At 48.1% G+C, this 142473-nt stretch overlaps 3 protein-coding genes across 3 annotated transcripts; 2 read left to right on the forward strand and 1 right to left on the reverse strand.

Moving 5' to 3' along the window:
- Window positions 1–1172: 1172 nt before the first annotated feature.
- Window positions 1173–52512, forward strand: Sh3bgr (SH3 domain binding glutamate rich protein). The gene is made up of 8 exons (XM_026399393.2): window positions 1173–1322; window positions 8164–8349; window positions 23580–23660; window positions 40353–40427; window positions 41019–41108; window positions 44782–44811; window positions 49267–49395; window positions 52086–52512. Exons 1-7 carry the CDS (start codon window positions 1278–1280, stop codon window positions 49360–49362), a joined length of 603 nt encoding a protein of 200 aa, XP_026255178.2. The 5' UTR covers window positions 1173–1277; the 3' UTR covers window positions 49363–49395; window positions 52086–52512.
- On the reverse strand, window positions 34849–35720 carry LOC113190215 (large ribosomal subunit protein uL23-like). The gene is made up of 2 exons (XM_077795053.1): window positions 35386–35720; window positions 34849–34981 (listed from the first exon to the last, which is right to left on the reverse strand). The coding sequence occupies exons 1-2, from the start codon at window positions 35718–35720 to the stop codon at window positions 34849–34851; spliced, it is 468 nt and encodes a 155-aa protein (XP_077651179.1).
- Window positions 52513–134188: 81676 nt separating the features above from the next.
- B3galt5 (beta-1,3-galactosyltransferase 5) lies at window positions 134189–135115 on the forward strand. The gene has a single exon (XM_026399414.2). The coding sequence runs from the start codon at window positions 134189–134191 to the stop codon at window positions 135113–135115; it is 927 nt and encodes a 308-aa protein (XP_026255199.1).
- Window positions 135116–142473: the final 7358 nt, after the last annotated feature.

The following is a 142473-nucleotide window of genomic DNA, read 5'->3' on the forward strand; positions in this document are numbered from 1 at the left end:
AAAAATGATCTATAATCTTTGGTAGAATTTAAGATAAAGTTTATATTTCTAGAGACTTAAGTTTGGAGAATTCATTGATCACTTTCACCAAAGACCTAATTTTTGGAGTAGTTAACTTTGCATGTTGAAGCCAAAGTTAAGTCTTGTTAGAATTACCTCAAAGATTGCCTGTGGTGGAAATCATTCTGGGCAGGATTCCAGGGCCTAGGGTCGTTGCTGATCCCAGGCTCCTACCTGAGGGGAGGGGAGCAGGCCCCAGGTCCTCTGGGACTGTGGGGGGCAGGTGCAGAAGCAGGGCCTGCCTTCCTGCTCCTGGCCAGGACCTCCTCCTCCACTATGAGCAGCAGGGCTTTGAAAAAGGGTGAATACCCCTGCTGCCTCCTGAAAGATGAGCACTTTGTCCCTAATGCCCTTAATCTTGATTTTGAAACTCATCAAAAGAGTTTGGGCCACTAACCTGGGCTTCTTCACTAGCTTTTGTATTTTTCTGATTTTTAACAAAATCCAAATTATCCTCATAAATAAGATGGTATAGAGCCTGTAGTAAACAGATTATTTATTGTTTTTCCTCAAGTCTTTAACACAGTGAAGGTAATTTGCTGCTGACAAGCCAGCCTCCGGATGTCAGGAAACCTTACAAGGCCAAACAGGTGGTGACGGGAGAGAGCTGTAAAGGAGCCATTCATAGAGGAGTTTCTACTGTGTGACAATTTGAGTTTTTAAAAAATCTGCCAGAAAAATCTTAAAGTAGGGAAGCTGCTTTTTATTTACAGGGCTCTGTGGCTATTCTGACCCTTCCGGTTGGTTTGTTTGCCAAAAGCCTGGTGAGCCCAGCCTCCTCCTGGGCGGAGATGGAGGGAGTTTTCAGAGCTTTTCTGGTGGCTCCAAAGAGCTCCTCCCTTGCTTCTGTTCTCCCCTGCTCTCCAGTTCCTGGCCCCCACCCTCTCTCCCCAGGCATTTCTCTACTGGTCTCTGATTGGTGCAGGGCACAGCCTGACCTTTTAGGGACTGTTGTCGGGCCTGGCTGCTTTTATCAACCAATCAAATATTTTCTTGACAGATCCCAAAAGATTCCTAGGCCAATGGAGGGGGAAGCCCTAGAGCTTGTCTGCTCTTCTGGGAGGCAGAGCCTCTTGGGGGAGGGAGGGCAGAAGGGGAGTCCTGGGCAGTCGCCAGCTCAACCTGGCACTTGCTCCTCCTTGTCACTGTCAGGATTTGTCTAGCGACCGTTCCCTGACAGGGGTGTGTTGGAGGGAGTCCTCTTTCTGACTGTCGAAATGGTTATCAAAGTATTTGTTGCCACATCTTCTGGGTCCATAGCGGTAGGTGTCCGGTGGGACCTGTGGGGTGTGCTTCTTTCTGTACCATTTTCTGGATAAATCAGGGTTGGAATTAGAAGGAGCCGGTATGGACGAGCATTGGCCTTAAATTCTTTTTTGCGTGTAAGTCAACTGCAATCTGCATTGAGGGCCGATGGCTTTCTGTGTGTGTTTTCGTAGTGTTGAAAATAGTGTGTAAAATGTGTAATCCAGACAGGTGTGTGGGGATTCCAGGAAGGAGGAGCCTTGGATTGGTGACGTGATCTAAGTGCGTTGCCATTGCATAGATTATAGAATCATGAGCTTTTATTTTAGTTTTTTTTTTTTTTTTGGAGTGTTTCTGCTATTAATTCTGCAGGACTTGGAGGAATGTAAAGTTAGAAATAATGATACTTTGTGTAACTATTTGGAGCGTCTGATGGACCAGATTGCTAAATCGACTCCTTGAGCATTGTTCCTTGTATGTGTGAAGTTACCGCACAGAAAGTGTGGAGTTAGTGTAATACTATTATTTGAGGAAAATGATGTCATGGTGACAAGAGCAAACGTCTCTGAGGCCACAGTTTTAAATGCTCTAGAAGTTCCAGTAGCCCACATATGGGAATAGGAGCCAACCTCCCTGCCTTGGCTTGGTCTGGGTACCGAGAGCCCAGGCACCTGCCTCCCATGTGCCTTCATACTCGGACTGTAGACCTTCCCGAAGAAACACGGTCACCCCGAGACACCTTTCTCCTTGAGAATGATTCAGGCTTTGACTATAGGCTTGAACTGCAGTGTCTGTCTGCGAGTGACCTTTCTACCCGAGTTTTAGCAGGAATTAGGAAGGCTGGGGGAAGAAATCATTTTATAGTCCCCAGAGTCAGAGCCCCAAGAGGGGGCTGTTTCCTTTTATATCTAGTTCCTGGAGGAGCTTCGGCTGCAGCTCGGATTTCTGAAGTCACAGCCCCACTCCCAACCTGGGGAATCATTGGCGTTTCAAAGAGGGTGAGAGGAAAGCAAGAGAAAAGGGCCTGCTAACTCCCAAAGATCACTACTGATCCGCAGTTGTTTCAGTGATCTCTGGAGCAGGTGACAGAAAAAAGAATAAAGATTACACATGGAAAGTTCCAAAAGTAAATCTTTGTCATTGATGACTGTGGAAACTTTTAGTTGATATAAAATGAGTATGGTTTTATTTGTTTTTGGGATGCTGGAGATGGAACCTGGGGCCTCACACATGCCAGGAAGGTGCTCTAACACTGAGCTGTATCCCAGCCCGCTCGTACATTTTGGATTATTTTGATAAAATATAATATTTGAGGAAAATGTCTTTGGTGGGCTTTAAATGCATTAATGTTCATTGCTGAAAACGTTTACCACTTAATTGCCATCATCTATATATTCTGTAGAATTGGTGTATGTGGCCCTGTGTATTATTCAGAAGACAAGGGGTAAATTTAAGGATTTCTTTAATTTTCTGAGATTTTTTTTCTGGTACTGGGGACTGAGCCCAGGAGTGCTCTACCACTCAGCTACATTTCTGCTTCCCTCTCCCTTTTTTGGTATCACAGTTTGAACTCAGGGGCAATAGGCAGGAGGTGCCAAGTGAATGGCAGGAAGAGGTGCCGCAGTCAGATGGCTCCAGCACATTAACCACTGAATCACATCCCCAGCCTGTTTATATTTTATTTAGAAACAAGGTCTTGGGCTGGGGATGTGGCTCAAGCGGTAGCGCGCTCGCCTGGCATGCGTGCGGCCCGGGTTCGATCCTCAGCACCACATACCAACAAAGATGTTGTGTCCGCCGAGAACTAAAAAATAAATATTAAAAAATTCTCTCTCTCTCTCTCTCTCTCTCTCTCTAAAAAAAAAAAAAAAAGAAAAAGAAAAAAAAAGAAACAAGGTCTCACTGAGTTGTTTAGGGCCTTGCTAAGTTGCTGAGGCTGACTTTGAACTCACGATCCTCCTGTTTCAGCCTCCTGAGCTGCTGGGATTACAGGTGTGTGCCACTGCAGCTGGCTCCAGCCCTTTTTTATTTTATTTTGAATGGGTCTCGCCAAGTTGCCCAGGCAAACTTGCCATCCTCCTGCTTCAGGGTCCTGAGTGCCTGGGATTACAGGCGTGCGCCACAGCGTCCAGCTAAATTTATGAATTTCTTAGGTTTATTTGATGTCTCACATTCATGAAATTTGGCAGCATAATTTAGTTAGCTTTGGAGGACTTGGAGGAATGCCATTCATTCCAGGATCTTGGACAAGCCAAGTGAGTTCTGGGGCACCAGAGTGGCAAATGTTTCAGTGCACTTGCAACTGTGTGACCTTGGGAAAGGCATTTAACCTTGCTAAGCCTCGACTTCCTTGTCTGTTAAATGAGGATAAGAATAGTGCCCACCTCATGGCGTCAACATGAGAGCATCTGAAATAAGATGCTCCGTGCCGGGCATGGTGTCAAGTGCTCCATCAGTGCTCAAAAAGTACTATGATTACTAGTGAATGATATCCTTACTGCTAGTTTACATTAATTACTGCTGTAATTTTTGTAATTATTAATTAATGTTAGTTAATTAGTATTACAGCTGTTATAATGATCGGTTAAGACAATTGATATCCTCCTGAAGAGTGAGAACTTGTTACCCCAGCGTAGGTGCAGCTGGACTTTTGTGGACAGGGAATTCCCCCCAACGCTGCTTGGTAGGAGAGCCCGGGAGCAGTTCTTGTGCTCAGGCTGCACGTGGGCTGCGCTCTGCAGAGCCTCCACTCACTTCTCCCACACAGGAGTTTAAACAACGGATCTTGCCTCTCACCTAGTCAGACAGGGCATTCTGACTTCTGCTGGATGAATGAAATAATGAAGAAGGAAAAACCAAACTGCAGTCTCTTCCAGGAATTGAATTCGTGCCACTGTGTATTAAAGCTCCATTTTAATGGTTGGCTCTAAGGAACTGTGACACTCTTTATCACATCCTGAAGGGGTTTGGGTCATGGACGATGGGGAAGCAGAAGGCGGGTGTCTTCTTATGTGACCTCTTCTCTTGTTGAAGGTCTTGGCCTTGGTGGGGCATGGGGACAAAAGGAGAGAGGATTTTCCCTGCTATTTCCAAGGTGCACAGTCCCTGGAATCATGGACTTTAAGGGTAGATCTTCCAGGGGACTCCTGGGTTTCTTAATGTGCATCTCAATCAATAGTGCAAATATGGTGGGAGAAACACGACTCTTGAATTAGATCGATCTGGGTGTAAACCTTGGAAAATTCATTGACTCATGGAGCCTCGGTATGACACCTGCAGTATTCGGTGCTTTTCCATGTGTCATCTTACTAGATCCGCCAGCAGCACCCCTCAAGGATTTTCCAAATCACCCCAGTTCTCAGGTGAGGAAATTACAGACCTCAGTTCTTGCTTGGATAGCCACTGTCTGGTCTGGGATGGCAACGCAGGCTTTTGTGACTCAAACTCAGCGGGCTTTTTACTACAGTACAGTGACCTCAGTGGAAAGGCTCCTAACTGTACAAGACAATAGGCAGGGGGTGCCAAGTGAGTGGCAAGAAGAGGTGCCGCAGTCAGATGGCTCCAGCACATTAGCTGACTTATGGTGGCAGAAGTCTTCAGGACAGAGAACAGACCTTTCTTATGAGTACATGTGACATGCTAGGAACACAGAGCTCTCAGCCTCTGCTAAAGGCTTCAAGTAATGACACTGGCCCCAGGTATCCCCGGGTCCTGAAAGCTGCTACCCAGGACAGATGGCGCAGCCTGTGGAGCCAGCATCGGCCCATGGCACTCTGAAGGGTGGGGAGAGGTGGAGAGGGAGAGCGGGTCCATGGTGACAACTCTTGGACTGCTGTGCTCATGGCCCAATAGTGAGCCCCTGGAGGCCGTGATGGGGAGGAGCCCTCTGGGATGATGCTGTGCCTCTGGGGTCAGCTCAGGAGGCTGTATGAGAAGAGCCCCACTTTGGGAAGGCTGGAGGGGCTCCTCCATCAGGGACCTTCGGGGAAGGGACCCCACCCTAGAGGCAGGGCATTGGGCTGTGGCAGACGGGACAGAGCCAGCCAGGTGGCCCCATGTGTTCCCCTTCCCCTTATCCCTCCTCTGAGCTTGAGCTAGACCCTTCTCCAGAGGTTGCCAGCCCAGGCACAACTCCAGTGCTCCTATTAGCCTCATGAGCCAGTTGAATGGTGTTTAGGGAGTCTGGAGCCAAACAGTTCAAGTTTCTCCTTGTTTTTTGGGGAGCAGGGACAGGGTACTAAGAAATGGCACTTAGCACAGAGCGCTGTTTCTGCCTGTCACTTAACTTTCCTGGAGGCCCCTGCTGGTCCTGCGGAGGACAGTGAGCATGGTTGCCCCTTCCATCTACTCCATGTGCCGACTTTCTTGGAGAAGTGGAAGCCAGGACTTTTGGAAATGCTTCATCTACTCAGGAATCACGGGGTAAAATATCAGGGACATAATGTTGGTGAGGGGGTTTCGGGTGAAGGGCAGGCAGGGTCTGGGTAAAGGAGATTGCCTTCTGTGTGTTTTATTAAAAGCAAACTTGCCTAAAGTGAAGACATCTCTACTTTTCAAACAGCAAAGTTATCTCTGAAAATATCTGAGGGATATTCATAAAACGGCACAATTATGGACAGGCTGGAAAGGATGTATGGAGAATATAATTAATTAAAATAATGATTTAGACTAACAACCTGTCATCAGGTCCAATGGGATTTTGTAATATCCAAAAATCCAGCTATGAAGCTGTGGAGCTTGGAGCACAGTTTCCTTGCAGAGGAGAAGGTCAGGGTTACTGTAGCCCAGTGGCTGGTAGGGGGCAGCTCCCTCTCTGTCCTTATGGGGGTCACTCAGGAGTCTCCAGACTTCTTATACAGATAGATTAAAAGGAATTCCTTTGATTAACACTTTCTCTCAACTTTTTTCCATGCTTGTCCCGAACTTAAATGTACCTTGGCTCGAGTCTTAGTGCTTGTAGGTATTGTGCTGTAGCTAGTAGCAGCCTTTAATTTATCAATGTAATGATTTTAGTCCAAATATCTTTATTATGTTGATGGTACAGATATTAATGAAAAATTAAATGCAGGATTACACATATAAATGCACATTTATATGTGTAATTTATACATGACAATTTACATATAATTTGTATATGTTTACTTTCTAATAATTAAAAATATTATTTACTATTAATCAATATTTTATATTACTATATGTAAAATCAAATGACCATCCCAAACAAATTCTATATACAAATTATTTTATGGTACTTTGTATAATTTGTTTTAGTGGTGATTTTATTCCAGGGCTTAAGCATCTATATGTGTCTTACTTTTCTTGTATTAAATAAGGAATACACCACCCAGGAGTCATTGATAGTCCTTCATTGTTGGCAAGAAAAAATAAAATTGGTGTTTTATTCTTTTTTTTTTTTTTTGAGGGGGGACAGGTATATAGGTCTTTTAGAAAGGATTTTGGCTTAGACAAAACGGGTTTGGATTTACCTCATCTTTTACCTCATTTATTTTGAATCCTCCAAATCTAGTCCTGCTGATAAACAAGTCACATGAAGGTGATGAGGAGCCCTTGTGTCCTATAAAACAGTTTTAATGACTTGTTTTCATTATGAGATAATAGTCTATTCAGAAGACTTTTACAAAAATTCAGATATTAGATATTTTTGCGTCAAAGAAAATTCATACTTAAATGTTAATCTTCCTTCAAAAAGTGACCATATTTATGCCTCTGTAGTATCTTGAGTGTGTTCTACATCTATAGTGTACAAATTAGTTCTGTACTTTTTTTCCTCCCAAATAAGCAGTTTAAGAATCTTTTTACCAGAAGGGCTTGGCACAGCATCTTGTGCAGAGTAGAGTTGATAACTGTCAATTGATCACACTTGCTGGAGGTTTATGCCTGGGGTTCTTAAAATGGCGTCCACAGAGTCAGCTGTAATTTATTTACAGTGTTCATAAAAAATGGTATCGTTCATTTCTGGGAGTGACTTCTCAGACTGAAGAGAGAAATAGTAGTAATGACTTATGGGGAAGGAGCTCTGATCTTTAAAGATGGTCACATTGACAAGAAATAGCTGCTGGGAGACACAGTTGTTGCACACCGGTGGTAGAGAACAGCGAGTCCCATAGGGTGGGAGAGAAGCATCCCTCTTTTGTGCCACCTTTTTACGTGCTGGGAGAAACATACTCCAGCCTTTCTGTCCTGCCTTCTGCCCTCCAGCCTCTCCACACGGGCTTTTCAATTTCTGGTGTTATTTTTAATGTTACTTCCAGCTCAGTGTGACTCACACTCCTGTTTTCATAACTTTGAACCAAACGCACGTTAGTGTAGAACGCGTGATTTTGCATTTCATAGTAAATTATCTTTTTTCCATTTTCTTTTTTAAATATAGCTTTATTTTATTCATTTATTTCTATGTGGTACTGAAGATTGAACTCAGGGCCTCAGCAGTGCTGGGCAAGCGCTCCACCACTGAGCCACCGAGCCCCTGTATTCTCTTTCCTCTTTTCCCATTCAGGTCTCTTCCTAGCTAATTTTTGTTTATGGTTTTGGCTATTTCAAGCTTTGAGTTATAAGTATTTTGAAATACAGCAAATGAGAGATATGAGAACACCTCCGTTCCAGTTAGGTTGATTAGACAATGATTTAAACTTTGATGATATTAAAACCTCAATATTTAAACAGTCACCATGGATCCTTTATAATGCAGAGGTGTGATTTTTGGTTTTCCTCATTTCAATACTTTATAAAATTATTGGTGTTGTCTGGGTAGCTAGAGAAAGGATTTATTTTATGTAAACATCATCAAAATATTTTTTTAAAAACAATTTAAAAATATTTTTCACTACTCTTGACCAGATTAGGAAGAAACAGCAAGAAGTGGTGGGCTTTTTGGAGGCGAATAAAATCGACTTTAAGGAATTAGACATAGCTGGAGACGAAGACAACAGGCGGTGGATGAGAGAGAATGTTCCTGGGGAGAAAAAACCTCAGAATGGGATTCCTTTGCCCCCCCAGATCTTCAATGAAGAGCAGTATTGTGGGGTGAGTATTTGGATTTGTGGAAATCCTTCTTTGTGCATGTTTATCAGAAATCATTCAATGGTCAATGGTCAATTCCCAATGGTCAATTCACCATCTATTTCTACCAACCACTGCCTAGTATCAGATCCACTGTGAACAATCCATATTTAAGACTGAGTTAGAAAATGGTAGAAACAATAACATGCACGATGATTCAGAAGGTTTTTGGGGTTATTTTAGGTTCCTTATTTAATTTTGAAGAATTGAGGTCATTTTTTTCAAACAGAATGTACATTTATTTTCTGAAGCTTTTAAAAATTTTATTTGTTCTTTTTAGATGTCCATGACAGTAGAGCGTGTTTTGATATATTATGCATACACGGAGTGTAACTTACTCTAAGTAGGGTCCCATTCTTGTGGTTGCATATGATGTGGAGTTTCACTGGTCTTGTATTCATATATGAACGTGGGAAAGTGATGTCCAATTCATTCTACTAAAATGTGCATTTAGTTAGAAGGAATTCTATCTTACTTTGATAAGTGTGCACCCACATGGATGTGTGGTAAGTTTCCACTTTTATAAAGATGGGATTTATAGAACTGCAACCTTACTGTAGGTAGCAGAAAAATTTGTGTGAATATAGTTAGTTTAAAAACTGTTTGGAACATTTTGATTTTTAATAGCAATTTTATTTTATACATTAATAGTTTATTTCAGAAAATAAACTGTAATCAGAGTATACAAGTTGTGTTTAATAAATCAAATTATTGAAAAGGAACACTTAACAAATCAAAGGACTTTAGAATGTGAGGACTGGAAATTACCTCTAAGCCACCTCAGTCACTTCTTGGATGGGGACAAGGTCTGCCTAGTGGAGGAGGCTGTTCAGAGTGTGCTGCTTCTGGGAGCTGGAGCCAGGGTAGGCATCTGAACCCCTCTTCTCCTCATGCTGCATAGAGCTGCTGGTTCTTGGTGTAGGTTTTCTTTATTATGCTTTTCATCGAAACCACCTGTCATCAAGCGGGTGAGGGCCACATTCTGCCGCTGTCAGCTTCAGTAAGTGCAGTTTTGGTGGAACACATCCACAGGAATTCACTTGCCAATTGCCCATGGATGATTTCGCACCAGGACAGATTTGCACAGCAGTGAGAGCACTTACAGGGCACAAGTGTTTATCGTCTGACTTTTCACAGAAGGGTCTTCACACCTCTGACTTGAAGCACGAATTGTTTGGTTTGTGGGGCTTATGTTAGTTTCCTGTAGCAAAGTGGCCCAAGGCTGGTGGCTTAGATAATAGAGATGTATTCCCCGCAGTTCTGGAGGCCAGGAGTTTGAGATCCAGATGTTGCTGCTGGTTGGTTCATTCTGCAAGTCTGAGGGACAGTCTGCCTCTGTCTCTCCCAGCTCCTGCCTTTGTGAGCAGTCCTTGTCCCTCCTTGGCTGGGGAGATGGGGCTCCCAGCCCTGCCTCCATCCTCACATCGAGTCTCCCTGAGGCCTCTGTGTCTTCAACAGCCTTCCTGTAAGGACAACATCAGTGGAGTAGGACTTACCCTTAATCGTAACTGATGACAACTGCAAACAGAGCGCACTTTCTGAGGTGCCGGTGGATGTGAATGTGTGGGGGATGCTGTTAGCCTGTGTGGGGCTGGATGGACTTATGTACTGGATGAGCTTCTTCCCGGCTGAGCTCCCAGTCCTGTGGGCACGGGAATGTTTTCAGACAGTCTTAATGTGCTCAGTGCACACTGAGGGGAATGTGTGTCCAGTTCAACTTCCCTGTGGGTCTAACCTGGGGTTTCCCAGCTGCAGCACAATTCCTCCAGAGGAAGAGCCCCTCTGCTCCACCTCCCACCCCACCCTGCCTCTTCCTCACCTACATTTCTAGGATTGTACCTCTTATTGGATAAGAAAGGGATAATAAGGGCTGTTTTTGGTGTGTGAGTGTGTGTGTGTGTGTGTGTGTGTGTGTGCGCGTGCGCGCGCGTGTGCAATAACAGTAAAGAATTTAGTTTTATTTTTTCTAAAGTAATTTCTTTTAATAATTGGAAAATCAGCACAGGCACATGCTGATAACTTAATATGGTTCAAAAGGGTCTCTAGAGAGAATGATTCCTCTGCCCTTTCTGACCATGTCACTCTAGCTGCCTTCCCCTGAGCCAGGTTGGCTCCGTAGGCTCCATCAGCATGTCTCATGGTGCCCATGTTCATGAAGTTTCTGTGCCTGGTTTAATACTCTGCTGCCATGTCTTGAAATTCTTAGCAAGGTTTGAACCCAGGGCCCTGAGTTTTCATTTTTGTATAGGAAAATTCTCAGTGTGGTCCTGCTTTGAGGCCCCAAATGTTGGCGATTTCTTGTTTGACTTTTCCAGAAATTTTCTGGGTATAGTTAACAATTGTTGACTAGAGGTGTGATTCAGTGGTAGAGTGGTTGCCTAAAATGCTCAAGGCCCTGGGTTCGATTCCCAGCACTCCAAAACAAACAAACAAACAAACAAACACCAATTGTCCATCACCTCAAAAAGGGGATATGCTATCTAGACTTTGTTTTGTTCAGTTAATAACTGTACTTGGGGGTCTCTGCAGAGCTGCACATGTTCCTTAGTTTTATGGCTGTAAGTTTTTCTTTCTGCATGTCATAAATTTTTGGCTCAGCCCTCTAATTGAGAGCGTTTGTGTTGTCTTCAGTCTTGTGCCGTTAAAAGCACTTCTACAGGGCTGGGCTGTGGCTCAGCGGTAGATGAAAAATTGGTTCTTGCTGCTTTGGTTCAGGTTTCATTCTTTTTATATATATATATATTTTCTTTTTTAGTTGTAATTGGACACAATACCTTTGTTTTTTTTTTTTTTTTTTTTTTTAAAGAGAGAGTGAAGGGGGAGAGAGAGAGAGAGAGAGAGAGAGAGAGAGAGAGAGAGAGAGAGAATTTTTTTAATATTTATTTATTTTTTTAGTTCTCGGCGGACACAACATCTTTGTTGGTATGTGGTGCTGAGGATCGAACCCGGGTCGCACGCATGCCAGGCGAGCGCGCTACCGCTGAGCCACATCCCCAGCCCCCGCAATACCTTTGTTTACTTATTTTTATGTGGTGCTGAGGATGGAGCCCAGGGCCTCACATGTGCTAAGTGAGGGCTCCACCGCTGAGCCCCAGCCCCAGCCGTCAGGTTTCATTCTTTATGGATGAAGTTGAACATCTTTTTAAATTTGTTTATCAGTTACTTGTGATTTTTCTGTGACTTTCCTGTATATATTTTTTGTCCTTTTTCTATTGCACTATAGACTATGTGTATTGGTTTTTATAAGTTTCTTCATATATCAAGGAAAATAGCCCCTTGACTACCATAGATCTAGTGAACATTTCACTCACATTTCTTATTTATATTTTAAATAAGAAATTTTAAAGGGGCATTTTTTTGTAATGCAGAACTTTTAAATGTTTCATATAGACAAATATATTATTATTTTTTTTCTGTATGGGTTCCATACTTTAAATTTTGTTTAGAAAAGCTTTATGCACTCTAAAATTACCAAATAAACATTTCATTTAAATTAGAAGAATTTGATGTTTTCTTCTAATACTTTCCCAGTGAAGCTAGGATTTAAAATTTCTTACTTTTGCTTTTGAACTGTCCTTTTAGATTTCGATTGTTACATAGAGACATTATTGAAGCATACAACTTTCTGTCTATATTATCTACTAGGGTAAAAGTTATACAGTTATTCTGTGCTATAAAAATAAAATCTCAAAGACATCTCTTATCCCATTTTGCTGTGGTCTAGCATTTAAAAATATTTAATTGTGAAGAAGAAAATTATCCCAAATAATGACTTCCATTTAAAAAATCTGTTTTCCTATTACAAATATGTATCCTATGAGTTTGCAAATTATTTTATTCAACTCTTTTAGGTTCTTTTCAGTCCTGCCTCTGGGGAGGTCTCAGTAGCTGCTGTGATCTGGATCTGGAATGTCCCTGAGGAGCTGTGTGTTAAAGGCTTGCTCTCCAGGGTGGTGCTCTTGGGAGGTGGTAGGAACTTTAAGAGGTGGGGCCTAGTGAGGGGTCTTGAGGTCATTGGAGACATGTCCTTGCAGGGGACAGTGGGACCCTAGCCTCTTCCTCTTCCTCTCTTTGGCTTCCTGGCCATGAGGTGAGGGTTTTTTCTCTGCACCACATTCCTGCCATGATGTCTTATCTTGCCACAGACCCAAAGCAATGGGGTCAAATAGTCATGGAATAGAACCTTTAAAACTTTGGCCTTTTCTTTTCCAAGGTAGTCATTTCAGCTATTTTTGCTATAGTGATGGGAAACTAACTAACACAGAAGTTTTTCTTAAGAGAAACTTTTGTTAAGTTTGCTTTTCTGCAATATGGACTACTCTTAACAAAGTTAACTAATGAAGCAGAGGGCTCTGGTTTCAGAAAGTAGTGAAAATGATTATTTGTATTATTGGTACACATTTTAAAAGGAGACTCAGAAGTTCTGAAGGCTATGTCAGGTTTCAAATGGCATAAATCTGGAGAGTCCGTTGATGTGTCCTTCCACATGATTGGAGTAGATACCATAAGAATAACTACTATAAGTTGTATCTCTGATTCCTGAGGATTCTTTGTCAGTCATGTGCCATGGCTGATGATGGATCAGAGGAAGGAGACTCAGGGACAAGTGGTGGATTTCTCTGTCCCAGGGACATGTGGGGACTGGATGTCAGGGAGAGTCCTGAGTATCATTGTGCCCTGCGTTTGAACTCCTGCTGCTCTCAGCAGAACAGATGAGGATATTTATTATCTGGGAGCTGAGGCAGATAACTGTTGTAGAAGGGGGACAGGAGGAGTTAAGCAGGCATCATCAGGGGCAGGTCACCTTGCAGGGAGGACTGCTGTAAGTAGCAGATGTGTGTGTCAGAATCTGCACCCTTAGTCCAGGAAAGGGTTGGTGTCCCTCCCTGGCTCCAAGGCAGCCGTTGAGCTGAGAGGGGAGCATCACTGTGCATCAGGGATGTAAGGAGGACAGAAAACATGCCCAATTAGGGTGGGGAGCTGCTTAGCACACAATGGTTACTGAGCAAACGATTTTATGTTCTTAAGAATTTATTTTGAAATTTACCATCTATGATAAAAACATGTAGTTTGAAGACAAATGAGCCAGCCTGGCTCGGTGGCGCATGTCTGTAATCCCAGTGGCTCTGGAGGCTGAGGCTGGAGGATTGTGAGTTCAAAGCCAGTCTCAGCAAAAGCGAGGTGCTGGGCTGGGGTTGTGGTTCAAATGGTAGAGCACTTGCCCAACACGTGTGAGGCACTGGGTTCGATCCTCAGCCCACATAAAAATAAAATAAAGATATTGTGTCAAGCAACTTAACAAGACCCTGTCTCTAAATAAAATACAAAATAAGGCTGGGGATGTGGCTCAGTGGTTAAGTGCCCCTGAATTCCATTCCCGGTACCAAGAAACAAACAAAAAACAAAAAAACACATTACTCAGTTGAATGTGATGTCATCAAAAATGTAGAGGCCCATTGAGTTCCCTAGGCCCCTAGCGTTCCCCTCCCTCTGCAGATGTGGCCACTCTAGGGACTGTGTGTCTGCCTTCCCTTCCTTTCCTTTGTCTCCCAGGTGTGCACACCTAAAGGATGTATTATTTAGTTTTGAATTTTATACACACACACACTCATACTCTGGGTGTTCTTTGGTCTGTTTCTTTTCCCCACATACTTTAAAGTGCCTCTGTGTTTCTTAGTGGTTGGTTTCTTCGTTGTCCCTGCTCTGGAGAGGCTCCTGGTGTGGTTTCTAGCTTTTGGCTGTTACACCTGTTACACAAGCCTGTTCTACAGTGCTGCTGGTGACGTGTTTCTCTTGGTCCTTTAGTAGGAGTGTGTCCTCTGGGTCGTTGCTATGGCATGTTTGGACTTGATAGATGGTTTCAGGTGTTTTCTTAGCTGGATCTGCCAGATGTGCCGGACGCACTCCCACCAGCAGTAGGTCAGAGTCATAGCGCTTCACGCCTTCTCCACAGGTAGCACTGTCCAGCTTTGACATTGTTGGAAAGCTGGTTGGTGTGAAGTGGCTTTGATTTCCTTGGTTACTAAGGAGTGAGCAGCCATGTGTCTTATTCCATGTCCCCTTCTGTGTAGCTTTGGTATGTTTTGACTTTCGCTTGTCATGGGCAGAGCTTCTCTGTGCAGCGTGTCTCCTGTTGCCTGTGGGCTGCACACGTCTTCTCTCTGCTCATGGCTCGCCTTTTGACTCTTTTCTAACTTGAAACCAAAACTATGTTCTCCTGGACTGTCTTCTAAATTTTGATAATTTTTGGTTTCATATTTACTTCTTCAGTGGACTTAAAATTAGTATTCTTTGTGAGTGATGTGAAGTAGAAATGTAACTGCAATTTTAAATCTGGATGACCAATTGTCTCATCCACATTTTTTTTTTCTGTGCTGGGGAAGGAACCTAGGTCCTCTGCATGCTAGGGAAGACCCTATTACTGAGCTCTACCTCATCCTTCCCATTTCCACATTTATTAAACAATGCATCCTGGTGCTGGGAATATAGCTCAGTTGTTAAAGTGCTTGCTTTGCATGCACAAGGCCCTGGGTTCAATCCCCACTACCACTAGCAAAAAAAAAAAAAAAAAAAAAGAAGAAGAAAAAAACCACAATCCATCTATTTTTATGTATTTGCAATACTAACTTTGTCATAATCATTTTCATATTGCATATTGCCTATTCCTGAACATTATGTCTATTTATGCTCTAATGCAATCTGTCTCGATGATCATAAATTTAAATGAGACTTGCCACCCAATTCTTCTGCCTGTCTTTGTTATTCTTAGCTCTTTGCCTTGTCATTTTAGATTATCTTGTTTGGTTCCTGCTGGAATTTTGATTGAAAAAAGTATTGAATCTATACTTCAGAAGATCAATTTGAGAAGAATCGGTATTTAGGATACTTTTCTTATAGACATATCTAATCCAAGGGCATGTTTATGTAGCAACACTTATTTATATCTTCTGTAATGTTGACATTTTCTCATTTTTTTTGAGGCACTTCACATTTTTTATGCCATCTCTTTTTTTTTTCAAATTACATTTTATTCCTGATTGTTGTTATATAAAAACAACATTTCAGTGGGGAGTGGTGGCACACGCCTGTAATCCCAGTAGCTGGGGAGGCTGAGACAGGAGGATTGTGAGTTCAAAGCCAGACTCAGCAACTTAGCGAGGCCCTAAGCAACCCAGAGAGACCCTGTCTCTAGTTAAAATACAAAACAGTGGCTCAGTGGTTGAGTGCCCCAGGGTTCCATCTCCAGTACAAAAAAAATTCATATTAATATTTCTATCCAGCAACCTTGCTATACTCTTAGCTTCAATAATTTATCTGTAGATTAGTAAATACATATGTAAATAAATAAGTATATATATTATTTAAGGGCAATTTTGTTTATCTCTTTACAATTATTCCCTTCATTTCTTCGCTTACTATACTAAAGAGGGGTTTTAAAAATAATATTGAACAGAAATGATCATAATAGGACTTGTTTTTCATTTTGAAGAATGTTTGCAGTATTTCCCCATTAGGTATGACTGTTTTTTATAAAGTTTTGTATAGCTTGCCTTTATCAGATTACTTCCCTAGTGTGTTAGTCACCGTTTTATTACTGTAACAGAATACCTGAGATAATAAGCTTAAAAAGTATTTTGGTTCCGAGTTTCAGAGGTTTCAGTCCATGGCCAGTTGGCCCTGTTGCTTTTGGACCTCCAGCAAAGCATCATATCATGGCAGGGAGTGCCGGAGGAGTGAGCTGCTTACGTCATGGCCATGATGGGCAAGAGCCGTAGAAGAGGGGCTGGGTCACACTCTCCCCCTCAAGGGCACACCCCTAATAACTGGAAGACCTCCCTCTGGGTCCCACCTCTTAAAATTTCTACCACTTCTGGATAGTGCTGAGCTGGGGCCTAAGCCTTTATCTCCTGGTGTTTGGGGCACATTTAAGATCTAAACACTGCACCTAGTTTACTAAAACATGAACACATACTGAGAATAGATATTCAGTCTTACTGATAGTTTTTTCTTTGTATCTAAATAGTTTATCCTTTATAATCTATAAATGGAATGACCTATACCCATGGATTTCTGGTGTTAAATCGTTTTGTTTCTGATGAAACTCGGCTTGGTTGTAACGTGCTGACTTTCTGCATGTGGCAGGTTTGGGCTGGTAATCTAGCTGGGATTCTTTGTCTCCGTGTTTGAAGGGAATCGTGTGCAGTCATAGTCTTTCTAATTCTGGTGTCCAGAGGAGTAGGCTGGCCTCCTAACTCAGTTTTAATCTTGGTGGCCAGTCATGGATTTATTGACTTATTGCCTCTGTGCTCTAACTCCAAGTGTTGATCCCTCCCCTGTGATGGTGGAGCAGGATCCTCGGTGTTCTCCTTTGCAGTGTGCGCAGGGCCAAGCTTTGTCTTAGAGGGTGCTGGAGGGACACTGTGGGGCCAAGTTGCCCACCCAGCTCCTGGTGCCCACCCACCCATATGGTCTGCTGCTGCTACTGCTAACACAGTGACAGCAGTGTTGTGTGTGAATGTGTGTGTGTGTCTGAGTGTGTGTGTGTGAAATGCCCTGTGCTGCTCCTCCTATCATGTGATGACAACAGTGTTTTGTGTGTGTGTGTGTGTGTGTGTGTGTGTGTGTGGTGTGAGTATGGGCATAAGTGTATGAGTGTGTGGATGTATGGGATCGTGAGTGTGAGTGTAATTGTGAACATGTGAGTGTAGGTGTGTGAATAGGTATGAGTGTGTGGTCTGTATCAATGAGTATGCATGTGTGAGGTGTGTGAGTGTGTGTGGGTGTGTGCCAGGGTAAGGGAGTGTGTGTGAGCGTGTCTCACGCACTCCCTGCCTGCTGGCTCTGGCTCCCTCCCCTCCCCCTCCCTGGTTGGCTCTGGGAAGGTGGGGCCTGCCCTTTGGGTGGTGAGCTCTGCTCATGCTCTTGAATGGCTCCCATCCTTCCTTTTGTGCCAGCTCAGCAACATATTTGTACTTTTCCCCTAAATCTGGCTTAAAAAAGGTTGCTTTTTTGAGACAGTGTTCAGGGCATCTGGTCTTCCATGTTAGCAGAACCGGAAGTCGAAACCCTTTTACGCTCAGGGTTTCCTGGTTGGCCAGCATCAAGTCAGAAGACAATACCACTTGTTCTTCAGCCCCACAAAATTCTGAAGAAGTTGCATGGCCCTAAATTGAAGCAAAAGACAATTCACTCAACCACAAGAAGACCTTACTTAGCTGCAAGCTAGAGAAGTTGTCAGATCTTCTATCTGTGGAATTTTTGGAAAATGGCATCTATTTCTTTTTTTTTTTTTTTTTAAAGAGAGAGTGAGAGAGGAGAGAGAGAGAGAGAGAGAGAGAATTTTTAATATTTATTTTTTAGTTCTCGGCGGACACAACATCTTTGTTGGAATGTGGTGCTGAGGATCGAACCCGGGCCGCACGCATGCCAGGTGAGCGCGCTACCGCTGAGCCACATCTCCAGCCCCATCTATTTCTTTTTCACATTTCCTTAGTACTAGTGCATTGTCTCATGTAATCTTTCCTTAAAAAAATAGAAGTGGGGTTGGGGTTGTGGCTCAGCGATAGAGCGTTCACCTAGCACCTGCAAAGTCCTAGGTTCGATCCTCAGCACCACATAAAAATAAATAAATAAAATAAAGGTATAAAAAATAGGAAGTATATTTTCTTTTATATAGAAAATGAAAGCTCAAAGTATGGTTTGTTGTAGTAGCTGTGGGAAAAATGTTAACCACTTTTCCTTTGCTGTGGTTCAAATAGCCAGTAAGAGCAGCCAGCCTTCCTTCCATTACCAGTGGGCAAACACAGGGACAGGACCAGTCTCCATACAGAAGGAATACCTTTTGAGGAAAGAAATTAATTTTAAACAAAGCTAAATATTTTATTAATAAACACATTTCTTAAAAGGTAGCATCTTTATCCTATGATCTGGGGGTTAACATATGTACCAATTTAAAAAACAGAATTTTTCTTCATAGTAATGACAGGTGTTACTGCAACAAGTTACCAAACGAAATTCTTTTTTATGTAAAAAAACCCCCTAGCAACCTGAAATGAATTTTGAAAGTTGAATTTTCTATAATTACAAATATTTTAAAATAATTGAGTGACACTTCATTATAGAACACAACTCATACTATTGTTGGAGTTTCAATATATTCCTGAAGAAATGGTTAAAAGAATATTTACTATGTTAAAATGGGAACAGGGCTTACAATTCTGATTTACAGCTAAAAAGGGCAACTTCTATTTAAAACTATACTCAGTGATGGAATATACCTCAAAAACAAACATTTGGTCTGACCATCTTTAATACTGGTGAAGAGTCTAATGATTGTTGCCAGTGAAAATTATTTTCATCCAATGTGCAAAAGAAGTAAAGCTGTCGTGTTCCTCATGACAAAAATACTCAGGGTCACTCCAGGGGAACTGGGCTGCACGGGGTAACCACACAAGAGACAGAGAGACCTTTTTCTTTGGGTCCTGTGACAGCTCTTCTGACCTTAAGGATCCGCAGAAAAAGAGAGCAAGAGAGCACGTGCTGACCCCTTTTACTGAGGAGAAGCCACTCAAATGAGGCAAGAGGTCAGGGTTCTGGGGGCTGAGTCTAGCTTCATGATGTCCACTGTCAGCAGGTTGACTGACATCTAGGAAGGCCACACCCAAAGGCAGAGCAAGAGAAGGGGACACTCAAAGGGCATTTCCATGAAGCATTCTATCCCAAACAGGGCGAGGGGGTAATATCACAAAGGAGCAGGTGAGCGTAGCTCGATCCATGGGGCTGCAGGAAGGCGCGCCTATGCATGAAGGAATACACATTCTGCTACCTAGAGGATCAGGGCAGTCAATATCTAGGTCACTATGAAAGTGACCAACAGAGCCTCTTCTGATCATGGGAAAGAGAATACCAGTCATTCAGCGAGACTGACTCCCATATACAGCTGTTTGCTTTTACTTGAAATACTTGATTTTTCTTTTCTTTTTTTTTTTTTTTTTGGTACTGGGGATTGAACACAGGGCCACTGAGCCACATCCCCAGCCCTTTTTTAAAAAATATTTTATTTAGAGTCAGAATCTCACTGAGTTGCTTTGGGCCTTGCTAAATTGCTGAGGCTGGCTTTGAACTCGCAATCCTCCTGTCTCAGCCTCCCGAGCTGCTGGGAATACAGGTGTGCGCCACCATGCCCAGCACATCTGCTTTAAAGATGAGTCGCAGAGAGCCCAAAAGCCTGATGACATTGTTTATCTGCATAAATGCATCTGAAGAAGCATTTCTATTCATGCTCTAATTCTGAGTCTAAACACTAATCCAATTTCAAAATCAATCAAGAGTTTTTTAGATCCAGGAAGTCTTAGAATTGTTGCACATGTGAGAATTGTGTCTCTGAGAGCCTTTTCTACCCTGCTCCCCTCTGGTGCACTCCACAGGTCCCTGCGGGGGCAGAGTAGCAGTGCCCCAAGTAAGGGGGACCTAACATCTCAGCCCCTAGACCTCCCGCCTCCTGGTGGGTGTGCTCCGCCTTTGGTATGTGACTACAGCTTTCAGGGTAGACACAGGGGCCGCCCGCATGGACAGAGACCTCACAGTAGTGAGAACAGTGGTTTCCAGAGGCTGGGAGGGGTGGGGGAGGTGTGGAGAAGGAGGACATGGGTACAGGGGTGAGTTGGTCAGGAGGAATAATTTCCCGTGTCCACAGCCAGTAGGGTAAGTCCGGTGGACAGCTTAATGGCATTTTCCTTCCCTCCCTTCCCTTTTCTATTCCCTTCTTTCCCTTTTCTTTTTGATGGGGTCTTGCTGTGTTGCCCATGCTGCCTTTAAACTCCTGGGCTCAAGCGATCCCCCTGTCTCAGCCTCTGATTAGCTGGGACTAGAGGTGATTGCCACTGTGCTTAGTTAATGGTAGTGAGGATGTTCCCAACCAAGAAATGATGACTGTTTGAGGTGATGGATATACGGGTTACCCTGATCTGAGCATTACATGTTGTTCACATGTAATTGAAATGTCCCACTGGAGCCCATAAATATGTACAATTTTTATCTGTCAGTTAAAAGTAATGTTTCTAGGCACTGGGGATTGAACCCAGGGATGCTGAACTGCTGAGCTAGATTTCCAGTTCTCTTGGTTTTTTATTTTGAGACAGGGTCTCACTGAGTTGCCCAGGTTGGCCTCAAACTTGCCATCCTCTTGCCTCAGCCTCCTGATTAGCTGAGATTCCTGTAGTGTGCCACCATGACTGGCTTTAAAAAAAAGAGGAGAGAAAAAATGTACAAAGAAACACTTCAGTGAGGAAATTATGATTTGTTGACAAAACTATGAAAACTAGTGACATAAAAAATTGACAAGTCAAATATAACTCTGATACCATTCTGCATTTCCCAGTTGTGCAGTGTTCTTGATTGACCACCCACCAACGTTTTCTGTATCTATGGGCAGTACTTTTATTCAGTTATTAAAACAGTTTTGATGACAGTCACATGTAATTATGATGACCAGGAAATCAATTTCCTCAGCGATTACTTGGCACAGTGTGCTCGCCAGCATGGTGAGTGCAGAGGAGTTAAAAACAGAACAGCGAGCCGGGCACCATGGTGCAGGCCCGTAATCCCAGCGGCTCTGGAGGCTGAGGCTGGAGGATCACAAGTTCAAAGCCAGCCTTGGCAATGGTGAGGCGTTGAGCAACTCAGCGCTCCTTCCCCTTGTTCTAGTGACGGGCTCTTTCTGACTACTGCTCTGCCTGGGGTTGTCCCTGGATGGCCCTGGGAACTCGCTTCTTTTCACTGAGCTCGTTGTCCTTGTGCTGTTTGGGTCAGAAGCCTTGGCAAGTGCTTCAGTGCAGGGGCCACACAAGGGCTTTTCCCTCTGGACTTCTTGTCTGGTCCTGGGGCATGAGCACGGATGGCATGGAAACCACTGTGGCTTCTTCCATGCTTCTTCCCGTCTTGAGATGCTGATCAGTGGTGTCTGGGGACATGCACCACTATCAGGTGGGCTATCAGGTGTTCATCCAGTGGGCTCTGGCACATTTCACAATCAGATGGCCTGTCCTCCCTGTGGAGTTTTTAAGCTTCTTCAACCTGCCTTCATCAGGAAATATCTTCCTGTTTGCTCCTGAGGGTGACCAGAAAGCCAGTCTGCATCTTTGGTCACTGGCTGCTATCAGGCACCTCACGTCTGCTCATCAGTGCTCATCACAAGTGTCAGGGCTTGAGGGTCTGCAACCTGGGCCTGCTGATTTCAGGGCACCATGGATTCTACGTCCCGCCTGTATCAGTGTACTTTTCTAAACCTCTTGCTCCCCAGCCCCCCCCCCCCCTCTTTTTTTGGTATCAGGGATTGAACCCAGGGGTGCTGAGTTACTGAGCCACATCCATTTTATATTTTATTTTGAGACAGGATCTTTCTAAATTGCTTAGGGCCTCGCTAAGTAGCTCAGACTTGTGATCCTCCTGCCTTAGCCTCCCGAGCTGCTAGGATTACAGGTGTGCACCACCATGCCTGGCTTTCCCCAGCTCTTTCAAATCAATTCCTGCCCCCTGGGCTTTGTCCCAGGACAATTTTGGTCCCCCTGGCTCTGGGGCATAGATATCGGTGCAATCCGTCATCCTGATCTCTGGTTTCTTCCACTCTTCATCCTGCATGTCTGCAGCACCTCCAAGGGGGTGATGCATTTTGAGACAATGCTTTCTTATTGGTTGACCATTGTTTTCATCAGCACTAGACACATCATACTTCTGAGAAGAGAGTTTATCAAAAGAAAAAAACTCTGGATACAAAGAATTGAGAAGAGAGTTTATTTAAAAAACTTCTGGATACCAAGAATCTCCCCAGATAGGACAGATGACGACATCATTAAGTTAGTGGCTTTTTAGGCCTTGGTGTGTACATGTCGCTTAGGACCTCTTGGGATATACCAGGATGGAGAACATCTGTTTCCGCTTCTGAAACCCTGTCTGCCCCTTGCCTCACGGGAAGCGCTGTACATAGGCGCTGCTAAGGGTGAGAACACGTGCTCTGAACTCCATGTCATCAGCCACAACTGCAACAGCACAAAATTCTCCTTGCAGGCGTTCAGCTGTTAGTGTTTTCAGAAACAGAGTTCCACGATTACTATCATTGTAGTTCGTGGTTGCAGACATATCCATAACAATTACATGGACAGCTAAGGCTCCTACCTTAATGCCTCAAACACCCAAATCTTCAGGTCAGAGTAACTGTAGTTGGTACAGAAGCCCTGCCTTGGGCCACAGTCCCAGCCAGTGCACTCACCAGCACGCAGGCTGGGGCTTGGTGGGTGGGGCTGGAGGCCACTAGGATACTCTATTCCCTTCAACCAAGAATGGAGGCAGTTCCCAAAAGTGCATGCAGTATAAAAGAATTGAGTGAGACCCACAGCGCTTTGGAAGAGAGGAATACACAGGAATATGTAACAGTTTCTTCCCTCTAACTGCCGTGGGGATTTGGCTTTAAGCTTCCTGACACAAAGGCAAAGCTGTAGCCGAGCTGGTTGAGCCCTTTCCTGTTGGAACTGTGAGTCCTTCTGCCATGCTGCTGAGATGGCATCTCAGCCCTGATGACAAAGATGGTAGAACTAAAGCAGTCTGGAGGGTATCTTTTCTGTTTTAATCATTGAAAACCTCCTCTGAGCTACTGACAATCCCATTACTGGAGAGTAGGTGTAGGGCTGGGCCTGCGCCAAGGACTGACCCTGCTGGGGCCTGGGTGGGTGCAGCTTCACGAGCATCAGATTTCAGTCTGGAGCCAAGGGTTGGGTCTGGGCTCTCAGAGCCCCATGGTAGCAGGAGGGAAATCCTGTGTGGTCTGTGGAGACTGATTGGGGTCCAAAGCTACAAGTGAGAACTAAACCAGTTAAAGATGTAAGACTTTTGGAAAAACCATTTACTGTATGTACTTGAATCCTGCCAGCAATTCCTGAGCATACAGTTGTGTATGTGAGTGTGTGAGTGTGTGTGTGAATTTTCACTGTGCTATATTGGCACATCTGTGTGAAAGCAGATGTAAAGTTTATGCTTAAATTTCTTAACTTTTGGGCTTAGTCATCTTTTGACAAAGTAATCTAGGATAACCTTATATTTTAGTTTCTAACTAACAATAATAAATAAAAAGGACACATTTATGTCAATATATTGGCTCACAGTGTACAGTGGGTTTAAACATTTCCTTTCTTTGTTTCCAGGATTTTGACTCCTTCTTCTCTGCAAAAGAAGAGAATATTATCTATTCCTTCCTTGGCTTGGCTCCCCCTCCGGGCTCAAAGGTAAGCTTGGTCCCCCATTGGGGCTCAGTGCAGGGTATGATAAAGGAAGACAGAAATCGGCAAACAACACTGGTTAGTAAATGGTGATCTTCAATTTACAAAATCACAAAAGTTTCACAAATTTTGTGAGATTTATGAAATGCTTCATGAATTTGCCTGTCAGCCTCCTATGGAGACCCTGCTAGTCTTTTCTATATTGTTTCTGTTTGGGTATATGTGTTGCCAAAGCAAGAGCTAACATGATTTTAGCATACCATATTCTGAAAGATTCTTTCCCCTAGTGATAATGCAGAATATTTACTAAAACAAAGTTATGCTTTTTATATTTTTGATGTTTTCACCATTTTATAATAAATTTTATAAAACTTAAGAAACTTAAGAAATGTTAGGGCTGAGGATATAGTCAGTGGTAGAGAGCGTACCGGGCATTTGTGAGGCCCTGGGTTTGATCCAGCACTGCAAAACCAAAACCAAAACCAAAAAACAAAAAATAATCTTAAGTGTTTTCATAAAATATGTGAAACTAAGAATTCTTAGCTTGTGTTTATGAAATTATTTTGTCATGAATTTGCTTCTCATATAGCTTATGTTAATTTAATAATAATAGATGCCCTTAGGTTAATCATTTCTACTTAAAATGCTCTGAACTTGCTTTTTAGTGGATAAACAAGGGAAAAGCAAGAGCTAGACTCAAGCACAAGCCAGATCCTGTCCCATCAGGTTGTTTCCTTGAGTGTCGTCTCATCTTTGAACACATATAATTAAATAGGAAATCACTCTAGTGAAGCCAAGGCCACCATCTGGATGTCCTGTGTGGATCGCCCATTTCACCTGGGGGGTGGCCACTGCTCCGCTGGCCTCAGCCAAGACTCATTCACTGAATTCAGTTCCCACTTGGGAAGTTCGCAGAGTCCCTCTGGTGCCTGCCTGCCACCAGAACTGGCTTCCCCTCTCCTCTCTTCCTTCTAGATGGTTCTCCCTTCTCCTCTCTGCCAGGTTCTCTCTCTCAATAGCCATCTATCTCCCATATTCCCACCACTTCGCAGTCCCCTCCCTCCAGACCTTGTGGTGGGAGGGGAAAGTCTGGTTTATGTCCAAAGGCCTATTAGGGGGTTTTCTAAACAAAGTGACTTTGCTGTCCCAGGTCAATAATAATGTGGCAAGGCCAGGCATGGTGGTGTGCATCTTTAATCCTAGTAGCTTGGGAGGCAGAGGCAGGAGGATCGTGAGTTCAAAGCCAGCCTCAACAATTTAGCAAGGCCCTAAGCAACTCAGCAAGACCCTGTCTCTAAATAAAATATAAAAGGGGTTGGGATGTGGCTCAGTGGTTAAGCGCCCCTGGGTTCAATACCTGGTACAAACAAACAAACAAAAACCAAAAAACAAAAGTGGCAAAACTTTGAAAAGAAAGTTTTTTTTTTTTTTAAGCCTTAGGTCATAGGTCAAATTCTTAGAGCCACTTTTTGCACCTAGATTCAAAGGGAGAGAGTCAGAGTACAAAAATGTATTCTCTCCCTACTCACAGCAAATCCCAGGAATCACATTTTCTGCATTTCTTCCCTTTGCAATGTTTCTTCTTCCTATTATCTTTTTTATAGCATTAGGATTTCTTTCTTTCTTTTTTTTTATGGTATGGCTCTAGTATTCATGACACTTAAAACTTTTCTCAAATACTCTATCACATTGTATCATAATTGGTTTATTCATTCCTATACTTTTTATTTTTACTTATTAATGTATCATAAATTTGTTTATGCAATTACAAGCTCATACTATTGTTTAAATAGTTTATAAAACATTTTATTGTGTAAATGTAACATAATTTTCTGTTCTTTGCTTACAATTTTGAACCTTTGATTTATTAATTATAAATAACTCTGCAGTGATTGTGGCAGGGAAATAGTGTTCTTTCTTTTGGGGTATTTCCTTAGGATAAATCCCCAGTAACCCTTTTAGTGAGACAAAGTGCACAAATATTATTATGGATTTGAAATGAGCTACCAAATTGTTCTGTCAGAGGATTATACCATTTATCCTACTATGACATGGTAGATCAACCTCACTGTTCAGAGATGAGTGTGTTTAATCTCCTTGATCTGAGAACATTAGGTTCTATTTTTAAAAATTGCTTTTGATTTTATTGTGCTACGAAGGGGATTTAGTCTGATGAATTTTCATCTTAAGTATGGTTTTGTAACTCAGCATGTATTTTGTTATATTTTTTATTGACAAATTAATATTTATTATATACAACAGGATGTTTTGAAATGTTTACATTGTAGAATGGCTGATTTGAGCTAATTTACATACACATCACCTTACATACTTATCATTTTATTTGTGGTGAGAACAATTAAAATCTAATCTTTTAGTGATTTTCAAAATATAATATATTTTCATTTACTGTGGACATCATGTTGAACAATAGATCTCTTGAACTTATTCCTCCTAACTAACAGGCTATATATATATATATTTTGGTGCTGGGCATTAGATCCCAGGGCCTTGTGCATGTAAGGCAAGCACTCTACCAACTGAGCTGTATCCCCAGCTCCAGAAATATGTATTTTAATTTTTCTCTGAAAAGACTCTCTTTTAAGTAATAAAATTAATTTTTAAAAAATATTTTTTAGGGGCTGGGGTTGTGGCTCAGCGGTAGAGCGCTCGCCTAGCATGTGCGCTTGATCCGAAGCACCACATAAAAATAAATAAGTAAAGATATTGTATCCAACTAAAAAATAAATATTAAAAAAAAGAATTAAAAAATTATTTTTTAGGGTCTGGGATTGTGGCTCAGTGGTAGAGTGCTTGTCTAGCATGTGCGAGGCCCTGGGTTCGATCCTCATCATCACATAAAAATAAATAAACAAAATAAAGGTACTGTATCCAACTCCTTCTAAAAAATAAATATTAAAAAATATTTTTAGTTGCAGATGGACACAATATCTTTAATTTATTTATTTTAATTAGGTCTATATGACAGCAGAATGCATTTTGATTCATTGTACACAATTGCAGCACAACTTTACATTTGTATGGTGTACACGATGTAGCCTCACACCCTATGTGCAGTCATACATGTAGCTAGGGTAATGATGTCCATCTCATTCCACCATCTTTCCTGCCCCCAGGCACCCTGCCCCTAGGCACCCTCCTTCCTCTCCCTCCCCTTTGCCCAATCAAAGTTCTTTCATTTTTCCCATGCCTCCCGCTTCCTGTTATGGATCAACTTTCACTTATTAGAGAGAACGTTTGGCCTTTGGTTTTTTGGGATTGGCTTCCTTCGCTTAGCATTATATTCTCCATCTCCATCCATTTACCTGCAAATGCCATAATTTTATTCTCTTTTAATGCTGAGTAATATTCTATTGTGTATATATACCACAGTCTCTTTATCCATTTATCTGTTGAAGAGCCTCTAGGTTGCTTCCACAGTTTAGCTCTTGTGAATTCAGCTGCTATGAACATTGATGTGGCTGCCTTACCATATATAGTATGCTGATTTTAAGTCCTTTGGATATAGACTGAGGAGTGAGATAGCTAGGTCAAATGATGGTTCCATTCCAAGTTTTCTAAGGAATCTCCATACTGCTTTCCATATTGGCTGCACCAATTTGCAGTCCCACCAGCAATGTATGAGTGTGCCTTTTCCCTCACATCCTCTCCAACACTTATTGTTGTTTGTATTCTTAATAGCTGCCATTCTGATTGGAGTAAGATGAAATCTTAGAGTAGTTTTGATTTGCATTTCTCTAATTACTAGAGATGTTGAACATGTTTTTTATATATTTGTTGATTGAGTGTATATCTTCTTCTGAGAAGTGTCTGTTCAGCTCCTTAGTCCATTTATTGATTGGGTTGTTTTTTTGGTGGTAAGTTTTTTGAGTTCTTTATGTATCCTGGAGATAAGTGCTCTATCTGATGTGTGTGTGGCAAAAATTTTCTCCCAAGATATGGGCTCTCTGTTCACCTCATTGATTGTTTCTTTTGCTGAGAAGAAGCTTTTTAGTTTGAATTCATCCCATTTATTAATTCTTGATTTTATTTCTTGTGTTTTAGGAGTCTTTTTAAGGAAATTGGGGCCTAATCTGACATGATGAAGATTTGGGCCTACTTTTTCCTCTGTTAGGTGCAGGGTCTCTTGACTAATTCTTAGGTCCTTGATCTACTTTGAGTTGAGTTTTCTGCATGGTGAGAGATAGGGGTTTATTTTCATTTTGCTGCTATGGATTTCCATTCTCCCAATGCCATTTGTTGAAGAGGCTATCTTTTTTTCCACTGTATATTTTTGGCACCTTTGCCTAGAATGAGATAACTGTATTTATATGGGTTTGTCTCTGTGTCTTTTATTCTGTACCATTGGTCTACATTTCTATTTTGGTGCCAATATCATGCTATTTTAGTTACTATAGCTTTATAGTATAGTTTAAGGTCTGGTATTGTGGTGCATTTTGCTTCACTTTTCTTGCTAAGGATTGCTTTGGCTATTCTGAGTCTCTTATTTTTCCAATGAATTTCATGATTTCTTTTTCTATATCTATAAGGAATGACATGGGGATTTTAATTGGAATCGCATTGACTCTGAATAGCACTTTGGGTAGTATGGCCATTTTGACAATATTATTTTTGCCTATCCAAGAGCATAGGAGATCTTTCCATCATTCAAGGTCTTCTTCAATTTCTTTCTTTAGTGTTCTGTATTTTTCACTGTAGAGGTCTTTTACCTCATTTGTTAAGTTGATTCCCAAGTATTTTATTTTATTTTTTTGAGGCTATTGTGACTGGAGTAGTTTTCCTAATTTCTCTTTCAGAGGATTCATCACTGATATAGAAATGTATTTGATTTATGGGTATTGATTTTATATCCTGCTACTTTGCTGAATTCATTAATTAATTCTAGAAGTTTTCTGGTGGAGTTTTTTGGATCCTCTTAGAATCATATCATCAGCAAATAATGATAGTTTGAGTTCTTCTTTTCCTATACATAGCCCTTCAATTTCTTTTATCTAATTGCTTTGGCTAGAGTTTCAAGGTCTGTGTTGAATAGAAGTGGTATAAGAGGGCATCCCTGACTTGTTCCAGTTTTTAGAGGGAATGCTTCCAGTTTTTCTCCATTTAGAATGATGTTGGCTTTGGGTTTAGCATAGCTTTTACAATATTGAGGTATGTCCTATTATCTCTAGTTTATCTGGTGTTTTGAACATGAAAGGGTGCTGTATTTTGTCAAATGCTTTCTCTGCATCAATTGATATCATCATAAGATTCTTATCTATAAGTCTGTTGATAAGATGAATTATATTTATTGATTTCTGTATGTTGCATCATCCTTACATTCCTGGAATGAACTCCACTTGATCTTGGTGCACGATTTTTTAAAAAAATATGTTTTTGTATGTGCTTTGCTAGAATTTTATTGAGAATTTCTGCATCAATGTTTATCAGGGATATTGGTCTGAAAATTTCTTTCCTTGATGTGTCTCTGCCTGGTTTTGGTATCAGGATGATACTAGCTTCATAGCCCTAGCAATATGTATTTTTATTTATCTCTGAAAAGACAGTCTTTTAAATATTAAAATTTATTTTTTAAAAATATTTTTTAATTGCAGATGGACATAATAGTTTCTATTTGTTTGTTTATTTACTTATTTATATTTTATGTGTTGCTGAGGATCGAAGTCAGGACCTCACATGTGTGAGGCAAGTGCTCTACTGCTGAGCTATAATCCCAGCTGCAGAATTGATTTTCTGTTAAATTAATACAAGTATAATATGTCAAGGTCAGAGTCCTGTAGCATTTTTATAAAAACAGGAGGCCCTGCTCATTTGTCCCTGGTCAGAACATGCTGCAGCGTCTCTGCTTTCCTTCACAGGTTGCTGGGGTGCGGAGGGCCATGCAGGGGCCGCCCACGTGACCCTTGTGTCCAGAGCTGCTGCGAGGAGCCTGGTGCAGTCTGCCTCCTCATCCTTTGTACCTGTCCGTTTTCCTTTTCCCCAGTTCTGGGAGGTTTGGGGCCCTCTTTTTCGTTTTGAGGTTGCAGATGAGATGCCTGGTAGGTCCTGGGTGTACTGGGCCTCATTCTGGAAATTCTTCTCCCTCGGTTCTAGAAAATGAATGTTTGGGGAGTCTTTCTGGGGGGTCATTTTTCCTTAGTGTCCTCTCTTTTCCTTTTTGGAAGTATTCTTGTTTGAATGTTGGACCTCTTGGATTAATCCTCTAATTATCTTCAGTCTCCCATTTTCTGTGGCTTTTCTACTTTCTGGGATATTTCCTCAAGTTGTTGCTTTTTCTTCCCTCTGTTATTATTTTTTTCATCTCTCCTATCATATTTTTACTTCTTCTTTTTTTTTTAAGAGAGAGGAGGGGGGGGAGAGAGAGAGAGAGAGAATTTATTTATTTACTTATTTATTTTAGTTCTCGGCGGACACAACATCTTTGTTGGTATGTGGTGCTGAGGATCGAACCCGGGCCGCACGCATGCCAGGCGAGCGCGCTACCGCTTGAGCCACATCCCCAGCCCATATTTTTACTTCTTGAGAGCTCTTTGTTTTCTTTGGATGTTTTCTTATTAATTAGCTTTCTGTTTTTGTCAGATAAGTTCATTATTTTTCTGAACTCTGATTTTATTAAATACATATTTTTTCCCACTTATTTTATTATTGGTGCATTGTAGTTGTACACAGTGGTGAGATTTGTTGTTACATATTTGGGCATGCACACGATAGAGCAATATAATTTGGCCAACACGACTCCTCAGCACACCCCCCTCCCTCCCCATCTCCCACCCCATGAACCTTTTCCTCTATTGATCTCCCTTTGGTTTTTAGTACATCTACCCCAACTTTGTTTTCCTTTTTCCTCTCTAGCTTTCATATATGAGAGAAAACATATCTTCTGAGTTGAATTATTTTGCTTAACATGATGGTCTCTAGTTCCATCCATTTTCTTGCAAATGCTGTAATTTCATTCTCATTTATGGCTGAATAAAATTCCATTGTGTATATGTACCACACTTTCTTTATCCATTCGTCCATTGATGGACACCTAGGCTGGTTCCATAGTTTGGCTATTGTGAATTGTTCTGCTATAAACATGGGTATGTATCACTGTTGTTTGATTACTTTGATTTTTAGGACAAATACCTTGGAGTGGTGTAGCTGCATCATATGGTGGTTCCATGTCTAGACTTTTGAGGAATTTCCATACTGATTTTTGTAGTGATTGTAGTAATGTCAAAATGTTCCTTTTTTCCAAATCCTTTCCACCATTTATTGTGTTCTTGATTACTGCCATTCAGACTGATGTGAGATGAAATCTCAGTAGAGTTTTGATTTGCATTTCCCTAATTGCTAATATTGTGAACATTTTTTCATGTATTTGTTGGCCATTTGTATTTCTTCTTTTGGTAAAAGGCATTAGATGCATTTTTTTGGGGGGGTGAACTGAATAAATTTCCTATGCTAAAAAAAATCACTCCACCCAACCCCGATATCATTTTCAAATTCAAAGGGGAAACTGATCTTTATAACAGAGATCTATTGATCTATTGATTAACAGAGTAGTCACACCCAGCATCACCCCTGGCTGACCCACAACACCTTGCACCAACTGCTGTGCTGTGAACGTGAAGTACATAGTCTCACCTGCCAGGTGTCCTGCAGTTTCTTTAATAATTTGTTCTTTCAGGAATATTTATTTGAGCACATGCTGGCTGGACATTGGCCCAGCTGACCGTGGGTTTTATGGTTGAGGGCGAGCTCTGTGTCAGCACCCTACAATAGAGGTAACAGCTGTCTGCATGAATGTGAACATAGACTGCCAATCTCAGGCTTCTGAGCAGCCTCCACTGTGGCTTGACGGTGGCCTGTCCTTTGCAAAACTCATGCTGAAGTCTGATTGTCATTGTGGTGGTGTGAGAGTGGGGCCTGCAAGGCGCTATTAGATTGCTAAGAAGGACAAATGCCTTTCTCTCAGAGTGAGCTCTTATTCCTGTGGCACTGGATTAACCACCTTTAGGGCAGGGTTATAAAACGGAGCTACTTCCACCCCATTTTTTCCTTTCTGCATGTGTCTGCTTGCCTGTCTCTTCCTGCCATGAGTTGAAGCAGCCAGAGGTCCCAGCTGACTTCATGCTGTTGGACTTCCCAGCCTTTAAAACTTTGAGCCCAAATAAGTCTCCATGGGCTGGGGATGTGGCTCAAGCGGTAGCACGCTCGCCTGGCATGCGTGCGGCCCAGGTTCGATTCTCAGCACCACATACAAACAAAGATGTTGTGTCCGCCAATAACTAAAAAATAAATATTAAAAAAAATAAGTCTCCATCCTTTATAAAATACCAAGTCTCCACTATTCTGTTATAGTGACAAGAAATGGACTAAGAAAGTATCTTAAAAGAGTCTGAATTTTGCTTGATACTTAAAGATCTAGCAGGAGCTAAGTAGGCAGAGAGACAGTGAAGGCACTCTGGGAAGAGAGACGGCCTGGAAGACAGTGGGATCCAAGAGCATGTGGCCATTCAGGGGGGTCCTCCTCGGGGTAGGATGAGGAGCTTTTGGTAGAACCTGGGGTCTCAGGTGGGTGAAGACCAGAGCCAGGCAAGTGAAGGAGGCAGGAGCAGTCCTGCACCGGGCCTTCCACTCCCCAAACTTCTGTTCACACAGCTCAGTGCAGAGTGGTTTGTGTTTTGCAGAGCCTACGACTCAGATAGCACTGTAGACGTTGTTAGAGAAAGACACAGGATATGGGACCGAGTTTACACCCTCAGAGCCACTTGCAGTTCACAACTCAGAGCAGGGGCTCAACTCTGAGACTGGAGGCAAAGACTGACAAACCAAGTCAGTGAAACATTCCAGAGCTGTCAAGCACCATTCTTCAAGTTGTTGGTAGGACAGTTTTATTGCAACTTGCCTTTTTAAAAAAACAGCCTATGTTTTGAGACCTATCCATGCTAATACATGCAAATCCATTTCATTCTCTGCTGTGATTCATCTTATCCCATTTTCTTTTTTTTCTTCTGGAAAGTAGTTTTAAAAACTTTAATTTGTTATATATGTCAGCAGAATGCATTACCATTCATATTACACATATAGAGCACAATTTTTCCTATCTCTGGTTGTATACTCCATTTTTAAAAAATACCTTTTTTCTATTTATTCATTTGTATGTAGTGCTGAGGATTGAACCCAGGGCCTCACATGTGCTAGGCAAGCACTCTACCACTGAGCAATAGCCCTAGCCTCTCCCCTCCCATTTTCTTTTAATATCTTTTTTTACCTCTGACAAATTTTTATGGGATACCCTGTGATATTTCTGGGTTTTTTTTTAAATCTTTTTTTTTTTTTAGTTGTAAATGGACACAATATATCTTTATTTATTTTTATGTGGTGCTGAGGATTGAACCCAGGGCCTCACACATGCGAGGCAAACGCTCTACCACTGAGCCCCAGCCCCAGCCCCTGAGATATTTCAGTACAATGTATACATCGTGTAATGTTTAAATAAGGCTAAACATATGTGTCATTTCTTTATGGTGAGAACGTTCAAACTCCCTTCTTGGGGCTTTTTGAAATGTGCAGTGTGTTATCACCGTCTACAGCCAGCCTCCTGTGAGCAGCACCCCAGGACTTCCTGCTCCTGTCTGACTGTAACTAAGTTCCCATTGGTCAACCTCTGACCGTCCCTCCCTCACTCACTCCTCCTTTTCCCAGCATCTGGAAACCATTGTTCTACTCTCAATTTCTATGAGACCTACTTTAAAAAATTTCTCCTGCGTAAGATCACAAGGCATCATCTTTCGGTGCCTGGCTTATTTCAGTTAACATGATGGCCTCTGCTTCCTGGTTCCATGTTATTGCAGTGATCTCAGTGTTTGCTCCCATCCTGATTTGTACTTGGAGTCGTGGTATTTCATGGAATTCTCCTCACAGGGAAGAAAGGGGTGGCCAAAGGATAAAACCCAGCCTAGAGGGACCTCAGAGGCTGTCTAGTCCAGATTCTTCTTTCCTCAGAGGAGGATCATGAAGCACAGGGGCGGAGGTGACTTGTCTGTAGATGTCCCTATGATAACAGCGCAGCCTGTGCTGAACTTGCTGCTGTTAGCGTGGCTCAGGGTTACAGGTGTTCACTTGGGAAGGTACTTCAGGTACCCTTGGAAAGGCGGACACTTGATTTATGGAGATGCTATGGCTTGTCCCAGTGTCATATTGTCATAAACCACATTGTAGAGAAGAATCAGTGAGGGTAAATCATCTTGCTAGGCCACATGGAGGAACTCCTGACAATTATGCAGAAACACATATCTAGAAAATGATACAAAGTGTTGTAAGCAGCATTATTGCTTTTAGAAAAAATCTCCTTGTCTCCAGCAGGCTGCCCCAGGTCAAGTACCAGGCAGGGATTCCCAGGAAGCTTTGTAAGCTAGTGTTTGCTCCATAAAGTCTACCTCCATTCTTTAAAAGCGTCTGTTCACAACTGATCAAATGAACACGCTTCTTGATATGCTATTTCAGGAAGAGCCTTGGTTGCATAAGCAGGGTTTTGAGTTATGCCCTGGCAAACAGGAAAATAGATTCCTATTAAAGCTATGCAAATAACTGTACTGCCACAAAAAGTAAAATGTATTCCAATTTGACAAGTAGAGTCAATAAAAAATTTTGAATTCCATAGGGTTGGGCAGGGAGAATAAGATGTCATATGTTTCATTTTGATTTACATATTCAGAAAATTGAGCATTAAAATAACACCAGCAATATTCCAAACAAAAACTCCTCTCACTTGTCATCGCTTCATTTAGTCCTGAGTGACTGATTCTTATTCCCCAGGGTCTTGGGGTAGTGGTCTCAGGGGCCCATCTGCTCTTAGTGTGCTGGGCTTGTCACGCTTCCTCTGGTGTGGTCCCCATGTTCTTTATGTGATGCCCTCACAAACCTGTATCCAAGTACCTGCCACCTGATCCTTTCCTGCGGTGCTCTGAGCTGTTGTTCTTCCTGGGAGAGGGAACATTCGCACCTGTAGCCGATCACAGAAAACTTCCAGGGAAGCATCGAAGTAAAACAAGCTAAGGAAAACATCTTAGATGATAAAAGACTTAAAATGAGTGTGATTTATTTATTACTGATTATTTTTATTTTTTATTATTTATTTATGTTGTAAAAAAGAAATTATATTTAGAAGTAGACAGCTGGACTTTGTTTAGATGATCCCAATTTTGTTGGCGACGTCCAATGCATCATAATCAGGAGCCAGTCGAACATATGCCTTTTTCTCTCCATTAGGCCTGATCAGGGTGTTAACCTTGGCCACATCAATGTCATAGAGCTTCTTATTTATTTATTTATTTATTTATTTATTATTAGTTGTTCAAAACATTACAAAGCTCTTGACATATCATATTTCATACATTTGATTCAAGTGGGTTATGAACTCCCATTTTTACCCTGTATACAGATTGCAGAATCACATCGGTTACACTTCCACTTTTTTACATACTGCCATACTAGTGTCTGTTGTATTCTGCTGCCCTTCCTATCCTCTACTATCCCCCCTCCCCTCCCCTCCTCTCCCCTCCCATCTTCTCTCTCTACCCGATCTACAGTAATTCATTTCTCTCTCTTGTTTTTTTTCCCTTTCCCCTCACATCCTCTTATATGTAATTTTGTATAGCAATGAGGCTCTCCTTCCATTTCCATGCAATTTCCCTTCTCTCTCCCTTTGTCATAGAGCTTCTTTATAGCTTGTTTGATCTGGTGTTTGTTTGCCTTGACATCCACAATAAACACAAGTGTGTTGTTGTCTTCAGTCTTCTTCATGGCTGACTTGGTGGTCAGAGGGAATTTGATGATGGCATAGTGGTCAAGCTTGTTTCTCCTGGGGGTGCTCTTCCGAGGATACTTGGGCTGCCTCCGGAGCCGCAATGTCTTGGGTCGCCGGAAGGTAGGTGACGTGCGGATCTTCTTTTTATGACTGTGGACACTCTTCAACACTGCTTTCTTGGCTTTCAAAGGTTTTGCTTTGGCTTCAGCTTTCGGAGGGGCAGGAGCTTCCTTCTTAGCTTTCGGCGCCATCTTGGTGGAAGGGCTATTACTGATGATTTTTAAAAGGAAAAGACTTTAGAGTTAGAAAAGAATAATGCTCTAGATGAGAAAATTTGGTTGTCTCTGTGGCATGTAAAGCAAAACAATGATGTCAATCCAAAGAAGTTTTAGAAAAATGAGTTATGAACCTAATCATTGAGCCTATTTTCAAAGAACACACAAACACTGTATCTAGTTTCTTAAGAATGAATGAACTCAAAGGAAATATCAAATTACTCAGAGACATAATGTGTCACAAAGATACCAAGCATTTGGAAGGAATAGGTCGTAATGAGATGCAGTGTGGCTGGAGCAGGCTCTGAATGTCTGTGTAATAAAAAATAAAAGTAGGTAATGGGCTCCCCAAATGAAAAGCACCGTCCTGAGATATGCTAGATTCAAATGAAAGAACAAGACCTGTGACCTGGTTAACATTTAAAATGAGTAACTATGACTGATAATTGTACCATGGGTGCCTGATATTAGGAGAGCGGTGCTGGGGGGGGGTGTCTTCCTGTGTTATTGTACCGGGGGAACATTGTCAAGATGGCAGTGGAAAGCATCCAGGTCTGTGTGTAATTAGATTCCCCTCACTGGCAGAGATAAGCAGTCATAACAATGTTGAAGCACGGCATTCACAGGATGCTGGTGGGGTGACGGCTCAGTCTCAGCATTTTTATGTTCCAGCAAGTGCTGTCCCCATGGAGCCACCTCACGAAGTCCTAATAATGTTCCCAACAGCTGAACCATTATCACTCACAAGAGCTTTCAAATCCCTCTCTGAGGTCACATCTCCATCTGATGAGAAGGACACAGTGATATTTTGAGGCAATGTGATTTATGGCCCAAAGTGATTTGTGATTAAAAGTTTCAATACTAGTTTATGATATGATTATTGATCTCCTGTCGAAAGCAGTTTTGACAAATGGCAAAATATCTAAATAAGTACAGTGATTCCCAGGCACCTAAAGAAAGCCATGCTAACCAGAGCATTCAAATGTCTTGGACTGACAGTGCAAATGGCAGAAGCAGGAGACAACGGTGAACGCTGGGTGAGACCCATCAGAGAGATGGATTTGCAGCACAAAAATGTGTTCTGGAATTTGTTAATTTGAACCATAGTAGATGAGAAACAGATCACAGATGCCCTTAAGGCCCATGTTATGGCCCAAGAAGAACTGAAGGAGAAGTACATCCAACTTGACATAAAGCAAGGAGAGATGAATCATGGTGAAAGGCCAGAGTCTGCAAGCCAGGTGCAGGACCTGCTGTGTGACTAGTAGGAGTTCCAGAAGAACAAGAGGCTTCAACTGCCCAACTCATCTGAGATGAGTCCTTCTTGACACTGGCAAAGGCAGAGTGGTGCTGAGGGTTTGGCAGGTCCTCAGGAGGTGCGTCCCAGCTGCAGGAGGGGCCTGGGCACTGATCTGGAGCAGCCTGGAAGTGGAACCCTCTCAATCCCCCTCCGTCCTGCCGTTGGTCCCAGCAGTGGTCAACAGAGGTGCCTGTTGCTGGGCAGAGCAGCCCTTGGGAGCTGACCTCGCTCATGAGGAGCAGGGAGGAGGGTAGATCCTGGCAGCTAGCCTCCACCTGGCTGCACCCTAGAAGCACTGGGCAGCTGTTAGAACTAGGAAATGCCACATCCAAGGTCAATTAGGAGAAAACCTCCCATAGGGAGCTCCCAAGTGAATTTAGTACTTTGCCGATGTCAAGATTACTTCTATAAATGAAAAGACATAATAGAAAAATACAAGAATTTTGGAAGGGGATCTGTGAGATCTGTGAGATACTCACACTGAGGATGTCGTTTTTTGGACTGCAGAAAAGCAGAAGCGAAAGGGGATGTAGGTGCCCTGGAGGGCTCATCTCAATTGGGGAGGGCAGGTGAAGCCTCTCGGTGGGGACCATATTTGATTGGGATGCAGGATTAGTTTAATGATGACCATTTTGAACAGGAGGAGAACACTGGGATAGAAAAGCCTTCCAGAACATTTATGTTCACAAGGCTGGGGCAGAGCTGGGAAAACACTTACACAAGTAGAAATGAGGAAAGGGAACACTAAGGGAAGACGGCCGCAGCAGAGGAATTGGGCCAACTCTATCAGTTGTTCTAATACATCTGAAAAGGCTAAAATTTCCTAGGCGGGGAAAGAGAGTTTGGAGTTTTTACACTGTTGTTCTACAATTGACGAGAGGGTGTTAAGATCGCTGACTCTGACTGTGCATTTTCTGTTTCTCCCTTTAATCCTGTCAATTTATACTTCATGTATTTTAAAGCCCTGTTGTTCTGCATATTAATATTTATGGTTTTTATGGCTTCCTGACGGACTGGCTCTTTTATGTTTGGTATATGCCTCTTTGTCTCTGTAGTATTGTCTCTATCTGGATTGTGCATTAGTAAAGCTATTCCAGATTTCTTAGGTTTACTGCCTGCATGGCATATTTCTTCCATCTATATATATATTTTTTAAATTTCTTTTTTTCTTGTAGATAAACACACATTTTTATTTTATTTATTTATTTTTATGTGGTGCTGAGGATCAAACCCAGAGCCTCACACATGCCAGGCAAGCGCTCTGCCACTGAGCAGCCCCACCATCTGTATACTTTTGACCTACCTGTGTCTTTGTTTTCATAGCGTGTCTTCTGGAGACAACAGAGGTTAGGTTTTGTGCACTTTTATTCATTTTGACAATTGGCATATTTGGTCCTTGAGCACTTCAATAATCATTGACATAGTTGTGTTTGATTGTTTATTTATTTATTTTTTGCAGTACTGGGACTAAACCCATGGGTGCTCTACCACTGAGCTACATCCCATCTGTTTTATTTTGAGAAAGGGTCTCGAAAAGTTGCTGAGGCCGGCCTTGAACTTGCTATCCTCCTGCTTCAGCCTCCCGAGTCACTGGGATGATAGGCTTGCACCACCACACCTGATGTTGTGACTGTGTTTAGATTTGCCACTTAATTTTAGTTTCCTGTTTGTGCCTTGTTATATTCCTCCATTTCACTTTTTTTGTGTCATTTCTTTTGGGTTATTTGGCTATATTTCAGAGTTCCCTTTTAATTTGTGCATTGTCTTTCTAGCTATACCGCTTGGCACACTTGTGGTGGTTCCTCTGGTGTTATAACGTAAATTCATCCTGTCTCACAGCCTAGTTAGGTTAATATTATGACACTTCAGGTAGCAGGAAGAAGCACCGCCACGGCGATGCCCACTTACTGCTCCCCATCTTACTGTGTGGCCCATTGACGCCTCCCTTCCCCTCTGTTAAATGGTATTGTGTTTTTGCATCAAGCAGTCCTGTGTATTTTAAAGGAAGCAGGAGGAAAGAGAAGCGTTTCTATTTCCCAGGTGCTTTTCATTTCTGATGCTGAGACAGGGGAGTTTCCTTTCATCCTGATGGCGTCCTTGAGCCCCGTGGCCCTGCTTGTGGAGCAGGCTGCCGCCCGAGCTCGTGGCTGTCTTTACCTGGATTGTCTTGGTTTTGCTCTCATTCTTGAGGGGCTTTTTCACAGGACACAGAATTCTTAGTCTACAGTTACTTATTTTCCTGACAGCACCTTACAAATGTTTTTTCCCTTCCACCTTCCTGTCTGCATAGTTTCTGGTGAGCCTTGATGACTGGAAGTCCTGTTCCCTGGCCGTCATTTGTGGGTTTCTCTTGCTGCTCTCAAGACTTTCCATTTATCCTGCATTTGCAGCCATGTGGTTATGATATTCTAAACCTGGTTTCTATGTACTTATTTCTTTTTCTTGTGTGTGTGTGTGTGTGTGTGTGTGTATGTGTGTGTTTAGTTGTAGGTGGACACAATACCTTTATTTTATTTTTATGGGGTACTGAGGATTGAACCCAGTGCCCCATGCATGCCAGGCAAGCACTCTATCACGAGCCTCAGCCCCAGCCCCAGCCCTGTATTTATTCTTATTGATTCTGTGAATGTATATCTTTCACCAAATTTAGGAAATTTTCATCTAAAAATACTGTTATTAGTGCATTATAGTTCCCCATAACAGTGGGGCTCATTTTGACACAGCCACACAGGCATAGAAGTCAGTTTACTCCAGCTCAGTCCCCAGGGCCTTCTCTTTCCCTTCCCTCTTCCCTCCCACTGATTCCCTTCCTCGACTCTCCTGCTGTTCCTTTTGTTTATTTGTTTATTTAAATTGGTGCCTTATGGATATACACACAGGTGGAATTCACTGTGGCGTATTCATATATGCTTGCAGCATGATTTTATCAATTTTATTCTGCAGTTCCTCCCTTTCCCTGAACACAGGTTTCTTAGGAGGGTGGGAATGGCAGATATGTATATGGCTTGTTGTTCTATGAGCTCCAAATGTGTTTGTAATAAAAATAACTTGATATTTCAAAAGGCTGGGAACCACTTCATAATTCAGCATCAAGGAGGAGGCGTAGACCCTAACTTGTGATATGACATTTTCTGCCTTTATTTTCTGGTCTCTGAAGCAGGTGTGGCCTACGTCCTCAGGACATAGTGTTGTCGCTGTGAATAAAATGAAGGATGCAGATAAATATAACTTAAAAAGTTAAAAGACATTGAAATGAAAGTTACAGTCTTCAAGAAAATTCTGAAATGTTCTCAATTTATATGATGCAGGTGGCAAAATCACCGGAGGAAGCGTCTTCCCTTCCCAATGGTGATGTAGTGGGAGAGGCAGAGAGCACAGCAGAGGTAAGGCCTTGGGCTGTTATGTGGAACATCTTCTCCCATGCCAGTGTCTTCATAATGGCTGCTTGGTCTTAATGTTTCTCTGTGTCTGTCTACCTGTCTATCATCTATCCACCCATCACATATGTACATCCATCCATCCATCATATCAATCTATCCATCATCCACCCATCTATTTATCCATCCATCCATCATATATATCATCCACCTGTCCATCCACCTGTCCATTCATCCATCCATCCATCCATCCATCTATCCATTTTCCATCTTGTCCACCTGTCCACCTGTTTATATCAATCCATCTGTATACCTGTTATCTTCATGATCCTTAAACCGGTGAATTGAGACTCCTCCCTCAGGCAGCTTATTACTGTAACGTCCATAAGTCTATTGACTTTTGCCCACAGACCCAGCCAGCAGTGTTGGTGTTCGGTGAGGCCATGCTTTCGCAGCGAAGTGAGCTCCTGACTAGGAGGACTCTCTGCTTCATTTCTGTATTGTGATTTAAATAAGAAAACCGCATTGGGGGTGGCCTGGATTTTCCTCAGGTGCTTACCTAAGATCAGTGATACGCTGGGCCTCTCTTATGACCAGGGGACAGAGAAGGCTGAAAAAGGCGGAGAAAGCGAGGCACAAGGAGAGGGCGCTGAAGGTGCGGGCGAGCTCCCCGAGTCCCCGGAGAAGGTGAGGACTTGCCTCTTTGTGGGTCTGTCTTTGGATTCAGTGCTGTCCTTTTCTTACTGGGCTCTGCCTGGAGCAGGAATTGTGCTGCACTCTGGGAACACAGTGGCTAGTGCAGAGCTGAGCGTGGAGCTGGGAGGAAGCAGGCCATTTTCATTCCAGTGCTGGCCACTGGGGACCAGGTTCGGAGTGGCTGAGAAGGACCCTGCAGCAGGCCTGGAGGTCGCCAGCCGGTCAAGGCTTTGATCCCGGGTTGTGTTGTGAGGGTGGTTTGGATCCTGTCCTTGGTCAAATGAACATCCTTAGCTCCTGCTCCTACTATATATCTCCTCAAGAGCCAAGGTGGGGTGCATTTGTGGGGTACTTCGAGGAACTTGAGAATAAAAGGGGGCCTTGGGAGAAAGCTGAAACTCAATTCAGTCCAATCAAGGGAATAGAAGGTCCCAGCAAATCCAAGGCACAGGTTTCCTTGTCAGAGCTAATGGGATGGGGAGTGGGGGTGGGGGCTTAGAGCAGATAATGGGGAACCACATGGTACACTTATTTGAGGAGTTCAGGACATGTGACTTGGGTGGCCATGGCTGCAGGTGGAGCCTAGTGGAGCTGGGGCAGGGTGCGGGCCTCGGGTGAGCTTCCCTCTAGAATTTCAGGGGGGCATCATGAGAACTTTCTAAAATGTGGGGAATGTAGTAACTTGTCCACATTTGGGTTTGGCATTTATCAAGGTGAAATTATTTTATTGTAAGGTCACATTATTTGGAGGTTCATTCTTTGCCACCCCCAGAGGCTCCCCGGCCTGAGGCTGGGCCCCTCCTGGCCCTCTGAACCCGGCTGCCTCCTCAGGCCTGCTCCCTCCTCCCCACCTCTTCCTGACACTCACCACCACTGACACCTGGCCTCCGTCTGGCTACCCGCCACCAGCAGCCTGGTCCCTGGCCAGGTTCCCAGCAAAAATAGCTGCTTCAGGAGGAAGGTCCCGAGACGTCCCTCTCCCGAGGCTCCCCGGAGGCCTTCTCAGAACAACGAGGTGCCGTTTCTGTGGTGTGCTTCCCACATTAACGGCTCACAGAGACTCCAGCTCTTCCGAGGTTGGCTTAATTAACCTGGTCATTACAGTTCTCTTTTAAAAAATGCTGTTGTCAGTATAGTTATTTGCCAACCATAAAGGTCAGTTCATGCCTTGACCACAGAGAACCATCCGCTGAATTCTGATATTTTCTAATTTTGTGAGCTGAGGCTAGTCGTTGGTTATTTTTATTTTTTAAATTAATATATCCCACCTCATCCTAGGCGGTCAGAGGTAGGAATGGCAACGCATACATGCATTCATTCAACACATTTTTTGTGTGGGGGGACTGGAGACGGGACCCAGGGTTTGTGATTGCTGGGCTCTCCAGGAGCCCACGGCCAGCCCCCACTCCACGTTCTGTGAGCTGACCAGATGGAGTGGTGCAGTCCCAGGCTAAGCAGAACTCCGGGGGCGGAGGGGCGGTGAGACAGCAGAGCCCTGCCCCCACCAGCATCTGCTCTGGCAGAGCCTGAGATGAGAACATCCAAAGCCCTTTACAGCTCACTTGACCTTTTGAAGCTATTTCTATCAGTTCTGTGATCAGTTCCTTTCTCATTTTCAAGAAATAAAGCTGAATTTAGATATTGGTATAGAGTGCCAGGTCCCTGTCATTGCTGCTACTTTACCTTAACAGCTGAGACTAGTAGTTATTCCTATAGGATCCTGACTGCCCCCCAGCCAGTTCTAAGGGTACCCCTACTTTTAATAATAGATTGTTTCAGCTGGATGCAGTTAATAAAAATAACTGGATTTAGGAAATTGTAAAGCTCTACAATAATCAATAGTTCTGTGCTGCTGGTGAGGCTGGGCCTGATTGAATTTTTGGTAACCCTGTCCTCTCTTCCCTTAAAAGTTTTTTTTAACCAGGTCAGATTAAACTGGAACTTTGGTCCTCTATAGACAAGAAGAAAATGACTGTGCTTTGAGAGCCAAGAGTTAATGGCCGAGGAACCGTGCCAGTCACTTTACTCACACTGAGGGGGCTTTCTCTTGGTTCCAGACAGTGGCGGGCACTGGAGGTCCAAAAATGAACAGACACAGGTCATGACCCAGGGGCTTGCAGTCCACCAGGAGACAGATGAGTAAATGGTGTTTGTGGGAGCTGATAAGAGGGTCCCTAACTCAGTCTCAGGCTGGAAAGTCTGCCTTGCAGGGGTCATTTTGAGCAGTGTCCTGTTGGGGGGCATGTGAGAAAGTATGGCTGAAAGGGAGAGTAGGGAGTGGTGAGGTGGAGGGGCGAGGTGGAGGGGGAGACTGGAGGGGGAGGCTGGAGGGGGAGACTGGAGGGGGAGGCTGGAGGGGGAGCCAGGGGCAGAGGACTTCTTCTAAGCTATCTGGATCCTCTTGTGAAGCACATTGCCAAACATGAGGCCCCAGAGGAGGTTTGTTGTCTGGACCAACTCTGGCCACAGTGTGGAGAACAGATGGATATGAGGATGACCGGCCGAGGGTTGGGGGTCACTCAGGGGCTCCTGTCAGCAGCCAGGTGAGCAAAGCTGGCAGACCTGGCAGGAGGGACGAGGCACCAGCAGGAGTGGGCGGCATCAAGGGCTGCAACCCACAAAGGCCCTGACGGCAGCGCCTGGGTGTCTCAACAGACGCTGGACTCTATTCCTGGACATGACACTTGACATGTCACCACGGGTGCTTAACATAGAGGCTGGTGTGGAGATCCCCGGTGCTGAGCCATCCTCTTGTCTGACTCAGCTTTGGCCGCTGTGTCAGGCGCTAGCGTTCTCTGCCGCTCCCTGAGATCTGGAGGTCTGTTCTGGAACTGGCCCCAAACGTGAGGCTGGCCCAGCCGATGTGGCAGTGTCCTGGATACTCTATAAGTTGCCCTCTGTGATTTTGCTCTTTCTGTTACTGGCCCCGAGAGGCTGCCTGGTAGAAGAGGAGGACACTACATTAGTAATCAGGAGACCTGGAGTGGCTCCCGATCATGCCACTTACTTGTCCTGTGACTTTGGTAATGACTCTGTGGCCTCAGGACCCTCATCTGTCCAGAGAAGGGCTGGTGAGGTTGGGCCTGAGTCTTTGGTGATCCCACCTTCTCTTTCCTCGCAAGTTTCTTCAACCGGAAATCAGTGTTTAAATACTAAATGGTTCAGAAATGCTATCATTTTGTTCTTATAGAGAAAAAGTTTTTGGTCTGCTTTTATTCATCAGTTCAAACTGAAACAAAAGCATACTTGTAAGGGCAGAAGGCAGAAGAGACATATTTTTGTTAAAATTTTTAGGTCACTTGCATATATGATTTGAATTTACCAACTAGCTCTGCAGTCGCTGCTGTGCTTCTGTAGGAGTTCTGCAGACAGAACTGTACGTTTTAGTAAGCAGCACCACTACTCCATTGTGTTTTGTCAAGGAGTTTGATTAATGGAAAAATATCTTTAAGCTCATAATGTTTCAATAATTTGAAATATGACCTGAAATCAGTAGAGATCTCCCAGTGTACATGCCTTTACTGCTTACATATTTCATGAATTAATGAATATGTTGCTCATTTTGATGGGCTTCTATTTTAATACAATTTGCCCAATTTTGAGATTCAACTTAAAACTTACTTGAATTTATATTTTTTCCTTCACTTTGATTCACGGACCTAAGGAAGAAGAGGGAGAGACCGCAGCAGAAGAGGTATGTCCATCACCTTCAACAGTTGTGTGTCATCAGCTTGATACAAACATTTTTAGGTGACAGAGTCGAAGCTCTAGCCACTGTCCCCTTGTTCTTCATAAATAAGGGAGACGGTGTAACCCACACAGTCAGAAAAGCCACTGGTGACCTGCTGAGAAGGGAAGTAGGTTGGAGGTGAATTCACATGAGGGAGGTGGACTGAGAAACAGGACCTGCCCGAGGAACCTCTCTAGCCTCCATGAGAGGTCCAGAGGTCAGGCTGGGCCGGGCCAGGGCGCTGGGCGGAGAGTTGTTCTCATCTTGTCCTTTCCCACCCTGTTGGACAGCGTGGTGCATGCAGCTTGCCCAGTGCCGGTGGTGGTGTGAATGGCCTCCTGTTCATCCTGTTGAGGCGGGAGGGCTTCCTGCCCTGTGCTATGGGGATGGACGTGTGACAGCAGGCACTGGACCCTGCAGTGGGCGTCTGTTAGCCAGGTGCCCACACATACTGGAGGAGAGGACACAGGCAGTGCAGGGCCAGGCTTGGGAGTAGTGCAGATGAGCAGGCCCTGGGAGTTAGCTTTCCGGTGTCTAAGGTGTGGGTGCCACAGGAGGTCGGAGTTGGTGTGTTGACTAATGCCAGAGGGTAGGCAGGCACTGCACCTGGCCCTGGTGTGCGGGGCTGTTAATCCAGGCTGTTAATTCATGGACCTAAGGAAGAAGAGGGAGAGACTGCAGCAGAAGAGTACGTCCCCTTATTTATGAAGTCTGCAGGAGCAGAGTGAGTGTGTGGCGGGGACGAATGCTGAGGTCCTTTGAGCTGTCTTGCCTTCACCCGATGCCAAGGGGGCACATAATGTTGAGTCTTGATTTTAGTATTTATACTGCAGGTCTCTGTCTGAGTTATCTTGACCTGCAATTTTAAACAGCTGTTTATCATCAAGTGTCTGGACATTGTGTCACTTGGAAACCCTAATGTCATGCTTTAGGACACCGCCTAAAGAACAACTAAAATAGAAGAGAATAAAGTTTCACAAAGAGAGAAGATTAACAATTGTATAAAATAAGGAGAAAGTATGAAAAATCAGGAGTACTGAGGATAGAGCTGTCAAGTGCAATGGAAACATTGAAAGAAAAATGATAAGGCAATATTTGAAAGCCATTAAGGGCAAACTGTATAAGGACGTCTGTCTTCTGTGACATGTGATTGCACATTCTTGTTTGTAGAGGGGAGCCACAACCACATCCCAGGCACAGAGGAGAACTTCCCGGTCCATGTCTGGGGTTGGAGGTTGTCCAATTGAGGAATTAGAGTAGAAATGTCAAAAACATGGAGGCCATAAACACTGACTTTAATCAGAGATATACATTTGTATGTGTGTATTTACGGCACAATTCACCAATTGTTTACCAATTAGAACAAGGACTTTTTTTCTTTAAATAAGAATGCAGACATTAGCAGGTCCTATTGTATTTCTAACATAATCATATTCATTGGTCTCTCAGGGAATTCTAGTTTCAGTTTCTTTAAAATACAGCAGAAACTTAAAGCTGTGTGCAAAGCCATTTATGTTCACAAAGATTTTATGATTACTTCCTGCCACTCCAGGCTTTATTAGTGCCTAAAATGACAGATTTTAAAGGTGATTTACATGTATTGAGTCTTTCCAAAGTATTCCATTCAGTCCACATAAAAAAAAGTTCTTTCCCTGCTCCTATTTAATTAATTTCCATATTATTGCTGAAGTTATTGAATTATGATAAGGTTATAAATTGTACACACAAATGTGGGAACAAATGACCAATTCAGGTAAATGCAGGTTTGGTTGATGTTGGTGCTAACTCTACTAGAATGAATGTTATTGTTCTCTGCTCACATGTTATTTTAGAGAATACAAACCATAGCAGAGGTTCTCAAAATGGGGACCCCAGACCAGCAACAGCACCTTTAGAAATGCAATGGTTGACTTTGTCCAGAGTTTCAATCTCTTTAGTTTCAGTTATCCATTGTCATTGCAGTCCAAAAAATACTACATGGAAAATTCCAGAAACAAACAATTCACAAGTTTTAAATTGTGTACTATTCTGAGTGAGTTGATAAAATCTTGTGCTATCTTTCTTATGAATCTTATGTTTGTCTGGTGCATCCACAATGTGTATCTTACCTCCCTGACAGTCACTTAGTAGTCATCTTGGTTACATCAACTGTTAAGGTACTTCAGTGCTTGTGTTCAAGAGACCCTTATTTTATTTTATAATGTCTCCAAAGCTTAAGAATAATGAGGCTAGCAATTTGTTTATGCCAAAGAGCAATCATAAAGTGCTTAAGTGAAAATGTGAAAGTTCTTGACTTAATAAGGAAAGAAAAAAATCATATGCCTAGGTTACTAAGCTCTGCTGGAGGAACAAAACTTTCTATCTGTGAATTGTGAACAAGGAAAGAAAAATTAATCTAGCTTTGTGGCCACACATCAAGCTGCAAAAGTTACAGCCATAGCAAATGATGAGCTAAGACAGAAAGGCACTGAACAGTGAATACAGGACTGGCTGCTACCTGAGGTTGCACACACCCACCAGGGTCTTGGAGCACTGCCTGCAGATCAGAGGGGACCAGTGTGTACACTTTCAGGCCCTACCCCAGATCTACTGGGTCAGGCACTGAGGTGGAGCAATGTTCTAGCCAGCCCTGGAGGTGATCTTCATGCCCAAGCAAGATGGAGAGCCACTGGGTTGAGATCATTTGTCCTATATAACTTGATGTGTGGTCAAGTTGAAGTTAATTACTAGAGTTCCTGCTGTTAAAAGTTCATTTACTTTCACAGACTATAACATTTATTTTATATTAGGAGCTTATGGTTGGTAAACAAACAAAACAAAACAAAACAAAAACCCAACCCAACCCAACTCTTCATTAGCTCTAAATTCAGTTTTAAGTTTTCCCATGGGAATCCTCTCTTCCCATCTGTTCCTGCTTTGTTGAAACCTCCCAAGAGATTTTTTTCCTCATTGAGAGATTTTGTTGCACATCCTCCTAGGCCCTGGGGGGGGGCGGGGGGAGGGGGAAGCATCGTGGTGATGCTGTTTTATGTCACTGATGAATGTGGAGGGGATGCACCTGATTAGAGGAGGAGGCACCACAATTCTTCCTCAGCGCCTGCTTGCTGAAGCTGCAATTTGTGACCTGGAATCTGGAATGTGGAAGTTTAAACACTAATGTCACCGGCACATAACAGTTGACATCTGGACGAATCAGTTTGGAGAACTGCCTTGTTAGGTACGAAGTGACATGCTGAGATTCTCCCTTCTCTTACACCATTCCCCGTTATTTCCCAAGTCTCAGCTACTTAGGTTTTAATCAAGAGTTTTAAGGACATTATTCTTGGACACTTAAGGATTAATCATTTTAAAGTGCTAATCAGAGAACTACATTAAAATTGCAAACTCAAGGGTAGAGAGAATGATTCACAAAAGGCACGTGTGTTGTCTAGGTGTTTCAGTGCAGGTCACCAACATTAAAGACAGTCTCAAATGGCAGAAGAAATCCCCCCCCCAAAAAAAACAAAAAACAATCTTTTGTTGGTTTTTGAAACTACAAAATAATTTACAATCTTTATAGAAAATTTAGGAAATACAGATAAAGGGAGGCAATAAAAAAAGCTTATAGTTCCATTACTTAGAAATAACCACTAGCCACACACACACAAACACATGCACACGCACATACATAACTATCAAATATTGGTTGTTTGTAATCTACTTTTTCAATATCTGTATTTTGCAGAGGCAATAAAGATAAAGCTGATTCATTATTATTTTTAATATATCAAAGATAACCCTATTTTTGGACCTAAAGATTATTTCTAGCTTATTTTACACCATGATTTTTCATTATTTATATCTTTCCAATAATTATTCTTTTGTATCTCTCTTGCTAGGCAAGCTTGTTTTTGAAAATCCTATTTTTGATATCTAATAACAAGACAAAAACCATCCCATTAACTTAGAATAATTCTAGGTCTTATATATGTGTAGGCTGTTGGTAGCTTTGGGTTAAAGAAATTAGCATGTTATAACAAAATGTAACCAGTCCTTTCTGACAAAGTTCTATTTTCTGAAATTCTTGTATTTTATTCTTCCAACTGTAGCCTTTCTGAATTTTTAAAGCAATTTGATGAGACAGATGTCTACATGGGCTTGAGAGAAATCACAACCCCATTAGAGCAATGTACTTTTCTGCAAATTAAGGAGTCTGTGTTTACAAGAATGATATTTCAGTGTGTTTTCGCAGGCAGTGTGTGTGGTTTGTGTGTGTGTGTGGTGTGTGTGTGTGTGTTGTGTGTGTGTGTATGTGATGGGTGCGAGTGTCTGTGTCATTGGGAAACCCACAATGCCAGCTTAAGATTTTGCCTTACCTTTTTCATTGTTGTCTTGGTCCCTAATGCTTCTCAGTAATAACATGATTTTTGTTGAAATAAGGCCGCAGACGTAATGAAGGAGGGAGCAGAAGGGGAAGCAGAGGAAGAGGAAGCTGAGGCGGGAGAAGAGGAGCCCGGAGAAGAAGAAGACTCTTAGGCCTTTTCCTGCCTAGTTCTTCGACTCTCCCAGGTAGCTCCGGAGTCCTGGCCTGTCAGAGGCATCCGCACATCTCAGGGGTGACAGGAGGGGCGTGGGTCCCAGCCCAAAGCCATCCTCTGCAAGGTCCTTCTGCAGCTGTGGGGCTGGCGCTCTGCCCATCTGCCTCTGGGCACGCAGCTGGGATTGGTATGAGGACGCGGGGCAGAGCGGTGTGCACACGCCTCTCTGCCTCCACCGGCCTCTCTGCCTCCACAGGGCCTCTCTGCCTCCAGGGGGCCTCTCTGCCTCCACAGGGCCTCTCTGCCTCCACGGGCCTCTCTGCCTCCAGGGGGCCTCTCTGCCTCCACGCGCGCCAGGCGGCCCAGGGCCAGTGCTGCCTGGGTTCTGGCGCCCACGCCCCTGCAGGTCAGCACTCTGTGTCTCTGGGAGGTTGATGCTCATAACGGTGGCAGTAAATTATGACCTTAGAAAGTGGACGCTGGCTGTTGATTCACGAACAGTACACACGGCTGCTGCACCCGCAGTCTTGGGTGCTTGATGCGGTGTTTCCCCTTGTTAGCCCTCAGCACCCACGGGAAGCTGGAGGGGGAGGGTGGCGCGCCACTAGGTGCCAGGGACAAGCTTGCCCTGCCTCCCAGCTCCAGACCTCCCGTGAGCACAGAGAGAAGTGACCATGCCGATCTTACCTACCGGGTGGGTGACGAAGGCGTCTAGTGGCGAGGGCCTGGAGGACTGGGGCTGGGGGTGGCTGAGACCGGACAGTGGCACGGGAATCCTGGGAAGGCATCTGGGAGCGCGCACACCTGGCAGGCCCCTACCTAAAGTTGGGTTGTTAATGATGTCATTGATTTTAGGGCAGAATTCGAGGCAGCGGTTTATCTAGGGCAGTTTCATTCTGGTGCTGTCCGGGTTTTAAAAATTAAAATAACAAATTTTTTTAAAATTTCCTTCCTGTCCTTATTATACCTGTATTGAAAAATCTGAGACAAGTGTTTGAACAGAGCAGCTGAGGAAGGACATGACAGCAAGCACACAGTAGGTCTTCAGCAAGGGCTGTGGTAAAACTTGGCACTCCTGGGGGCAGGCGCATGGGGGCTTCCTGTGGAATGAAGTGGGATTCTGCGCTCTGTAAATATTGAGGACACACAGCAATGCTCTGTGTGACCACTGTGCACAAGGTGGGCCTGCAAGTAAGAAGTTAATTTAAAAAACACATATTTTTAGGGCATCTTGGAGCTGGTGAGCATAGCTGTCACAGTCTCTTATTGGACCATTAAAATTTTATAATCCACTTAAACTACACACCGAATCTAGTCTGGGGTTGAAGTTTCCCCCAGCTGACTTCTTTCATATTGGGGACATACAGGTCTCTTCTTTAAGGACAACTAATTGGCTTTTTTATCGGTAGTGATTCAATTTCTAAGGAATGAAATGGGATCCAGTTTTGAAAAAAAAAAAAAAGTAAAGTGGTAAGTTTATGAAATTCTACCTTCAGAGTGGTAGGAAATGAAAGTGTGCTGGGGTCTTCTACCAGAAGCAAAATCCACGGCAGGGGGCTCACAAGTGCTGTGAGAACCCACTGCATCCCCTCTGCTTGTAAAGGTCTTTAAAAATTATGCAATTTTACTGTGATTGTTGTAAAAGATACTGAATGTGAAGTGGCGCTGCTGAGAGAATCCTTAGTGCAGACAGATGGTTTTATAGGCCAATTCAAAAAAAAAAAAAAAGTAACTGCAGCTGTGTCTAGCACAGTTTGCCTGTTCCTCTGATGGGTGCTGGTTTGGAATCTGGCCCACAGCAGTCTTTTGTGAGATCGAACTACCTGGAAGGGAAGACGTGAACCTGGAAGCACCCTAAACTTCACCCCGGAATCCAGGCAGATTCCATCACGTTTCTTAAAATGTGACATGGTGATGCTATCAGGCATTCTGCAAGCCATTTGGCTTTAGAAAAAACATGTTTCATAACTCACAGATAGTCCAGGCATTATATATATATATATATATATATATATATACACACACACACATATATATATATATACACATGTATATATACATATATATATGTGTACACATAATTTCTTTTTTCTGGTACTGGAGATTAATTTCAGGGGCTCTGTATCATGGAAGTACATCCCCAGTCCTTTTTTATTTTTTTGATTTCATCCTAATTTTCTTGCAAGTAAGAAGTTAATTTTTTAAAAAACATATTTTTAGGGCATCTTAGAGCTGATGAGAGTAGCTTGCCAAGTTGTGAAGGCTGGCCTTGAGCATGTGGTCCTCCTGCCTCGGCCTCCTGAGTAGCTGGGATTATAGAGACATGACGCTGTGCCCAGCCAGGTAGTTTATATTTTATTTGAAGAGTTGAATTTTGGATAAGCATAGCAATGAGTAAATTACAGGATCAGGCTCTAAATTCAATCTCTCTGTTTTCCCTGAACACTTGGGGAAACTAATTGGAGACCTTGTCTTGCATACGGTGTGATATAGAGGGTTCCTCAGAGAGAGGATAGAAGCCTGGGCTTGATTTTCCATGAGCAAAACTTATTTTCCTCTTCTTGTGCTGGGGAACAAATGCCAAGTGTTGGTTTATAGAATGAAGGCAATACTTTTTTTTTTTTTTTTTTTTTTTTTACTGTGTTTTGTATAATGAAGGTGGTGGTAAACACTCTCTGTCTCTTTAACAGTCTTCTCCCTGATATTTCTCTTTTCTTTTAGAAAACCCACACCGAGAAGCAACATTTCAAATGTCTCCCCATAAACCCCATGAAGTGTTTTGGCCCAAAGCTAGCATACCTGTCCCAGGATGCCTGGGGTTCGTGGAGGATTTCTACTTCTGACATGGTTGATGTACATGAGTATCTACTTAATCATATCAATATGGAATTAAATGTGAAGATGATGTATGCATACTTTCATGTGCTTTGCCTGATGTTCTTGGCCTTGGCTTAACTTTTTCTGCATGCATGAATAGACCTTCTTATTAATACTCTGAAAAAAAAATGATTTTAGGGACTAGAACTAACTTCTCTTTGTGTTCCAGCAGAAGATTTTGTTGTACGTGGCCTACGCTACTATCTGAGATTAGCTTTGAAAATGCAAGGCTTCCCAGAGAACTGTCATAAATAAAGATTGATAGCCAACATCTCAGCCTGTTTTTCCTTTATTCGCAGTCCTCCTGTGGGTGCTTGAATTTAGTGTGTCTGTTACTGAGCCTAAATCCTGTCTGCACTGGGATGAAGGTTTTTTTTGTTGCATTGATTATTTGGTCCATGTTTTCAAACTGCACTGATTATTTTGTTACATCATATCTTGGGTTGTACAAACTGCTGGGTGCATTGTCTTTGAAGCTTGTCTGTCTCATTGATATGTGTGGGGATGATTGTAGGGACCAAGTCGTGCACGTTTCTGAGCTGCAGGGAACAGCTGCTTCTGTTTCTCCTGCTGTCCGCTGATTTGCAGCCAGGGCTGCCTCCAGGGGAGCCTGTCCTGTAGTTTAGCCTCCCACCGCAAGATGTGTGTGTTCCAACGGCTGGTCTGGCCCCTGTGACTGTGCAGCAGGTAGGTTGGATGGCATTTCTCTGTTCACCTGCCCACCTTAGGTCACTGTGGACACTTTTCTTTCTTCTAGGATTGTGATGAGCCCCTCCTCTTTGCACATGCCCTGTGCCCTGAATTTTTCTTTTAGCACACGTTGCTACTGTACGTCAGCAGAGCAGGGTCTCCTGGCTGAGCTATTTCCCTATCTCGTGATCGCGGTGGCAGTTTCTCTTGAGTGGCCAGAAACGTTTCCCTTTCGAACCTGCCTGTGGATCTTGCCGCTGGATCTTAGGTGTCATTTGGGAATGTACTGCATGGTTACAGAAGTCATGTGGATCTCAGGGACTCAGGAAAACAGCTCTTTGCTTGTTACCCTAGTAACGAGACGTTTGGAAGAGAATTAAGGTTATTTTGTTCAAATTGTTGAAATTGACTGCTTTAAAAACATTTCTTCTTTTGCTAAAAATAAGGTGAAAGACTACAGTGATATGGAAAGTAATAGAATTAAAATTAAATTCTATTTTATTTCATCGCACTAAAGTATTTCCTGTTTAAAAAGTCTGTATATATATATATATATATATATATATATATATATATATATTTAATTTAAGGTCATGAGAAAAATTGCATATATTTTTAAATAACAACTCCATAAACAAAAGTTTCTTGAGCTTCTTGTTGCATGGATTGACTTTTAGCTCTGTCATGGTGAAGTAGGATGGACTAGATTTGGCTTGGTGCCAATTTCCCTCTTAGTTCTTATATTTTTAAGTAAAAATAAGTATTTATGCCAATAGTAAGTAAAGATAACAAACCATGCCACTTATTTAAACTGAATTTTTCTTATATTGTTGCCTGTAAGTCAGAAAATTAACTTTCTAGGAGAGTTTTTTTAAAAAAATTTATTCACACTTCATTTTTCCTTAAAGTGTTATTGAAAGGCAGAATCATTTAGGTCAGTAATAAACCAAGAAGAGCCTCAAGTCTTTTCTCATTTTGGTCTTGCCCACCATGCTAACCTGCAGTGGTCAGTGGATCTAGGGGTACAGTGAGGAGCACTGCAAATATGACTTGTTTGATCTCAAAATATTGTTCAGAATCTGCCTGCTTTCTCTAGATAGGAAGTTTCTAGAACCTGAGCAGCATTGTGGATATGCAGAAGAAATTCAAAGCCTCAGTGAGCATCACTTTGAAAAAAAAAAAAGGAGAAAAGAATGAAATACAGAGAAATGGAATAATTTTATTATAATTGAAACCTCCCAGAGGAAGTTTGGCATTTGATTTGTTAGTATAAAGGACGCCTGAGTGTTCAAAGTAATTTTTTTTTAAATTAGAAAAGCAACACCACAAAATCTCCAGTGCGTGTTCCCTAGCTAGATCCATATGTGACCCTTTCTGTAGGCTGGTCCCCCTCCCAGTTCCTCTGTTTTTTTTTGACTGGAATCTTCCTTCGGGGCAAGGATATAGGACATGCATTAGGGGTGGTTTGTTCTTAGTTTTCTTGACTAAATGTGAGGGGTACAGGAAGAAAAGGAATTGTACTGCCTGCAAAGGATCCTGGGGCGGCCTTAGCAATGTTTTCTTCACCCTTTCCAGCCTGCGGGAGTGGTGGTCAGTGGCTCAAGTGCTTGTAATAACACAGAGCGACCATTAGGTGGAGACAAAGACAAACTTCTGGGTGTGGTGTCATGGCCCCAAGGCCTTGGCCTTGTGTGTCTGTCATCTTGGAACTGCAGATTGAAATCAGAGGTTGGGCAGAAGGGATCAATCAGCCAGACAGAGGAAAAACAAAAGCCCCACCACCTCAATTGGTGCATTGATTAGTGTATAATTTATGATTTAAGAGAATTCCATAATTTGCTTCTGGCCAAGTGTTGTGCATTCTTAAAAGCTTTAAAAATGGGCAAATGATTGTTTGAATGAGGCACCTTAACATCAAGCAGCAGTCTGAACTTGGCCAACAGTGGATTGCATGTTGATTGCATGTTTGATAAAGATGCAGGTTCTTCCTGTAGCCTGTAAATGGTCCTGTCTTAACATAGAAGTATAAAAAAGCCCTGATTATTGAAGACTTTGATTGTTCTTCCCTGTCCCCAACCTTTTAGTCTCAATAGAACATATGTCCAAATATTTGGAAATATATTCATGATCCTAACCAGAACATCCCTTTGTTTTCTGGGGTACTTGACATTTTTACCACTTTGGTTTGGAAGGAATTTCTGCCTTTCTTTTTTTTTGGGGTGATGGTGGTGCTGCTGCTGGGGATTAAACCCAGGGCCTTTGTGGATGCAAGGTAAGCACTCTACCAACTAAGCTATATCCCCAGCCTATGGAAGGAATTTCTTGCAAATAGAGAAATAGAGTTGCAAATATTTATAATGCACTAGAGTATTGGGTCATCTGCACTGTTCAGATGCGGTAGCATTCTCCTGTGTGAGTAGGAATTTGAGTTGGAGGGCTCTGGTGGGAGTAGCGTGGAAGACATGTGGGCCTCACTTGGGGGGATCCCTTTCAAGTCTACAGTTTGGAGACTCAGTGCCTGGGTATATATATTTTTTAAATCATTGGTTCTGCTTTTCTCCTTTCTTATTTTTTAAAAAATTTTAATTGATTCTTTTTAGCTATATATTGACAGTATAGTCCATTCTGATAAAATTATACATTCATGAAATGTATCTCATTCTCGTTAGGACCCCAGTCTTGTGGATGTACTCAATGTTGAGACTTACTGTGGTGTATTCATATATGAGGGGAGCCATGTCAGTGTCTTTCCACTGTCTTCCCTGTTTCCATCCCTCCTCCTCTTCATTCCCCTTTGTCTAATCCGTTCTTCTATTCTTCTCCCTCCTCCCCCACCACTGCCTTATTGTGGGTTAGCTTCCACATATCAGAGAAAACTTTTGACCTTTGTTTTTTTTGGGATAGGCTTATTTTACTTAGCATGGTAGTCTCCAGATCCATTCATTTACTGACAAATGCCATAAAGTCATACTTCTTTATGGCTGAGTAATTTGTGTAAGTACTTTGTGTATACATACCCCAATTTCTTCATCCATTTATCTGTTGATTGGCATCTAGGTTGCAGTTCCTGGATCTTGCCAGCACAGGAACATAAAGCCTTACCACCATAGACTCTTGTGAGCTCAGCTGCTGGTTAGGGTTAGTCAGGCTACTGTGTTTCTTGTTTGTTTTATTCGTAACATTGATTCTGCACCTTCTGTGAGTCAGAATCTGACTCACAGAGTATCTGTGAGTATCCGGGAGGTGGATACCATCCTTACTTGACAGAGTGGGGCTGGGGCAGGGGACACTTGAGAGCTTGTGTAAGGTCACGCATGTTGGAAATGGCTGAGCGAGAACTGAGATGTACTTAAAGAGATGAGATATTATACCTTATGAGAATCTGGAATAAGCATATATATTTAGGCAAGACTTCATTCATTCACCAAACCCCCTTTTAAATTTCATGATGCACCTAGAGCTAATGCCATCTCTGAGAGTGTACCTACTCCACAGATATCAAAACAGTTAGAGAAGGCAATTGTTTTGATAAGAATGAGCTCAAATCTTGGATCATAGCAAATGTTAAAACATCCCCAAAGGGTTCTCATCTTGAGGAAATAAAATTTAAATATATGTTAATGAGATGTGTGCACCCAGGCCATTAGGTGTTTGAAGTTGTAGATAAGTTAAAGTGACAGTCATCCTAAGTTATTTAGATGAATGTTAACTCAAGGATCACCAGGAAATAAGTGATAAAGAGTTGAGTGTCATTTACTGTAAAAGAAGGTAAATTAAAATACAGTACTTTGTCATGAACTTACTTTATATACAGGGATACAGAAAATTGTGCTCTATATGTATAATAAGGATCGTAATGCATTCCACTGTTGTCCTGTATATAAACAAATAATAAAATCAATAAAAACCAAAAAATACAGTACTTTGAAACATTTAATCAATTCCGATTAAATTAAAAAAATCTGAAGTTCTATCACCCAGATAAAGCATCATTAGTTTCCTTCAGTGTGTATGCACACACACAAACACACAACTCTCTCACACACTCACACATGCACACACACTCACATATACACACTCACACCCACTCTCTCTCTCACACACACACACACACACACACACACATTCATGTGCTCAGAGTTTTAAGCACATGACACACATTATATGATATTTTGGTGGTGGGCACTGTAAACATTGTTTTTTGGTTACTTCTTTTCTTACCCAGGAGATATTTATTTATTTTTAAAAATGAGAGTGTTATTATGAGACTTCTCTATATTCTGCTTTTTCTCACTTAACAATGCATTGTAGAATTCATTACAGATTTGCTGGTAATATTCAAACCGTACTTAAAATGGCTCCTGAGAGTTCACGGACTGGACGTACTTCTTGCTACCTGACTGCTGTCTTGCCCTATGCCCCTCCCAGGGTCTCTCTGCAGCATTCCACACACATTCTTAAAGCTGCTTCTTGGTATTATGGGTTGAATGATGTTCCCTAAAGAGAAGTGTTGAATCCCAACCCCTGGCACGTGATTATGACTGTGTTTGGAAATAGGGTCTTTGCCTATGTAATCATGCTAAAATGAGGTTGTTAGGGTGGCCTTTATCTCAATATGACCGGTGTCCTTCTAAGGAGAGAAGAATCTGTGTGAAGTGAGAGGCTTTGGGAGGATGGCCGGGTGATGATGGAGGCCGTGACTGGGTGGTGGTGCAGGAGCAAGACGAGGAACACCACAGACTGCCGGGCAACACTGGGAACTAGAAGAGGCAGGAAGGATTCCCATCAGTCTCAGAGGGAGCATGGTCCTGCTGGACACTTTGATTTTAAACTGTTAGCCTCTGGAGGTGTCCAAGAATACATTTTAAGCCACTTGGTCTGGGGTTCTTTGTTTCAGCAGCACCAGGACACTCATACACTCAGTTTCTGTGAGGCTTTATTTTCCTGCCTCACTGTTCATTGCTTCTCTGCCTTTTCTTTCTCTATTCACCCTCTCAATACATTTCTTCAGGGCCAGTCCATGGCTCTTTATTCTTTTCCACCTGTATTTTCTCTTTTGGCAATTGCTTTCATTTTTATAGTTTTGTTACAAATTCTGATGGTTCTCTAGTCCTGTGTGTATTATGCAAACTGTTGCAAAGAATGGGGCCTCCCTCTGTCCACCTTTTAGAAAAAGGTGATCTCCACCTTGCCCCATTAGGATGGCTGCTATAAATAATGATATGCATTGGTGAGGATGCAGAGACACTGGGATCCTTGTGGGCTGTACCTGGGAATGGTAGTGGTCCAGCAGCTGTGGAGAACAATATGGAAGTTCCAAAAAAACTAAAAATGGAATTTTCATATGGTCCAGCAACTCCACTTCTGGGTATAGACCTGAAAGAATCAAAGGCAGGGGCTGGGGATGTGGCTCAAGTGGTAGTGCACTCGCCTGGCATGCGTGCGGCCCGGGTTTGATCCTCAGCACCACATACAAACATAGATGTTGTGTCCGCCGAAAACTAAAAAATAAATATTAAAAAAAATTCTCTTTCTCTCTCTCTCTCATCTCTCTCTCTCTCTAAAAAAAAAAAAAATCGAAGGCAGGGTATCAAAGAGTATTCCCATGTTGTTAGCAGCATTTTTTCATAATAGCTAAGATGTAGAAGAAACCCAAATGTCCATCAGTGGATGAATGGATAAGCAAAATGTGGTCTATCTGTACATTCAGTCTCGAAAAAGAAGGAAATTCTTTCAAACGTTCCCACATGTGTACCTTGAGGACATCATCCAAGTGAAAGAAGACAGCTATTATAGGAAAAATACTGTATGATTTCATTATCTGAGCTACCTAGAGTGGTCACATTAGAGACAGAATAGCCATGTTGGTTGCCAGGGACCATTGCTGTTTAATGGGTATAGTGGTAATTTTAAAAGATGAAAAAAGTTTGGAGGTATGATCATAAAAATCAAATAAGACTGAGGGATGGCCTTATGTGCGGGTGCTGGGGAGTTTCCAGGGCACGGGCTTAGGAGGCACCCCAAGTGCATCCACTACACACAGAGTCCAAAGTACCTGCTAGCTGTCTCCCTGCAGGTGCCTCAAGCTCAGCGAGCCGAGCATTTAGCTTACTTCTTGAGTCCAAAGCAATTTTTCTTCTTGGTGTCAATATCTCTGTTGATATATCTATTCTTTCAGCCATTATTCTTGAAAATTTGGCGCTTTCTTAAATTTTTTTTCTTATGACAAAACTAATTTATATTCATACTTTTAAAAGAAAATACAGATAAGTAAAAAGGTAAACAAAACCCATAATCTCTCTGCCCAGGAACAACCATGGATGTAATTTTAATGCGCTTTGCTATCATTTTTCTAGATGTAATCATGCTAAAATGCTGTGTGCATCTCAGCTCCATGTGGAGTCCATTTCACGACACGGATCACTTCCACAGTCAGCCCTCTCCTTCGGGCCTGTGGCTTTTAACTTTTTTGAATGCATTTTTTTCAAAAGGATCCCTAGTACAAAAAATAGACAGAGGGAGACTGTTCCAATTGCACCTGTTTAGGAACATTGTTTTGTGATTTTACTTTTCTCTCATCCAAGGCTGTACATTGAACCAGCAACATCACATTTAATAACTACATAACAGTCTATTGTTTGCATGAACCAGAAATTTTAAAACATTTCTTAACCATTGGATATTTAGATTGGCTTTTTGAGGTTATGCACCGTGCTGCAGAGAATGTCCCTATAATGATAACTTTCTTTATGTTCTTGATTAATTCCTCAGAGGGAACTTCCAGAGGCAGAATTATTGTAAGAATAAAAGGCATGTACATATATATTTCTTGGGTAAAAGTTTTAATTTGCCTTCACCATTCTTTTAATGCCTTTGTTAACTTGAGAGATAATACATATTTTATTATCATTTCAATATATATTTCTTTAATTACTAAGGAGGTCGAGTACTTTTTGCTTATTGTGTGTTTGTGATATTTTCCTTCTTTGACAATTGACTTTTCATATCTTTTGCCTGTTTTACTTATTGGTATTTGTCTTTTTCTGTTGCTTTCTTGGCATTCTCTTTAGTTCCTCTTTCCAGGCTACCCCACTCCCCACACCCTACGTATCAACTGAGGTTCTCCAAAGAAACAGACCAGGATGTGTCTCTCTACATACGTGAACGTATAACAATACATACGATGTATTCTGTATTATGCATACACATATATGCACACATCTTAGTGGTTTTCTATATAAGGAGTTATATAGTGTGACATAGATCGTCAATTATATCATATCTACACATATCTAGAAAGGAAGATATTTGAAGGAATTGGTTCATGTGACTGAGGAGGCTGTCGAGTTCAAAGTCGGCAGGGAGGCTGGAAGACTGGAGGCCAGGACACCGTTGATATTGTCCCAAGGTCCAAGGCCATCTGCCAACACAATTCCCTCTTCTTCAGGGGAGAGCCATCTTTTTCTATGAGGCCTTCCACTGATTGGATGGAATCACCCTGGAGGGAGGTCTGCTGGGTTAACTGCTGATCTCATCTGCCGCACACTTTCACAGAAGCATCTGGAACCATGCTCGACCAGATTTCTGGGTACTGTGGCCCAGCAGAGTGACTATCAGGGCCTGGTAGCTGGATTCCACCGTGTCTCATGTTCTCTTGTTTCCTCTCACAGACCTTCAAAGGGAGATTCTTCCCCTCTGTGGGGTTCTTGTGTGCCCACACTCGGTGATACTGCTGTGAAAAGGTGCTGTGTAGTTCCTTTCCCTCCATAATGGTTGGCCTCAGTGACTTCCTCCCAGTGTCTATAATGTGGATGAGGTGACACCAGGCGACCTTCCAGTTAGGTTAGGAAGGCAGTGCAGTCCCCTGTTCCTCTCCCAGAGCACCTGACCTTGGGCCCAACCACCATGTTGTGAGCAAGCCCAGGTCCTTGGAGAGGTGTCCGTGGGATTCCAGTGACACTCCCACCAAGCAGAACTGGGAGTGATGAGATTTCAGGTGACCCCAGCCTCCAGTGTCTGAGCCACCCCAGTGACACTGAGGGGAGCAGAGACAAGCTGTCCCTGCTGAGCGGTGCCCAGATGGCATCCTGAGCCAGTGAACGTGCTCTTGGGTGGAGTGACTTACACAGCAATCACACACACTGTCACTGGAATGTCACACAGGCAGTGCCTGCTGGTCCATGCCACCCACGTCTTCCCTTGTTCCAGACGAATGCTGTGTGCATCTCACTCCATGTGGAGTCCATTTCACGACACGGATCACTTCCACAGTCAGCCTCTCCTTCGGGCCTGTGGCTTTTAACTTTTTTGAATGCATTTTTTCAAAAGGATCCCCAGTGCAAAAAATAGACAGAGGGAGACTATTCCAATAGCAGTTACCCGGACCTTGAACGGCAAGGGACTTGAATCATAACCTTAACCCATAGCCCTCTTCTCCCTTGCGCTGAATCCCTGCCTCCACTCATCCTCAGTTTTCTCACATTCTAGATTAGATTTTCTCACTTTTTTGTGGCTGACTTTCTTCCCTGCATAGAGCGTTTCTGAGGCTCATCCATGGTATTGCTGGTACAGGAGCTTGTTCCTTTTTGTTGCTGAAAACAGAGTTATTAATGTTTGTTTCTTCACAGGCTGTTGATGGACATTCAAGTTGCCTCCAGCTTTCTTTTTATTCCTCAAGGTTCTTCTTTAGTTATTTCCCCACATTTTCACTGGTGCATGTTGTACATACTGACGGACTGGTTGTTGGTATTTGTACATGCGCACAATAGAACGGTATGAGTTGGTCAGTATCACTCCCTGGCAAGTCCCCTGCCCCTCCTTTTTTAAAAAATATTTATTTTTAGTTTTTGGCGGACACAACATCTTTGTTGGTATGTGGTGCTGAGGATCGAACCCGGGCCGCACGCATGCCAGGCGAGCGCGCCACCGCTTGAGCCACATCCCCAGCCCAGCCCCTGCTCCTCCTTACCACCCTCCCTGGGTCCTCTTCCTCTACTGATATCCATTTTATTTTTGGGCTATCCATACCAATTTGTGGGTGTTTGGAATAAAACTGTCACAAACATTTGCAGAAAAGGCTTTTTTTTTTTGGTGCATAATTATCTTTTTATTTCTCAGGAGAAATACCAAGTAGAGAAATTGAGAGGATAGGTGTTTGAGGACAGAATCACATTCCATTCATTTTTGTGACTTAAGCCAAAGTTTAAAGGAACTTCTGGCTTAGAGAAGGGAATAAATCCTTACTGAATATCTATTATGTGCTAAGTGCTCCTTAAGAGATTTTTCTTTACTGTCATTTTGAAGTCCCTTAACTAAAATGGACATACCCCACCCCTACTCCCCAACATCTTCCTGTATACTCTAAATCATCTCTAGACACTTGGGATACTGAATGTGATGTGAACACTGTGTAGTGTGCTGGGTTGTTCAGAGCACAATGGCAAGAAAGAGTCTGGGTAGGTTCAGTGCAGAGGCAATGTTTTTCCTAAACAATTTGATGGCCATTGGTTGAATCTGTGGACACACAGGTGCTGATGGCATTTAATCTGTTTAACAACTGTAAGGCATAAATGCTATTTTTACAGAATTTTATTTCTAGCTGGAGAGGTACTGCTTTAGAAGACTTCAGTAGCCTGCCAAGGAGCACGAAGCCAATGGGCCTTGGAACTAGGACTCAGACCATCTCTTTAATGCCACAGGCCAGGTTGATTCCTTCCTGTTGTCTTTGTCTTTGCCTTTGTTGCTGAAAACAGAGTTAATACAAGTCAAGTTAAACACGTCAAGTTGGCTGCACACCCAAACAGCTGACTAGACTTGTGGGGAATCTTAACTTCTCCCATGAGCAAGTGTGAGTGTGAGTGTGTGTGTGTGTGTGTGTGTGTGTGTGTGTGTGTGTGTGTGGTGGGAGAGCCTCTTTGGCCAGGGAAGTGGTCAGATCCTGCAGTAGCAAAGCCTGAGGGTCAGTCCTTACTCGGGACACTGCCTGCTCTGTTGTACCCTTGACTGTGGAAGTTAGAGAGCCCGGACTGGGATGTAGCTCAGTGGTACAATGCTTGCCCTCTAGCATGCGTGAGACCCGGGCTCTGTCCCAACATCCTCCCACCTCTCCCCACCCAAGAAAGAAAGCAGAAAATCACCATCTGGATTAAAAACATTTACCTACAGTTTCCATGATGTCAACCTTTTGCTGTTCAAGAATCAATGCCGTCTCGTGGGAATTTAGGCTGACCAGCGGGCTGTGTGTGATGCACAAACCACCTTCCACAAGACCCACAGGCTCTTCTGGAGCCTGTTTCTTGAGCTGTGGGACTCTCGGAGAGCAGAAACCTCCTGGGGTTCCAATACTCTTTAGACCTTGGTCTCTCTTTGTCCCTCCAAGTGGGTGTGGAACACAGGGCAGTGGGCACACAGGTCAGCATGGTGCTCAGCACTGCAGTAGTGACGGGGGCTGGAGGGGCTGGTGCTCAGCAGGTGCACCCGGGTATCCACGTTAGTCAGCCACATTTCAACGTATTTCTATTTCCACGGGTGAGTAGCGTGCTGTCCGGGCTCCTCCCTGGGACACTGTTCTCTGTCATCTCATGAGCCAGCAATGAAAGGATTAGCATCCGTCTCTGCAAGACCCTGTTCCAAAGTCTTGGCCACCATCCAGTCTCCCTGGTGGGCCTCAGGACACAAATTTTAAATACTTTGGATTTTAAATGGACATGTTATCTTTAAAACTCTGTAAGTTATCTTTAAAAGAGAAGTTTACAAGCCGGGTGTGGTGGCACACACCTGTAACCCCAGCTATTAGGGAGGCCCAGATAGGAGAATAGCAAGTTGTAGCCTGGGCCTGGAACAAAAAGGCTCTCAAAAAGGCAAAAGTGGGGTCAGGTGTGGTGGTGCAGTCTCAGCGGCTTGGGAGGCTGAGGCAGGAGGATGGTGAGTTCAAAGTCAGCCTTAGCAACTTAGTGAGGCCCAAAGCAACTCAGTGAGACCCTGTCTCTCAATAAAACACCAAAAAAGGACTGGGGATGTGGAGCTTAAGGGCCACCAAGTTCAATTGACAGTACCAAAAAAAAAAAAAAAAAAAGCCAAAAGGGTTGGGGATGAAGTTCCATGGTAGAGTGCACCTGGGTTTAATCTGTGATCGCAAACCAACCGACCAAACAACAGCGGTGAAAACAAAAGACAGGAAATGATCTGGTCATCAGTCATATTCTTATGTACTTTCTAGTATTAGAAGAAGCCATTTCAATCTTTCTTCATGATTCATACACATTCTTTGAGCATAAGCAATTCCGCCAAAGTCTATCTCTACGTTCTTCTGGGGCAGGGGAGGAGATGATAAGTTTCTCTCTGCTCTCCGTAGTTCTTAGTTGGGACGACTCCTCTAGCAACAGACAGATTAACAAGAGAAAAGCCACAGCGTGGACCTCGTGTGTCCATGGGAGATACCCAGAGAAACGAGCAGACCCTGAGGAGCTGGCTTTGAGTTCAGGCTTAAAGACCACCTTCAGCTAAAACAAGAAGCGGGTGTTGTGGGCGCATGGGTGGGGAGGGCCCCAGGAAAGCAGGCAGCAAATGAGGGGTTGCTGCCAGGCTGTGCCCGCCCCATTGGTAAGAGTGCAGCGACTGAGTCTGCTCCCCTCCCTGCGCAGGGATGGACGCTCATGAGGGACGGGCCCTCGGGGGTGGTTTCCCTGGAGAGGGGGTTTCCTTGTGTTTTCAGAGCTTCTCTGGTGACTGCAGTTTCTCAAAATAATCCTTTTGCCAAAAAGGCATATTTCGGGGTGACGTGTTCTGGTTTCCTGGAGCTGTATTTTGGGGTGGTGTTCTGGACTCCTACCCTGATCATGCTGTGGCCTAGTACACGTGATGATGTAACCGTTATGAGCAGTGATTTTGGGGTCAAGTCTGATTCGTCTCTGCCCCTTTCCTGGTACGGTTGGTCCCTGGTGAAACAAGGCAGGTCATACAACTTCTCCAGGCCTCAGTTTTCTCCTCTGTGAAGTGGGTAAGATGATATCTGTGTCCTCCTTGTTACTGTTAAACAAGCTGATAGGTGCAGAGTGTCCCCTGTGTGCGGGCCACTGTCCCAGGCTTCAGACGGATTCTTGTGGATTCCTCAGTGCGGGTGTTGCTTTCTTGAGATGCTCCTGTGGTTTCCAGAGGTGCTTCCTTGTTCCTTAGAGTCACTTGACTTTGAGCAGGTTGACTTCAGCTCCGCCCACCTGTCTTCTTTCTCCTTCTTGCCCCCTCTCCATCCGCTCCCCCTCCCCCTCCCCCTCCTCCTCCTTCTGTGGGATGCGGCCTGCTCCATGTCTTCCTGTTTTCTATCTCTAAGGAGCAACTGATTTAAAATAGCAAGGAGTGAAGACAGCAGAGGCTGTCCACCTGAAAAGCAAGCGTCAGCCTGAGCTTGGATCTGTGGACTTGCCCTGCTGCCCGTGCAGACAGAGGGCAGCAGGCGGCGCTGAGGGCCTGGTGTGGACCTAGCACAGAGGCGGGCAGCTCTCCCGGGCAGGATGCACTGCAGGGCCTCAGAGTCGAGCCCTGGACTTTAAATCTTCAACCCACGGCTCCTCGCCATGACTGTTTCCTCCATGAGGTTGAATTTTGAATCAAAAGAACACACAGGGCTCAAGGACAGAAGCATGGGGACCTTCATTCGGAAAATGCCAGGAGAGGAAGAGGAAGAGACAGGCTTTGTGGAGGGTGATGTAATTTCATTCATTTGTTTGAAATAAATTTAAGTAAAAGAAAGAAAGAAAGAAGGAAGGAAGGAAGGAAGGAAGGAAAGAAAAGACCCATTCAGGGCAGGAAAGCGGAAGCACACCCTTTAACATGGATCTTTTTTGAAGTAGTCTTGCGGCTGATCTTGGACGGCTGAGTCCTGGGGTGTCCCACTTGGCTCCCTGCCTTGTCCCTGTGGTCTTGATGAGTGTCTAGGTTAAATAGAGTTGGTGGCAGAGCTGTCAATCAAAAATGGAGACCAAAAGGTGGCCCTCCCAGCTGGGCCTGATGCTGCCCCAGGCCAGAGGGGAGGGGGATCTTGTCTGAGGGCCTCTCCTCCCTCCCTGCCCACTCACTCCACTGCCACCAGCCACAGCAAATCCCACGCCTCGTGGCTGCTGGCGACTCTGCTGCCTGCTTGGCACTCAGCCAGAGCCCAGGCTCCTCCCTGGCCCCGGGGCTCTGAGGCCCAGGCCTTTCCTCCCACCACGCTCCCCCTGCATCCCCTTCACCCAGCGACGGTGAGGCCTGTGTGCGTGTGCCCTGTTCTCTCCTGCCTCGGAGACTTTGTCCCTGGGATCCCCTTCTCTGGAAGCCCCTGCTCATCTCCATGCCCTGGAAAGCCTCATCCTTCCGTGTGCGGAGACGCCGACCCCTCAGCCCGCCCTCCCTGGCCTCCCTGGCTCTCCCCGTAGCGTGTCCTGGCAGCTCATGTGTCAGTGTGGAAGCCGTGTCGCCCTCTTAACTCATAACCCAGGGCTGGCCTGAAAAAGTCAGGAGGCAGCTGGAGCCACCAGGAGACTGACACAAGGCGGCTTGTGGGGCCAGGTTTGGATGGAGAGCCTGGCACCCCCTCACCTGCACACCCCCCTGGGCAGCTCTGCCCACAGCTGTGTCCCTCCCACCACGGCTCTGACTTTCACTCTTTCTTTGCTTCAGGAAAAATCTCCTTCTCTGAGGTTTTGAAATACAGCATAAATAGGAAACTCAAGGCTCACACGGTCAGCAGGTCGGCCCCTGAAATGACGGGGACTACTGTTCCCAAGAGGAAGGCCACAGGAGGGGCCCAGGGCTGGCAGGAGGCAGAGGCAGGGGAGGCAGGCTCTGTGGGAAGGAACGGGAGAGGGGGTGAGCAGTGCAGGACTGGCTGGTGTGTCGTTCCAGCACATTCTGGGGCTTGGATGGTCCCTGTGGTTTGCACCCAGCCTGGAGTGAGTGGACGGAGGTCTGGAGTGTGAGAGCCGGAGGACTGGTGAGGGCTGGCACTGGAACAGCACGCTCTCAGGCACGTTGCGGACCACCCCCGGGACAGGAGCAGTCCCTCCAGGGCCTGCCAGGTCCTAGATGTCCAGGAATCAGGACACAGAAGGCAAGAGACACGGCCAATGTACCCGAAGCACAGATTGTACTAGATCTTAGATCTTGAGAACAAGATCAGGTTGAAATGGTTTGCTTGGGAGACACAAAGATATTTAGGGGTTCTGCTGGAATGGGCAGAGGCCATCTCCGAAGAGGTTCCCACACCTTGGGGTAGCCAAGCATGGATGAAAAGCCATGGGGACAGCCAGGCAGCGTCATCACGGCCGGAAGGACCTTAGGCACATGAGGATCCTGATGCAGCCATGCCTACAGTGTACCCAGGAACTTACAAATGCTATCTGATTAAAGCAAACTGTAAAATGATTGAACTAAACTATGAGCTCCTTCCTAAAATTTTGGCTAATACCCAGGTGTTGTTCTCTAACTTCAAGTTAAACGGGAGGCTGTGAACGGCTACGGCGTTTTCTTCTCCTGGCTAGTTGGTGTCTTCACTGGAGACAAAGTTGGATATGTGTGAGAAGTGAGGCTCAGTCTCTAGCAATCTGTGGGCTGTACTTCAAATGCTGAGAGTGTGCATATAAACATACAAAGACACACTCACAGTCGGATCTGCCACTCCAAATTCTTAAAGTGGCAATGCTACCCTGCTCTTGTCGTCAGGGAAGTAAGCTTGTTCTTGTTTAATGTGGTCTAAATACACACTGGAGTATTACTCAGCATAAAGAGATGTCACGATGGCATTTGCTGGTAAATGGATGGAACTGGAGACCATCTTGCTAATGAAATAAGCCAGTCCCCAAATACCAACGCTGAATGTTCTCTCTGGTATGGGGATGCCAACATACAATCCAATGATTCGAAGTTCATTGGATTAGACAAAGGGAATGAAGGAAAGGGAGGGGGTATGAGAATAGGAAAGACAGTAGAATGAACTGGACATAACTTTCCCAGCCTTGTGTAACTCCACGTCATGTACAACCACAAGAATAGCATCCTAATGAGAATAAGTTATACTCCATGTATGCGTAGTAATATCAAAATATACTCTACTGTCATGTATATCTACAAAGAACCAAAAAAAAAAATTGGGATGGGGGCCTTTGTTCCCCTGAGTCTCGTTTATTTGGTGGTCTTCACTCCTTGTTCCCAGGCTCTGCTCAGCAGGCAGAGATCTTGGTGATGGTGGATTTTTCCTCACCTCAAATATTTCCTGTGGCTCCTGATTCTACTGCCTGTTGTGGGTGGGTGACACTTGGAGGGACTGGTTTTGTGAGGTGGTGGCTAAGTGGCTGTGAGTAACCCTGGGCAACATGCCAGCCTCTGAGGTCCTCTTCTTGGCCATGCTCTGGGGAATGGTCTCTAGAGCAGGAAGACTGTTCCGCAGAGACTAAGAGGGGACTCAGGAAGGTGACCATGTGGCAGCCACCCCTTGCTGCAGCCTGGACTCCTATGTCATATTCCTATTTGAGTGGGAGGTGGTTGGCAGAGTCTTTCTTCTAGTCCAATGACAAGAAGTGAATCTGGTTCTATTCCCAGTTTTCCAAGGAATCTCTCTTCTGCTTTCCATATTGTCTGCACCAATTTGCAGTCCCACCAGCAGTGTATGAGTGTGCCTTTTCCCTCATCCTCGCCAACACTTACTGTGTTCTTAATAGCTGCCATTCTGACTGGGATGAGATGAAATCTTAGTCTAGTTTTGATTTGCATTTCTCTAATTTCGAGAGATAATGAACATTTTTTAATGTATTTATTCATTGATTGTATATCCTCTTCTGAGAAGTGTCTGTTCAATGCCTTGGCCCATTTATTGATTGGGTTATGTGTTTTTTGGTGTTAAGATTTTTGAGTTCTTTTTATATCCTAGAGATTAGGGCTCTAACTGACGTGCATGTAGTAAGAATTTGTTCCCAATTAATAGGCTCTCTTTTCACCTCACTGATTGTTTCTTTTGCTGAGAAGAAGCTTTTTAGTTTGAATCCATCCCATTTATTGATTCTTGATATTAATTCTTGCACTAGCTATCCCACTCCTGAGTCAATACCCAAAGGACTTAAAAACAGCATTCTACAGGGACACAGCCACATCAATGTTTATTGCAGCACGATTCACAATAGATTAACTGTGGAACCAACCTAGATGCCCTTCAGGAGATGAATGGATAAAGAAAATGTGGCACTTATACACAATGGAATATTATTCAGCAATAAAAGAGAATAAAATCATGGCATTTGCAGGTAGATGGATGAAGCTGGAGAATATAATTCTAAGTGAAGTAAGCCAATCCCCAAAAAACGAAGGCTGAATGCTTTCTCTGATTTAAGGATGCTGATCCATAATATGCTGGCGGGGGAGGGGGAGGATTAAATGAAATCCAGATAGGGCAAAGGGGAAAAGGGAAGGGAAGGGCACAGGGGTAGGAAAGGTGGTGGAATGCGATGGTCATTATTACCCTAAGCACATGTAAGAAGACATGAAGGATGTGACTCTGCTTTGTGTACAACCAGAGATATAAAAAATTGTGCTCTATATGTGTAATACAAATTGTAATGCATTTTGTTGTCATATATAGCAAATCAAAACTAAAAAATTAAAAAAAAGAAAAAATAACCAAATTGGAAAAAAAAAGAAGTGAATCTGGTCTGCAGGGAAGGCCCAGTGGTACATTGTGGAACGGGTAGAGATGTCAGGGGCCGAGAGTGTCTCCATGTTGGAGTCAGGATTTGAACCCAGAGCATGCCATGCGGAAAGCTCACGGCTCATCCTCCCTGTCCCTGATGGCACACAGCAGGATGTTGTAAGTGTTGATCCAAAATAGCCACACCACTCTGCACCACTCCCCCTTCCTCTTCCTCCCTCCTCTCTCTCTCCTCATGCTCAGGGCTCCTTCTCCTCCATCTCCCTCTCTCCTCTTCGGCCTCCTTTGCTCCTCCTCCCTCTACCTCTCCTTTCTCCCCCTTCTCCCCCTCCTCTTTCTCTTTCTCTGATTTTCTCTCTCCTGTCTGTTCTTCCTCTCCTTTCTCCTCCTCACTGTCATAGTAGCGACCACTCACTCAGTGTCTACCATCCAAGCACCGCGTGGATCCCTCCACCCAAGGTGGCTCAGCACGTCATGAGCGGGAGTCATTGTCCCTGCTTTACCACGACAGCCAGCCACGGTGCCCGTTCCCTAAGTTCTCATGGCTAGCAGAGGGCTGGGGTTGGGCCCCACGCTTCCTGGGCCTCGAAGCTGGTGCTCCTGACTGCCTGATATCTGCTTATCTGAACCTCAGGGCACAGAGAAGGCACCGTTTCCTCCTAGGTGTGCGTTAGTCCTCGGGGCTTCCTGCAGGTCCTGTTAAATTCCAGGGCAAATACGAACTGCCCTGGAGTCAGGCTGTGTGCACGCAGGTGGGTGGCTTTCCTCTGCAATGAGCCCAGGCCCTGGTCCTCACCCAGGGCTGGTGGTTCTCTCTGCACAGGCTCTGCCCAGCTCGGCTCTGCAGGGCCCAGGTTCTGCAGACTCTCGGAGACCTGACCTGGGCTATGAAGGGATCTACTATCCCCCCAAGATCACCGCCTTCCTTCAGGGCCGGAGAAGGTGCAGCTGTACTTCATCTTGAGAGACTCTGATCTCAAAAATAATTTATGTCTATTAAATGTAAACTGTGGCTTTTAATCGGTCACCTTTATTTTACCTTTTGTATCGGTGATTCAGGTTTGGATAGTTGTCTTATCTAAGTAACCTGTCACAGGATTATCCTAGCAGGACATGAAGTAGACAAATACTGCAGAGTATCTGGGTAGAGGCACAAATTCCATTTACAGAGCAAAACTCTCTGCGTGACCCTGGGAGGCCACACTCTGCTCAAGGACTTTCCAGGGTCAGAGGGTCGTGGTTTTGAATTTCAGAGTAAAACCCACAGAAACTGTGTGACCATAGACCAAGAAACAAACGTTCTTAACAAAGGTCTACAGGAAGCACCCATTTCCCCTGATGAGCTGTGTCACTGAATTTAAAACCCACGTGGGTGGGGCCTGGGGGACATGCACGCAATCTCAGAGACTTAGGGTGTTGAGGCAGGAAGACCACATGTTCGAGGTCAGCCTGGTCAAAAAATAAAAAGGTTTGGAGGTGTATCTCAGTGGGAGAGCACTTGCCCAACACGTGTGGGATCCTGGGTTCAAACTCCAGCACTACAAAAGACCCCCAAAGCCTCCAAACAATAACGACAACAAAATAAAGATCCAAGGGTTAGTAGTTACAGAGGGCTTTGCCAAAGTTCTCTTTTCTTTTCCAAAAGGATTGTTTTATATTCGACATCAACAACTGGCCATACAGGCCAACTTATTAGCATGTGACTCAAATTGAAGCTGTATGCCACCACCCCCGCCCCCCCAGTCCAAGCTTTCATGGCGAGGTGCATGGACCCACCGTGGAGGGCGAGCCTGGTAACCATGGTAACAGCATCGCCATCCACCAAGTGGCTCCCGAGCCTTTGCACTTGGCTGGGAGGCTAATTCTCACAACAAAGCCTCTACTGTATTCCAGAGGGCGCAGGAAAGCCGCTGGTGTGGCGGTGGCCACGGCAGACCTTCAGGCCGAGGACTCACCAGGGAGAATGTAAGTGGCCCCTTCCCAGCAAAAATTGTTTTGTGAACAGATGAATGAGATGCAGGCAAGGCTGGCGAATGTCCCTGTAACTTGGGCCTCCTGTCCTTGGCTGTGCCCTCGCTGCAGCTGCAGGCTCCTGCACGGCGCCTTCAGAGCTCCGGGTCGGCTCTCTCCACATGTTCTTCAAAGGGCCCGGTGACCAGAGCGGCTGGGGTGTCTGGAAGGGCATAAGAGCTGCCCTGTCCTGGGAGCCTGTCTCAGAGCCAGCAATGGTGGCTAGAGCACGGTGCTGCTGCTGGTCAGCTGCTGGCTTTGCCATCTGCTTCCTGCACAGAAATGAAGCGGGAGGTAAACGGCACGTTGCTTCCAGGTGCAGGTCTCTGGGGTCATAGCTCAGTTGGTGGAGGGCCTGCCTCGCATGCACAAGGCCCTGGGTTCAATCCCCAGCACCCCCCCACACACCACACACACACACACACACACACACATGATGCATGGTCTCTGAAGCTGTCACAACAGTCATCTTGCCAGGGATGCTCATTGTCAACTGATAAGTCATTGAATCTTAAAAATTCAAGACAAAGTGATCCCAGGTTGTAAAAACATCTGGGCCTGGAAGTAGTGAGCCCAAACAGAGGCTCCAGGCAGGAGGATCTAGGGAAGGGGGGATGCGTGGTTGGGAGGTTTAGTGACAGTTTAGGTCAGCAGCTGCTTTGGAGGTTGTGATCGTAAAAATCCCAGGCTTTGTGATCTCGCTCTCCTCATTTTCCAAGCGTGTTCCACCTTTTTGGGGGTGATTCTTCAGTTCTTGAACAGGGGTAAAGTAATACTTTGTAGAGTTGTGAGAATTAAAGGAGATAATTCATGTTTGGTCTTAGGGCACTGTGACAGTCACAGTTAGCATGGCTTCCTGCACACAGGACTCCGCTGGATGGCTCAGTTATGGCTGAGCTAATCAGGCCCTGCAGGTCTTTCTTTGGAAAATGTTGCCTCAGCATAGAATGTGTTTGAAGAACTGTAGTCACCATGAGAGCCACTGACTCTTGGCTGGTGGATGACATGGTTCAGATGTTGGTACCAACTTCTAGACTCAGCCGCATCCTGCCCTGGGGATGGAGGGACCTTCTCTTCCCTCTGAAGGAGTGTGCATCTGGACACTTCTACCAGCCGCCTTTGCTTGAGGTGAACCAGTTCCTTTGGCTGCTGCCTGGCTGGGTCTGACGCCCCTGAGCTGTGGTCCTGGGGATCCCAAGGCAGAGCTTCTTGGGGATCTTCAGGTCACGATGAAAGCAGTTGAAGTTTGGGGGGCATCTTCCAGTGGGTGGCTTGGTTTTGGGTTCCTTAAAGCCACAGAGGTGAGATCTGCCAGGGGCTCGTGTGGTTTTTCATCCAGCCTCCAACAGCAGGGCTCTCTGGCCCTCTGCTCCATGGCAGTGCGACCTTGAGCAAGCCTCTGGTGGAGAGAACTGGACCCACTGGGCAGGGTGAGGGGAGGAGCCTGGGAAGATGCAGCTTCAGTGCTCAGCAGGGCTCCGGGTGCCCAGAAAGCCCTGGTTCCACCAGGCCCAGAGGCTCCTGATGGGGCTTGGGGGCCTCTGATTGCCTTCCGGTGCCTCTGGGCCCCCCTCCCTCCTGTCTCTGTGAATCAGGCCAGTTCCCTGTGTGCTGGCACAGGGCAGTTGTGGGGACCTGTGGGGGTTCTGGGCTGTAGCACTGTCTCCCTCATCCCGGGGCCATATCAGTTGGTGAAGAGTTGCCCTGAGCAACTTGGGAAGGACAATTAACTTGGTGAAGCATTATGAGGGTACTAAACCTTCCAAGGTCCCAGCTGGGGGGCCCCCCGGGGCCTCTCCAGAGCTGCTGGGGCTGCAGATGCCTGTGGTCTCTCTCTCTCCCTCCCTCCTCTCTTTTCCTGTCTCTGTATGCGAACCTGTCCAACATGGAGAGTCTTTCCACAGAGCATCTACAGAGTTTTCTTATTCTTCTGAAAACCCAGATAGCATTACCAAGCTGACATCTCCAGGCTTGTACTATATACATCTTGGGGGTAGATTGTACTTATTTGCTATTACAAATCATGCTATCCTGAACATTTTTATACAGACATTATTGTGATTTATGCAGAGATCCAGAAGGTAAATTTTTCCACGATATTTTAAGGATTTAAGCAGTGTTAATTTGTGTTCTTAAAATGTATGGAACCGAATCCCTCCTCGGATGTTCTTGTATTCTAGCCCACAGTGAGTGAGCGAACTCCTGTTTCCCATGCTTACATTTTAAAATATGCCAATATTGAAAGTAACTCATTATTTTTGTCTTAGTGTCTTTAATTGCGAGCCAGTTTACGGTCTTTTCCCATGCTTATCGGCCGTTTTGTGTGCACTAAGGGTTCCAGGGCTGGTTCTTCCCACCTGGGGCGGCTCCTTGCTGGTTTGTGAAGGTTCTTTGTACAGTGAAGAAACGGCTCTTATCTACATGGTCAAGCATTTCAAAAAACCTGGATCACTTGGCATGTGCTCTCTGAGTTTGGTTAAGGTGTTTTTTTTTTTCCCCCTCATGCAAGAGTTCCAAAGGGTTATGGAGTTCAATCATCAACCCTTTATAGCTTATGGGATCAGCAGAGTCATTAACTAGCAAGGAGTGCCTGACCTGGGCTTTTAGTGGTGGCAGTTGGGCCATTAAAGAACAATGGCTGCTGCCCTCACTTTATGGCCCTATGACATTTCAGGAAGACAGATATATATATATATATATATATATATATATATATATATATATATATCTGTCACACACACACACACACACACACACACACACACATACCCAGACACACACACCCAGACACATACCGGAATGCTGGTACTGCTTCCCGCTGTGCTATCAGCCCTACCCAAAGGACTCACACCCCACTTGATGTGCCAAGTGTCCTGGGACCTGGCCCGGTGGTTCCAGTGACAGGGCAAGTGCTGCTGGGTCCAGCCCCTGAGTTTTCTGCAGACCATCTCCTGGGTGAAAAGCAGAAGCACAGGTGCAGAGGCAGCAGCACCACAGTGGCCCCCGCCCCTTGCCCTGGAAGCTGTTGGGTCAGCCCTGGGTGCCCGTTAGGACTGGCCAGGGACCCTGCGGGCTCACCTGTGCTGAGCATGGGACGAGGGGTCACCAACGCACATGCTCATTGGCGGGTCTCTGGAGCTTTCCTTGTGCTATTCTCTTGGACTGACCGTGTGCTTCGGGTTGGAAGTGATGGTGTTGGTCAGGCAGGCTTGGGCTGGGTTGAGGAGTCAGCTGGGTCAGTTTCCCGGTAACACATTGCCAAAAGCCTGGTGACTAAAAACAACAAAAATGTGTTCTCTCACGGTTCTAGGGCCCCCTGCCCGGGCTCCGGGAGGATCCTTCCTCGCCTCTCCCAGCCTCTGGTGGCCTCAGGTGTCCCTCAGATGTGCCAGCATCCCTCTGGTGTCTGGCCCCATCTTCATGAACTTCTGTCTGTGTCTCCTCCTCTAAGAGCACCAGACCCTGGGGTAGTGCCAGCCCTACAACAGGGGTTTCTCATCTTGAGCTCTTTAGCTTAGTTATACCTGCATCATCATCATCATCATCATCATCATCATCATCATCATCATAATAATAATTGTTTCCTGGGGATTGAACCCAGGGCCTTGTGTGTGCTAGGTGAGTGCTCTGCCCCTGAGCTACATCCCCAGCCTTTTTTATTTTTTATTTTGAGACAGATTTTCACTAAGTTGTCGAGGACTTGAACTTGCCTTGAGTGGCTGGGATCCCAGGTGTGTGCCACTGTGCCCAGCTCAAAGAAAGCTCACATTTTAACATTCCAAGTGGACATGGATTTTTTTTGGGGGGGTGCTTATTAAATCCACTCTGCCAACGAAGGCAAAAGATCTCCAAACTTCAGGCAGAGGTAGACTGCTTTTCAACACCGGGCCACCCAAGAGCTGCGCGTGCAGGGCTGACGTGTTGAGCTGAAATCTGACCTTGTACCACAAGCCCCTGGAGCCATTTGATGAGGAACATAATGCCCAGCAAAACTTTCTACGAAATGCTGACGCAAAGGCGGTAAAGCCCTTCATCCAAGATTCTCAAACACTTCCCCTAGATGAGCAGGCCCCTGACTGAGGGCAATGCTGACCATGAGCCTCCGCTTCCTGATGCATAAAATGCGGTGGCAACAGGATCTATCTACTGGAGTCATGGGAAGAAAATGCACCTGCAGTGTCTGACGGAGCTCTTGGGATATAGTAAATGCTCAATAAAGAAAGCTTTAAAACCCTTAAGAGCTTAGAAAAGAGGCCTGCTCAGTATACACAGCAAAATGATTAGAAATATAGGTGTTTCTTAAAAAAAAAATCATAAAAAGAGCCTGCCTAAGGACCCTATCATAGAGGCAGAGATGGTTGGATCTCACCGTACCCACAGGGCACCAGGAACAGGGTCCTGACAGGAAGTAGACAGCACACTCGAATTCGGGACCCACAAGCAGAGCAGGATGGGGTGGGGGGATAGGGGAGCTGCTGGGATTACTGCAGTCACAGGGAGAGCCCAGAGGGGAACAGCCCTTATCACCTGAGGGCCAAAGGTCAGGAGGGAGGAGAGACCCCCAGAGGAGCCTGATAGACAGCAGGGACCAAAGCCCCCCTTACAGGAGGGGGCAGGGCTACATGTTCTTCCTGCTTTTGGTCCCCTGCTTGGGGGAGGGGGTCTCAATTGGTGAGTTAGTCTTGAAACCACAGAGCAAGGGAGCGCGTTGGTCCCCAGGTGCCTGTGTGTGACTGACCCAGCCCTGAAGAACTCAAACTCCCTAGGGCAGAGAACCAGGGGAGAAGGCTGGGTGCCCCTGGGGGGGCACATTAAAGATACCCGACTTGGCCTCGTCCTCCTCTGAGGTCCATCGAGGTTCTCTGCCACACCGTGGAATGTCCCCTCAATGGTGGTGATGAAAGGCAGCCAACGGCTCAGCACCCTGGGTGGTGGCTGCACACTGGCTCAGCTCTTGGTTTTACCCACCCCTGTCTGCCGAGGGCCTTATGGTATTTGCCACCTTTGGCAAAGGATAAAGCCAAGTCGTGTGGGCTGGGGGTGTAACTCAGCCGCGGGCGCTTGCTGGCACCTGCAGGGCCCCGGGCTGGACGACAACTTTAGGTGTGACTGCACCACCTCCATGTCCCAAGACAGGATGCCCCGAGCTCTCCTCCGGAGGGGTGACTGCTGGGCTTCTGTCCCGGGAACAATCAGAATTGCCTGTTGCTGGAATTTGAGTTTGGTCCTCGTCCCAAGCCTTGAGGAAACCTTCAGGATGTCATCTGTGCTCACTGATGGCATCTTGCCTGCTGAGCGGGCTCCTTTCAGCTCCACGAATGTGCTGCCTTCTCCACCCGATTTACCTATCCATCTCCTTCCTCTTCCCACCTCCGACCCTTCCCTTCCTCTTCTCTCTCGTTCCCACTTGGACATCAGGTTCAGAAGGTTGACTGAGCCACCCTCCCGAATTCTTGGCACATTTTCATTACTGCTCTGTGCAAACATGCCTTTTATTTTATTCTCTAATTCCCTTTATATCAGTAACACTTATATTTGCACTTATAAACTTTTCCAGGGCTGCCTTTGGGCAGGGCTGCCAGAGCTTCCTTTCCTGTGCTCCTTCCTTATGGCCTCTGAAGCCTGTTGAGATCATTACCATGATGGCCTCCAGCCTAGGGAACTTGCTGAGTCTCACCAGGGGTCAGGCTGAGCCCAGGGCTCTGCTTGCTTTACTGCTTCCCCTCCGGGTAACCTTCAATTAAATGTCTATCCTTTTGTTACATGCTCTTACAAAATGGGGATCACTGTTTTGTAGTCATTTAAAAAATATAAGTACTAGTAACTTTTTTTTTTCTTTCTTTCTTTAGTGGTGCTAGGAATTGAACCCAGGGCTTTGTGCATGCAAAGCAAGCACTCTACCAACTGAGCTATAAGTGTTAGCAAGGATGTGGGGGAAAAGATACACTCATACACTGCTATTGGGACTGCAAATTGGTGCAGCCAACATGGAAAGCAGTATGGAGATTTCTTGGAAAATTGGGAATGGAACCACCATTTGACCCAGCTATCCCTCTCCTCAGTCTATACCCAAAGGACTTAAAAAAAGCATTTTACAGGGACACAGCCACATCAATGCTTACAGCAGCACAATTCACAATAGCTAAACTGTGGAACCAATCTAGATGCCCTTCAGTAGATGAATGGATAAAAAAATGTGGCATATATACACCATGGAATATTACTCAGCAATAAATGAGAATAAAACCATGGCATTTGCAGGTAAATGGATGGAGTCAGAGAAGATAAAGCTAAGTGAAGTTAGCCAATCCTCCCAAACCAAATGCTGAATGTTTTCTTCGATATAAGGAGGCTGATTCATGGTGGAATAGGAAGTGGGAGCATGGGAGGAATAGGGTAGAGGGGGTTGGAGGGGATGGGAGGGGGCACGGGGTTATAAATGATGGTGGAATGCGATAGACATCATTCTCCAAAGCACACAAATTGGTGTGAGTATACTTTGTATACAACTAGAGATATAAAAATTGTGCTCTATATGTGTAGTAAGAATTATAATGCATTCTACTGTCATAAAAAAAGTAAAAAAAATAAGTGCCAAATTATTGCCTCATGAATCTGTTCCTTTTTTTCAATAAGCGATAAGTCAGACCCATCTGTGTTAATGTGTGCAGCTAATCTGTGGTTGCTCCCGGTGGCTTCCTGCAGGAAAGCACTCCATTGTCCTCTCTCCCACTGGGGACGCTGGATGTCTTGGGCTCCGGTGTTTCACGTAGAGCTGCCATGAGCGTCCGCCATGTCTCCATGAGGGGCTGTGCAAACGTCTCTATTTCCGTATCAGAGCTGCTGGGTCCTAGGATGCTGAGACTTAATTAGGCTGAGCTGGCCAGACTGCTCCAGAGTGGCCCTGGCCTGGCCTCCCACCAGCAGGCCTGGTTCCATATTCCCACATCCTGCCGACTCTTGGACCCAGTCGGCTTTTGAGTGTGTGCCAGGCTAATAGGTGTAAATGATTTGCTGGGGCATTAATTTGCGTGTCTCTGACTGCTAATGAGTCTGAGCATTTCTTCGGAGCCACACATCTCTCCGTAGCCTGCTCCTTGGCCCACTGCTCGGGCTCATGGGACTATTGGGTGGCTGGTGTTTTCTTGTGGGTTCTTGGGGATCCCTTCGCTACCTTTCTGTACCATGTTGCTGCGCCTTGCCACGGAGCCCCCCTCCTGCCTGCCGGGGATCATTCTGGTCCTCTGTGAGCTTTTCGAACACACACCCTCCATTTTCACAGAATCAGATTTATTAATATCTTTCTAGATTTGAAATTTTGTTTGAGAAGCCCCACCCTACCTGCAAATCCACGAAGGTATTCTCTCTTATCTCTTTCTGATAACTTTGTAGTCCTACCTTTCTCGTGTTATAGTGTTGAGCTTATCTGCAGCTTGCCAATATTTAGGGATGATGAAGAACCATTATATTTTAATTGATGTGGCGTTTCCCACACGGTCTTCCCCTCTTTCCTTACAGGCCTTACCATCTTTGCTGGGTTAGGCCCCTTTCTAGGCACAGGTTCGCCCAGCACTCTGTCTTCTGTCTCCTTGGCACGTTTTCTGTACCATGTAAGCTGCCTCGTTTTTAACTTTGGAGACAGAGTCTTTCTATGTGGTCAGGCTGATCTCAAGCTCCTGGGCTCAGGCGGTCCTCCTGCCTCAGCCTCCTCGGAGCTGGGACTGCAGGCACATGCCACCATGCCAGCTCACACAGCCGCTCCATCCCCATGACTGTGAGGTGTGCCTCAAGGCCTGGTGGGACAAAGGTCCTGCTTCACTTGGCCTTTGAGACGTTGACCTAACTCTTTATAGATCTCTTTACCAAATCCCCACAGCACTTAACTGGAATGTTATGGCAGTGGATGGCGTTACAGGTGAGCACAGGGGAATGAAGCTTTATTGCTTCTAGTGGAAGTTCCTTCTCCCGCGGAGCCTTGACTTTGCATCCTCTAACAGGGGTCAGGGTATTCCCGTGTCCAGAGCGGAGCGCCCCTCCTCGGGCGCCTTGTCTCCATCAGAGAGGGTTTCCAGTGGGCTCAGTCCTGGGCTGGGGGTGGGGCTCCCCCTCGAGGTCTCTCCCCTCCTTCTGCAGGGATGTGAGGGCACCCCGCTTGTCCATGCCCCAGCACCCCAGGCTGCACATGCGCTGGCCGGTGTCCACCATGACTCAGTCCAGCCCTTTTACCCACCTTTGCCACTGCCTGGTGCCCTGAGTTCCAGGGACTGCACTCTTCACCCCTAACCCGCAGGAGTGCGGGCCTTCCCGGTTCTCTGCTTTCCCATTCCTGCCCAATCCTTGGCCATTTCCGGTGTGCTTTCTGGGAGACCCTCTCTGGACCTGGAGCCCCTCCTGCTCTTGCCTTCCGTCCTGGAGCTGCCCAGCCTCCTCAGCTCTGAGGCTCCTGTCGACAGCCTCCCCGCTTCTCTTCCTCTCATTGCTGTTCTCTATTGAAGCCCCATTTCTCCGTGACTTTGCCTCCTGGCTCAGGGTCACTCTCCATCAGGGATCCAGCTTAATCCCTTGTGACTTCAGTACATACAGCTGACTCTTCCAGCTAGGATTTTTCTAGTTCCCTGAATCCCTCTCTTTCAAAGACCCTCCCTCTTCATCCCCAAACCCACATCCAAATGGTGCATAAGAACCCAGACCCGCTCTGCCCAGTATGGTAGTCACCAGCCACTTGGGGCTATTGAGGTTTAACCAAATTACAGTTAAGGATAGGTAAACATTTGGCTTCTTAGTTGTACCAGCTACAATTTCAAGTGTGAGTGGCTCCATGCTGCCATTTTGGCTGCTGTAGATGAGGTTATTTCCAACATCACAGGTGGTTCTACTGGAACTTTCTAGCCCTGCCCTGGGCTTTGTCATTACTAACCTGTGATTCCTCCTCAGTCTTGGCTGCATGTCCCCATCCCTGCCCACCATCTCCTGGCTTTTTCGTCCATTTCTGTGGTATTGTTGTAGTTAAAATTCCGTCCCGGGGTTTCATAAACTGACTTCCAGACCACTCACGTATAATCGCATTAAGCCTTTATTGAAGCACTCTGGTGGCGACTGACTATTCCCCTGATCAGCCCCAAACAATTGCAAAGGCACTCCTTATAAGTCTGAAAACAGCAAAAGGGACATTTAGGGATCCAAATGCAAGCAAGCCAAGTTACAGAAGCGGGACAGTGCAGTAGGCAAAGGGACGCTTAGTCAACCACAGTTAGCCCAGTCACCCCAGTTACAGAAACAGAGCCCCGTTACCCTAGTTACAGAAACAATGCCCCATTAAGTAGTTCTGTGTTCTTAAAGGTTTCTATAGCAAAAGGAAAAGAACATCTTGCCCCAGTCAGGACCCTTCTACTTGGCCTGGTTGTTTTACAGAATGGAGTCACAAAACAAAATGGAGTCATTTTGGCTTGACTCTCACAGTATCAGGACTCTGCCGGACTGAACCTTCAAGAACCTGCACACAACTCACTGATCCCACTCCCTGTCCCTGTCCCTGTCTTCCCTGCAGCTGTGACTGAACCAGTCCCATCCTGCCCGCTGTGTGGTGTGCTTCTCACTGAAGTGTTGAATTTGGCAGAGTCAGGTGTTCCAAAGGTGTTCAAGCATGGAAAAGGGGTCCCAAGCCCCCAGTCGACCTCCCCAGGGCGGTTAGGGGATGTTTATGGGTTAGGGGTGCAGGGCCTTCTGAGGCATGGGGACGGTGACCTCCTGGTGGTCTGTGTACTAGGATCAATCTTCACGGCTCTGCGGAGACCCACGCTCAGCATCTGCATGATCCGAGGGTGGAGTCCTCAGCTTCCTGGCGCCAAAGAAGCCGCTTGTCTGCATAACTCTGTGAAGTCGGTGGTTTTGACAAAAGTGGTCAGGTCCCTGGACAGCAGCCTTGTCCCTCCTCAGCAGACATTCCTCAGTCCCCCAGGCTCCATGATGGGGTGTCCTCCAGGGTGGAGCTACTGGGAGGCATGTGACACATTGCTCATCTGTGTGGCTCCAAAGCTGGTGATTTTTACAGTCAATGAAAAGCCAGTGCAGCTGGAGGGTTTGTCCGGGTCCCCTTGGGTTCGAAGCCACTGCCCCTCCTCACTTGGTTGAGGTCACATGTCAGGGACGCCTGCTTGTGTGTTCTGGTCCTGGTCTCCTCCTGTGCTCCGTTTCCTCTGCTCACCTCCCAAGCCCTCAGCCTGGGAGCTGCGTGGAAGGCAGTGGCCACGTCTGCTTGCCTGAGCTCTGACAGGTGGGCGGGACAAGGACCCGTGACCACACGGGGGCCTCGCCTAGATTCATGACCGTGAACCTCAGCAGCCACTAACGCTCTCCTGCAGGTCACGTCCCTCCTGCTAGGGGATGGTCCCCTGGTTCCCCTCGTCCTCTCCTCCAGCCTCACTCTCCTTCCTCGTGGAAAACGTAGGGATCTTTCCAGACCTCTGCTGCACACACGCACCGGCCAGCGTGGGCCTACACCCTCGGCTTCCCTTCTGTGGCGGGGGAGACCCGGCTGAGCTCCTGGAGTACACAGATTCACCTGGTCAAGGATGTCGCTGGGTAGGCCACCCCTTCCTGTCCTCCACCCTGATTTCTCATCTCCTTCTCAGCTCAGAAGCACACAAACATACTTTCATTTGCTTCATCTTAAAAACAAAAATTAACCAATCACTCATGCCGTGCCTCCCATTCCCAAGTCCTTCCCTCAAGTTCTGTTTTATGAAATCACATTTTAATTTGTGCATATTAATCACACAGAATGGCGGGTTTCCTGGTGGCATATTGGCACATGCACATAACAGAGTTTGGTCAATCTCACTGCCCAATGCCACCCCTGGCCCCACCAGCCCCCTCTACCAGTCTGGTGGTCTCTCTCCTACTTGCATGATGTGTTTCCTCCCCACTAGCTTCCACGTGGGAGAAGACAGGTGCTGATTCTCTTTCTGGGTTGGACTCACTTCCCTAACATGATGCTCCATGATGGCTCTATTCATTTTCCTGCAGATGACATAAACTCGTTTCCATGGCTGAATAAGACTCCCTCGTGTATAAATGTCACCCTCGACCTCACCACCTTTTCACCTCCCAGAGGCCCCACCTGTGGGGTGTCAGGCAGAAGTAGACTGCTTTGTGGGGTCACATGCTCCAGTCAGACTGCATGGCATGACTGGAGTAGAGCCCCTTTGAACCAAGGTCACCATCCAAAGGACAAAAGGCACATGGGATCAATTCATAGCAGGAATGTCAGTGGGCATACACCCACCATGCAAGACCAACCCCCCCAGACCCCAGGGGAAAGAATAGTTCCACCCAATGAAGCACTCAGCGAAAAAAGATCAAGGACAAAAAGAAAAGAAAACGAAGCATGCAAAGATGAAAAGACATGGAAAAAACTGGAAGATTTGCAAAATAACCAAATAGAACTTCTATAACTGGACAATGAAGCCGCTGAAGTTAAAACTTGAGTGGGGCAAAAAAATTAACAAAGGTACTAGAAGGTATTCCATAGGAGGGAGGGAGGGAGGGGGAGAGAGAGAGAGAGAGAGAGAGAGAGAGAGAGAGAGAGAGAGAGAGAGAGAGAGAGGCCCATAGTTATTTTATGGCACTTCCAGAGAGAGATAATGGAGGAAATAGAGGCAATGTTGAAGGAGAAATGGCTGAGGATCTTCTAATCTCAATGAAGGAAATGAATCCTTACCTTCTGGACACAAGGCATATATGTAAGAATAAGCCAACAGGGCCTGGGCTGGTGGCTCAGCTACAGCGCTTCCTAGCACGTGCGAGGCCCTGGGTTCCATCCTCAGCACCACATGGAAGTAAATAAATAAAGGTTAAAAAAATTAAGCCAACAGCTGGAAATATGGGAATGAAGCCCCAGACATGAAGACGAAGACCCTGAGTCAGCAAGGGACAGCGTCAGGTCTCACAGAAAAGAACACACGTTCGATACCCTTGGACTTCGCGGCAGCTGCCAAGGCAGAAGGCAGCGGTGTTTAGGGCGTTATTGTGATCTGGTGCTTTACGTGAATTATGTCATTTAATTGTGACAGCTCGGGGAGAGGTGGACTGATTTTATTCCCAGGTTGCCAACGAGGACTCAAGGCACAGAGACTTGAGTCCCTTGTGGAAGTCAGATAAGAACGGACAGAGCCGGGACGGGTCCCAGAGGCTCTGAATTCACATCCTGGTCTGCAACGTCTGTGCCATATTGGAAGCATTTTCAAATGCCCAAGAGGAAATAGCTATCAGCCTGGAATCCGAGACCCAGCTCAGGGTCGCTGAAGGGTGAGCACCCAAGAGAGACATTTGCAGGTGGATAAAATGGGAACTTCCAGACTTCCCCAGAAAAGACTACTAAAGGAAGCACCGTCTCTAGGAAGCCACAAGAATAATGAGGACGAGTTTGGGACAGTAAATAAAGATGAGAGGGAACGCCCGGACAGGCGGTGACAGGAGTCCACAGGAGCATGGGGGAGATCTGGGGAGCTGGGGACTCGGCCACGCACGCCTCGCCAGACTTGAAAATGACTGTCAAAGGGACAGTAAGAGAAAGCATGGTTTCCAGGCGAGTGCAGGGGAGCAGGGCGTGGAGGAACTTGATGGGCCTGGTGATTATTATTATTGTTTTAAAGTATTTTGGAGGGAAGAGTGAAACCTTTATTTTTTATGTGGTACTGAGGATGGAACCCAGTGCCTCACACGTGCGAGGCAAGTGCTCTCCCGCTGAGCCACAGCCCAGCCCCCTGGTGACTGTTTTCCTATAAAATTCTAAGTTGTACTGATGTTGTCATGTGGGTTCTGTTATTGGTGCCCAGAGGAGGACCCCAGGCATTTTGCTTATATTTTGGGGTTCAATCTGCACAGTAAGCCTATTAGCAAGTTCTAAATGGCCTACTGCTTATTCTGTATTAGTGTGGAATCAGTATTACCCCAGTTGACAGACGAAAAAACAAAGGCTTGAAGTTCACATATATTCCTTAAAATCATATAGATTCTCTGAGCCAGAAAAATAGCTTCAAAGTCAACTCTCTGGACAGGGTTCAGGACATTTGCCCTCTACCAGGATTCTAGGTGAGGAGCAGAAATCTCTGCAGAAGGGCTCTGCAAACAGGCACCCCCAGCAGCGAGTGTCCAGGGCAAGTGTCTTGCTCTTGTGTGTTTTGATCTTGAGCAAATTTTACGTGCAGAGGCCCTTGTGAAACAGGAGGTACAAGTTCATTTAAAATTTAGAAGCTTTTCATCAGTGTTTATCTTCTCAGGCAACAGATGTTATCACATGAGGGCATCCAGGACACACTTTTTTTTTTTTTTAAGAAAGAAAAGAAAAAGGAAAAAAAAAAAAGAAGAAAGAAAGAAGAGCAAATAGTTCTCTTACTAAGGAAATGGGAATCCCTGAACTTGGCTTTTCACCAAGACCCCAAGGACCCCAGGGCATTTGCACGAGGCTGGCTTCCACATGGCACTGATCCCCAGCAGAAGGACAGGTCTCAATTTGCACGGTCTTCTGAGAGAAAGCCAGTCCCTCTGTCCTTTCTGCTTCCTCTCTGTATGTTGTGGTTCCTCTTAAGTTTTTAGTGAGCAGTGAAGGATCTAAATCCCCCTGGCCTGAGTTTCAGTACCTGGGCCCCGCATCTCGTCCTGTACGTGCTCATTCATCCTCTCGCTCATCACCTGCAGAGGACCACTGTGTGCAGGGCCTGCGTCTCCCCTGAGGTCTGAGAATGAGCCAGGGTTTGCCCAAGGCCGTGAACTCGTTATGGAAGGGACTTGCCTTTAGACTTTTGTACAGGGCTCCTCCCACTTTACTGGTACCCATATTTATTTAATCTCCTTTGGTGGTTGAAAAATTCTTATCTCCCCCGACACTCCCTGCACTTTATCAAGGGAAGAGTGTAACATTCACACATCTGTAACTCTAAGCAGCTCTGTTTGGGGCTGAGCATGGCCGTGCACCTAGTCAGCGCTGGACCCGGCAGCTGGGTGCCCAGACGACGCCGAGGAGGACGGCTCAGGCTGGCTTCTTGCCATGGCAGGTCACAGCCGAGGAACACCAGGCTCCAGAATGGCTTGTGGGGGGTCTGGAAGAGAGCAGTCTCAGCGGCTCGGTGGCCACAGGCTGGTCTCTGAGGGAGAAGGGATTCCAATCAGAAGAGAGCCATTCCGCCTTCAGACGCAGTGGCCGGCCCCGGGGTGATGGGATCTGAGCAGAAACGGACTCGGTCCTGGTGGATGCCCGCTGTCTTGACGGCCTGCGTCATGCAGCACTACACCCTCTTTAACGTGGACGGATTTGAGAGAAGACCAGTGATAAGCTTCCCTCCTGTTCTCGTCTGCGTTTCCAATGACAACGTAAGGGCACCCCGCAGAGGGACCCCGACAGCGGTCCACTTCTCAAGAAGTGTCTGCTGCTGCTGCCCCTGCTGGCCACTGCGGGTAACTGCCAGTGGGCCAAGCCCCTAAGCCACCAGCATGGGGGTCCCTGGGAAGCTGGGACATCGGTTAGTTCATAGATACACATATATAATGCTAAGTGAAGTGAGCCAATTAAATACTTTAAAATAAATAAATAAACAAATGTTTATTTATTTATTTTAAAAATATTTAATTGATTTTATTTTTAAAATATGTGACAGTGGAATGCATTACAATTCTTATTACACAGATAGAGCACAGTTTTTCATATCTCTGGTTGTATACAAAGTATGTTGACACCAATCTGTGTCTTCATACAGGTACTTTGGATAATGATGTCCATCACATTCCACCATCATTGCTAACCCCCTGCCCCCTCCTTTCTCCTCCCACCCCTCTGCCCTATCTAGAGTTTGTCTATTCCTCCCATGCTCCCCCTCCCTACCCCATTATGGGTCAGTCACCTTATATCATTTGGCATATGTTTTTTGGGATTGGCTAACTCCCCTTAGCATAATTTTCTCCAACACCACCCATTTACCTGCAAATGCCATGGTTTTATTCTCTTTTATTGCTGATTATATTCCATTGTGTATATATGCCACACTTTTAATCCATTCATCTAGTTGGTTCCACAGTTTAGCTACTGGGAATTGTGCTGCTATAAACATTGATGTGGCTGTGTCCCTGTAGTATGCTTTTTTAAAATCCTTTGCGTATAGACTGAGGAGTGGGATAGCTGGGTCAAATGGTGGTTCCATTCCCAGTTTTCCCAGGAATCTCCATACTGCTTTCCACATTGGCTGCGCCAATTTGCAGTCCCACCAACAGTGTAGGAGTGTGTCTTTCCCCCCACATCCTAGCCAACACTTATTGTTGTTTTTATCCCTCACACATCAGATAGAGCACTAATCTCTAGGATATATAAAGAACTCAAAAAGCTAAACACCAAAAAACCCCAAATAACCCAATCAATAAATGGAACAAGGACATGAACAGACACTTGTCAGAAGAGGATATACCATCAATCAATAAATATATGTAAAAATGCTCATCATCTCTAGCAATTAGAGAAATGCAAATCAAAACTACCCTAAGATATCATCTCACTCCAGTCAGAATGGCTGCTATTATGAAGACGTTGGTTAGTTCTGTGTGACACGTGTGGGGTAGATATGGAGGGGCCCTGCTACGGAGCTCAGAGAGCAGTCTGAACCTGAGAGCTCTCTAACCCTGACCCTAACAACTCTAACCCTAACCCTAACCCCAGAAGGCCTCCAGAACTGTAGAATTAAGTGCACTGTTGAAGCCACCAGTCCCTGGTACTTGGCTGTACCAAGTGCCCCAGCCAAGACACGGAGACAGTCTCTCCGCTGGGTCACAGGTCAGGGGCCGGCATGCTGCTCTGGCACCTTCCTTTGGCTCTTGGGGATGCTGACACAGGCCACAGGCCTGCCTACCCTTCCAGCACCGGGGATGCAGAACTCAGGTGGTCACTCCCTTGCCCGCGGCCTTTCAGTGCTGCTCTGGGGCCGTCCATCACACCCGCCTCTTCCAGGAGTCCTGCAAGGGCCGTCCCCTGAGCTCCAGCTCCTTCTCTTCCTGAGGCCTCTTCTGTTCCCTTCTCTTCCAGCACATGGATGTGTGGGCTCAGCAGAGCCATGGTCCTCAGGACCAGGTGATGCCCACCCCCAGCCCCCACTGCATGCCGTGTGCACCCTGATCTGCCCCAGGAGGGCTTATCCTCTGTGTCCACTCAGGGAGGACTCCACCTGCCCTGCAAGGTCCGGCTTTCCTGGCCGCCTGCCGCCTGCCGAGCAGCTCTCCTCCCGATGGCTGAGCTGAGGCGCTCATGTTGTCCTCTGGGCCCGGCAGGCCTCAGCTGTCTCCCTGTGGTGTGCAGGCTCCTCAGGGCCTCCTACACACGTGTGGCGTTGGTGGAGCTGGTGTCTGTGGGTCACCAGGCAGCCCCAGCCACCTCACAGCCGGCTGCAGGTGTGCAGTGGTCCTGGTTGTCTCTGCCGGCGAGTCCCCAGCTACGGTGGGCAGTGGTTTCTGCCCGTTACTTCTCAGGTCCACTTTTCTTTAATATAAGCATTGACTTATGTTGCAAGTCAAGCAACACTGAAACCACGGAGGAGGCCTCTCTGGGCTGGTCCCCTCTGCCACTTCTTGTTTGGAGCTGCCTGATTTATGAATTGCTGTTTGCTCAGAGAAACTCTTTTTTTTCCCCCTTGTACTGGCGATAGAACTAGGAGCACTTTACCACTGAGCCACATCCCCAGCCCTTTTATTTTTTATTATGTAGAGACAGGCTCTCCTTAAGTTGCTTAGGGCCTCACTAAGTTGCTGAGGCAGGCCTTGAACTGGTGAGCCTCCTGCCTCAGCCTTCCGAGTTGCTGGGATTACAGGTGTGCTCCACCGCATCTGGCTTCAAATAAACTCTAAAAAATTTATTGTGGGGCTGGGGTTGTAGCTCAGTGGCAGAGCATTCGCCTAGCATGTTGGAGGCACTGGGTTCGATCCTCAGCATGACATAAAAATCAAGAAATCAAATTAAGGTATTGTACCCATCGGTAACTAAAAAAATATCAAAAAATATTATTGTGCCTCCATTTACCTTTTATCAGAGGCCTCGGAAGAAAGCAGTCCTGCGGCCACGTCCACTGCTGACCTCTAGCCTCCAGAACGGTGAGCAGTTAGTGTGTTCCTTAAGCAGCCCCGGCAGCCCTAGCACCAGCCTGTGGCTTTATTCAGACTCCCTCCACATGTGCCCTCCACGTGACGCCCTCATCTCTGAGACTATGCCCCATCTCCACAGGACAGGTGGGGACAAGGTTGCTCACTTGTCCTGAGGGGAAGCCACAGGGCTGAGATTGCTGGTGACCAGAGTCCCAGAGGTACAGAAGTCAGGCTGGGCTAAAGAGGGCAGATGAGGCAGGGTCCGGCTGGTGGAGAGGAGGCGGGAGGGGCTCCCTGTCCAGCCCAGTGTGGGAGGGAGGGAGGTCTCCACGGGCAGAGCCTGGGGGCCAGTCCTCTGGCTGCTCCCTCCCTGGCGCTTACCCAGCTCTTTGGAGCCCTGATTTCCACCTTCTGGCCCTCCTCCCTTCTCACTCTTGCGCTCCGTGGGTGGGGACACTCGTTTCTCAAGGACCTCCAGGACACACATCCCCAGCCCCGGGCCCAGCACTGTGCCCACAGACAGCAACATTAATGCAGGAGGTGCTCTGAGTTTCCTGGCTCTGACTCCTCAGGCACCGTGGCTTGGGGAATGACTGGCAGGTGGCGGAGCCAGGCAGAATTTGTGGCAGGGGATTTAACCCTCAACTGGGGTTCCATGGGAGCAGCAGACCTGAGGTGGGAGCCCTGGGTGATTCCAGAGGACACCCAAAAAATGCATCCTTGATTCCAATGTTTTAGGTGCTCTTGAGTCAGGCCAAGCACAAAGACTAAGGAGACGAGGACTCTGTCTTTGCTGGTCCCATAGGAAGAATCTGGCAGAGGAAGTTAGCGGGGAAACTGGGGGTATCAGAACAGCTAATATAATCACCCAAAAAAGAAACAGATTGTCATGAAATTTATAGTGTTTAGAGATTTGAAATTCTAGCCATTAACTGCTGAAACCATTTTCTCACACTATAAAATAAGATGAATGTGGGTTTTTTTTTTTTTTAATGATCGCGTTTTTAAAGATTCAGGATGCCTTTGGTGTGGCGAGTGCTGGTCATCACCCCACTGGAGACCCAGGTGAGTCACACCACCCTCCACCCACGAGACTCGTGCTCCGCAGAGCCCCACCCGCCCATTGTTTGTTTTCCTAGGCTTTCTGGACTTATTAACTCGGGTGGTTCAGCTCATTCCAGAACATTCTACCTGTGTGGCGCTGCACTTTCTTACACAAGGAGCTCTTTGACGTCTGGCAATACTTCCTTCAGGACACGCTTGAATGCCTGCTAGTTAGTTCTGCAGTGGAACGTGGCCCCCACGAGGGGCCTGCCTGGTTTGTCTGAAGCCCCACTGCTGACCTGCTCATCCATCACACAGTGCTGCTTTTTCAGCAGATCAGCAGCAAAGATCCCTCAGAGGCTCTCCCCTCTCTCAGGGTCCTTCCACGTGACCAGGGCCTGGGCTGAAGTGAGATGATAAAGCCAGAGACTCAGCTCGCTGCCCAGGCCCCTGTCCCTGGCACCCTCTCTGAGGTCCTGCCAGCTGCCCTTGGAACCACTGGAGCTTCCTTGAGGACAGAGGCAGGTGCCCCAGGTATCCTCAGCCTCTGCCCGCTATTGGAACGCACCTGTCCCAAGTCCCCGAGGATGAGGATACAGTAATAGACAGTAAAATGACCAGACAGCCAGGATGATGGGCCCTGTCCAACCATCCTGGAGGCTAACCAGGAGACACATTCCCGAGCACCTCCAAGGTCTGCTGCAGAGGAGACCTGGTGCGCTCAGGGTGACACATTGCCTAGACCCCAAGGCCTATTCCAGATGTAAAAGACTCTGAGGCTCACCTTCAGGAACACCTCCAGCCAACTCCTCTGTCCCAGAGGTAGAAAAGGGAAAGTGGGGGTGAACCCAGAGGGGAGGAGGTTGGGTACAGAACGGAGGGTGGAGGTGAACCTGGGTGGTGTCAGGGTGCCTCGTCAACACCTGCTGAACACGGCTTTTGCTCCCTGCTCTGCCCAGAACCGTATACCATCTCCTACGCTGGCACTCCAAAATGGGTCTTTTGGCTTTCAGGCCCCGGCCCGGGCAGGAGTTCTGTTCTTGGCACTTAAATAAACCCTGCTCCGTTTACTCTTGCCTTCTGTGGTGGTTCGTGGTCTGAGACAAGAACCCAGAGGAAAGTGGAGAAGCAGGGAATCTAGTCTCATCTCACAACTTTGGGTTCACCAGCAGCACCCAGCCGTGGGGCAGAAAAACCAAAGAACACAAAGAGGTGTCTACACGATGCCAAGGGCGGGCTTCCCGGGAGCACGGCACACAGGCAGGGATGACCTCGGCCCCCTGTGTGCTCTGGTTAACACTGACCTGGTAATGCCACGCAACAGTTGGGGACATAGGTGATGGAGGTCCCTTCCCCTGAGTGGGGTGGCAGACACATGAGCTGATGGAGTAGCCCCCACAGTGCAGTGTGGTGAATCCTGCTGCAGGGCAGGGCCACATGGGCCCCAAGGACAGCCACTAACTGAGCCAGGGAGAGAAGGTGGCATGCAATACGGGTTTTGATAGCTGAATAGGAGTATGCCAGGGACCTGGGAAAGGAAAGACGGGGTAGGACAGGAGTACATAGTGACAAAGTGGTGTGTCCCAAACAGTGGACTGTGGGCATAGCTGGTGACGAGACCAGCTCGGCAGAGGAGAGCTAGGGAGCAACTGCAGGCCAGACGATGGACGGTCCTCCGTGGGTGCCTCTGGTGGCGGAATCACGGTTTAAGGAAGGCTCTGGCCTAATTAGACAGAATCCTACTAAAGCGGAGCCCAGAAGGGAGCCAGTCCTGGGAGCGGCAGAGTATCCCTCAGCAGGCGGTGAGGCCTGGGCTGGGTTAAAGGCAGCTGGACTCCAAACACACGCTGGGCCAGGACGGCTGCCCTGGGAGGGGGTGAGGGGACGTCAGGAGGGGCCGGGGTCAGGGTGGACGGTGGACGGTGGTGACGGTACCTCCAGCCAGGCAGCAGCGGGAGCTCTGGCGGGTGGGGTGCTGGCGGGAGGTGCCCTGTCCCCCTCTGTGCTTCCCACCCCTCGCCCTGCCCTCTGCCCAGCTCTGTGCCTTGGTGACTGTTAGAAGCTCCACAGGGAGGCAGTGCCACTGTCAGGGTCGCCCGGCGTGCCCAGGCCTGAGGAGACGCCGTCAGGAGGAGGCGTGTGGCCTGGAGTGACAGGGTGCACGCCCACCTGACTGTGTCAGGAGCTGTGGCTTGTGTGGCATTTCCGCACCTGTGCCGTCTTTCACCCTGGGCTCTGGTGGGGACAGTCAGCCTTTGCACGGCTCTTCCCCCTGCGGTGTCCTGGGCAGGGCCTCTGACACTGTGCCCCTGGGCTGCTGGCTGCAGGCTGTACAGAGGGGCCAAGGGACGCGCGTCCTCCTGGGCCAGGGACAGAGGGACCCAGTCCCTGAAAAACTCGACACAATACCTGGCTTTGCTGAAAACACTTTTATTTCCAAGCCACCAGGTGTTTTCTGGGGACAGGGGGGTGTGGCTCCAGGAACGTCAAAAACCCAGCTGTGTGCAGGGCGTCCACCTCAGGTTCCCCAGGCCCCAGCAAGCTCCCTCTGGTCTGAGATCATGAACTTGAGTGTCGCGAGCCAAACAGATCCCAGGTGAGGGCAGGGAGAGCAGAGCCTTGAACCCGGGCTCCTTTGTTTCAGATAAACATCTAGTTTCAGAACACCACGACCCAAAGTGGGTTCCGGAAACATTGTCATATGGCACTTTCTCTAAAACACGCATTTCAGCATCAGACTGGTCAGGGAAAGGCGACATCCTCACGCCCCGCCTGGGCACGCACAGCTCACAGCTACGGCTCCGAGAAGGCCGGTGGCAGAACACTGTCCAGACAGGTCTCCCCAGGTTCAGTCGTGAGACTGAATGACCACTGAGCCACATCCCAGCCCTATTTTGTATTTTATTTAGAGACAGGGTCTCCCTGAGTTGCTTAGTGTCTCCCTTTTGTTGAGGCTGGCTTTGAACTCGTGATCCTCCTGGCTCAGCCTCCAGAGCTGCTGGGATTACAGGCGTGTGCCACCGCGCCCAGTGTGGTTTTGTGATTTTTTGCTACATGAATTTTGAATATCAAAGGACTGGCTTTTGTACACACAAACTGTGCAAACCTTTGAAAGTCATGTTGTAGGTCTACGAAAGAGGAAAGTGTGGAGGGCCACGGGAGAGAGCCCCCGGGGTCCCCCTGCTCTGCGTAGAGGACCTCACCCGCACCCATTTCTGTGTTGTCTTCCTTTTCCATTTTTACCTGGCCTCCAGTTCACTTTTCTGTTGCTTTTCACCCTATTTCTTGATGTTTTGCATCAGATGAAAGTAGGGTAATTAGTTCCTTCTCTTTTTTTAAAAGGCATTTCATTTGGCTTCCAGCACAGTGGCTAATTATGGCTGTAGGGGTTTCCTCCTTTGAAATAAATCTCTGCCAACTACAGTCGGCTCCGCAGTGGAAAAGCGAGGGAGGAAGCTGGTAGGTAGGCAGGCGATGTGCCCACTCCCCAGCTCCATGCCTGTCCTCTCTGTCCAGCTGGCTTCACCTGGACCAATGATCTCACCTCTCTGGGGCCCCGATTCTGATCTGTAAAATGGGTACAAGAGCACCCACCTCACAGAGCTGCATTGAGAAGGAAATGAGTTAGTGGACGTCAAACACCGAGAACACCTGTTGACACCATTACCTTTACTTCTAAATAACTTTTCCCCAATTGTCTCTGACAAACCTTTCCCCAGGCATTTCCCAGTGAAACCTATCGTGGAAAAGAAACTTCACCGTGTTTCCAAGCACTGCCAGCACTTTTTATTTAGTTTGGAGAAGAAAACTGCTTCTGAAAAGCAGAAGTGATCGCAGGGTGATCACATGGCTGGGTGTCAAACAAGCAAACAAAAACAAAAACCTGCATCTGCCGTGGAAGGAACTGAGACCGCCAAGGACGCGGGGATGGCAGAGCGGGGGCGGGGGAGTCCGACATGTCAGGGTTCTGTCCTCGGCACCTGCTTCCTACTGCTGTGCTCCTGGATCAGTACTGACATGCTCAAGGGTGTACCAAGCACCAGGCTCAGTCAGAGCACATGTCCTGCTGTCCCACTGCAGACCTGGGACCCTGGGGGTGACAAGGGCCACAGGTTTCTGTCCCCAGTGGAGACTGGGGATGCTCTCAGTTTTGTCTGTGAAATAATAACATCTGCATGCTGCAGAGATGGTGTGCACCTCACTCTAGTCCTGGGTTGAGGTGTGAGCTGTCCCCGTCGAAGGGCAAGGTGCATTGCTGATGGATCCCTCCCCTGGGTGGCCTGTCCCTGCTCACCCACACTGCCCAGCCAGCCACAAGGGGAAATCTGCAGTGGGAAGCAGAAGTCTTTCAGGGTGCCCAGAGCTCTGCGCTGGGAGCTGCCTGGTGCCCACATCCCATACCTTCCTCTCTGCATTGGTCCCAGTGACCAATGTGGTTGGTGAGAACTGAAGGGGGACTTCCGTCTCCACTGACCCAGGGACGTGGAAACAACTGTGGTCAGAGCTCTAAGGCTGCAGAGTGCTCTCTCTGCAGCAGGTAGGAAGGGGGCTCTTGAAGAAAGTCCCCGTACATCCCTTACATCCCTGTCCAGAGCCCGGCAAGGTCAGTTACTGTGAAGTGGCTCTCTCTCCCGCCCCTGTGTGCTCCCGAGGAGAAAGAAGAGTTTGCCTTTTCTGTGTCCCTCTCAAAGAATGATGAACGTGGGAAGCCAGCACCTCAGAATGTAGCCACTTCAAATGATTACCATCTCCTGCAAGTGGCCCAGACCCTGTCTCTCCTCCGTGTGCCTCTTTCCAGCTGTCTGCCGAGCCCTGGGCACAGGGAAGTCTCCTTCCCAGCAGAAACTCCTCGAGTGTGAATTTGACCTCCATGCATCAAAAACCCCTCAGCACTGGGTTTTTTCCACTGCATCATGTGGGCAGTGTGGTTTTTCTTCTTCTTCTTCTTTTTTTTTTTTTTTAAGTCAGGGATTGAACCCGGGGGAGCTTAACCCCTGAGCTACATCCCCAGTCCTTTTTATTTTTTAGTTTCAGACAGGGTCACACTAAATTGCTCAGGGCTTCACTAAATGGCCAAGGCTGGCTTTGAACTTGCGGTCCTCATGCTCAGCCTCCCTAGTACAGTGTGGTTCTTCTACACATAGGAGTGAGGTGCCACCCACATGCCAACCCCTACGTACCAACCTGGTCTCTACCAGGCACACCTGGTGGGTTAAAGACTGAGGGCCATCCAGACGTGGCCGATGATGTTTCCCTAGTCCTCTTGGGATGGCAGGGGTCACAGGTGTACTCTGAAGCCCCACCCACTGAAGGCAGGGAAGGGTCAGCTGTGCATGTGGGGTGGGTCAGCCTGCATGGGCAGGTGTCCCCCATGAGCAGCTATGTGCCTCACAGGGCCCAGGGCGGTGGCCACACCACAGCAACACACAGGGCAGGCTCCAAGCCGTAGCCTCTCCCGCTGCCACCTCTCCGTTCCCAGGACCCTTCACCTTGCTCCACCGAGAGCTTTGTTTAACAGCTCAGAGAGCTGCTGTGGGCCCCAAAGCCTACCAGGCGTGTCACTCTAATTAGTATAGTGGCTTCCCTGGGAAAACCGCTTTCCAGGCTCCAGAGGAACACTGATCATTCTGAGTAAGTTTGCACGAGGATGCGGGACTGGTGGTGCCACCCAGGTTCTTGAATCAGAAATGCAGGGGTTTCTGGCCAGCAGTGCTTGAGTTCCCTGAGATGAGTGAGAAGCAGGCAAGCACCCGCTCCCACCCTCACACACACCAAGACCACTAGCCTGGGGCGAGAGCGGGAGAAAGGGCCCGAGCTATGCCTTTCCATGCTGCCTACATTATGCAAAGAGCCCCTGTCCTCTCTACCCATCCATCTGCAGCACAATGGCTGCAATCTGGCCACTACCCTGCGTACTGATTCAACCAGCATATCTTGGGCATTCACATGAGCCAGGCCTCTGCTGGGAAGTGCACTCCAGAGTCTCCTTGGCAGAGGACACAGAAGCACAAAGAAGCAGCTGTCCATTGCAGTGGTAGGTAGCAGCATTGAACAAGGAAGCTAAAGGCTGTATTCATCTGCCTTCCATTGCTATAGCAAAATTCCAGGGCACGTACTTTATCAAGAAAAGAGGTTTATTTAGCTTACAGTTTGGGAGGCTCACAGTCCAAGAGAGGTGGCAAATCCATTTTGTCTTGGTTGAGGTCTGCCCTGGTTGTATGGCATCCTGGTGGTGGGTGTCACGGTGGGAGCACATGTGTGAGCGATCACTGGGCAAAACAGGAAGTTGGAGAGTGGGAAGGGGTGGTCTTGCTCTTTCATAACAACCTTCGGAAACTGCACTAATCCCTCCCCAGCCCAGTGCCCCCAGTCACCTCATTACCTCTGCACTAAGCCCCACCTCTCAAAGGTCCCACCACCTCTGAATATTGCCACATTGGAACCCTTGGGGAACCCACCAATCACATCCAAGTCATAGCAAACGGACGGGGGGAGTGACAAGGTGCGGGAGCATGCGCACATCAGTCACGGCGTCAGGGAGGGAGCAGTGGGTGTCTAAGTCAAGAGAGTCCTTCTGGGAGAGAAGGAGGCGTGCAGAGGTCTCGAGCTGGGAACGAGCGGGGCCTGCTCAAGTCAAGTGTGCAGGGAGTCTGGTGTGACAGGGGCTGGCAGCAGAGGACCTTGACCAGCACCTGCCATGAAGCGTAGCCTTCGGAGCCTGATAGGTGGCCACTTCCATGGAGCAGGCTTGACCCCCGTTTCCTGTGGCTGTCTGTGGGGCCTGATCCCAAGCCTTTCCACTGCGGCAGTTCTCAGTGGGGGATGATCTGCTCCCCAGGGGAGTTTCGGCAGATGTTTTTGGTGGTGGCAACCTGGGTGTGCACTTGTGAGGGTGCTCCTGGCACAGTGAGAAGAGCCCAAGGTGCTGCTAAGCTTCCTACCTTGCTCAGGACAGACCCTCAGCCAAGAACTCTTTGGCCCCATGTGTCAAATGAGCTGGGGTAGAGAATCCCGTTCCAGGTCTCTGTGATGTTTTGATCGATTGTCATTGGTACCAGGCTCTGGGGAGGGTTGGGGACACATGGGAAGGGGTGCAGGGTGCATGGCCTCAGAGTGTCAGGAACACAGCAGTCCACACCTGACCTCTGATAGTTGAGCCAAGCACAGTGCCAGCGCTTAGGCCACGGGCTCCTGGCTGGGATGCTGTCACTTTCTGGGCAGGGGTCTGGAGGACCAGGCCAGGCTAGCTCATCTCCCGGGGCTCACTGGGAGGAGCAATCAGTGCACACTGACCAACCTGACCTCTGCCACGGTGGGCTGTCTGCCAGGAGCCCTGAGGCCTAGGCAGGGCCTTTGCCTCTGCTGCCCTCTGCCTGGAAGGCCCCTCCAGCATTCTGGCCTCTCACCTGCCCGTCTTCTCATCTGGCAGCTCCATGCCAGGCTGCTGAGCTCCCCGCTGAGATCCCCCTACCCTGCCCCTCAGAGCAGAGCTCTTTTGTCTGGGTCCTGCGCCATGTCACAGTCCCTCAGCTGCCAGAAGTCCTGTGAACAGTAGCTGACAGGCACTGGGGAAGGCAGGCCAGGTGGACAGGGCAGCAGGAGGGCCCCCTTGAGGGTCTGGGAGGGAGAGGTCAGGGGTGCCAAGGCAGCAACCTCCCCTCCTCCCTGCCAGAGGCTGCACCCTGCTAGGTCTGCTCAGCTGTGACTGCCAGGCACGCTTGGTTACCCCAGGAAACAGCTTCCGTAGGAAGCCTGGTGCGGAATGGCGTGGGAGTCTAATAATCGGGCTCCTGATTCTGCGGCACCCTTACTACAGCCCTCCTTCCTCCCCATCAGACACCTCTCGACCCCTCCGCCGGCCTCCTCCTTTCTCTGAAATGAGCCTCCATGTTTTATTTAGACTTTGGATTCTGATCTCCCTGAATTTTTGCTATATTCCCACAGCATCACGAACCCACTTTATCTGTGCAAAACCGATCACATGTTAGTCTCGGAGAAACAAGGACTGGCATTGTTCTGAAGCTATTGAAAATAGGATATTATGGAAAATAAGTCACGTTCATTTAGCTTGGCGTAGGGGCCTGAGAATTGGCCCTAGGGAATTTTACTAGGGGCCTGGCTGATGACCACTGTATCAGATGGTAAGTCCTCAACTCTTAAAAAAGGAATATATCATGTCTATGTACATATCTATGAATACATACCTATAGATGTATAAAATATATGCATTTGTTCCTGCAGAGAAAGACTGAGCCCTGTTGGCATCATCATCTGCTACCCCCTCCCCCCAGGCTATTCGTTTTCAGTTTGGGCTCTGCCTGTGGCTGTAGGACCCAGGACCAGCACCTTAACTTCTTTGTTTCTCTTTACTCATCTGTAAAATGGGACAGGCAATGGCGCCTCCTTCATTGTTGTCCCCGGGAATTACTGCCGCACCCGGTGGTGACTTGACCTTGACCGCTGTGCTCAGAGGCAAAGCCTTTTGTATGGAAGTAGCGTCTCTGTTGGAAGAGACAGTGGCGAGGGAGGCGTTCTGGAGACGCACGGACCGCAGCCTTCTCTGCACCCGGAGTATGGTCAAAGTTAACTTTGGGAGTGTCCCCTGGGAGGGCAGGACGGCAAACTCCAAGAACCGGCCTGGGGGACCCGAGCAGTTCCTCCGAGGTGAATTTCTGGCGCTCGGCCAAAGATGCGCTCCCCGCCGCGGCCTCTCCGGGCTCGGGCTGGGTGGTCAGGCCGCCGACGCGAGCCGGCCGCGGGACCCGGGCGCCCCCTCCCCGCGCCGCAGCGCCCCCGCCCGCCCCCGCGGCCTCCTCACCTATCACATTTCCCGTGCGCACCGCCGCGCCGCTCCGCCCACCTCCTAAATGCCGCGCCGAGCCGCAACCCATCCCGGGCCTGGACCGGCGCGCCGCGGACCGGCCGCGCGCCCCCTGCCTCCGCGGGCCGGGATGCGACGCTGAGGTCGCCGGGCGTCCGGGCCGCGGGCCGCGGAGATGCCCACGCACGGTAGGAGCGGGCCGGTGGGGGCCGCGCTGGGACCGCGGGGGCGTGGGGGCCGGCGCAGGTGGTCGCGCGCCCCGGGGGCCGCGCCCTGCAGGCGCGCCGTCCAGCGCCCCTTGTTCATTTTTTAATGAAGGGAGAAAAAAAAAATATGTTCCAGACCAAAGGTCATGGAACTTGGTGTCGCCGGGTGTTGGCTGATGAAGTGTCCTCACTCCTCACACCGCACGCTGGGAAGTTGGGTCTCTGGGTGGGCCACCCTGCGAATTCACGTGGGATAGTAAGGGATCGCACTGGTGGGCGAAACGGCAATTAGCAAGCCTAACCCCATCCTCAGAACCGAGTCAGCCCGCAGCCTGCGGCCTCAGCCCTGCAGAGCGAGTGGGGGCGGTGAGGGCTGATGGGCAAGATGGTGAAAAGCCATCTCTCCACCCAGGGGTGACAGGAGGGGTGTTGGCTGCGCCGAGGGGGAGGACGGAAGGAAGGCTCTTAGGTCATTTCTCAGTGCAGTGAGGTGCCTCCGGGTTTGGCAGTCAGCATTTTTTTTTTTTAACAACATCTGCACTAGGTGTGTGTGTGTGCGTGCGTGCGTGCACATGCACAGATATCATATGCGTGTTAAATACGTGCAGGAAATATTTATTTGAGCAACTCCCCCCCCCCCCATCTTGTCCTGTTTCGGCTTCACTCTTTGTTTAGGTTTCTTCTGACTTTGGGGGGAATGTCTTTGAAATTCCCAAAGCGAATCTGCAGTAATCAGATGTTGTGAAATTGTTTAAGGATCTTTGCTAGGTATACGCAACTTCTTGTCAACATTGGCATTATCTCCCGTTTCTGCGTTTCCCTCTGTTGCCCTGGGTTATGGAGAGGGAGGAGTAGAATTTAATAAGGAGAGGTCTGGGGAGGCTCCGTGAGTGCTGAGTGTGACACGGGTGCTCTTGCCAGGGTTTGACAGACGTCGGAAATAATGAGTTGCCTTAGTGGGTAAATGTATGCCGACCATCCCATCAATTTCAATTGATTTATAGTCTTGGGCAGGGGACAGCTCGGTGGCCCTGGCTTCCATCTCCAGTGCCACCTACACACACAGTCTTGTGCATGCTCCATCTACATGCCCCATCTTTTGTGGTGTTTTCTTATTAGCTGTGTGGGATATGCAAATTTGGTTTCAAAGAGAGAACACTTCATATCGTTTCTTGAAGGGATGCCTGTGCATTTTCCATCTCCTTTCATTTCCCCCTCTCTTGTCAAGTCTTCTTTTTTTTTTTCCTTACGGGAGATAAAAAAATAACTCAAGTCTGATGTTTGGGGAGGATTCCAGTGTGAGGCCCGAGGAAGGTGACTTCTGGATGTACATCCCTAAGAGTAGACACTCCCCTACGCTGTCACCTGAGTCCTGTCCTTGCAAAGGTTCTTTAAGCCCAGGTGTTCCTTCTTTTGTAAGATCTTAGGTAGGTGCTTTGAGTAAACAAGGCCCACTTTTGGTATCGAATGTCGTGAGAGTCTGCATACCTGCTGTCACCAGGCAGGCTCAAGGGTGACAGTCCTCATCCTTTCAGCCAGGCAGAGCCTCCCCCTCGGTCCCCACCCTCCAGCCACAGGCACTGGACAGGTGCTGGTTCAGACCTAGGGTCCTGGAAGTGCTTCAGAGGCTTCCTCTGTCTCTTCCTGGGCACGGACTTTGCCTTGTTCTCTGAGCCTGTTGGCCTCTTGTGCATGCTTGTCCGTGGGACTGGGTTTCTGATCGGATTTCGACTTGGTTTTCTGCCAGGACTAGGTCCTGGTCTTGAATCCCAGTTCCAGTGGCCTTAAGAAGCTGTGTGGTGTTGGTTTATCAGCCTGTCTTGCCAGGTGAATGGTGTTAGCAGACCCAGGTCTGGGTACTTCCTGCTCGGAAGCCAATACTGGGGAGCTGAGTTGATGGGAAGAAATCAGTTTATTCAAGGGCTGGCTCCTGAGAAGATGGACAAGACTATGGTCAGGTGCTCAGACACACCAAAGGGCTTTCTCGGGAGGTGTTGTGGACATGGGGCAAGACGATGCATATTAAGGGGGTCTTCATTATCCAGGGTCTGTTTTCTCTTCTGCTGGAATATCTTATGATAATCACTCTAGGCCAGTCCCTATACTCTTTTAGGTAAACATGTTATTTCCCCGCAAGTTAAACATTATTCCACTTTTAATTGAAGAACGGGATGACTAAGTCCTCGGAGGATCCCACTTTGATGTTATCTGAAGACCCATCAGATGTCCCAAGCTCTGAAAACTAAAGAAAGATGACTGATTAGGAGGTCTTGGAACCGGTGTCTGTTTCCTTTTTCTGCCAGAGTTGACCCCAGCAGGAGGCATCTCAGCCATTCAAAGGTGGCTTTATTTGTAAAGGGGAACAGCAAAGAATAATGCTCTGAGGAGCAATTTGCAAAGTTGAGCTGATCCAAAATAGGGTGGCATCACACGGTTGCTGTGGACGCTGACTAGGGTTGGTCTTCCTGGAACCCGACAGACCATGGACTACCACGCCCCTCCCTGACTGTACTTGTTAGCCACCAGGAGCCTGTGGCATTGCTCCTGGCCCCACCCAGAATTAGGCAACTCAGCCGTGTAACTTCCTGTGGACACTGCTGTCGATTGGATTTTCTCCTTTGTCCCTTTCTTCCTTCTGTGCCCTCCTGGCCCTCAGGAAGGGCTCCTCCTAGCCCTTCTAATGGCAGGCTCTTCGCCTTTGCCACCTGAGGATGGGGCTCCAGCAGCTCTGAGTCTGGCTGCCCCTGGGTTTTGACTACCCTTTTCTTTGCCTGTGCAAGGAGGGGGTTCCTGGAGCCTGTGTCCCAAGGGAAGCCAAAGGTTAGGGGGATGACAGAGATTTTGACAAACTCGTGTGGCCTTCAGTGGAAAACCAGGATCAGGAGGTAGAGCAGCCTGTAATGAGGCTCCGTGGATCCATCGAGCGGGATTTTTGGTCTAATTCTGACCATCATCCCACGTCCTCAGTAGGAGACACAGAGCTAGAGTTTGTTTTGAGTCTGAATTGGGTAAAGGAAAGCTGATCATTCATTTTCTCATTCCCTAAATGTTCACATCATAATCAAGAGCTCAGGATCTGGAGTGGGATGCCTGGTTCAAATCCCGGGGCATCCGGGCTCTTGCTGCGTAACCTGGGACAAGTCACTCAATTTCTCTAGGCCTTGGTTCCTTAGTTTTCCTCCATTGAAGCTGAAGATACCAGCAGCCCTTGTTTCATCAGGGTGGCTGTAGGATCAGGTGGTTCTGAGTATCTGCAGCCACGCAGCGGGGCTCCCCAAGGCCTAGCTATTACTGCTGTTGGTACTTCCCTGTTGTTGTCCAGGCACTTCACTGTGCCGAATGATATTGCTTTTGAACAAGAAGGAGATGTGAAAATGAAGACACAAACTAGTTTTATTGAACTAAACAAACAAACAAATAACAAACAAACTTGGTTTTAAAAGCCTTTGCCAGAAAGATATGCCCAGGGCATTTGAGGCCCGGCAGAATGATCACCAGGGACAGCACTCAGGCTGGCCTCTCCGCTTTGGTCCCTGTCTCCGTCACGAAGCGCAGCTTTTCCGTGCTTTCTGGAAGCCATTCCTTGGGGTTGCAACTCTGTCTCGGTTGCTTCTGAGGGTTTCTCATTTATTGATTCATTCTGCAGAGGTGTTTTGTCATTGGAACTCTGCGAGTTCCCTTAGAAAGCTTGTTCTGTGCCCTTGTCATCTGTTGTTTTGCCGATTTTGTGTTTGTAATTTCTCCTGGTAGCAAATCATTTATTTTGAACACTTTTTTTGGGGGGGGATTCAAAAGACACTCACAGAGTCCACGCACAGTCCAAGGACCATGCCATGCACTGGAATCCCACGCAAGAGATTTATTGTCGGTAACAGGAGGCAAACCCACCAGGCTGTCCCTCTGGGGAGAGCAGCACTCACAGAGCAGCTCCATACCCCGCAGGAGGAATCTCATAAGCTGCTCAGGAGTCTAAGCTGGGAGGGGTCGATCCTTCAGCAGGCACTTTGGAACCTCTAGATAAAATGGATCCCGACCTCAAATGGTGAATCCGATGCCAGTATGATCTGGCGCCAGTATTGATCTGATGCAGATAGGGATACTAGGGATTGAACCAGGGGCACTGAGCCACACTCGCACCCTATTTTGTATTTTATTAGGCAGGGTCTCATTGAGTTGCTCAGCGCCTTGCCTTTGCTGAACTGGCTTTGAACTCGCGATCCTCCTGCCTCAGCCTCCTGAGGTGCTGGGATTATAGGTGTGTGCTGCCGCGCCCAGCTACTGTGAACACTTTCAGTCCACTCTGGGAGTCTGGTTTTTTCCGGAGTGACTTCTTCATCTAGCACGTTGCCTTGTACTACAGGCCTGCTCCCTCGCCTGTGCTCCTGGGCCGTGGTGGAGAGTTTCCAGGCAGGGCCTGGAGGGAGAGGAGACCATGTCCTTGGAGGATTTCTTGTCCCTGCCCTGTCCTCTCTCTCTGCTTCCTGGCTGCTCCCAGGGAGCAGCCTCCTCTGCCACAGGCTGTCACTGTTGAGTTCTGCCTCATTCAGAAGCCGTGCAGCCTGCTGACCCTGGGCTGAGACCTCTGAGACCATGACGAGGTTCCATCTCACCCCAGTCAGAAGGGTGCTCATCAAGAATACAGGCGACAATAAGTGTTGGCGAGGGTGTGGGGAAAAGGCACACCCCTACACTGCTGGTGGGACTGCAAACTGTCACCACTCTGGAAAACAGTATGGAGAGTCCTTGGAAAACTTGGAATGGAACCACCATTTGACCCAGCCATCCTACTCCTTGGTCTATACCCAAAGGACGTAAAATCAGCAATGATGCAGCCCACATCAATATTTATAGCACTTCAGTTCACAATAGCTAAGTTCTGGAACCAACTTATATGCCCTTCAGCAGATGAATGGATAAGAAAAATGTGGTATATATACATGATGGAATATTACTCAGCCTTAAAGAAGAATGAAGTCATGACATTTGCTGCTAAATGGATGGAGCTGGAGACTGTCACGCTAAGTGAAATAAACCACTCCCCCCAAACCAAAGGTGGATGCTAATTCACAATAAGGTGGGGAGGGGAGGGAAGAACAGAAGTTCATTGGATTAGACAAAGGAGAATGAAGGGAAGGGAGGGGGATGAGATTAGGAAAGACAGTGGGATGAACTGGACATTATTTTCCTATGTTCCTAAATGAATATATGACGAGTGAAACTCCGTGAACAAACACAAGAATGGGATCCTAATTAGAGTAAGGTATACTCCATGTGTGTGTGTGGGTGTGTCAAAATACACTCTGTTGTTGTGTATATCTAAAAAGAATAAATTAACAAAAGCCCCAAACCCAAATGTCCCCCTGTAAGCTGATTTTGTCTGGTGTTTTGTCACAGCCCCAGGAAGCTGACTGACGCCCGCCTTTCTGTGGTCTTTCTGCATATTTGCTCAGCTCTCTCTGCGGGATATATTTAAAAAGGGCATGTTTGGCTGGTCTTTTGGAGACAGTTTAAATGAGTTGTCCTTCATTGCTTTTTATTTTATGTGAGTTTTATTTGTTTTCCCGCACAGAGCTTTGTTTATTGGATATCAGGGTTAAAACGCTTTTCGGTGTCCCGAGGGTATGAGGAGAGGGAGGCGATTGGGCATCCTGGATCATTATAATTATTGGTGAATTGAGACTCTACTTGTTTTTCCTATAATTTAATTAAAAGTTGTTTCCAAGGTACAGCCAGGTTTCACGTTGCCCTTAAATTCAGGGTGTATCTTGGAGGCATTAAAGTCATTTTTTTTCAAATGATCAAAGAGTTTCCTGTGGAACAGTCAGAGAGTAACAGCCGAGCCACGTGGGAGCACATCCCTGCTCTGCTAAGCCCCAGTATCTGCCACTCCTGCTTCCGAGTGAAACAGTCGAGACCCCAGTAGAGCATCCTTGACGCCCCCTGTCCCCTCCAGACCCCCGGCCCCTCCTACCCTTTGTCACTATTCCTGATTGCCCCTGATCTTTCCCATGTGAATTCATTATGGTTAATTATGAGATTGCTTTCTACTTTTCCAGTTTTCTAATGGTCTCATTCTGTCTCTTTATTGTTTTGAGCCACAATGTGGAAATTCTTTTTGTTTCAACAATCTTTATCAGTGCATTAGTGGGATGCCTGCTGTTGGGGTTCATTTTGACGTAACCGTAAGTGCCTGGACTATGGTGAGCTCCACTTCAGTGCCTGGCCCTCCTCTCTCCTCCCTGCCCTGTCCCTTTTCCTCTATCCCCCGTCTTTCTCCTGTTTGTTTGTAGTTTTTTTTTTTTTTTTACTTTAGTGCATTATGGATACATGTAAATGTGCCATTCACTGTGGAATATTTATATAGGGACACAAACGTCCGTTTCATTCCGCAGTTCCTCCTCTCAGTCCCCTTCCTCCCCTGCTTGTCTGATCTCTCTTCTGTTTCATGGGGTTCCCTCTGATTTCCCCCTTTATTTTGGTCTAGCTTCCATAGGAGAGAAAACATTAGACCCGTGATGGAGGCTGGTTTATTTTGCTTAGCATGCTCTCCATTTCCTTCTAGCTACCAGCAAGTGACATAATGTCATTCTTCTTTATGGCTGAGTAACATGCCAGTGTGCTTATATGCCACATTTCCTTAAGCCACTCATCTGTTGACGGGCACCTGGGCTGGTTCCTAACTTGGCTATTGTGGAATGAGCCGCTGTAAACCTTGATGGGACTGTAGTGCTACAGTGATGTGCTGATTTTAGTTCTTTTGACGTGTGTTAAGGAGTGGGATAGCTGGTGGTCAGACGGTGGTAGTTTTGGAGCCATCTCCACACTGCTTTCCCAAGGGGTGGTAGGCGGTCCCCCAACAATGCACCTTTCCCCCTCATCCTCACCAGGATTCGTTATTGCTTGTGTTCCTGATCATTCCATTCTGACTGGAGTGAGACCAAGTCTTAGTTTATTTCGCTGATTGCTACAGATGTTGAGCATTTTTTTCATAGATTTGTTGGCCACTGTATTTCTTCTTTTGGGAAGTGTCTGTTTGGTTCTTTTGCCCATCTATTAATTGGATTTCTGAGTTCTGTGTGTGTTCAGGACCTTAATCCCTGTCTCGGGAGCAGGTGGCCAGGATCTTTGCCCAGGTGTAGGCTCCCTCTTCATGCTCCTGTTTCCTTGGCTGTGCACAGGGTTTTCATTTGATGCCTTCCCACTTTTTGATTCTTGGTTTTATTTCTTGCACTTTAGGAGGAAGTCAGTTCCTGTGCCAACTCCCTGCAGTGTTGGGCCTACATTTTCTTCCAGCCGTTGCTGTGTGTCTGATCTAATTCCTAGGTCTTCCATCCATTTTGAGTGGATTTTTGTGCAAGGTGAAGGGTGGGGTCCAGTTTCATTCTTTGATGTTTGAATATCTGGTTTTCCCCGGCATCATTAATTAAAAAGCTATCTTTTCTCCCACGTATGTTTTTGGCACCTTTTTTTTTTTTGGCGTCAGATGACATCAGTATGGGGTTGCCTCAGTGTCTTCTACTCCACTGGTCTTGGTGTCTGTTTGGGGCCACCACCAAGCTGTGTTTGTTACTGTAGCTCGCTCAGACTCCGCTGGATTCTCATTCACTGTTTCGGTTTTGGATCCATGTGGAGACACAGCTCTAGTTCCCTCACTGTCTTTGCAGGGTTGAGCCTCAGTTGGCTCAACTGTTTTTTGCTATGAATGCTTAGAAGACTTCCATTTTGGATGTAAAGCTGCTGTTTAAACATCTCTGTGCACGTCTCCTTTGCCCCCTGTGGGAACTACCTGACAAGGATCAGGTACAAGGGCACGTGCGTCTCCATCTGTCCTAGCTCTGAAAGGGGAGGAATGCTTTCTCATGGGGGGGTTCTACCAATTTATAGCCCCACCACTGTATAATTCAATCCCTTGGTGCCTGGTCTCCACAACTTCCCCAACACTCACAATTATAGCATCTTTAAATTCTTGTTAATATGATGGGTGTGGATTAGGATCTCATTGTTTTAAGATGTATTTGCCTGATTCTCGTAAAGCTGATTGTCTACACACACACACACACACACACACACACACACACACACATGGCTTCCTTTCCGGTGAATGGCTGCTCATGTGCTTTGTTCATTTTCTATTTGGGGTGTCTTCTTATCAATTTGTAGTAGTTCATTTAGAGATTTTTGAGCCTTTATTTTAATAATATAAATTTCACTTTCATTCTCCTTGTCTGTGGCTTGTGTTTTTACATTTTATTGAATAATCGCTTCTCAGTTTTAATTTGATGAAATTTGCTAAGTATTACTTTATGGTTTGTGCTTTTTCCAAACAAAAAAAGCCTTTTGTCTTAAGAAATTAATTTCCGTGCTAAGGTTTTAAAGATCATCTTGAATGTTTTCTTCTAGAAGTTGTAAATCTTGCTTATTCTGTTTAGGTTTTTAGCCTGCTTTTGATTTATTTTTGGTGTGTTGTGGGTTGTGTGTGTTGTGTGTAGGGATTCAGATATAATTTTTCCATATGAATAGCCAGTAATCTCAGATCATTAATTCAGTAATCCTGTTGATGTGCAATGCTATCTGTCACTCATGGGGGTGTTATGGTTTGGATATGAGGTGTCCCCAAAAGGTCATGTGTGAGGTAATCACAAGGAAGTTTAGAAGTGAAATAATCAGATGATGAGAGCCTAAGTCTAGCTGTAGTGGCACCCCCCTTCACACACATGCACACACAAAATCTTAACTGAGCTTCTCCAGAAATCTTCACCATAAATGATTTTAAGACTATAAGAAAAAGAGTCTCCACAAAAAAGTGCAAATGGAGTAGAACTCCCTATTTTCCTGTTGCTGTATTTGACTTGGCCACTGGCCAGGAAGAAATCGGCACTCCAGGTGCTGAATGCCCCGTTACTTGATTTCACAAACATGTATCCAGTATGGTGGTTTGTAGAAGTGTGTTTGCAAATGCAAAATGTGATAAAAAAGACAAATCCTTTAACAAGGCTCTGGCCTTGAGCTGGGCTTCACAGAGATGTCTACATTTCTAAGATAAGTTACAAATGGGCTCATGGTAACAGCTGGCAGGGGAGGAAAGAGAGGGGAGAAGCAGCTCTCCCCTTCTCAGGTGTGGTCCTTGAAGGGTTAACGTGCCCAGAACAGTAAGAGAAAAAGCTGTTTTTATGTGAACTTCTGCAGACTGAACTCCTGAGCCCCTCCCCTTACACGCTGGGCATAAAACTCTGAAACTCCCTGAACTCAGGGTTCAGGGGATTAATTGATTACAGCAAATGCTGTGCCCTCTGGACCTGGCTGCAGCCAAATACAACTGTCTCCTGCTGTCTTGGGTGCCCTGCCTGTCTGTCCCTGCAACATAACCAGTGTATTGTCACTGATAAGGATTACCTGGGTGGAAAATGTAGGCAGGGGGGTGTGGCTGGAAGACACAGGTCTCTGGGGATGTGTATTTTGTCCCTGGTGAGCAGAGCTCTACTTCTTGGTGCCATGTCCTGACCTGCTGTCCTCCTCTCCACCTTACTGCCCTGATGTTCTGCCTCCCCTTGGGCCTAGAGCCATGGAGTTGACCACCTGTAACTGAGACCCTTGAAACTGTGAGCATCAAATAAACTCTTCCCCCTCTAAAATTTTTCTTGCCAGACCTTTTGGTCCCAGGGGTAGATAAGCTGCCTAAAGCAGTGTGGATCTATTTTGGGGCTGTTTATCCTATTTTATGATTATCTTGGTCAGCTTACCCTGCTGTAACAAAATGCCACCGACGAGGTGACTGCAACAGTGGAAACGTGTCCTCGCATGGTCACAGAGGCTGCATAAGCCTCAGACCAGGGGTCAGCCCAGTTTGCTTCTGGTGAGGGCCTCTTCTGGTTGCAGATGGCCGCCTGACCGTGTCCCGGTCGGGTTGGCACTTCACTTCCTTTTCTTAATTGCAGCCTAAAAACTGTCTCCAAATGCAGTCACATTGGGTTGGAATTTCAACAGATGGATTTTTAAAACACGTTTTAGTCCGCAGCGTTGGTATTTTTGTCTGTACCTCACAGTTGACTTGATGGATATATGTCAAGACTCATAGAAGACGACAAGGAAGAAGCTACGTATGATGATCACTCTAAGTCTTGTTGCACAGATCAACTTTCCCCTCTTGGTCTTCCTTTTCTTTTTTGGTACTGGGGATGGAACCCAGGGGTCCTCTGCCTGGGCTCTATTCTTGGTCCTTTTTACTTTTTATGGCTGAGGCTGGCCTTGAACTTGAGATCCTCCTGCCTCAGCTTCCTCTTTGTTTTTTTAAAGTGATGCATTTAGCCATCTTCGGATTTTCGTTCTGTATCTGAGTTTCAGGTTCAGTTGGCAAGTTGAGTTAATAAACTTGTCTGTTTCTGGAACTCTCTTGTGTCATGTCATGGTGTTCTGTGTTGGTTTCTGATCAAATACCACATTGCTTTCATTGTTCCGTCTTTATGATTCAGTGTCTTGAGTTGGTAAGATAAGTTTCCTCACTTTGTTCTTTTTAGTCATTCTTCCTCATGTTTTGGGCATGTGCAAAAATGACATCTTCATGATACTGAGTTGCTTTGTTGATGAACATGTTATTTCTGTACATAGTGCATGTCTGTTTTACGTGTTATTAATCATATTGCTATAACATCGTTGTTATTATATTTTACCTTTATTTTATATTTATACATATCTATACTTATAAATACACATTTACATTTATTTATATTTTATTATATCTATCTTGTATTTATTTTATTGTTAAATGTCTTTCAATAGCATCTTGTAAACCATCATATCTTTTGTAAGATTTCATTCTAGATGTCTTTCGTTCTTGATGCTCTTATGAGTGGGATTTTTATTAATTTTTTAAAAAACTTTTTTATTTGGAAATAATTCTAGACTTACAGAAAAGTCGTAAGCATCGAACGAGGTATTCCTCTGTACTTCTCACTGAATTTCCCCCGGATAATCATTGTTCAGTTACTGAGATTGGGAAGTTCACATGGATACGATATCCTCAATGTTCTTACCCTGCAACCTTGTTGACTGTCGTGTTTTCCTGATAACGTCCTTTTCCTGTCCGGGATCCCAGCCTCAATCACAGGTGGCCTTCCGTTGTCACCTTGGCTTTTCCACATTCAGTGTGTGACAGTGTCTCAGCCCATCTGTGTCTTTGGCAGTGATGCCTGTGAATCCTGCCCTTCAGTCTGATGTTTGTTTTAGGTGTTTGGTGGATACCTGTAGTCAGTTTAAGAAAGTTCCCTTTTCTATTATGAATGCTGAATTTTATTGACTCATTTTTGATGCATCTTTTGAGATGATTATGTGCTTTTTACCTCCTTTCGTACAGTTATTAACAAATATCTTGTCAGTTATTTAGGGACATTCTTTTTGTGCTCAAAAGAGGTACTGTGTAGCGTTTTCTTTCGCTGCCCTTGCCTGATATTGAGTATTCTCTTTTTCTGAAGCAGTTTGTATAAAAATGCCCTTTTACATTTTTGCTGTTGTTTACAGTTTGGAAAAACCCATGTCTAAATCTTTCTGGGGAGCTACTCATTGTCATTTATTTCTCCTCCCCTGTCCCCTCAGGATTACCCACAGTACTTCCCAGGTTTGTCCTGCACTCAGGTTGGACACACAGCTCTACTCCTTCCCACCCTCTTCCTTGTCCCAAGTCTTGCGCTCACCTTGGCCCTGGGTTCCGTGGAGAGGGATTTTACTTAAGCCAGCTGCCATGGTCACCTTCCTATCTCCTTCCTGAAGGATTGGCATCTGCTTCTTGGATTTAACTACGTAACTTGGCCGAGGCTGTGTCTGGCCGGGGAGCCTCTGGTCTCCAGACTTCTGTAGGCTCCCTACCGATGGCTCCCTTTGTCTTCTGGAGGCTCCTCTGGTCCCTGGGACATGTCTCTGGAGGCTGGGAAGGGAGTGGGCAGTAAGGTCAGGGGTGCCGACTCCGGGGCACCTTCACCTGACTACAGGTCTGTCTTTGCCCATGAAGTTGCCCTCGGGCCAGGCTGGCACTGCCCCACGGTTTCTTCCTAGTGTAAGAGGGCATCAGCCCTTCCTCCTGGCTGCACCGGGAAGGCTAGACCAGAAGCCTTAAAGCCGGAGCTCTCGGAACAGCGACGGGCTGGCAGGAAGGGTCCTGTCAGCGCCCACAGGGGAACTGATGTGCTTGTCCTGCACCTCCCCTCCCCCGTCTGTCCTTCATTGTTTGTTCCTAGACATTGCCCCACTCTTGCCATGGCAGTGTCTCTCCTTCTAGAGGTGGATGGTAACGAGGCCACCCCTGTACCTTAGCGGGCCACTTCTTGTGGCACAAAATAGTGCCACCGGACACATTTCCTGGAGCAAATTCTGACCTCGCTGGCGCACACACAGCCACGTCGGTGCCGCTTCAAAGATGGAAGAACTTGACCTTGCATCAGTTTCTTTGAATTGCAGTATTTTGGAGGGGAAATCACAGATGTTGCTGTGCACAGTGCACTGAAGGGGACCACAGGGAGGAGTTACATCCTGAGAAGATGTGAGAAGGGACTTCAGGCTTCACAAGTCAAACAGATGAGATCACAGAAGTCTCAGGGACTGTCCAGATCGTTGCCTGAGTTCTTACTGTGGTTGCTGTGTTAGTTTCATGTCACTGCAACAAAGCACACGAGACAACTAACTTTATAAGAGAACTAACTTTATAACTTTATAAGTTAGCTCACAGTTTCGCAAGTTCCAGACCAAGATCCAGTGGCCTCATCGGTTTGGCCTCTGGCAAGGGTGGCACATCACAGAGGGACACGTGCAGGAGCAAACAGTCGTGTCTTGAACTGGAATAGAGAGGGGACAGGCCAGGTCCTCTGATCCCTGCCAGGGCAGTTGGCCTTAGACCTCAGGACTCCTGCTGGGCCGCCTCCCACAGCCTCTGCACCTCCCAGTGACACTGCCCTGCAGACCCTTTGCTGTCTGTGGTCATCGGATCACAGCGCTGGGTCCAGTTCTAGAGAGGGTGAGTGTCTATAGATGTCAGAAATATTTTGTTTTAATATTTGAATTAACTTCCTCCTACTTTCAGTCTTAGTGTTACTGCTGTTTTCTATAATTTTCGTTTTCTAAATTCTTCAACAGCTTGGTCATTTTATTTTTGAATAACGAAGATACTTAAGCTGGGCACGGCGGTGCAGGCCTGTGATCCCTTCTACTGAGGTGGCTGGGGCAGGAGGATCGCTAGGTTTGAGGTCATCCTAGAGAATTTAACAAGACTCCGCCTCATATAAAAATAAAATGGGATGGGATGTGATAAAGCACCTCTGTGTTGAACACATAGTATCCAAAAAAAAAAAGAAAGAAAGAAAGAAAGAACAAAAGAAAGAAAGAAAAACAAAAGAAAAGAAAATGAGAAGAAAGAAAGAAAACATTTAAGGCTACGCATTTACCTCTAAAAGCAATTTTGAATGCATCAAAGGGAATAGACCTAGTATTCTTATTTGCTTTATTTTATAAATAATGTTATTGCACATTTAGTTTTTCCTTTGATCTCCTAGTTAATTTTCTTCCTTTCTAAGTGGTTGGGAGTTTTTAGTGTTGATTCCCAGGAATGCCCAATTTATTGCTTGTGACTAGATGACGGCACGTTTCCCCTGCAATCTGCGTACAGCTCTGTTGATGTGCAGAAGTGCATGCAGTTGTAATGGCGATGCTGGTTTAAAAAGAAAATGACTAGAACACGGAAATAGTGCTTATTTTCGTATAGACACCTATTTTCGTATAAACTTGGAGTTTTGTTTTCCCACCTGATGTTTAAAATTCGAGTAGAATATGTATCTTCAATAAAACCGTAGAGCAAATCGCAGTTTTGTTTTTATGGGAAAACAGTGGAGCCTGTTCTGTAACAACCAGCCCTCAAAGCCAGATACCTGTGAAAAAATTAAGAGGCGTCTTTAAATGAAACAGGAGGACTCTCCAACAAACCTATCAATGTTTAACAATTTTAACGAGCTTTGAAAAAGTGTCATCTGTTATAGCTGTGAATCATGTCACATTAGAATCTGTGGATTTCCTGCCAAAGTTATCTTAGGAAAAGCAATGTCTTTGCAGCCAGATCTGGAGGGAGTCGTGTGTGAGCGGAGCTGGAGGCAGATCCCACAGGAGGCCCAGCGCTGGAGGGGCAGTGTTTTGCGCACCGAGTCTGAGCTCCGGCAATACCCCCTTTGACCGTCTCAGCCACATTCCTGCCACCTCCGGGACTCACTCAGAACTGCTGGGAATGGGGACTTGGAGACCCAGGTGAGTGAAGTCCGTCTCCCTCCCTCTCCCTCTCTCCCGGCATTGGTTGGTGGCATCTGTGCTGGCTTTGTGCTTTCAAGTGAGAAACAGGGAAAGACCCATGGAGGTGACTTGCGTTCCTCTGGGTGACGTCTGCATGTTAGTGTTGTCTTTCTTCGGAGCCCACTGAGTCGGGCTGGGCTCTCTTGGCTGCAGGAAGGTAGTTTGTGTGGATCAGCGCAAAGCTGTGGCTGGCTGAGGTGGCCAGAGGGGAGCAGTCCGTCCTGGGAGGTGAGACCAGACAGCAACTGCAGAGGAAAGGGTGGAGACTCAGTCTCTGGAAATAGCTCCCAGCTGTCTTGGTGCCTTTAATTTAACTGTCTGTCTTCTCTTTGACGACTGTCACTCTCCGTAGAGTGTTTCTAGACACAAGTACAAACCTGATGAAGAAAGCTTATTGTGGGGAAAAAAAATCCACTTTTTTTTTTTTCTTTAAAAATATTCCTAGAGAAGGGAGGAAGTGCTTCCCGACAGAATGGAATGTGCTGTTGAAGTCACTGCTTAGAAAGTTCGCAGAAGAGATTCAGGTCATGACTGCTGTGAGCCATTTATTAAATCGCTCAATCTCATTGAGTTTCACAAGTGTATTGGTGTGTTAGGGCTGCTGTAACAAATTGGCACAGACTGGGTGGCTTCACTGGAAATGGATCGTCTCACAGTTCTGGGGGCCAGAGGTCTGGAGCAAGGTGTCCGCGGGGTCGTACAAGGAAGGCTCTGTCAGAGGAAACGACTCCTCCATCTCTGCTGTCATCTCCACCTGGCGTTCTGTGTGTTCCCCTAATTAAAAGGACACCAGTCCTGTTGGACAAGCGCTCCCTTCCAGTGGGACCTCTTTTAACAAATTATATCAGCAACCAAACAGGATCACGTAGGGAGGCGCTGGGAGTTAGGCCTTTGGCATCTGAATTTGAGGGGAACACAATTCAGTCCTCAGCAGTAAGTATCCATTAACTCACCCAGTAAATTTTTATTGAGCATCTGTTATGTGAAATGTACTGTATGGGGTGTTGAGATTTAAATAAATGTCCTAACACAATTCCTGTGCCTAAGCCACTTGCAGTGAAGAAGAGAGACGTCAACCAGTTGTCCCTGACATGATGGGCCACACAGAGGTGTGTATATACCAGGAGTCCGGTTGTTGCCATGGAGAGGGATGCTGGTCAAGCCTACTTTTAGGGGAGATGTCAGGCAGATTTCATTGACGGGGCAAAGTTTGCGGTGGCTCAAGGGGATTAAGAGGAGACTACGGGGTAGACCTGGGGCAGTCAGGACAGAGAACACAGTCCCGAAGTGTGAAACAAGATGGTGTGTTCAGAGGACTCTAGCTCGAGGCTCAGTGGAGTGTGTGCGCTGTGGGCCAAGGGGCTGTCGATGGGAAGTTTCGGTGTTGGGGCGACACTGTCAGATGTGTGGAGGGAGCCGTTCTGACTGGCAGCCCGGAGGCAGGAGCGGAGGTGAGGGCGGGAGTGGAGGCTGAGTCTGCGGGCTGCAAGCAGCGGTGGTGGGAATGGGCGGGTCTGCTGCGTAGGCCACTTGGTGGAGTCCAGGCCCTTCTTCCTGAAAGGAGGAGCGGGATTGGAGGTGTTCCTGGGATGCCCTGTGGGTCTGTAGATGTGAGGTTGGCAGAGCGTGCCCAGGAGAGTAGGATTGAGGCTGCTGGAGGCGTGATCGTAGCTGTGGGTAAGGGAGACATGTCAGCCAAGCAGAGAGACCAGCAGGAGGAAGAAGAGGCCACACAGGAGAGTTTGAGTAAAAACTCAGGGAGGAGAAAGAAAAGAGAAATTAGTCCATATACAGTCAAGGACGTTTCTAATCACAAGAAGAAGAGTTTGGTCCGAAGCATGAGGAAGACAGATCATGGGGGATGAAGCTCACAGAGCCAGGCCTTGCGGCTCTCTCCACGTTGTATCTTTCAAAGTCTCACCTGCTGTGTGTCCAGCCTGACATTCTAAAAGGCATTCAGCTCTTACTGTCCTCTTCCAAAGAACACCAAAGACGGTGTCATGGTGTGGATAGGAGGCCTGTTCCCAGAAGCTCACGTGTGAGACAAAGCAGAAACACTCAGAGGTGAAATGACCAGACTGTGAGAGCTGTGACCCAGTAGGGGGTTAACCCGCTGGAATGGATTGACCAGCGGTACCTATAGACAGGTGGGTGTGACCGAGGAAGCAGGCCACTGGGGGCTGGCCCTTGGGGTCTCGTCCCTGGCACTCGCTCTCTGCTTCCTGGCTGCCATGAGCTGAGCAGCTTCCCCCACCAGGCCCTTCCGCCACGATGCTCTGCCTCACCTGGGGCCCAGAGCTATGGAGTTGCCGACCGTGGACTGAGCCTCTGAAACTGTGAGCTGAAACAAACCTCTCCTCTCCAAGTTCTTCTCAGATCTAAGTCCTTTGCAGTAATGGGAAACTGACTCAAACAAAAATTGGTATCAAGGGCTGGGGATGTGGCTCAAGCGGTAGCGCACTCGCCTGGCATGCGTGCGGCCCGGGTTCGATCCCCAGCACCACATACAAAGACGTTGTGTCCGCCAAGAACTGAAAAATAATATTAAAAAAAAATAAAAATTCTCCAAAGCCAAAAAAAAAAAAAATTGGTATCAAGAAATGGGGCCTTGGCTGTGACCAGCCCGACCATCTGGGTCAGAAGCCTTTGGAGCCAGTTTGTGGGAAGAGTTTGGAGGAGCTGGAGGAGACTCAGAGTGTTGTCCAGAGCTTAACGGGCGATTCTGCGGGGACTCAGAAGACCAGAATGTGTGCGGGTCGACAGACAGTGAAGTCCGTGCGCCTGAGTTTTCAGAGGGGAAGGAGGACCACTGGAATGAACTAGAGGCCGTTCGTGTGATGTTCTGGCAAAGAAATTGTCTACCTTTTGCCTGGGTCCTGAGACTTTCTGTGAGGCTGAATTTCAAGGAGATGGACAAATTAATCTGGTAAAGGAAATTTCAAAGGAGCTTTTAGCATTTAGGCATAAGGATGGCTGTGGCTTTTAGCCAAGTTTACTGTGATAACTAGGAGTAGAAAGCAGAGCAAAAAAATTTTTAAAAACATTCAATTTGGCCAGAAAAATTCATGTCAAACTGGGGCACAAGAAAGTGTGGTCACTGAAGACTTTATAGCCACTAAAGGGGTCCTAAGTACTTTACATATAGACATTTGGTAATTTGGCTTGAGGGCATCTCAGGAATTGGCAGGATCCACCCATTGTAGACTCCAGGGTATGAAAGTAAGAGTTCTCTTTGAGAAGACAACATGGGAGCAGCCTGCTTGCCTGGGGTGGGGGTGTCGTGGGGACTAGGAAGTTGTTTCATCCTGCTCAGCCACCCAGGCCGTCGGAGGCCACAGTAGCCATGGTCCCAGGAGGCCTGGCTGCTGCTCAAGGTGGGGGCAGAACGTGGAGTCATCCACCTGGTGCAGGAGTGCAGGATGCTGGAGGTAGCAGGCATGAGGCTTCACTTGGATTTCAAAGGAAGGCCTGGGAGGCTGAGCAAAGGGCAGCAGGGTCAGAGTTCCTGCGGGTGGCCCCTGAGAGATGGAGGCCTAAGATTTGAGTGCCGAAGTTGGCTGGGCACAAATAACCGAGCCGCCACACAGCCTGGTAGGTTCAAACAGCAACTCTATTCCCCAACTCCCACGGGCACTCTGCACACACTTCCCAGGAACACACTGCCTCCACCGGGCTCCGCGCGCCAATTCTCTCAGAACCCCTCGAGAACTCAACTGGGAAAGCCAAAGTAGCGGGTGCCCAAGGCAGCAGGATCCGCCCTATTCCCAGCAGGATCCGCCCTAATCCCAGAGCCACCCTAATCCCAGAGCCGTGTCACCTTTCAACCATTCCCTCTAGCAAAATGCCAGACGTCATTCCGACTAAACTGTGGCTCTCAACATTGGAGAAGGAAGCCACTGTGGCAGTGGAGGCCTCCAAGATGAAGAGATGCCAGTAAGGTGGACTGTCTGCTGAGGAAAGCCACAGCAACAAGCAGAGAGAGTCCATGTGAGCTGCACCCAGCAAGGCCACAGGGGTGAATTTTGTAGCCTGGGGAGAGACTAGTAGGATGCTGTGGGTCCCGGGTGCTGAATGTGGAGCACGGGGCTTGTTTGCCCAGGTGGAGTTTGGTCTTCCTTTGGTCTTATCCATTCTTTCTATGTGCCTATTTCTCCTTTTTGGAGTGGAAATGTTCACTCTGTGCCAATATATGAGTTATATGTGACTTGCTTTTGATGTTTCCCTGGGGCTCGCAGGAGTTTGCCTTTGAGTCTCAGATGAGACTTTGGACTTGGACTTGTGTCAATGCCTGAAGTGTTAAACCTGTGGGGACCTTGGAGATGGACTAAACATTTCTCACTGTGAGATGGGCGTGATCTTTTGGAGGCCAGAGTGGAATGTCGTGGTTTAGATAAGAAGTGTTCTTCAGAAGCTCCTGTGTGAGAAAAGGTGAAGTTAGGAGATGATGAGAGCTGTAACCTGATCGGTGGATTAATCTGGATTAATTGGGTGGTAACTGTAGGCAGGTAGGTTTGGCTGGAGGAAGGAGGTTACCAGGGGTGAGCCTCTGGGTTTGACTTTCTCCCCTGACATCTCACGCTCTCTCTGCTTCCTGGATTTGTGAACTGAAGCATCCTCCACCACACCCTCTGCCGTGACCTCTGCCTCACCCCAGGGCCCGGCTGTGGAGTGGACCCACCATGGACTGAACCTCTGAAGCCAGGAGCCAGAATAAACTTTTCCTCCTCTAAGTTGTTCTTGTCACGTTGTTGGGACACAGTGGTGAAAAGCTGGCTCACACAGGTGGACGCTGGTCTTCACACCTATCAAAAATTTTAATCTATTAATCAATTTTTACCTGCCCACAGTTACCACCCAATTAATCCAGATTAATCCACTGATCAGGTTAAGCTCTCATGATCTCATAACTTCTCCTCTGAATACTCTCACCTTTTCTCACACAGGAGCTTTTGAAGAACACTTCTTATCTAAACCATTGATTTTAGATTCTCTCTGTGTGCCCTGTCCCTGAACTCTCCAAAGTCCGTCCCACCCAGACCTTGCTGGACTTTTCCTTGGTCCTCATAGCTCTGTCTTCCACACTGGCTCTGTCCTATTCTGTTGGTGGCCTCTGCCCTTCTCAGAAATCTCTGTCCTCTCTGTCACCCTGTTCCTGTGTCTAGAACAGGCCAGCGTTCCTGAGAGATCAGGAGAAGAGGCCGTGGGTATTCCAGGGCTAACTCCTTCTGACTCACAGCTGCTCCCTGACCTTCGCTGCATGGTTTCAGAGAAGGAATGGGCGTGAGTGGATGCAGGATTTCAGTGGGATTTCAGCAGGAGGCAGTCCAAGTGATGGCCGCAGGCTGTCTGTTCTGGAAGCTTGGTCTGGAATGGAAAGGAAGGAAGAGTGGGAAGGGTGATGGGGGAAGGGTCTCATCCATTCCTCAGTCAGGTCAGGTGATCGAGGAAGGGTATTTAAAACACTTGCAGGGAGTGAATTTCTGTTTTGCAATAACTCCGAAAGCAGAAATGTGGCTGTCATCAACAGGAAAGCCTGTGCCATTTACATTGCTCTCTGTTAATCCATATTGTCATTGGAACAGATGACGGAGGTGTCAGCTTCCCACCAGTCACAAACCCGGATCCCAGAGGATGGGCTTGAGGATCCTTCTGAGGCCAGGGACGGAGGTGTCCTCCTGGGGAGGAATGCGTGGGCAGGGCCCAGGAGCTCAGTGGTTCTGGGAGGCCCTGGCCTTCACTTCACAGGTACGGAGGCTGAAACTGTCCATTTCAGATGACTTATTCAGCAAGTATCTGCACACTGCCTGGCTTCCGTCCCACTGAGCGAGGTCCTGGGCTTCCTGTACTCCTGAGGATGGGTAGAAGGCAGATACAACACCCCGTCCTTCTAGGCCACTTCTTTCCTGACCCAGAGGTGGCCACTGGGAAGTGGCCATTGTGCTTTTCTGTTAGTGGGCTGAGTGGGCTCTGCCGTAGCAGGAGAGGCTGCCTGGATCATCTAGAGCGGGCAGTGATGTGGACACTTCCTCCTTGAAGTTCCCAGGGCGGCTTTGCCCAGCTCTTGCACCTTGATCCCTTGGTCATAGGGAGTCACGAAACGAGGGGTGCAAGGGGGAAAGGAATTTCTGTCGTAGAGTCCCAAACCGAGGTACCCCCAAGTGCAAGGGGGAAAGGTCAGTTGAAATTCGTGCCATTGTTATATGCGATGACACTGACTTTCCTTGAGTGTGTACTTATATGAAACCTGGAAGTTCAAGGTGGTTAGCAGAATATTGCTGTGGGGGCACTTTGACAAGTCCTAGGCTGTGAACTGGCTACCAGTATCTGTAGCCTGCACAATATTCATGCACACGTGGCGATTATGGAATTGGTTTTCTATTAGCATTTGCTTTCTTTCTCTCTTTTAACTATTTGTTTAGTTGTAGATGGACACTTTATTTGTTTCTATGTGGTGCTGAGGATTGAACCCAGGGCCTCACAGGTGCTAGGCAAGGGCTCTAGCACGGAGCCCCAGCCTTTGCTTTCTTAAGAGGACTATAGAAACATCCCTGAAGCCCTTTGGAGTGAACCTGACTGAAGCCCTTCCATCCTGTGGGTGAAGGAGCCCTTCAGTGATCCTGGTCTCTTCCTGTGATGATGTAGAAATCCCTTTCTCAGGATGCAACTTTTTGTTCTAGAATCAAGGTTCCAAGTGTGCAAACATGTTGATTTAAGGTAGGAACTGTTGACATTAGAGGGCTTCTTCCTGCTTTAAAAATTGCTTTCAAATATGTTTGTTTTATCTTTGCCCTCTAGGCAATCCTGTGTTTTAAGTATCACCTTCCGTGTTTTCTGTTTGAGGAAACAGAGGCTCAGGGCCTGATTCAAGTCAAATGGTTTTGAATGGAGTCGTGGTGGACCCCCGGGCATGGGGTTAGATCTTGATGATCAGTGGGCAGGGCTGACTGCACAGGGCTACCTGGGAGTGTCGGTGGCTTTCAGCCCCTTTGAACCACGGTGAATCCCTTCTGTGTGGTGAACTGGCACTCGCCTCTGGCCACACCCCTCTTGGCCTTCCCTGGTCCCTGTGCTGTCTGGTGTCTCATTTTCAGCATCTGGTCTTATTAAGTTGACTTTAAGATACAGTCATGGAATTGTGGCACAGGCTTTGAAAAAGTCACGCTTGGTTGCTGTCCTGAGAAGTGGAAGAAGGTTGGAAATGGAGGACAATGAGAAAGGAATGTGGGTGTGAGCTCCCGGGGTCGGATGGGGGGGAAGGGGCTGGTCAGAGGGTGGGAGAATTTGGGGAGCAGGTGAAATTTAGGGACATGGCTTCTGTCAGAGGTGGGAGAATTTGGGGAGCAGGTGAAATTTAGGGACATGGCTGTCTGCCAGATGCCATTTATCACTCACTTGGCTGCATTGGCCACCACTGGTTGCGACGGTTGGCTCCGCCTGCCCAGGGCTGCCTTCTGGGCCCTGAGCTGTCCGGTGCGGGCTGTTGTGCTGTTGACCACGCACATCTGCAGACGAAGGCCTGGCTTGGCCGGGTTGGAAGTCTGAGCGGAGTCTCTTGGCGATGCCCAGCTCAGATTTGAATCTGGCCCAGCAGAGGTCTCTGGGTTCAGGATCAACGTCTTGGGCTCTTGCTCAGACTGGGACTATACCTTCTGTTTTCTCTTAATTTGTCCCAACAATTAGGATGGGACATTTTATGCTGTGGACCCGAGGAAGGGCTTCTGAGAATTCCACCTGTGGGGGTGACCTGTCCTATGCCACCGCAGTCAAATACCAGGATGTTTACAGCTGGGCAGGTTCTGCTCAATGTCTCCAAGTTTCAGTGACTTATCCTTAAAGTCAGAGTGGAAATGAACCATGGAGTCACTGTGAAGTTCATTGAGAAAGTGCCTTTAAAATACTTAATGGTGCTTAATGTATAGGAATGACTCCATTACAGATATGCCAACTTTCTTAAATGATCAGTCGAGCCAAGAGAGACCACGCCCTGGCCCAGAGGGGTGAGAGAGGGTGTGGAGCTTAGAACCCATGAGAACCGCAGCTCTGCTGGGGGGCTCTGATGGAGGAACTGAGCAGAGATGTGCCTCTGGTCAGGAGAAGACAGGACAGAGGGAAGACAGAGGCCCTGACCCCTCCTGACTCTGGCCAGCCCCAGGACCAGCATCATGGAGGATGGCCCCCTGGGGTTAGAGAAGGCATGGCCCATGTCCTTGAGGGGCTGTGGGCACACTGGCTTTTGACAATTCCCTTTCTTCAGCCAGGGTTCTTGGCCCAACCAGCTCCTCCTTCTCTGTAGAATTGTGGATCCTGGAATCAAAACTTCCCAAGAGGCCCCCCCCCCCCCATCCACTGTCTTCCTACGGAGGCGAGGAGGCCTGAGTGGCCTGGGGTGGTGGCTTGCTGTAGTTTTGCATCTTTAGGTGCCTGTAGAAAAGGCACGGCACCTTCCCGCCGGGGCTGCACTTCCCCGTTCCTGGAGACTGGGGATCTGGTAGCACACAGAGCATGCCCAGGAGGCGGGTGCAAGGCCTTCCGGGCTCCCACAGTGTCAAAGCTGTGTCGCTGGGCCCACTCGTCCTCCTGAGTGGAACCGGCTCTGTCTCCCGCAGGTGTCTTCTCACTGGTGCCTGTGTTCCTCGGGAGAGCCTGCCCTCGAGGGCCTGTGTTACGCTGCCCTCCATCTCTGGAATGGTCACTGTGGACTGAGTGCCCAGGGGCCGGCACGTACTTTCCAAATTAAACTTTGAAAGGATGCCGTGGGAGGCTGCACTTTTTTCAAAGTCCTAAACCGAGGGGGCACTGGTAGCTCCTCCCTCCTCCTTTCTAGTCATTGAGGGAGGTTTCCTCCTGCACTTCAGCCCTGCAGGAGAGAACAGCCCGGTGACACCGGGGTCAGCCTTGGCTGACATGAAACCACCGTGGCAAATCTCATCAGTCAGCCGAATCTCTTCACAGCCCAGAACTGAACGTCTCCCTGGTTCCCTTTCTAGGGGGAAACCCCCGCAGAGGTCCCTACCCTGGCTCTCTTCCGTGTCCTGCGTTCCCAGGCTCCTCGGTTGCTGCCCCACCTGGGACACCTCTCGAGGCCGGCAGCTCACAGACTCCTCCTGTGGGAGCCCTTGTGCCGTGGCTGCCTCTTTCAGCAGGATTGGAAGGTGCTTGGAGCAGAGTGGATTTTCTGGACTAGAAAAGGGGACATTTAGCCATCCACAACTGGCTGTGAGGGGCCAGACTACCTCTTTGGGGATGTTTTAAAAAGGGGAGGATTGTCCTCGGTTGGGGAAGAGGGGCGCTGTCTGTCTGTGGCTTCCCACAGCACCCTGCCCCCTGGGGATCATCATGTCACTGGACCCCGAGTGCCTCTTGGGCCCAGTGTCATGATGATCTCCACGGGGCAGGGTGCTGCGGCAGGACATCTCACTTGATGTCTGTTGTCCTCAGGTGGCCCTAGCAACAGGGGAGGATCATGTTTGTGAGGAGCAGAGGACTGGGTTCCTCCCACCTGGACAGCCACCCCTGGTGAACAAGCACCCCCACGTTGGCTTGGTTTGTGTCCTCCAAGCGTCTGGCCACTGTAAATAGTTGGCTCCATGTGATTTCTGGGTCCATATCTGTGTGGGCTTTGACGTGATCAGTGGCCAGCGATCCTTCCTAGATGTGCTCCTGCTCAGTCTCTGCTGGCCGCCAGGCGGGCTGGGGGAACCAGGCCATGACTTCAAACAGACACTTGTTTGCTGAACCCAACTGTTCCAGCCAGATTCACACAGATGTGACAACCTTTGAGAAATTCCACCTGCCAAGGCAAGTGCCGATCAAAAGGCAGAAATAATAGTCCCCTTCAACCCACCTTTCCTGATGGGCAGGTCCCTTGTTAGTGTTGTGTTCTCTGTTAAGCACAGTTCCCAAGTAAGACACACCTTCCCAGGAAAATTCTGGGCTCCGGTGCTGGTCCTGCGGCTGCCCTGTACACAAGGGGTCGGTAGAGCTGCGTTGTATGCTCACTTCTTGCTCAGCTGGAGTAAAGAGCCTTTGAAAACATGTCTTTCATGGATTCTGCATGCTTTTCATGATTCCGTTTTCAAGAGAGAGAAGAGAAAGAGCCTGGTGAGACAAAAGAGCCCCCCCGCTGCTGCGGGAAGCCGGCAGCTGCCTCGCGGCTGGGCACAGGCTCTGAAGGCTGCTGGTGCCCCTCGCCCCCATTGCCTGCCGGCGTCCTCTGTGCCAACAGCAGGGGCAAAGCTTGGGCAGGGTGTCCCCTCCACTGGACTTGGGCCAGGTTCCCTCTCTTCTCGGAAACCATTGACATCTTGAGAAACATGCAGAAATCACAAATGCCCAACACACTGAGCGTGGCTGTGCGACCGCTTGGCCCTGAGCAGAGGCCCAGGAGCCCAGAGTGGGTTTCCACGAGGGGACAGTCCATGCCTCTACGGTGCATCGCTTGGCTTCTGCAGGCACGAGGGGCTTCACCTCTCATCTGTGCACTCAAAACTCTCCGCCTGGCTTCTGTGGGCCAGTCCTGTGCGCCGGCAGACATGACCATGGTGGAAATAGAGATAGCAGGCCTCGGGGTGACCGCCCGAGGGGATGGTGGGTGAAGACTAAGGAAGCGCCATCCCAGGCGTTGGGTGAGGATGGTGCCGCGGACGCCCTGGGCGCCCTGGGCGTGAAGGAGCTGGCAGGGAAGGAGAGCTGGCTGAGCAGAAGGCCCCAGAAGATGGCCGACGGGGCGGGAAGAACATGGCCAAGGTCAGGGAACTGATAGGGAACAGGTGTAGCCCGAGGGTAGGGGGCCAAGAGAGCGTGGGCTGTCATCTTAAAGATTGCCAAACTTCTGAAGAGTTTGAGCCCGTGGAGTTGGGACGGTTCCTCGCAGGGCAGTTGGAAGCTGGGTCTCCTTGTCCTGCTGCCTAAGGAGGGCACCTCCCGTTGCTGGAGTCTGGCTTGGCCTGCTCCCTGGTCTACCCCTCTGTTCCTTCCCCTGAGCCTGTGGCTCTACACCGAATCCCTGTCACCTCCGAGTGCCTTATGGGACCCGACTCAAGCCGCCCAACGTCCGCGGCTCTTTGATGAAAACCACCAGATTCCAGACTACTCGGGGAGGTGTTCTTTAAGAGGAAGCTTGGGTTTTTGTTTTTAAGGTGTTTTATTTGTGGCTCAAGACACCCCCTTTATTTTACCAGACTGGGGCGACCAAAGAGCTTTTACAAAACGTTCATATTCTTTTAACGTGGTTGGTTGTGCAGAATCATTAGTAACCCTGCTAATGACATTCTGCTGATCCTTTTTTGCTGTGTTATTAGTTTAGTTTTTTGTTTTTAGTCAGAAGAAACACCCCACTACTTGGCTTATTGGCGTGATGAAAGCATGTTTTCTGAAAAATCCCATGGTGGATCGACCTTTCTAAATCTACGGGCATCATGTTTTTTTGGGTGGTTACTGGGGATTGAACTCAGGGACACTCCACCACTGAGCCACAACTCCAGCCCTATTTTGTATTTTATTTAGAGACAGAGTCTCATTGAGTTGCTTAGGGCCTTGCTGTGGCTGAGGCTGGCTTTGAACTCGCAGTCCTCCTGCCTCAGCCTCCTGAGCCACTGGGATTACGGGTGTGCGCCACTGTGCCCGACCTGGTCACCACTTTTTTTCCTTTTAACACTATGCATAAAATTGTGCAGTAACCTTGTTCACTGTTATTTGGGTCATTCAGAAAAGAATACTTCAGGTTTATCAGGTTTCAGATAAATGCTGAATTACGTTCTTGGACGCTCATGAGTTGGGTGTTGCAAGTAAAGGCACCTGGAAAATGGAGAAAGCTTCAGCCCAGGGTCAGTTGCAGCGATGGCGGAGCCTGTACTCTGTACAGCACACTCGTGGAATCCAGTCCAGGGCCAGGTGAGGGTGCTTTCTCGTGTTCAGGAGAGAACACGAATCTGTAAGGCCAAGTGTAGCTCCCCAGTAGGAGGGGTCAGGGGAGGTGAGTCGGCCTCCAGAAATGCAAGGAGATGTCCTTGAGGAGTCACCAGGACTGAGCGCAGAGTAGGTGCGCAACGGACTGAATTGTGTTCCCCCTGAATTCACAGGCTGAAGCCCTAGCTAACCCCTGAAGTGATGGAATTTAGAGAGGGGCCTCTGGGAGGTGAGTAGATAGAGATCATGTGGTGGGGCCCCTGCCAAGGGATTAGTGCCCTTGTAAGAAGAGCTCTCTCTGTGCCACGTGAGGAGACAGGAGGAGACACCGCCCTCCCAGAGCCCGGCCATGCTGTACCTTGACCTCAGACTCCAGACTCCGGAATTGTAAGGGAGTAAATCTGTTGCGTAAGCCACCCAGGCTATGATATTTTGTCACAGCATCCCCAACAGAGTGGGACCTTCCTTAAGAGACCGTCCCTCTCTAGATTCACAGATCCTGGGAGCAGTAACGTTTGCGTGAGTCTCTGGCCCTCTTCTTCACTGTTGGATTGATGGAGATGGCATGATCGAAGATGAGAGGCCATTCCTGTCGCCTGGCTGCAGAGAGACGGCTGCTGGACTTAGGGGCCTCTCAGCCCGATGAGGACTGTGGGCCCCTGGTGTCCCCCTCAGCCAAGGTCCCAGCTGCTCATGTGCTGTTCCAGATTCCCCACCTCTGCCTGTCCGCCTCCGGAGCGCAGCTGCCCTTGAACATCCAGGCAGGAGCCCCCTGTTCCCTCCCTGCCCTGCTGCGGAGAACCCAGAGCTGGATAGTGAATGGTCAAGCAGACTTCATTCAGTCGAGGAAGGGACTCCGCAGGGAGTGGGCTCCCTTCTCCGGGCAGCGTGGGCCTGTCGGGGAGCAGCGAGGGGGCTGCTGCGGGGGTTATGAGGACGGCAGGGGCGAGATGATTCTGGCTGAAGGCAGGCTGGGGATACCAGAGCTGGGGTGGGGGATCCTGCTAAACCAACGTGGCAGGCTCAACACCAGGAAGTCACCACTTGACAGAAGCTGGGGACTGAGGCGTTGGCCTGGTGGATCCTTCGGGGGGCATCTGCCGCAGACTGTCTCCTCCCTGAGGGCGTTTTGCTGGCCACCCCTGGTGTTCCCTGGCTTGTGGACACATGGCCCAGTCTCTGCCATCATGTTCCCAGGACGTTCTCTCTGTGTGCAAGTCTGTGTCCAAATGTCTCCTTTTCGTGAGGACGAGCTCTTTCTGAGGCATCGGGGATTAGACTTGAGCAGGCGGATTTTTAGCGGGTGGGTGGCCACGGTTGAACAGGGGCTGAGCCACAGTAGTGGAGCCCATGACGTTGTCACGGAAAGAAGTCACCCGAGTTACCCACCGGGCTCTACTGCGACTGCAAACCCAGCGGCCGAGGTGGGAGGATGGCAAGTTCAAAGCCAGCCTCAGCAACGTAGCAAGGCCCGAAAGCAATTTGTTGAGACCCTGACTCTAAATAAAACATATAAAAAAAAGGGTTGGGGATGTGGCTTAGTGGTCGAACACACACACACACATCATGGTGGTGTGGACATCCCCCGTGTGGGTGGGCTCCTCCTGCCTTCCAGGCTCAGGCCGTTTCTCCTGGGCACAGAGCTGAAAGCGATGATGGGATGTGGTGGTGGAGAAGTGCTCTGCCACTCTGGGGCACCTGTGAAAGCGTTTCGGTCAGTTTATTTCCACAGGGCCGGTTGTCTTGGTACTCCTGGGTCTCATTCTGTGTGTGTGAAAACGGGGAGTTCACAGGATGCAGCCAGTAAGGAGGATGCTTGTTGGGGGCTTGGGCTCCTTAACTGGCTCTGGGAAGAACTCACCTCCTGCAGCAAGCTGAGGGAAGCCCCGTGGGCCCTCAGGAGGGTCATGTCCCCTGAGGGCAGGTGCCCACCAGGTTGGCTCTCCTTCCGTGTGTGCCCCGGATCTCAGCTGAGACCTGACATGTGCGCAGAGAGCCAGGAGCCAGGCTCCCTGAGAAACCCGGAGACCACGCTCCCTTCCCCTCTGGGGTCCACCCATTTCACAGGAAGTGCCCCCACGACGTGTCTGCTACCAGAAAGGGCGGTGGCCACGTTGGCTCTGGCGAGGCGGAACTTGAGGGCAGAGGGCCCAGCTGACATTAACAAGTGTCACCACAGTTCTTTGGCTGTCAGTCATGACAGAACTAATGACTGTCACCATTGCAGTGCTCCCTGACTGCCCCAGTGTGGAGACGAGGACATAGGTGCAGAGTGCTGGGGACATGTCAGAGTGAGCCGGGATGTGGACAGTCTTCTGGTCCCAATTCCTCCTGCTTTCCATCTTAGCAGCTGCCTGACGTGACCAAGGGGACTTCTGCTCTGCTGCTCGAGAGCTGGTATCAGTGGGCATCAGAGGAGGTGCTGGCGATGACTTGATCTGACAGTGGATATTGTTGTGGTGCAGGCCTCACCATGTGGTCAGGGACCCTGCCTTCCATCTCTGGCCAGCTGATTTGTGAAAGCAGCCCCCAGTGCTTGAGTGGACAGGGTTTCGTTTCATGGGGCCTGTTCTGTGGTCCACTGGCCCATGAAGCGCATTACCAAACAAATCAGACTTGTGCTCAAGTAAATTTGGGCAATTCTCTAAAAGATGTCACCTGTTATGAGATTCATTTTCAATTAAACGAAACGTGTTAATGAGGTTCATACGTACAGCAAAGCAGCGCGTCCTCGCTGATGGCTAAGCGCGTCCTTGCTGATGATCCCTGTGCTCCTCCCAGTCCCCCCAAGGTAACCCCTCCTCTGACCCCCTCCAGGGGGCGGGTTGCCTGGTTTTGACTTTAGGTGGTTCTGTGCATGCTTTCTCTGCCAGGCCTAGCTCTTCACTCAACACGGGGCTCCTCGGGGACTAACAGCGTGGTCTCGTGGCCTGTGTCTGTGTGCCTCTCATTTCACTCACCCGCCTGCCGCGGATGGGAACTTCTCCATGACGCTTGTGTTGTGTAGCAGTTCGTGGCCTCTCAGCTCCATGCGCCCTTTTCTGGTGACGGAGAAAGTGGATCTGGGCCCTTTGAAGGTTTTCCCTGTGCGGTCCACCCTGCAGGCTGGTTGGCACAGGGTGCTAGAGAAGTAGGGGAGGGTTTCCCCCTCCTGGTCCAGGGCCCTGGCTTAGCAGGCAGCAGCTCCTGGCAGAGCGCCTCCCCTGGGACGCCCCCTGGTGGTTTTGAGGCAGAGCCCACCCGCCAGACAGCATTCCAGGCCACCGAGGGCAGGTGCCCTGTGAGTCGCAGAGGTTGGAGGTCAAGTGCTCTGCTGATGTGGCTCCACAGGACTTTCCCTCCCCGTCACTGTCACTGGAGTGGATGTGCCTGTCCAGCCAGCCCCGGGGCTCAGCCTGCGGTTGGGGGGCTTTTCCTTGGGGGCTTGATTTCAGCCCTGGGGCCGGTGGCTTCTTCCTGTGTGCTTTGGAGTTCTCTGTGCTTTTTTACTGTTGGTCTCCTATTACTCTAGTCCTTTATCAGAGTAAACGATTCCCTTTTCAAATGACTGTGTGGTCTCTCTCTCCTGTTCAGGCCCAGACTCGGGGAACTGTTTTTGGAAAGTAGGAGCCCTGTTGCTGTGAACGACTCCACCGTGTCTCTGGGTGGACATGGGCAGTTGTTTGTTTTGGACATGGGCATGTGTAGGCCTGGTTGCTGGGTCACAGCGCGTAGGTCCACTGCTAACGAGGACACGGCCCTCCACAGCGCTGTCTTACTGTCGTGCCCGCGGGTGCGGAGACAGACCCCGCTGCTTCATGTTCTTGGCAGCACTTGGACTTGTCTCCAGTTTCATTTTGGTCACGCTCATGGGTGACAGTGGTGGTTCAAGATTGCTGTGTTTGCCTTTCCCTGATGACTAGTGGTGCTGACCTCTCTCGGGCATGCTGCTGTTTGGTTGTCTTCTTTTTGTGAAATGTCTGTTCACAATTTATGTTTGTAAAGTGGCGGGTGTTTTGCTCCTTTTCTTAATGATTTGTAGAGGTCCTCTACATGTCTGGATGGTCGTCCTGTGTCAGACGTAGGGGTATCATCCCAGCCTGGTGTGTGTGTGTGTGTGTCCTGTTTGACATTAAGGAGCCAGTCCAAGATCAGAGACTGTTTCTTCCGGAAGTCTCCCTGTCATTCCTTTCAGCTTTAGTTATGTGACCTCTCCGGGTTTGACTGTTTCGGGTGGCATTGAGCCCATCTCTCGCTACATGGACATCCAGTTACCCCCACGCTCTACTGAGAGATGGCTCCTTTTGTTATTGTGATGTGTGTGTTGTTTGTCAGGAGAAGCGTATGAGGGGGTGTGGGGACCCCGCGTGGGAGTGGGTCCTCGAGTGCAGATCTTTGCCTGTCCCTCTGACAGTTTTCTTAGAGAGGTCGGATGCTGGCGTCCCTGGTGAAGCCAGCCGTTGGCCTCTGCTAATGACAGGTAGATAGCCTCGACTTTCACCCGAGCATCTGTCTCCCAGGTCCCCCCTGGGCTGTGTGGCTGGGGACTCCGCCTCCCGCCTCTGCCCGCTCTTCTCTGGTATGTGTTCTTCTGCTGTCCTCCTGGGGTGGCTTCCAACTGCTCTTCGTGATTGGCGCCTCTTCTGTAAGCATGCAGAGAACCTTTGCCACCTCGACATCCCAGGCTGCCCTGGAACATCCTTGACAGCTGCCCAGGAGAGGCGGGGGCTCCCTGCACGCACCGGGGCGCACCAGGGCCCACAGGCCACGTGCCCACAAAAGGCTTTATACGGGAATTGGCCACACAGCTGCGGAGGCTGGAAAGTGCCCAGGCCTGCTGTCAGCACGCTGGAGGTCCAGCTGACGGTGTAGGTTCCAGTCCCAAAGCCACCGGCCAGAGATAGAGCACACCGACGTTTCCCTTCAGCTCTGGGGCAGGAAGAGCCCGCTGGAGCCCCAGCTCCTGGCAGGAGGAAGTCCCTCACCGGGGAGGCCTGTCCTTTTGTCCTCCTCCGGCCCTCAGCTGAGTGATGGATGCCACCCCCACTGGGAGGGCCATCTGCTCCCCTCCGTCCGCCAATTCAAATGCCATCTCACCCTCACACTCCTCCCAGACCTGGCCGCAGGTAATGTGTGACCCAACATCCTGCCCGGGTCATGCAAAATCGATACATAAAATTAACCATCACACCCCAGAGTCGCACAGCCTCCTGACCCTCTGGGGCCGAGTCCAGCAGCAGGGAGTTGGACGCCAGGCTGGGGTTGCCACCAGTGGACCTGGGCCGCTGGGGGTCTCACTGAGCACCGCTGCTCTGTGATTGCTTGGGGGGGCACTGGGGTGGCCTGCTGTGGCTCACCCTTGGAGAGTCCTTCCCCCTGCTTGACCCCAGGGGCAGACCCAGGGTTCACATGTCTGCAGCCTCACAACTCGGGTGGAAGGCCATCTTCTTTAAAAAGAAAACAGTGGCGGCCAGCAGCCCTGGGCCTCGGCTTCCCTCACCTCATGGAAAATGGACCTCCAGCCTGTCTTTCCCCCTAGGGCCCAGGCTAGCCTCGTGACTGGACGTGGCTGTGTGCTCTGCACAATGGACCTCTTCCCTTCAGATCTAAGAGGTGACGCCTCACCCTTCTTGAATGGAACTTTCCAGACCACCCCTCTGGTCTTCTAGTCCTTGACCATGTGGACTTCCCATCCCTTTATCTCTGTGGACTGTAGCTGTAGGTCAGGCTGAAGGCTGGGTCTCCCCACCAGGCCTGGGAGGGTGCTGGACCCTCCTCCATGGGCTGTGGGGTTAGGACGCTGACTCCAGGGTTCCCTTCAGCTAGCCCTTCCCTGACCTCACACAGCCCTCTGGGGCAGAGGAGAGGTGCAAGACGCCCCTGCCCCCCAGGCTTGCCCTCCAGGCACTCCCAGAGGGCACAGTGCTCCAGAGGCCAGCAGGGGGGAGCCGGGCTGCTTTTGCGTGTGATTCCTGGGCAAGCTGAGGCTCTGGATGTGCTCCTAGGTTACAGAGCAGAGCCTGGACGCACAGCCTGCTGGGGGGACTGTGCCCACGTTTCTGGCTGGCCAGGCTCACAGCCCCACCCAGGTGTGCTTCAAATGAGGCTTCCCTAGCAGAGGTGGCTCCTGTTCACGGCTGTGTCCCTGTAAGGCGGAGTGGCGTTGGGCTCTGGTCCCCTGCCTCCCAGCCAGCCTGGGATCGGCCTCTGGAGGCACACACTGCTCCTCCCAGAAGCTGCAGTTTCAGTGCTAGCTCTGTGCCTCCCCGAATCCACTTGTTAGCAAAAGCTCTGTCCTTGTTCCTGATGCCAATCCAATAATGAGAACATGGTTTTGAGAAAAGGGGAAAAGAAGTTTTATTTCTTGGCTAGTAAAGGAGAGACACAGGGGACATCTGTCCCAGAGCTGGGACTCTGCCCATCAGGGGTGCATCAAAGACTGCATTCCAGGTGTGCTGGGCCCGGGGTCCTCACTCGCTCGTGGCCCTGAGAGAGAGCCGTTTCTGAGATGTGCTGCCGGGCCAGTCCCGAGGTCCGAATTACTTTACCCCCCTGGTGTGTGGATGAAACTTCTTTTCCCCTTTTCTCAAAACCATGTTCTCCACTGGAAATAAGGGTGATCTTGTTTTCCCCAAGGTTAGGAAAAACAAGATCACCAACACACACAACCGCTGTCAGTTTTAAAACAATGCGCAGTGGCAGAGCAACAGGCGCCATGCCCCAGCACAAGGGACCCCTGTTGCACACCCTCATGGAAGGCCGGGTACCTGGTCCTCAATCAAAGATGCAGGTGCTTGGTAAATGGGATCTCCAGCTATAACTTTGGAGGTCATTTCTGGGTCACTCCACTTTAGGCGGAAAAAATATCCCAGCTGCTCATGGAAGCAGAGGACTCCGCTGAGCTTTGGCCAGTTTGGGCTTGGCACCCACCCTGACCCCAGGATGCCATTTGATACCCAGCCAGAGGTCAGTGCAGTGAGGGGCATGCCTGTCCGTCCTTGGGAACTGAGATCCACAGGAAGGGTCTTGAGAAAAGGTCCACTGGCGATGACAGCTTAAGGGTCACCATTGAAGCCACCTGCCGAGCAGAGCCAGTTATCCAAGAAGGAAGCAAAGCAGAAAAGCCCCCCCCCCTAAAGTGTAGGGAGGATGCGGTTAGGTCCCCACCCCAATGACCTACACATCCTGGCCATGCAGGTGGACCATCTCACAGAGAGAAAGGGGCACTCCCGCCTCCCGGGGCACGGAGCAGACCGCTTCCTGCTTCCCTTTGACTCTGGCAGGGATTCCTCTTGGGTCACAGTGGCCTCCAGCTGGACAGGGACTCGGTGTCCTCTGAGCAGAGCAGGAGCTTGGCCAAGTCTGCCCCAGGAGAAGTTCCCTGAAGAGGAGCTGGTTCCAGAAGGCTCTATGATTGATTCATTGGTCTCATTGTTTTTTGGTACTGGAGATAACCCAGGGATGTTGAACACCGAGCCACACCCCCTGCCCTTTTCTGTGTTTTACTTAGAGACAGGGTCTTTCTCAGTTGCTTAGGGCCTCGCTAAGTTGTCGAGGCTTTGAACTTGTGATCCTCCTGCCTCAGCCTTCCGAGCTGCTGGGATTTCAGCTTCATGTCTTTTAGAGTGAATATATTTAGAGTTTTGACTTAATGAAATTTTGAGGTACTCTGTGGCATCAAAATGACTCCCCATCGTTTCAGTCCACCAGCTGCTTTTCTTGATGGCCCTCTGGCCTCTCCCTCAAGATGATGTTTTTTTAAGTCATAGCCTCTGAATTGGGGATTGATGGACTTCTCACCTGTGTTAAATTCTTGAAGCATCAGCCAGACACTCTGCTCCACAGATAAGGTAAAGTGTTAGGAGCTGGACTGCAGTTCACCAGGCCTCGGTTGGAAAGCTGGTGAGGAGCCATCTCTAGACCTGGGAGGATGTGCAGCCATCTGCACGTCGTGACGGTTGACGGGCGGATTGGTGGTGGGCTTAGTTGGCTTCAACTGTACCCATTCCACAGACGATCACAGTGAGGTGGGAGTGAGTGGGATGCACATGCTCAGGGTCACACAGGTAGGTGACCAAGTGCAACTACAGATACAGCAAGCCGTGAGGACCTGCCGATGAGGCGCGGGGGACTTGAACCCTGTTCTTTTTTCCTAGTGATTGCTGAGAGACGAGTCATCCTTTTGACAAACGAGTCAATCCCAGCACGGGGCTGCGTGGAAAGTCGTACGGACAGCGCTTCATGACGGATTTCCTCTTGGCTTCTGCCCCGTGACTCCGCTTTCAAACCAGAGATTCTCTGACCCAGCGAAAGTAAGTTCCCTGCTTTCTTCATGTTATAATGTCAACATGCACGATCCCGAACTCGGGAACAGCAGAGACCAGGGGGAGAAGAGGAGAGAAAACCAGATAGGAGACGTGAAAAGGCAGCGTAAGAAAACGAATCACAACCCCCCCGGAATCCCGGGTAGTGTGCTCCTCAGACGCAGATGGGTGTCCTCTGGGAGTGGGTGGCCAGGTGGAGGAGGCGGTACCCAGTGCCCGCGTCTAGGCGTGGGCGTGTGGTTCCCAGTCCCGCAGGCTTCTTCCCACCCCGGGGTAGCGGGGGCAAGGCTGAAGACCTGCTGAGGACCTGGTCCCAATACCTTGGACAAAAACCCGTGACTCCTGGAGGCAAAGGGCTGGCCAGCTGCAGAGCTGGACCTCTGCCCAGTGCCCTGCGCTCTCTGTCCGGTGCCCTGAGGCCAGAGTTGCAGGCAGTCCTTGTGCCTGTGTGTTTACATGCTGCTCCTCCTCTGGAAGCAGCGGGATGCCAGGGTTTGTAAACACGGGTCTGCCCCTTCCTGTATCTCAGCCACCCGCATGGGCACTCACAATGTTTAAAAATTACTTTTATGCTTTTAATTGCACACACTTGTGGGGTCCGGTGTGACAATTTGATACTTGTGTTCAATGTGTGATCACATCAGGTGGTTAGCATTTCCGTCTCCTTAAACATGTACGTGTCTTTGACCCGGGAAGGTTCACACTCCTCTCTTGTAGTTTTGGTAAAATACACAGTCGCCTGGTGCGAGCCACAGTCAGCCCACTGTGCTGTGGAACAGGACCCCCGCCTCGCTCTGTCTCGGCACCCACCTCCCACCCTCTGGCCTTGGGGGGCTGATGGCTGGTCTTGTTCCTTGCAGATGGCTTACCAGAAGTTGAGGCTGACCTACTACGCGTGCCTGCTGTTGGTGGGAGTGCTGTGCCTGTATTTCAGCATGGCTCCTTATAAAGAAGAGCCTTTCATTTTCAAGAAAAAATACGGGACGTTCCTTCAGCTCCCAGATATCGATTGCAGGCAAGATCCTCCCTTCCTTGTCCTGCTGGTGACTTCATCCCACCAGCAGGTGGCCGCTCGCATGGCCATCCGGAAGACGTGGGGGGGAGAGAGGACAGTGAGCGGGAGGCAGGTGAGGACATTCTTCCTCCTGGGGACCACGGCCAACCAGGACGAGATGAGCGCGGTGGCCCAGGAGAGCCAGCAGCACGGCGACATCATCCAGAAGAACTTCAGGGATGTCTACTTCAATCTGACCCTCAAGACCATGATGGGCATGGAGTGGGTCCACTACTTCTGTCCTCAGGTGGCTTTCGTGATGAAGACAGACTCGGACATGTTTGTGAACGTCCACTACCTGACCGAGCTGCTCCTGAAGAAGAACAGGACCACGAGGTTCTTCACTGGCTTCCTGAAGCTCAACGAGTATCCCATCAGGAAGAAGTTCAATAAGTGGTTTGTGAGTAAATATGAATACCCCTGGGACAGGTACCCGCCCTTCTGCTCTGGCACCGGCTACGTCTTTTCCAGCGATGTGGCCAGCCAGGTGTACAACGTCTCCGAGAGCGTCCCCTTCATTAAGCTCGAGGATGTCTTTGTGGGGCTCTGCCTGGCGAAGCTGCAGATCCGGCCCGAGGAGCTCCACTCCCAGCAGACCTTCTTCCCGGGGGGGTTACGCTTCTCCGTGTGCCGCTTTAGGAAGATCGTGGCCTGCCATTTCATCACACCCAAGGAAATGCTGATCTACTGGCATGTCCTGGAGACCTCCCAGGAAGACTGTCCCGAGGTCTGAGTGGAGCCCAGTGGTACGTGGGTCCGAGATCTTGGATGGCGTTGCTGAGAATCCTCAGGGGTACAGAGGGAGTGAGAAGGACGCAGGGAGCAGGACCTGAGGACACTGTCCTTCAGGGCTCCAGACCCAAACTAGAATGATATGCGCTTAAACCAAGCTGCCCCAGGCGACACCCATCCCACCTCTGGAGCTCTGGCTCCTGCTGAGCACCTGGCCCCTCCCGCACTGGCTCATTTCAGGGCTCAGCGTCCCTGGGGGGTGGTGGGCACTGTCCTTCCTATTTTACAGATAAGGAAACAGTAGCCACTGTCCCAAGGTTTATAGCCAGCAGAGGTTGACCAGGCGTGGAAGCTGAGCAGGAATCTGGCTGGCAGCCCCCAGCGGGGTCCCTCTGTCCCTCGGGAGAGGATGGTGTTGTAAAGGCTGAGGAAGGCCTGGCAGCTGCACCCCACACCCTTTCCAGAGAGCCCTGCCCCTCCACTCCTGGCCTGATGCTTTCCTTACGTCCCTGGGGATGACGGAGCTGGGCCCTGAGTCCTCATTGGCGGCGCGGTACTCAGCCCTGGGCACATCCCAGAGGGTAGGCATGCCTGCGTGGCTGTAGCCCTCGCCCAGCTGCAGGTGGACACTGACTTGATGACTTCATCAGTTAGAAGCCGAATCCAGGGTTGCCTGTTGCGACTGGCCACATTGCTGATGTCCCCAAGGTTGTGATGCCTGTCCCCAGCCTTCAGGGACACCTGGTCTCTTTGCTGCAGGTCAGTGGGACAAGCCATAGCCCTGGAGTACTTTAGGGCCCTGAGTTCAGACTGAAGGCCACTGGGCACGCTGGATTCCAGGAACTTGCTGGGCATTTGGCTAGACCACAGCCAGCCGCCTTCAAGGACCCCGTATTTACAAAACACTAAGGTGGACCCTGGTCCCAGGGAGTCTCCCTGTGTCTACGTCCCCCAACCTGACCCCAGGTCATTGTCACTGAATTTCCCACATGGCCAAGGACCCACTGAGTCCTGTGGTTTGGAATTTAACCTCTTTTCTCTCCCCCAGAGGATTGTGTGAGCCCATTTTGCAGGGCTGCGTGAACAGAAGGCACTTCTCTGCCAGGACTGTGACCATTTGGCCACTGCCAGTGACATACAGAGTGTCTTGCTCCTCATTAAGGAACTTTGTGGTTTTTTTTTTTTTTTTAACTCTTTACTTTACCAGGCTTCATGCGGCTGCGGAACTGGCCAGTGTCGGGCTGAGCTCTTACTGGCCCTCAGGAAAGGCAGTGTGCTGCAAAGGTCTGGTGCCCGTTCTGCACGGCATTTCTCGTGTCTGGCTCGTGCTGTGGCCTCGTGGATGTTCCCCTCGTCCTGGCTGCTCTGAACGTGCGGGCGTGTTCAGAAGCGCCTCCTCCTCAGTGGGAACATGAGGGCTGCAATGGGGTCTGGAGCCCAGGTTTTGCCAGAGCCTGGGCCCTGGGTTCCTGGGGACTGACAGCCTCTGATTTGTCAGATGATGGTGCTTTGAAGTGAAGGACTGTCCGGCAGGAGGCCAGGGCCTGTGTCCAGTATGTGTCTGTGTCCGCTGGTCTCGGTGGGTGATCTGAGGTTGGCGTGGATGGTCTGGCACCAGCCTGAGCCCTTGGCACAGGGACAGGTGAGGACAGGTGTGGGCTCCTTCCACAGCCTCCGTGTGTTCTTCAGGATCTTCTGCAAAACCTCGACTCCCGCTGCATTTCTGTATGGGTTTTTTTTTTTTTTTCTGTAGGGGAAAAAATTATTCCATGATCTAGAACTTGCAGGACCTTAGTGCTCACCCAGCCCTGCCTCCTCACTTATGCGGGATGAGAGAAGCTCAGAGGGACCCAGAGGCTGCTCACGGCTCCCGAGCTGTGCAATGCAGGCTCCTGCTGTTTGGGTCTCAGGACCTGAGAGGAGGACCCCGTGAAAGCGTGGATGGGGGCAGAGAGTCTGTGCTTTCCCAGTGACACCGGATGGGACTGGAGAGGAGTGGGTTGGTCACACAGTGGCTTCACTCACGGGCATCCGAGAGGAGTGGTCTCGAGAGCAGACGCGGTGTGCCAGGGCGCTGTGTGCTCTGCCTCATCTGAATGCTCACGGCCACTGCCCGGGCAGCTGGCCGCCAGGGTCCGTGGTTTGTGGATGAGGCGGCCGAGGGAGAGGTAGAGCACCTAGCTTGAGGGAAGAAGCCAGAAAGTTTCAGAAACAGGACGGGATCCCAAGCCCTGGGGCCAGTGTGTGAGTCACAGCACTGCCCTGGGCCTCCCAGGCTGTCAGCTGGCCCCTCCCACAGCCCTGGGGCTGGCTGGAGCTCACACGCTGACTGCTCCACCTGCACTCCTGGGGACCCTTCTCAGAGGCCTCCGGCCACCACGTGTCACCCACCAGATCCTGGAGAGCCACGGGGCTCCAGCGGCCTCTGCTTTTGGACTCAAGTCCCAGCTGGTCTCACCTGGAGGCTGGGCCTCCTGCTCTGGACCTCACTCTCCTCCCCTCTGTGGGATCACCCCCTGGGCACACAGACCAGCTGACCCTCCCGTCTAACACCCCGTCCAAGCAGCATGCCCCCGCCCCCACCCCCAGTCGCAGGCTTTGCCGCTCCTCCAGGGTCCTCCCGAAATCCCCCCGTCAGACCACGGCCCCCTCGCCCCACAGCCTTGGCCTTGCTGGGGCAGGTCTCAGTCCTCCTCTGACAGGGCCCGGCCGGGAGCGGTCACTTCCTGGACAGTTCTAGGCACCAGCGTCCAGGACGCCTCCTGGCCTTGGCTCCTGTCCTCGCCAGTTCCATGTCTTCTGCCCGTTCTTCTTCTTGCCCTGGTGTCCGGGTTGCTGTCTGTGGGCTCAGCCCAGCTGCCCTGTCCTTGGGGAGACCAGTCCTCATCCTGTGTTCTAAATGTCCTCGCTGTGTTGGTGGCACTTCGCTTGTCCCCAGCGGGTCCCCTCTGGTCTTCCATCTCTCATGTCCCCTATCTACCTACTCTTACGTGGTGAGCACAGCCACCCCAGCCCCTCCCGCTGCCTTCCCTGTGTCAGTGAGTGGACTCTCTCTCAGTGGCCACTCCATCCTTCCTGTGGCTCCAGGCAACAGTCTTGCAGGTGTTGCTGGGCTGCGAGGCTGCTGGCTCTGCCCTCACCCCGTGTCCACCTGGTGCCCCTCACACGGCCACCCTTGCCCACCCGCTGCCTCTCACCTGCAGTCCTGCAGTGGCCTCCCGCCTGGACCCTCAGCCTCCCTCAATGCATCCCCTTAGTCTGTCCCCAAGAGCATCTGGAGTGAGCCTCCAAAATTGTGGAGCAGAGAATCTGCTATGACTTGACTGTGTCCCCAAGTTCTTGTGTTGGAAACTGAATCCCCAATGCAGTGTGTTAGGAGGTGGGGCCTGTCGGAGGCGGGGCCTAATCGAGGCACTTAGGTGTGGAAAGCTCCGCCCTCATGAGTGGATTAGTGTGGTTATTGCAGGACTAGGTTGTTACGAAAATGAGTTAGCCCACCCCTTGCTTGCTGGCTCTCACCTCCTCTAGCTCTTCCACCTTCCACCGTGAGATGATGCAGCATAGAGGCCCTCTCCAGATGCTGGACCATGCTCATGGAATTTGCAACTTCCAGAACTGTGAGCCAAACATACTTCTTTTCTTATTAAGTTATCCACTTTCAGGTGTTGTGTGATAGTAACACAAAATGGATGGAGTCACAGCATCTCACTTCTTTGCTCAGAGACCCCAGTGGCTTTCCATCTCCCAGTGAAAGCCACATTCCTCATACCATCATCTGCCTCTGTTGTTCCCTTACAGTCTCCCCTCACTCACTCTGGCTGTTTGCTGTTCCCTGAACAGCAGGACTGCTCTGGCCACAGTGGTCTCTGTGCCCTTTCTTGAACATCCACCTCGGGGTCTTTGTGGACTGTTCCCTCTGCCAGGAAAACTCTTTCCTCAGTTATCCTCATGGCTCACTCCTTTCCCCCTCAAGTCTTTGTCAGATGCTGCCTTCTCAACGAGGACTACCCCGACCTCCTTATAAGAAATCGCCTCTCTCTCCGCCCACATCCTGCGTGCCCTTGTCTAGTGAGGCTGTTTAGACGGGGAGCCTCCCTTGTTTGTCGATCACGTTCAGTTGATGTGAGTGTGCGCTTGGTGGTCTCTGCTTCCCCGCGGACACGCTGAGTTCTTGGCGGGTTCCAGCTCGGGGTAGATGATGACAAGTGTTTGTTGAGTGGAACCAAATTGACCTTCATGGACGGTTTAGAGGGAAAAGGTGACTCTGGAAGAGTGAAGCGTCTCCATGACTCGAAGGCACTGGGTTCCAGCTGAGTCAGTGAGTGAGTGTGTCGTCATCGTCCCCCGAACCAAAGACAGGACATGCTCTACGGCGGTGCCCCCCGACCTCTGTGAGGGGCAGCCTCACGTGGCAAGACAGACAGGGCGCGTGGCCTGGGGGCCCGACTTCAGCCCCACGTGCCGCCATCTTGCCTCAGCCACGCCTGCCTTCCTCTCCTTGATGATTTTAGGGATCGGCCTCTTTGCCTCAGCCTGTGGACTCTTAGTTCCTGGGGAGAGTGACCCAGAACAACGGCCCTGGGGCCCCCAGGTTCTCCAGCCTTCCTGTCCCGGGTGTGTGGGCCCGGGTCCCCCTCCCTGTGTCTGCAGAGGCCATCGCTGGAGTGAGCGAGGAAGCCCTTTCAAGGCAGGTGGGGCCGCTGAGCTTCTTGAGCAGCCGTGGAGATCCCGTCCCTTCCGCTTATTTTCTGCACGGAAAGCCTGGGTTTGGGGAGCTGGTGCCTCAATTCTGCGCCCAGTGGCAGTGGAGGAGACTGGCCCTCCTGACCCTCATCCCGGCACAGTGGACACCTTGCTGTACAGCTTATGAGAAAATTCACTCCTGCTCGTCTAAAAACACTGCTGTAGCCACACACCCCGCTGGGTAAAGAGGAGCGAGAATCCAAGAGCGCAGTCCCCCCAGTCTTGCCCCCAGTTCAGACGTTAGCCTCAGGTCTCCTGGCTCCCAGGGGGAGGTGCCAGAGGGCCACCCCTACAGCCAGACTCAAGGCCTCCCTCCCCCAGGCCCCGGCTTGCCCAGCTCTGGGTCTCAGGAAAGCTCCTCACCCTCCACCTGTCCACTCAGCCTGGCCATCCTTGCATCGTGCCGCCCCCACCTTGCCTCTGCCCACGTCTGATGTTGCCAGTTCTGCAGGTTTGGCCTCTTGTTCGCCCTAGACCTTTATCTAGGCCACCATCTTGGTTCAGCTGAACTCAGGCCACCTCCTGACCCGTCTCACGGGCCCTCCTGCCTCCTTCCATCTTCCACTTTACCTCCAGAGTGATTGTGTGCGTGCATGTGTGCACGTGTGTGTGCGGGTGTGTGGTAATGCCAGGCTCTGCCACTGAGCCTCATCCCCGGCTCCAGAGCTATTTTCGGAAACGGCAGGTCTAATGACAAAGCCCAGAGATCCAGGGAAGCTGGTGTCTTGGCCCAGATGTCCCGAGGGCAGAGCGTCCTGGCCTGGAGTCAGTGAATGTGAAGGCCACACACCTGCAGGCCGCAGGGAGTGATGTGTGGCAAGAGCAGCAGCTGTCCCTGCTTCGGACGTCACTGCCCATTTGATGAACTTCACGGTGACCTCTGTTTGCAGTTACCTGCGTCAGGCCACTTATGAGCAGCCTCACAGGCGAGCCCCAGCTCCTCCTGGGTGTCCACCTCTGTCCCAGCTGTGCCAAAAGCCTGGCCCAGAGCTGAATTGAGCTTCTAAGCAAAATTATTTAATTCTCAAAAGTTTTTGATTCCTTGGAGTATGATCATTTTTGTGCAAAAAATCTGCACATGCGCACTTTGGCTTTTAAAGTAATGTGTTGAATTTTTTTCCCCCCTCAAGTTTTAGACTTCAGCTAAGAAAAGGAAAATATAAAGGGACTCTGGGTTTAGCAAGGACAATGTGCGTTAATATACTTGTGTGCACACGGACCCAACCTCCGACGGAATGAGTGAAATAGACCATGGAAAGGACAGCTGTTGGGTATTTAGAGTTTAGTCTGAGGCTCCAGCGTGATGCTGGGGGACCCTTCATCCCCAGGACCCTGTTGTCTGCAGCACAGTCTGCAAGTTCTGTGGGATCGCTGCCTGGGTCTGCATTTTAGCTCTCTCACCTACTTGCCTTGGTTTTCTCATTTGAAAAATGGTTCCTACCTCCGGGGGTCTGGAGCCGTGGAAGCATGAGCTGCAGGAACTGCTCGGAGTCCGTGTCAGAGCCTTCCCAAGCTCCACCTTGGGGCTGTTTGGAGTGAGATGGGGTGAGGCTGACCCAGCGTCCTCCTGAGCCCGGGGGGTTTCCATAAGCAGAGACCGCACAGGGTCTGCTCTTAGCGTCCCCTCCCTCACCGCTCAGCCCACAGTTGCCATAGGAAAGAACGCCGGGCCTCAGTGGCTCTCCCGGACGCTCCACCTGGGTCCCTGGCTCCGAGGTGGATTAAATAATCAACAAGCCCAACGATGCACTATCACAGCCGCCGTGCATCCTTTTAAAGGTAGATGAGATGCTGGTTGTGTTTTCTCGTGTCTCCCATTAGGAAGGACCTCTTCCCATCATGGACATATTAGGAATGGGTTTCAGCAGGATGGACGTGTTGGCCATTTCCGAGGCCGTCTCTCTGGAAACGGGAGTTCTTGTGGCCTTACTCCTCTCTCTGTCCTGGCTCCTGGCTCGGGCCTGGTGGAGGGGAGGTACTTGAACTGATCTCTTGGTCCTCAGGGGACTTCCCAAAGGAGGTGTCTGAGTAGCAGCGAGGTAGTGCCCTGGCGTTAGAGTGCTGGACTGGACGTGGGCGCCAAGGTCCCTGCAGACACCTGATCCTGAGGCCTGTAGTTGATTGCTGCTGACATTTGTTTATGTTCTCCAAGACTCAGACACCTGCTGTGAACTCAGGAAAGATCCCCCTGGGCTGAAGTGTATTTGAAATGAACCGGTATGTCTCTGGGGCACGACAGGTCCCCTGTTCTGTTGGGAGTGAGGATGGAAGGAACCCTACCTCGTGGCTGCTGGGGAGTTACACCTGAGTCTATCTACTTTCCTGCTTTTGAAGTTTGATTCCAGAAGGGGCCCCGGGTGCTCTGAGATGGACCCTGAAGGCCAAGGGTGAACCAGGCTACCCTTGGCGTGGTGAAGAGCCAGAGGGCTGGGCGAGCTCACACGATGGGGAAGACAAATGCCTCTGACCAAAAACTAGCTTCTGATTAATTAACATATCCCCCACTTATCAGGCGTAATCCCTTCCAAGTACGAGTAGAGGGCGGGGCCGCAGCTCAGTGGTAGAACACCTGCCTCCCTAGAGCGAGGGCCTGGTTCCAGTCCCAGCACTATCCAT

This window comes from Urocitellus parryii, chromosome 2 (assembly GCF_045843805.1).
Source record: "Urocitellus parryii isolate mUroPar1 chromosome 2, mUroPar1.hap1, whole genome shotgun sequence".
Classification (NCBI taxonomy): domain Eukaryota; kingdom Metazoa; phylum Chordata; class Mammalia; order Rodentia; family Sciuridae; genus Urocitellus; species Urocitellus parryii.

Bases quoted from the DNA above. Each gene is read 5' to 3' on its own strand.
- LOC113190215 (XM_077795053.1), bottom strand. From the start codon at position 35,720: ATGGCGCCGAAAGCTAAGAAGGAAGCTCCTGCCCCTCCGAAAGCTGAA. The intron at 34,982-35,385 runs AAAGAAGCTCTA...TAAATAAATAAA, and splicing joins CACCAGATCAAACAAGCTAT to TAAGAAGCTCTATGACATTG.
- Sh3bgr (XM_026399393.2), top strand. From the start codon at position 1,278: ATGGTTATCAAAGTATTTGTTGCCACATCTTCTGGGTCCATAGCG. The intron at 23,661-40,352 runs GTAAGCTTGGTC...TATATGATGCAG, and splicing joins CTCCCCCTCCGGGCTCAAAG to GTGGCAAAATCACCGGAGGA. The intron at 41,109-44,781 runs GTGAGGACTTGC...CACGGACCTAAG, and splicing joins TCCCCGAGTCCCCGGAGAAG to GAAGAAGAGGGAGAGACCGC.
- B3galt5 (XM_026399414.2), top strand. From the start codon at position 134,189: ATGGCTTACCAGAAGTTGAGGCTGACCTACTACGCGTGCCTGCTGTTG.